This window comes from Salvia splendens, chromosome 3 (genome assembly GCF_004379255.2).
Source record: "Salvia splendens isolate huo1 chromosome 3, SspV2, whole genome shotgun sequence".
Lineage (NCBI taxonomy): Eukaryota > Viridiplantae > Streptophyta > Magnoliopsida > Lamiales > Lamiaceae > Salvia > Salvia splendens.
Window position 1 is genome coordinate 35,735,239 of NC_056034.1, and position 143,831 is coordinate 35,879,069.

Sequence of the window (143,831 nt, forward strand, 5' to 3'; positions counted from 1 at the left end):
TCATTGATGATTGGTCAAGGAAGGTCTGGGTGTACATACTAAAAGAGAAGTCGGGCGCGTTCAAGACATTCAAAGATTGGTGTACAGAGATAAAAAATGAAAAAGGCTCAATACCAAAGGTCTTGAGAACAGACAATGGACTGGAGTATTTGTCCAAGGAGTTTGATCTTTTTTGCCAAGAAAAGTGGATCAAGAGACACAAGATTGTCCCAGCAAACCCTCAATAAAATGGGGTTGCTGAAAGAATGAATCGAACCTTGCTTGAGAGAGTAAGGTGTATGCTGAGTTCATCTGGAGCATGCAAAAATTTCTGGGCAGAAGCAGTCTCCACTGCAGCCTATTTGATCAATAAATGCCCAGCATCTGGAATAGATGGAGCAATCCCAGATGAAAGATGGTATGGTGGGAAGTCAGATTATGGCAGACTGAAGCGTTTGCACATCAGAAGCAAGAGAAGTTGAATGCTAGAACTCTTAGATGTATCATGCTTGGGTACCAGAAAAATGTGAAGGGATTTAGGCTCTGGTGCCTAGAGCCCGATAATCAAAAGATATTGGTGAGTAGGGATATGGCCTTCATTGAGCACAAAATGCCTCTTCAGGAAAAGAAACAAATTGAATCAGTTTCTGGAGCCGTGGATATTGATCCTCATTTTGAGGTGGAGAATGGTGGTGTTCAAGCTACTGGGGATGACTATCTTGATCCCTATGACTCATACGTTGATGAAAGTCAAAATGAGATCAGAGCTCCTGCACATGAAAGCACATATCAGCCTGTAGCAGAAGGCTCAGATGCTCAGGAAGATCTCACTGGCTATCAGTTGGCAAGGGATAGGACTAGAAGAACAAATATCAGGCCTCCATCAAGATTCAGAGACTGAAATGCTATTTTATGCCCTCCACATAGGTGAGCAACTGGAATATTCAGAACCTAGGTCTGATGCAGAGGCCATTTCTAGTCCAGAATCAAAACAGTGGATTCAAGCCATGAAGGAGGAGATTGACTCTCTCCTCAACAATAAAACATGGGTACTTGTTGATAAGGCAGAGTTTAGGAAAGTGATAGGCTGCAAATAGGTGTTTAAAAAGAAAATTGAGGCAGCCCAGGCAGACAACATCGGATTTAAAGCAAGGTTGGTGGCCAAGGGTTTCAATCAGCAAGAATGAGTTGACTTCAATGAAATATTCTCACCCGTTGTGAAGCATAACTCTATCAGAGTTTTATTGGCTATAGCAGCACAGAGAAATTGGGAGCTCGAGCAGCTTGATGTCAAGACTGTCTTCTTGAATGGAGATCTTGAAGAAACTATCTACATGGCACAACCCCAGGGCTTTGAGTTTCCTGGATCAGAAGGAAAGGTTTGCATGCTAAAAAAGTGCTTGTATGGTCTCAAACAAAGCAGTAGACAATGGTACTTGAAGTTTGGAGAAAATTTGTCTAAGCTTGGATTTTGTAGATCTCTATATGATAGCTGCATCTTTGTCAAGAAGCAGAAGAACAAGGAGCTCATATATCTACTACTGTATGTAGATGGTATGTTGATATCAGGGAAAGACATCAATGAGATAAGAAAGGTCAAGAGCCAGCTAAGTGCCATCTTTGAGATGAAAGATCTTGGAGCTGCCAAAAGAATACTAGGCATGGATATAATCAGAGATAGAAGTAAGGGGAAGCTGTGGCTTTTCCAAACTGACTACATCAACAAGTTTTTGAAGAAATTCAAGGCTGACAATATGAAGAGTACAACTACTCCTCTGGCAGTTCATTTCAAGCTGACAAGAGATCAGAAACCAAAAGATGAGGTGGAAAAGAAAGAAATGGAACTGATTCCCTATTCCAACATAGTTGGGAGTATGATGTACATGATGATATGTACACGGCCAAACATTGCTCATGTCATAAGCTCCACAAGCAAATACATGGTTGATTATGGAAGGCAGCACTGGAGTGCTTTGAAATGGATAATGAGATATCTAAATAGAGCACATAATCTTGGAATCCTATTTACATCAGAAGGTGGAGTTAAAGAGGACCCTCTGATTGGATACTGTGACTCAGATTATGCAGCAAACGTTGATACAAGGAGATCCCAGACTGGATATATGGTTCGGCCATTTGCTGGAAATCTAGTTTGCAGAGTGTAGTGGTTTTGTCTACTACAGAGACCGAGTATATGGCGTTCACTTCGGCCGTGAAAGAGAGTAAATGGCTGCTTGGATTGATCTCAGAGTTTGGCATATATCAGAAGTCAGTTGTTGTTCACTGTGACAGCAATGGGGCGATTTGCTTGGCTAAGCATCAAATGTTTCATGAGCGTAGCAAGCACATCGACGTTCGGCTCCATTTCATTAGAGATGAAGTTGAGAGTGGGAGGGTTAAGGTGATAAAAATTGACACAGCCCACAACCCTGCAGACATGCTCACCAAGCCGTTAAACAAAGATAAGTTTGTTGCAAGCTAGTCAACTTGTATACTATGAGATTTTGAGTTCGTCAAGCCATGACCAGCCAAGGTGGAGATTGTTAGCATTATTGCCTGATCAAGGCATGTACGTCCGGTGGAGCTGCAGCTTGATCAAGGTGAAAGAGAAAGAGAGCTGCAGCTTGATCAAGAGAGAGGAAGATAGCTTGATCAAGGAGAAAGGAATATAACTTGATCAAGGAGAAAGCAAGATAGCCGTTGGAGGCGGTTACGAACTGACTCAACAAACTTTTGTGAAGATCTCTTTCACTTATGTTCTAGTATAAATAGTTAGTTTGTTAGCTCATTGTAGAGAGAGAGAATCAGTTGTATACATCCGCAATTTGATCAATAAGAGTTTTCCAATTTCGGTTCATCTTCTTCAACTTGTGTTCTTAACTTTTCTTCTTCGTTTGCAATCTTTCAACATTATTTCATTTTATTTTATTTTATTTTATTATTTCTTTAAGAAAATTAGCTACAAACTTTTAAAAATACAACTTGCAATTCAAATTTGATACAAACTTTAAGTAATTCGAATTTAAGAGAAAAAAAACTACCACAAATTTTTAGAAATAAAAAATTCATAAGTTATAACACTCTTTATTCATCCATAATAAACATCACAATTCATACATTAACCCAAAATATGACTTAAGAGTGAAGGATTGTGGGAGTACATTTAATTATTTAATTTTTAAATAATAGAATAAATATATTATTTATTAAATTTAAAAAATTAAATAAAAAAATTGAGTAATTCAAGTAATTTGGATATACCCGATCGGGTAACGGGTTATCCGATACCCGATAAGCCAAAAATCCTATACCCGATCCCGAAATCCAAAAAATCGAGTATCAGGTATCCAATTACCCAATATTTCGAGTACGAATATCGGGTATCCAATTCCTGATATCCATTTTGACACTCCTAATACTCCCTCCGTCCCACGTTACTTGGGGCGTTTCTTTTCCGCACGGGATTTAAGAAAGTTGTGTTTAGTGATTTAAATAAAGTAGATGAGAGAATAAAGTAAAAGAAAGAAGAGAGAGTAAAGTAAAAGAAAGAATAAAGTATGTGAGATTAGATGTTTAGTTTTTAATCAAAAAGAAAATGACTCAAGTAACTTTGGACCATCCAAAAAGAAATGACTCGAGTAACTTGGGACGGAGGGAGTATAGATTACAAAATGACACAACAAATTTGGTTAAATTACTTGGGTAATTCTCAGAATTTTCTCCATGGATGTATATCCGCTTTACAAGATATATAGAGACTATATGCCAAAAAAATAAGAATAATAAAAATCTTCATGAATGAGTTTTATTACTGGCCATTGGTGAGTGCAAGCTGTTTCTTGACATACAAGAGTTCTTTACCATATTGGGATAATTGATTCTTCAGCTTTCTTGAAGCCTCTTCATATCTCTGGTTCATGAAGTCCATCTCACTCGTTGACTCCTGGTATCTGACACGAAGAGCATCCAGTTTCCCCTGAGTTCCTCGGAGTCTCATCCTCAGTTTAGCCTTCACCAAGTCATTGCCCACTCTATCCTGATAAAATTTAGCACAGTTTTAGATTTAAGCTAGCTTGGACTCATACTAATTTGACTAGCCTTGATGTTTTTGATGATCATATGTAAAGTATATGTAAGGTGTAAGGTGTCATACATTGTGCATCTGGTCTTCCATACTAGCAAGACTACTGCTCTGATGCTCTAATTCATGTTTTAACTTTAATACCTGCACACACATTGTTCTATAGTTACTCTTATTGATATGATGTATACTACAAATGTAAGACCAGTTACAAATTTCTCTAGTTATTGACACTAGTATATACAAACCTGAGAATCATCAAAAGCAATAGGTTGCCTTGTTTCCAATTCTTGGACTTGGGCCAGCAAAGATTGCCTTTCATTTCTGAGAATACTCAATTCCAACTGTAAAATTTCCACTTTTTCACGTAACTTTTTGCTTTTCTGGAGATTAAAGGCCAGAGAAAGTTCAGTACCCATATATGGAGACGACAGGATTAGCTCGTTCTTCATCATGTAAAAAGTTTTCAGTACCCAATTACCCATATAGGAATCAAGCAGAGTAATGACTTACCTCTGGAGATCCATTGCTCTGATTATCAGAAGCAATAGCATGTTCTTCATTTGTGCAGAGGTTCTCCCGTTTCACCTCAAGATCCTTGCAGTTTTGTCGACATATATCCAGCTCATTCCTTACCTAATGGTCGCATATAGTCAAAGAGGGGAAATTTTCTCATATAATGCATCTCATGAACCAGATTACTACCTCTGCCAATTTCTCAGAAACTGAAGCTATTTCAACTGTATATAGTTTTTCCTTTTCTTCAATGGATTCTATGGCAGCTCTCTCTTTGGACAGCCATATGGCTTTATCCTCCTCCATGGACAAGAGTGCTTCAGTGAGTTGCTGCAAGAAACAACAATAGAATCTACCGTGAACAATTAATGGCTAGAGGAGTTTGAAGATCATATCATTTTACTGCAATACCATTGACAACTCCTCCCTCTCTTCCGACAGAGATCCGATAGTAGTCTCCATTTCCCTTGCTTGAAATCTTGATTCTTCCAAACTTGTTCTCTGTAACATTATGATGGTAGCTTTGAGCAAAATGCAAACTCTGCTATAATCCAAGAGCAGGGGCAACAACATTGTGGGGACATGCGACTATTAAACACATAAAGCTTACAAGTTGTGAAACTTCTTCCTCTAGTTTACCCAACTCTGAATTTGACAGCTGCAACTCATCGGACAACACCTCCAAATCAGAAGCTAAACTTTCAGCTCTGGAGGTGGCTATGTCCTTTTCCTCATTTGCAATAGCCAGTTGTTCGTCTAAAGAGGCAATTTGTGCCTCCATCTCAAAAGCAAGCACTTCCAGATTTTTGAATTGCTAAATAAAACAACACATAGAAACAGGACAAGGAATGATATAAATAAAATTTATTTTTTGATAAATTGTTCAACATATATTTGTAACCACCTCGAGGTCAGGCAAAGAACCCTTGGACCGTTTCTGATCAAAAACAGTTGAGCTTCTATCAATAGTTGAATCACGCCTTCTTCCAATATTAGATTCACGTTTGCTCATGTCACGTTCAAGCATAGCCTTCTGGCCTTGAAGTCTCTTAAGTTCTCTCTCTGCACATGACTTCTCGCCCTAGCATCAGCAAAGTATATACATGTGATGTCTAAATCAAAAAGCATAAAGAAAAGGAAAGAACAAATTATATAAAACCTCAAGCTTTGTTTTCTCCTGTACAGCATTCTTCAGTTTGGACTCCACATCTTTTAACCTAGTTTTTGTTTTCTCCAATTCCTTTCTTAGACTTTCCTTTTCCTTTGCCATGGAACATGATGACATAGATGAAATCTCCTTCTGAAGCAATTGAATTTGACAAAGAAGTTCCGACTCCTCAGTTTCATGTTTTTCATGAAGTTCCTAAACAAAAAGAAGACTGCGTAAAAATGCAGAGTGAGAAATCAAAAGATATCTGAAATAAAATGAAGTAACTTACTATCAGCATGTTTGCAGAATTTTGACCCTCTAGGCTTAATTCTTGTATCCTACTAGCATGCTCTGAAGCCAGGTTGTGAAGGGCAAGCTAGATTTCACCAAGAAATACAAAAGAACCATCAGTGTTGGGTTGGGATTTATCACTCCACCACATAAACACATGCTACATGCAGAAATACCTTCTCATCCTCAAGCTCCAGAATTTTGTTCCTCAAGCAGGACTCCACCTTCTCGTGGCTCCGAACTGTTGATTCAAGTTGAACTAAACTTTGGGAAACTGATGGTCTAAGATCCTGGCACACCAAAATATATTTTTATGTAATGCAACAGTAAAGTCTCGTAATACTAATTATGGCTTTATAAGATCATTAATAGTATTATCGTTCGTACATTGCAAAAATGTGTACATGTAATTGCAAGACAACATTAAATTCTTTTATTTTCCTGTGGGGTGGGTGCACCAGTATCAGGTATATTTTAGTTAAATATAAAAGGGGAAGTACACTAAAACAACTACTTACAAAAATCAGGTTTGGTATCTGAGATGAAAGATTGAGAAGTTCATCTACAACTGAAGAAAGAGACTCTGTAAGATTTCTTGAATTCTCAAATTCCAGCTTTATTTCCTGTGCTTCTGTTAATAGGCTACTCAACCAATCAGATTCTTCCTGTAAGAAGTTAAGAAACAATAAGCTTTGCTACTTAACAGCTACTACTTACTAGGAAATGTGGAAAAAAAGTATGGGAATCATTTGATATATATACAAATATTGCTGAAGCACTAGAGTATTACCAGGCTAGACTCTGCTGAAGCAAGTTTGCCACGAGCTACAGTTGCTTCGTCGCGTGCTAGCATAAGTTCCTTTGTAACCTGTATTACAGAGCATAATAACAAGAAGCAATGATTTTAACAGCACACAAGAGAGTTTCGAAAATAAAAGATGTCCGCAAGGAAAAACTCACGTCAACTATGTCGTAGAATAAGTATCCCACATCTGTTATGTATCTCAGTCAAACTTAGAATCTTGTAATGTGTATAAGAGCTTTGTATACTGGTAATAATGAACTACTTTTCTCTAATATGACTCTATACTTTTCCACGTGTTTATATTTAGTTGTTCTACATGGTATCGGAGCGAATTCGAATCCGTCTCTAATTTAGACTGTAAAAAGACAAAATTAAGGTTTCTGGTTCTGTCGCTGCTCTGCTCTATGTTGTTCTGCTACTCTGCTCTATGTTGTTCTGCTACTCTGCTCTATGTTGTTCTGCTACTCTGCTCTATTTTGATCTGCTGATCTGCTCTGTTCTGTTGCTCTACTCTGCCCGTTCTACGACTCCAATTGATCTGGTCAGGACTTCTCAATAGCCTGGAACCATCTCCGCCCTGCCCTATTCTGTTCTTCTACCGCTGCAGCACTGTTCATAGCAGACTCTGCATGGTTTCTTACACAACTCTGAATTCCTGCTCGAATGTCTAATAGAGATCCTAAATCCACTTTTGGGACATTGCCCCAGCTGCTCCACTGACTTTGTTCGGTTCTTCCTGCCTCTGCCGCCAGTCTTGTTTTGATGCCACTGCTACCAACTACTCTACCGACTTTGCTCAGTTTCTACTACAACTTCTGATTAGGTTTTTGGTTTCTTCAAATCTTCTAAAATGTCAAATTTTGATTTCAAACCTAATCTAGAGACCACTATCATAGTATCATATTGAATGTTTTTAACTAGTACTGCTACTGCTACTGCCACCTCCACTACAACTGCCACGCCACTACCATTACCATTACCACTACCACTACCAGGGGACATTTCGCAGAACTTTATACCAAGCTGGACATGATCCATATATATGTTCCAGCTTGCGGGGGAGTGTTATAGAATAAGTATCCCACACCGGTTATGTATCCTAGTTATGCTTAGTGTCTTGTAATATATAAGAGCTTTGTAAAGTATTAATAATGAACTTCCTTTTTCTAATGCCTCTACGTTTTTAATTGTGCCTATACTTAAGTGTTCTACAAACTATTTACTGCTACTCCTTGATGTAGCGAAAATGATACTCCTTTTTTCGGCTAAAAACAAACAATCTAATCTCACATACTCCGTCCCAAGTTACTTGAGTCGTATTCTATTTTGGGTTGTCCCAAGTTACTTGAGTCATTTCTTTTTTTGGCTAAAAACAAAACATTTAATCTCACTTACTTTATTCTTTCTTTTACTTTACTCTCTCTTCTCTCACTTTATTTCTCTCCTCTACTTTATTTAACTCACTAAACACAACTTTCTTAAATCTCGTGCCGAAAAGAAACGCCTCAAGTAACATGGGACGGAGAGAGTACCATTATAAATAAAATTGTTAGAAGTGTTAACATTAACTACCATGGGCAAGAACACGTACCTTTTCATATTTCTCCTGCGCCGCTATAGTCTGCTCGGTTGCCAGGTCATATACATTATTAAAATTTTGCAGGCTTGAGGACTTTTCCATCTCTAATATAGTGATCTGCATATCAATTTTGATTTTGATGATTCTACACATGAAAGGTGACTGGGAAGGCATTGGAAGTATATTGAAAATAAGGAAAGCAAAAGGCAATTAACCTTTTCCTGTAGCTTCTTTATCACTAGAATGGTATCCGAATCCTTCAAAGATTTATTACCATCTATATTAGATACAGAGCTGGTAATCTGAGCAGAGCTGTCTCTGCAATTCCCACAAAGATCAGCCGAACCAACCTCAGCAAGCTTCGCCATCAAGCATTCTATCTGGATTGTACTCATTGTCCTCTGTCAAGTGCAAAAAGTAGTGTAAGAAACAGTAACACTGCCGCTGTGTTATAAGCATAGAAGCAAGAGAAACTAACATGCGTTTCGAGTTCTAAGAACAAATTTTCATATTCTGTTTGCAGTTCAGCCAAGCCATTGCTCTCCTGCAACAAAATCAATTAATACCAGAGAAAATCATAAACGTAGGATATAAACAAATGACAAATATGAACCATAGGCAAACTTCTTTTTCTGGGTGGAACTTTTTTTCGACTGGTAACATGCAGCAGAGCTTGAGGTGCAGGAAGAGTGCAGTCTTCAGAAGCAACCCTATTACATTCCTCATCTTGTAAACAGAAATCAGTAGTACTTGCTCCATCGACCAACTCTTCAAAAGGAAGAAGTGGTCCCGCAATCCGATCTTCTCTTCTTGACTTAACTTCAGAAGTTTTCTCTTTGACCAAGGACAACTACAGAACCATTGGAGAATGGAAACGTATACTTATGGATATATAAGTGTCACATTAAGAATGCTCAGGCAATCAGCACCAAAAGGAAAATATGTGTGCTATGAAGTCAAGGCAGTCACTTACAAGAGAGAAAAATATACAGTACTGAAACTAAATCCTTAACAAGAGCAAGCCTTTTGTCCATCGGAGTTTGTCATCTTCAGCATATGCAAATATTTCAAATAAGCTAAAACTGTATCTCTGAACCACAGCCCAGCTAAGTTATTTATACAAATTGGTTATCCTAACATCAAAACATTTCCAGTGGCAAAATACTACTACAAAACAAAACCACACTCTCAGATAGTTCACTGTATAGGTTGATAAAAGGTATGCCTTTCTAATCCAGCCCAGTTAAGAAGCATTATTTCCATTTCTATTCATGAGCAGAAAATTAGACAATGTGAAAGCATGCCTTCCATAACATCAGAATGATAGTATAATTTTACCTTCTTTGGTTTCTCTTTACCAAGATTTCCAGGGCACCAGGTATCACGCCTTTTCGCCTGTCACAAAGAACACATTTAAGTGCTGCACAGAGCTATCAAGAGATGAAATGCTTGCTAAGTGCACAACACATTGGAGTGGAAGCACAAAATTTCATGTAACCAGACAACTCAATAAGAAACAGTAATCTTGCATTTGTTTTGTGTATTCAATTCTCCAGTAAGTATACTGGAAAAAAAGACATCAAATTGAAGCAGAAGTTCCCTGATTGAAATCCAAAATCTTTTAAGGAGTGAAGAACAAAGATATTGTACACCTTGTGACGTGTTCTATGCAACTTTCCGGGAAGGCGGTTGGTTTTGTAGCGAACTGGGCATATCTATGGTATTTCAGAAAGAAATTAACCATTGCCTGCTTTGATTTATCAGAGCATTTGAAAAAAGATATAGAAATCTGACTATTGAGTGCTATCAAAGTAAGGAATAGAGATTAAATTATCAGCATTTAAAGATAATACATAATTGAAGTTTTTAGCACTAATAGAGCAAAGAATTTGGAACAGCCTTATAACTAGTTGCAGGACTTCCTGTAAGCAACTTAAAATGTAAAAATGGTATAACACAAAATACCTTCTTGTAGAAATCACCAGTCTCTTCCCTATTAGCACAAAATACCATAGAACTCAAGTTTTCAATTTTCTTGGCTTGCTCTTGCAACCTCTTCTCTTGTTCAGCCTGAGCTCTCTTTTCTTCCTCCAGCTCTAAAGCCATTCTCTCTCTCTCCAATTCACTCTGCAGATAATACATGCTTTTAGATCATGCGAAACTGTTTACATAGGTTAATGTGAAAGGCTAACAATTAAAACAAACCTTTAGCAAAGTATTCCGCAGGTTCAGAATTTCCTCTTCAAGATGTTCTGAGTGTAAACCCTTACAAAATAAACATGAGTAAGCATGCTACCGTGAAAGACACAGTTATAATTTCAACCTACTAACAAGAACATACTTGATATGCAGCACATTGGCATTCATACAAATTACAAAGTAATCACCTGCAGTTTTGCTCGAAGTTCCTCTATCTCTTTTTTCTGTCGTTTAAGCAATGCAGCATCAGTCAATATCTGCAATTACAATTACATTAGGTCAATTGCAGGAATACTCATCAAAGGAAAATAAAGGCTTTCACTATCAAGAAGTGCAAGCAAGAGATTATTACTCTTAAGATAACACATGATTATTACCTCATTTACATGGGCACAATTTGTCACATGCAGTGCTCTGCTAGCAAATTGAAGACTACTTTTAGTCTCATCAGCATGAATCTGCAATAACATAAGGAACAACATCATTAAGTGTGTATGTGCTCGTAGCTAGGACTTGGTTGATGATTTAAAAAGTATCCAAATGGCTTTAAAATGTTTAATCTGTAGGACAAGAAAATAACAGGACAAAATTAAGCAACAACCAGTGTTGTTAGGGTCGCGGGGCGCCCCGGGGCGATGAGGGGGGACCCCGGGTCGCGGGGCGATGGGGCGACGGGGCGAGAGACCCACGAATCGGGGCGCCAAAATAGCCGAATGAAAATTATATTTGTGTCTCTTTTATAAGTTTGTTGCTTGAATGTTTATCACATCAAATAAATCTACATGCATCATTACTCCATATTAAAAAGAGAAGATTAGACGAAAAAATATAAATTTTTAAACAACATAACTAAATAACTAAATTTTATTATAAAAAATCATCAAAGTTCCAAAAAAAGTTGCAAAATATAAAATAATAAGTAAATAGTATGTGTAGGATTTTATTATCTTATCATTCAAGATAATTTGGATTTAAATTTTTTTATTTTTTGTTTGATGTATTAGATCAGGACAATTTTTATAAAGAGGATATAATTTGTGTGTCAAGTTATATCTATGATGAGCCTCAAATTAACTATAGTATTAAAATATTTAGTTATCTTTTATTTAATCATTTCATTTTAATAGAATTAAAAAATTGAAGAGAAGAAGTAACCTATGACATATTTCATTTTAATAGAATTAAAAAATTGATAAGGCCACGTGCATTGCTCACTACTATTCAACTAAGTGGCGAATTTATTTCATGAGAAGGCCACGTGCAATAGCTCACTTCCCAAAGCATACCTACCCCTCTTCTCCCCTTCCATTAACACAAATTCTGCAATTCCCAATTTAAACCTAAAAATGGAGCACGCATTTTCCCGACGACCACCACGAATCGGGGCGACCCAGACGACCCAGGCGCTCCACGGCGACCCAGACGACCCAGGCGCGCCCCACCGTCGCTCCACGGATCTCGCACGACCCCACCGCATTGGGGCGATGTCGGTCTCGACCCTTGCGACCCGCGACCCAAGCGCGCTCGGGGCGCGATTTTAACAACACTGGCAACAACAGAATAGTACACCAGCAACCATCAACGCTCCGAGCATTTTTTCATTGTGAAATAGTGCTTTTTGCACTTATCAATTTTAAAGCAGAGGGGGAGAAAGAGGAAAAAGACAAACATAAATTCATCCAAAGGTCATAAAATCACTACAGTGACTACACAACAGTAATTTCAGTACAAGTCATGCTAGTGTTTTACTTTGAGTTAATAAAACTACAATTCATATCACCCGAATCAATGTTAACAAAGGTTTTGAACTTTCTGAAAAAGAGAAAAAAACAATAATCCAAACATTCACCTGTGCAAGTGTAATATTGCATATGATACCGGTATTTGAATTTCCACCCAATGCAGGTTGCAGAATACGTGTAAGTTTGCTGTCTCGATATGGGACATGTCCGCTGCAATATTTTAGGCAACACATTACAGTTATAAAAATCACATTATCTGATGTCAGCAGAAATTCATGCATACCCATGGCTCTCAGTGCCTTCACTCAATTTTTTAATTACAGTTCCTAAAATCATCAGGCTTTTATTGATGTGGGAGCCCTCCTTTAAGCGTACGCCTTCTGCTCCAGTCTTTGCAGCACGTTCTGAACCAGCAAGATCCACCAAATTCTACCAAAGTTCATTCAAGGACCGAAAACTAAATAAGGCAAGGACCACAGAGAGACTGATGGGTACTTCGTAGTTATGAAAATTGAAAAGAAATCAGAGCAGAAATGGTAACAAGAAGCAAAAATTGTTGGGAAGGGGAGCAAGGAAATAGATCCTTCAAACCGCAAAATCTCATGTAGAATACTCGATATAGAAAGTTGGGTCTGGTAGTGAGTGAATAATATAACCAAAAGAACACATCAAAAGTTAAAAAAAAATAATTGCAAGAGGATTAAGTTAATTCAAAGTGCTTGCAAGCATTACATCAGAAGAGAAAACAAAGTGGGGCTTAAGTTTGTTAACGACCCACATCTTGTCAAAGGAGATACCCATGCATCTTTTCTCAAGGGGAAGAATGCCCATACATGATATTAGCACTTACTAGGCAGTTTAACCAGCAAGTTACTTCTTATAAATGATGTGTTTTTTCCCAATACAAGTATGAGAATTGAGAACTGAAAATCAGTTGGACCTCTAGATACCTAACAAATGATATAAACAAGGAAACTCTATTTGTGATCTCAGACTTAATACAACTTATGACCATCACCAAAACGACCTTTCTTGGGACATGCTGTAAGTCTGTGACGCTCTGAGTGTCCTATGTTCTTCGGTTTCAAAGAAATACTATATTTTCTTAGGCTAGTCATACTTTTCCAAAGAAAGATCTCAATATAGGAAAAAGATGGAACTGATTTTCAGATGGAAAGTTCATGATAAGTATATAATGAAATATGAAAGGCATGAAAAGGATAGATACCAAGACAGAGACACGAACTGCATCACACGGGAGTTCTGCTCCAGAGTCATCAGTTGTCTGTCTGCTCTCAATAATCTAGCTCAAATAACTCGTGATTAGTTTCTAAGAAGCTTAGCTTAAAACTTAGGCACGAAGACATACATAGTGTGCATACCATGCGGAATATTGTGTGCGACCTACTACTGTAAGTATTCATATTTGTCTCCCCAACATGACGATGAGCTGTAAATTTAGAGAGAAAATGGGTTGAGTTGCCACTATAGTACATAAAAATATGAATTATGTTGAGGTGGCAGTTTTCCATTTTTGAGCTTCTTTCCTTTCACATGCTCAAGATAGCATAATAATTACTTGTTAGACATATGTCTGATTAAAAAGAGCTATATGAAGGATTGAATTTCAACAAACCACTAATGTTGAATATATATACGGAGTATTATTTTAGCATGAATAAATTTCTAGGCAAGTTGGAAATTTTCTATATTATTTCATATATAGGATAGAAAGATCATAAAGGGACTTGACCTGTTACAGATCAATGTAATTCACACTTTTAGCAATATCTTTGTCATAAATTTTGAAAGTAAAATGTCTAGTAAATTCACAAAGAGCAAAAGGCTTACATTCTCCGAACTCCATAAGTTCAAGGATTTGCTCAGCAGAAGCCACAATTTCTTCTCTTAAACCAGCAACAAATATGCCTCGCTTCATTTTCAGAAGATGAATTGTTGCATACACACATAGTGCTCTCCTCAGTAATATGTTACTAACATTAAGATATGTAAAGCAAAATTACATTTCTACCTCAATACTCTCATGAATCTGCAGTCTTCTATGTTCAGGGGCTAACAAGTCATTTATCTCCTCGTTGTAAATTTCCAAGTATGACATACGCAAAAGAAACTCTCTATCCATTTCCTTTTTAGGAGAAAGATGAAAACCATGTATTAGGACTACACAACCTACAATAACAAAACAAATCTCAAAGAACCAAATGCACCAGAGGGAACAAACTGCATAACTGTTCACATAATTATGCAACAAAGAAGCCAAAAGGCGGGTAAAGCTAGAACAACTACCTGTTGTATAATGCAAAAGAGATCTCGGATAGCTAAGGGGATAACTCCGGGCTCCGACTTTGATCCACGCATCGTATGCGTTTTTCCACTACTAGTTTGCCCATATGCAAAAACAGTCCCTAACCAGAAAAAATTATAAATGCACAAATTCTCAAATTTGGGGCTGAATCATGTCCTATTGTTCGAGGGAACGAAACAGGTGATACATTGAGTGACTTTAATTTCCTTTAATCAAAAATAGAGAGAGCAGAAACGGAAATGGAAGCAATATTGGTATAAAATGCGAATTTGATGTCTTCCTAACGAATTCATACCATTGAAACCACGAACTGCCGCTGCTACAATATCTCTTGTCCTAGCATTGTAAACGTCTCGAGTTCTGCAATCTTCTCCAAAAATTTGATCTGCACGTTGAATTAAAACCACAGAAGGAGAAAAAAGAAAACATGGATAAGAAGCGAAAGTTCAAAAGCAAAAAATTGAGCAAAATTAAGTTAGAATCTACCAAAATCGAATTTGGCGGTGGGTTGGTTGGATATGTAAATGGAATTCCCGGAAATGCGCCAAGGGCTGGCCTTGGCGTCTTCGGCGGAGAGGGGCCTAGCTCTCACTGAGACGTGTATCCTCTCCATCTCTCCTTCGACTGTGTGTGATGTTAGAGAGAGAGAGGGCAACGCTACTGGGAGTTGAAAAATGAAAAGGGTTGAGATGAATTTTCCCGCCTCCTTAAATTTGGGTAGCGATTCAATTAATTTTTCCAACATTTGAAATCGTGTCTACGTCCATATACCATGCGGAGTACTATATTTTTTCTCTATATTTATATTTATGTGAAAATTGTTAATTTTATTATGATTATCTATTGTATTTACTGTAATGTGTTTTTATGGTCAATTTCACCCTGTTGTATTGTTTCTATGCAATGCGATTGTAACGTAACTTAGTAGGTTAAGGTTTATGTTTAGAAGTTGGGGATGAATTAATAGATTATCGTTCATGATTTTGATGAATTTGGAGTCGAATTCGTAAAATTAAGGGTTCATCCTATTGAATTTGGGGTTGAATTAGTAAAATTTAGGGTTGAATTTTGTTTTTAAAATATTAGTTTTTAATGGATTGATATTAGAGGAATAATTTATATTAATTGATTTTTGTTTAGGGATTTGTGGATGAATTTTATGTTTGAAATGTAGTTTGTAACTTCGTTTTTTATATTTTGAATAGATAGATGGTTACCCGATTAAGAGATTAATTATGTTACGGACCTAAGAATCCATCAATGTTATTTCTTAAGCATAAGCACATTTCTCATAATATGAGGTCATGGGAGAAAATGGAAGTCTGTACAGTCAGCCGGACGGAGAGCGAGGTGTGTGACTAGTCTATCCATCCACGTGTTTGGTCTTTGATCAAACAATTTGGGTTCGGGTGTCTCTTGCCTAGTGGGAAGCCAATAAACCTTGACCATGAGCTTATCACTACCCTAGTCGAGCTTTGGGCGCCAAAGACACACACTTTCCATCTACATGTTGGACAAGCGACGGTGACCTTACAGGATACGAACGTCTTGTGGGGCTTGAGAGTGGACTATTATGATTTCTGTGGCCCATGTTCGTACAACCGAATGATGGTCTAACTTGTGTCTTAGCCTGTAGGGGTGGATACCCGACACGGACACAGAAAAGGATGAAATCTGGTATTCTAATGACATTTTTTTATCAATAGGGTGAGGATATCTTTGGATGATTACAAAAATAATCCGAATGAAATTAATAATTTTTACATAAAACCTAAATTGTAAAATCGGGGAAAACTACATAATCTAACAAATTGATATGCAATTGACATAGAAATGACAATAGTATATCAAATTAGACACAACATACCATTTAACTGTTGAGAACAACAGATGGATATCGAAATAAAGAAGTGTTTTTGAGTAACAGGGTTACTTCTGCCTGTTGGAGTATATTTAAGTGAGAGAGTTCGCATAGGCCTTATGTACCTCTCACAAATCCGGCTTTAAAAAAAAGCTTCCCGGATTGGGAAACTCATTTGTACATTTCATCTAACGTAGAATTTCACCGTTAAGTGGATCCCCAACCCGCAGATATGATAAATCATGATTCATACTCCCTCCATGGCTCCATCCCACAAGAATATGCATTCTTTCATTTTTAGTCCTTCCTACAAAAATATGCATTTTCTAATTTTGAAAACTCTTTCCTCTCTAATGAGGTGAGACTCATTATCTACTAGCAATACTTTAATTACTTTTTTTCTTTACCTCTCTTACTTTATCAACTTTGCATTAAAATTCATGTCGAACCCAAAGTGCATATTCTTTGGAGATGGAGGGGGTAATTCACAAGTTCCATACATAGGTCATGCCTAAAAATGATTTGTCCCCAAAAACAAAACATGAACAAGAAAAGACAGACCCATAACCTAAGACCCGTCGAAGCGCCTACAACTACAACTAAGAACATATGTATAAACAAAGGTAAGACAGGACGTGGTTTGAAGCGAAAGGATTTGCAAAACAAATCAATCAAAGAATACAAATCTATTTACATGTTTATTTAGATTAATCAATTTGAATATAACATAGACTGCATACCAAGAACAGTATAAAATTCATATAGAAGACACAACCTAAATTGCATACCAAGACAAAATTCTAAGGGCACGAAACTTATGGTTTAGATTCTCTAAAGAATCAAAGTGGCTTGCAACTTCTCCACGTGTAGTTCTTTGTATTCAACCTTGAATCGTCTGATATATTTCCTAACTCCAAGATTCTTTTGTGTGGGCAAAATGTGATTCTTTTGTGTGGGCAAAATCCATATAGAATGATCCAAGCCTAATCATATAGAATAAATGTGTCATTTTAGAAAACCACCTACCACTACAAAAAAAAAGTAGTCATTCACCTTTTGAGATGTGGTTATCAAAGCACGAAGTAAATAGAAAAATCTGTCCGACGATGAGTAGGGGTATGTAATATTTACAAAATGATACTCCTAAAAAGAGTAAATAGCTTTGGAAATATTGCATATTTCTTGGTTGCAGTGTAGAATGGCCAATCAGCCTTCCATTTACATGCTGTTGTAAACAATAACCTAGATAGCTTTTAGATAGCTTTCCAATTGTATTAAACATTAAACACTGTTTTTAAGTAAATAAACTTGAAAAAATTGGTCAGTATATGATTCTCCACTCAATGCATGATCTACAAAAACTTATCTTTCATTTTTGGCTAATATAAATATTCGGGATGTCAATTTAGCCCGCAACCCGTGGGAAGGCCCGAATAGCCCGCCAAATTTATAGGGTTAGGGCTGAAAATTTCTAGCCCGATAAAATTACAGCCCGATTAGCCCGCACCCGATTAACCCGCAACCCGTTAGGGCCAGACCCGAAAACCCGATGGGCTGGCCCGGAAACCCGATAAAATTTATATTGTTCTATTTGTTTTACTCTAATTCGACACTTCATTGATTATTTTATAATATAGATTACTGAAAAAATAACTTTCCATTTTATATATTAAATATATAAATTATATATTAAGTTTTTATTAATATAATAATAGATAAATGAATTAGAAACTTCAATTTCACTAAAAATATATTTAAATTTCTAAACATGCTTTAAAATTTCTTGTTTATGTTTTATTTTGCATAAATCTCAAATATTAGTATTTGATCATGTTTATGTTTGAGTTTAATCATATATCTCAAATTTATAATAATTAAATATTTTACATTTGATAAATATAACTAATTTTCACCATTATTTATTGGATTGATCGCATGTTAATTTTATCGATAGCAACCCGATTAACCCGATGGGCTAGCCCGAAACCCGAGCTTTTAGGGTTAGGGTTGAACTTTTATAACCCGAAAAAATAACAGCCTGATTAGCCCGCACCCGATTGACCCGCAACCCCGAATAGGGTTGGGCCGAAACCCGGTGGGCTGGCCCGATTGACATCTCTAAATACTCACATAAGATATCACACGTTTTTGTCACCACAAAATGATCCATCAGTCCCCCAATATATGGTTCTTTAAAAATCACCTCTCTCAAAAACATGAATATGTTGGAAAGATCACTTTAGGTGTCCCAAGTATATTGGGAAAAGAAAGTGTGGAGTCTCAAGAATATTGGAAAGAGTCACTTTAGAGTTTCAAGGAATATAACATTAATAGTATTATAGTTCCAATTGTTTAGTTCCTAGGTACATTACTTCTCTAGTCCTATAAATAGGGATGTACTATGTATCAACTAAACAATTCAAATCAATAAAAATGTAGTCTTCAAGAGTTCTTCAGTTTATTTTCCGCAATTTACTTTTCAACATAGTATCAGAGCAGGTTCGATCAAAGGATCGTTCACTGTCTCTCTATAAAAAAAAATGTACTGCCTCCACCAAACATATTTTGAGAACTCAGAGTAGGAGCTGAAGAAACTGGGTAAGGTTTTTGTGCAAGATTCTGAAACTCAAGTAACTTGGAGTTGAGCAAATTCCTCTCTCTCTCTCAACAATGGACACCCGATGGAAGGGTGTCACCCATCTGCAACCAAGAGAAAAATTCAAATCTTCAAATAAGATGCATAGACCACCAAGGAAAAGTCCGAGAATGGCAGCCAACCACAGCAGAGGAGGAGAGAAAGGAGACGGAAGCTCCAAAGACTGCGGCGGAGGAGAAAGGAGGAAGCGCCTAAGGCGGCGGAGGATGGGAAGAAAGAGACTGAGGCGCCGCCGCCTCATGAAATCGTTTTGAAGGTGATCATACACTGTGAGGGCTGCGCCATGTAAGTCCGCAGGTGTCTCAAAGGATTTGAAGGAGTTGATAATGTGATAACCGATTGCATAGCGAGTAAGGTGGTGGTGAAAGGAGAGAGAGCAGATCCGATGAAGGTTTTTTAAGCGAATCCAGTAGAAGAACCACCGCCATGTCGAGCTCATTTCTCTTATTCCGAAGTCGCCGCCGCCGGAGGAGTCGCAGAAGCTACCAGAGAAGAAGAGAGGCCTTCGGGAGGAAGGCCGAGAAAATAGAGGAGACAGCCAAGAGAGACTGCGCGTGCAACCGCCATCAAGAGAAGAAATCAGCGGAAGAATCCTCGGTTTGTCCGGCCGAGGGGGAGAATAAGTATCCGACCGAACAACCCGTCTCCAAATTTATGTTGCCCGAGAAGACAAAGAAGACCGCAGGAGAAGCCGAGTGAATGGCGAGGGGTAGACATAAGGGTGCCTGGAATAATGCTAAAAAGAGAGCAGCGAAAGCTGCCCGTAGAATATGGATCGCCAAGGAAGAGGTGGAGCAGCCAGCGTCTGTGCGGCGACGGGGAGAGAGATAGCGTCGCCACATCGCCGCTGTGAAGCTCATGGTGGTCTACCAGAGGTGGTCACCGAGCAAGAAAGAGGAACCGACAACGGAGAGTCTTGCCAATAATACCGAAAAGAATGACACAATGAAGAGGGCCAACAAGCCCTTGAGAAAGAGTGATGAATCGTCCAGCAGAGGGGAGAGAAACCACACAGCCGAACAATTCCTCTTCAACCAGAGTTAGCCGGAGAAGAAACTATTTTCAAAGATAAGGGGGTGGAAAGAGCTGCAAATGTCAATGGAGACTTGAAGGCAAAAAGAAGTGGAAAGGAAGATTGGACAGGCAGTGGTGATCGAAATAATAGGAAAGATGGCAATAGAAAGAACAAAAGGAAGGGAAGAAGAAGGGGTTTAGATTCTTCAGAATCTAGTGAGAGTTATTACACCTCCAGTGAATCTGACCTAGAAGATGTTAATGATGTTGCAACTGATCCAGATTCTGGACCTACTAATGTCCATTTTCCACGAAGATCATTTCGAAAAAGGCAGAATGTGTCCTATAACGAAGGTGCTGGTGATGATGACGTTGCTGTTCCTAGGTCTTGCAAGAGGTCTAAAGGGAAGTGGCTACTATGCTCAAGAAGGGGAAAAATGAAAATAATGGGCTCATAGCTTGAGCTGGAATGGGCCGAGAACAGTCAGAAAAAAAGCTCCTCGACACGAGTAAAAACTGTCAGTCAGAAAAAAAAAGCTCCTCGACACGAGTAAAAACTGTCAGTCAGAAAGAAAGCTCCTCGACACGAGTAAAAACTGTCAGTCAGAAAAAAAATGATTTGGCTCTTAGATACGAGCTAAAACTGTCTAAGATGGCTCCCGGATATGAGTAAAAACTATCTAGATTAGCTCCTTGGCACGAGTTAAAACTGTCAATAAAAAATTGAAGAGCTCTATGACACGAGTTAAAACTGTCAACAAAAAATTGAAGAAGCTCCTTGAAATGAGTTTAAACTTTCAATGATGAAGAGCTCCTTGATATGAGTATAAACTATCAATGAAGAATTGAAGAAGCTCTATGATACGAGCACAAACTATCAATGATGAATTGAAGGAACTCTATGATACGAGTATAAACTGTCAATGAAAATTGAAGAACTCCTGAATACGAGTATAAACTATTTATCAAAGTGAAGATCGTGCAAGTTAAGTTTCGAAAAAACTCGATACTTAACTTGAGGGGGAGTGTTGGAAAGATCACTTTAGGTGTCCCAAGTATATTGGGAAAAGAAAGTGTGGAGTCTCAAGAATATTAGAAAGAGTCACTTTAGAGTTTCAAGGAATATAACATTAATAGTATTATAGTTCCAATTGTTTAGTTCCTAGGTACATTACTTCTCTAGTCCTATAAATAGGGATGTACTATGTATCAACAAAACAATTCAAATCAATAAAAATGTAGTCTTCAAGAGTTCTTCAGTTTATTTTCCGCAATTTACTTTTCAACAGAATACACATACTATTTTCTTTTAAGAAAATTCATCAAACTTGTAGAATTTTTCAAAGAAAACCTTTCTCATAATAAATAAAGATGTATTCAAAATCATGGTCACATTCATAGAGATTCTTCAAGAAGTCAAAAGCCATAAATTTAGAAGCAAAAATTGCAGGCACGTGCTTCCTCAATTCACAAACCGACAACTCACGGTCACCATGGCACAACAAAGAAAGGTTTCATAGACACGACATCAACGAATACGTTATCCTTACCCGTTTTGTACCTGATCACATAGGTAAAAAAATCAAGAAATACACTCCACTTAGCTTGTCTTTTATCAAATTTGTGTTATCTGCTTAAAGAGTTTTATTGGTGCACGATCAAACTTCTTATGAATCAGGTAATGTCGTCAATTCTCAAGACAATTCACATAATAGTATACAATTCCTCGTCATAAATAAGATAATTCAATTGAGCTTAATTCAATTTTTCAAAAGAGTGAAACATGGGTTTTCCTTCTTGAGTTAAGGCCCTATTTACTAACTCCACTTGCATCATACCCCTATGTCCTATAAAAATATGTGTACTTTTTATTTTCGTCCATCTACAAAAATATGTGCATCCTATTTTTGGAAAGTTACATCATTTTAATAATGTAGGTCTCACTATCCACTAACACTACTTTAACTAGTAATCCCTCCGTCCCCAAAGAATATGCACTTTAGGTCCATCACGAGTTTTAATGCAAAATTAGTAAAGTAAGAAAAATGTAGAGAGAAAAAGTAATTAAAGTATTATTAGTGAGGAATGAATCTCATCTTATTAGAGAGAAAAGCGTTTCCAAAATTGGAAAGTGCATAAGAGTGCATATTCTTGTGGGACGGAGGGAGTACCATTTTTCCTCTTCTCTCTTATTTTACCATACCATTCTCCTCCTCTCTTTTACTTCATCAATTTTTTCTTAATTTCCATTTTATATCCATTACGCCATTTTTCATTGAGTAAGGAAAGTAAAGCCGTATTTGGAAGATAATTTTTCATTGACTAAAGGCCCAAAATGGTCCATAACATTTGACGTTTTTTTGATTTTGGTCCAAAACATTATCTTTTGGATTATTCGGTCCCTCACATTTGAAATCGGGCCACATTTAGTCCTAAACTGACGGAATCGTTAAAATTTGACGGTCAACGTAATTTAAATCAATTTTGACCGGATTATGATTTATAACTATGTTTTATTGAGGGCTAATACATAATTAACCTAATTAGGTTAATTAACCTAATTAACCTAACCCGCTTCTGGATACCGATGCCTACATCGACGACCCGTGCCGGAATAACACGGATGCCGCCGAAGCCGAGTTGCCCAAGCCGGAGTTCGCGCCGGGCGTCGTGATTGCGGCTGAGCCTATCTCGATGTATGTCCCGGAGGAGGCCGCGCCCGAGCAGCCCACGCCGCGGACGGCTAGGCGGAGGGATCCCGAGGAGATGGCCAAGCGGCCGAGCTGGCTGCCGGAGGACTGGAAGATTGAGTTGAAAAAGCGCGTATCTGGAGCCACAGCTGGACTCTATGATCCAGTAGGTTTTGTTTTTTAATTCTCATTTTTTTTAGCTCAATTGATATGTGTTGGGAGTGAATTTGCTGTGATTGATTGAGAGATGCTATTTTGTGCAGTTTTGACCTAAATTTTGTTATCTCGTTTGGTGAAGCTTGCTTTTGTTTTAACCTAGCTTTGGATTGTTTGGTTTTTATGATGTGTGCAATTGAATGCATTTGGTTTATTATTTATTTTTCAGTGTTTAAGTAGCAGTCTTTGTTAAGCAGTGAGCAGATTTTAGGGGTCTCGAAGGCTTGTTAAGTTGAGTGGGATTATGTTGAAATTGAGAGTACAAAATAGATAAATAGCAATTCAAAATGTAAAAGACCAAATTGGCAGTGTAATCTTATATAAATATGCTGCATAAGAGTGCAAAAAATGTATTCAAAATGTAAAGGACCAAATTGACTCTGACATTCCGTCAATTTTAACCAATTCCGTCAAATTAGGACTAAAAGTGGCCCGATTTCAAATGTGAGGGACCGAATAATCCAAAAGATAATGTTTTGGACCAAAATAAAAAAAACGCCAAATGTTAGGGACCATTTTGGGCCTTTAGTCTTTTTCATTAATATTGAAAGCACCCTTGTTCCTCTACTAATAAAAAATCACATCGTTTTGACTTGATGGGTAAGATTTTGGTGGGAAAATCTTTCACAAACGTTCTACAAAAACTAGCAAGCCCATGCAGATCAAATTTCTGAAATATTTTTTTTAACCGTGGGCCAAACCTTTCCCCCAAAATCGATAATTTTTCCTAATTATTTTACTACTATTTATTTACTGTATCGAACTTTAAAAATTAAGATTTTAGTAAAAAAATCATCGCAAATCAGATGATTTTCTGCAGAAACAGTCGAGTTTTACAGGCCGTATGGTTCCATTTTTTTTAGACCGGAACAAGACCATATAGTTTTTTGGTTCAGGTTACAATTGGGCCTAGAGGTGTGGTCAACGGTCCCAAATCGATTCAGTGGGGCTCAGTTCTAGTTAATATTGGTATAGAAACAAATAACTAGAACATCCAAACGCTAGCTTATTTCTGCTCTTTATTCTAACACTACATTGGCCGGTCTCACCTCCCGCATACATAAAACAAGAAATAGGCAAGAAAAGATGTATATACAGTGAGGATGGAATCTTCAAACAACTGCAGCATTAGTCTTCATCGTAATGCAACAGACTGCTTTCAGACCTCAACCCCTATTCTCTGGGCAACCTGAAACACAAGGGAATGAAAATCTGATGAGAAATTCAACATGAAGATGATTTTGGAATCAGAACTACGGTTTTCAATGGCAAGATTAAAAAATGGAACACTGAGCAGAAGATAAAGAATGAGGGTGGTAAACCAAGAACTGGGTGAAGAAAGTGGACACCAACAGTTTAAAGGACATAAGAACTTAAACCAACGAGATACGAATGCATGAGGTCAATTAGCTCGTGGGAAGCCATATACAGCAGCACACATTCATATCTCATCTTGCTTCCATGCATTGAGCCCTATGCAACTATGTTTGCTTATATGTGCACCTAATTTGCAGTTAAAATAGGTTTTCTGCTGACATTGTTTATGTGTCTTACTTGAGCAGCAAAAATAATCATACATGATCATCTCGGATCATATCCTTTATCAGTGTGTGAAAGAAAATCTGATTTCTTAAATGGCATAACCGGTTTTGATGGCATCCTAGGAACAAGAAGTTGAGAGTATAACCAAGTTATAGCACAATAGTATTTATCAATACCTCTTTGAAGGATTTGACATCACTTCCCCAGAGCCAGGCATCGCAGCCAGCATCTCGGGCGCCCCATATGTCATTTCTACGATCATCACCAACATGTACAGCATCCTCGGGCTGTACTCCCAAGAATTCACAAGCTTTCAGAAATATCATAGGATTTGGCTTCTCTGCTTCGACCTATTTTCAGGTAGATAACAGTTTTAGCAAGCACAATAGGTTAGACTGCAATATGAATGGAATGAAACTGTAGAGATCTCAAGTTCACTTACTTCAGCAGACACTGCAACAGCATCAAACCAGTGATCGCACTTCAGTGCTTTCAACAATGGTCTCAACCTAGTGTCGAAGTTGGACACAACTGCTACTTTTACCCCTGCTTTTCTAAGAGACTGGAACACTTTCTCAGCATCTGGATCACATAGCTGCCATGCCTGTTAAAACAAGCCAATAATATTGTGAACAGACACCACGAACACGAACCTGACAAAGAATATGATTGCTTACATAGATGGGATTTATCAAACCATGGAGTACTAGTATAAGGCGACCAACCTTCTCAGTGGTATAATAGTTATACAACTCCTCAAAGTATTGAGAATCTGAGCAGCCCGTAGACGAGCTGACTATATGCTGCCAAAATGGCCTCCCATCATCCACATACCTGTACGCTTATCACAGTCGAGAACTCAGCCTTACAATCACAGCAGGAATACATGAATAAAATCATACTGTAGGCCTGGCATAGGAGGGAAAATGAAGAAGCACCTTATCTTTCAATCATAGATATGATGGATTTAAGTTGAAACATTGCACAAGAATATCACCTGAGGCGTGATCGACCCCAAGGCTGCTCATAAGCCCATCTATATCTATTCAATATCTCGCGCTCTGAGTACTTGACTCCATACTTTTCACCAATCTGCCGATATATCTACACCACACCAGTTACTTGTTTAGCATAATGAAATCCCCCAAAATTGATGTTAAATATACATAAAATTCATACAAAAAACTTCTAAATCATACATGCCAAAAAAATGACACGAAGTCAAATATTTAAAACTTGAAGAAACACAAAATAGAAAAGAAAAAAGAAAGTAAGAAATGCATTTGTTCTGTTGCAACAGACATAGCAACTGAATTATAATCCTCAATGAAAAATTAATAACAAACTGAAAAAGTTAATTCAAACGATAAATGAAGTGCAACTGCGAAGAAACCAATCCGTTTCCAGTGAAACAACTATTCGAAGGATTATCCATGAGAAAACTCCAAAACATCTTACAGATTCCAAAAACATGAACTCGCACCTTCAAACTAACACAATTAACACTAGAATCGAAAACATAAGAAGGAGGAGCAGCAGACCTGAGCCATAGGTTGAGCCGGAACGACGAGTGTGCCGACTGCATCAACGAGTAGAGCATTATGCGTCAATCCACCGTACAGATTCCTCCTATAATCCTCGTAGTCTTTAACCATCCCCATAATTGTCGATCCGTCGACATCCTCCGCCGGCTCAGGGGCAGCGACGGCTGCGGAGGTCGAAAAGGAAGGGGATCCGAGCGCGCAAGGCGGTGCGAAACGACGCTGTTTGGAGGCAGTGAATATTTTGCTGATCCTGCTTCTCGCTGAAGACGCCATCCTTTTTGCTCTCCTCGAATATAATGCTCCTACATTTAAGGCTGTTGTGTGTGTCACTGGATGCAAATCCGCTACAATGGTGGAAATGATCTCTCTCTCTCTTTCTCTGAGAATCTTTGAATACATATATAAGAAGAAGTGTAAGTATATTGGTCTTTTTCCGTGGGAGAGGAGCCAAATGGCAAAGGATGAATGCAGGGGAGCCTCTCGAAATTACATTTTCACCCTTCTCCATTTTTTTATCAATAGAATCAGTCAACTACACAATTATTTGATGCAATCATAAGAGGTACGATAATTAGTTGCAATTATGAATATCAGTCGCATTTATCCAAAAAAAATTATTCTACTCGTTTCGTATTTACAATTATAAACTGGTTAGCACATTTATAAAAAATATATATATATATATTTAGTACACTACTTCGATTAGTTCATGGGGTATTTATTACGAATTGAATAATACATTCTTATCGTTATCATTATTGTGAGCTAAAAGTCCAATAAGAAATGATAGGGACTATTTAAGTTAATTAAAGCGGTCATTATCTTTCCAAACCCGTGCCATATTAATTTAGCAAAACATGTGTCGATTTTTTATTTATGTATTGGATTTTAAGTTCCATTATTATCAATATAACACGACTGCTACATTTGTTTTCACTTTCCAAAGTTTTGTTCTCAAGAAAAATCAAATATACGTTCGAAATATGAAAAAAAAATCACATCGAAATATTTTCCTACACAAAATAAAAACCGAGGCAGTGAGACCAATAATTATATGTAATAACAACTTCGTATTCCAAATAGATATACATACTTGATGAAATGACTTTTGTTTTATACTATTAAGAATTTGCATATAGTCGTAATAAATATTTTGCGTGTGTAATTTGCTTAATATAAATCCAAATAGTAAAATAACTACATGTTTCATGGTTTTTGTCTACTTCCATTATTATAAGTTTTTATGATTTTATCGACATGAACTTTTGATAAATATAAAGAGTGTTGTTAACCAAAATTACCCAAAAAGTTAAAGCAATTAAAAAGACACTTTAACAAAGTACAGGAATTCATTATTACTAGTATAGCTTTATACTACATTTTGTGATTAAACAACCTCTAATCCCTCTAATTTAGCGTTCCCTTTTGCCATGAAAAGTGACCTAGATATGAATCTAAATTCGTCATTTCAAACTAAATTAACAATAAAAAGTAAACAGCTTAATTTGTAGGTTAATTTGATGATAGCTAAGCCATGAAAATGTAGTGAGAAGTTCAATTTCTGCTGAAATATATTTTCCATGCTTAAAGTGAATTAAAACTGTGGGTAATTGTTTACTTCTATTTAAAGAAATCGTGTATAAATCCTTATCATCAATTTATAAACATATGGTTGGCCCACCTATTACCATCTGCCACGTGTGTTTTGATCCAACACCTCTAACAATTGTCATCCATGACTGTTCAGGCGTGCCAAGATGTGGTACCTCATTTTCGTAAATAACAGTTTACGAAAATAAACGTGAACTTCCCTAGTTGAAGTGCCAGGGTTTGAGAGAATTAGGGTTGAGACAATAAGATAAATTTTATTACTTATTTCTCAAGACTCGATCTATGGGAATTCTATAATATATAGAACTCCCCCTACTTGATTCGGACTTACGATTCGGGAAAGAATCAAGAAGAAAACCCGAAAAGATTTGACTCTATCTATCTAAGCAATTAACGTTATTTAAGGAAAACAATAATATCTCTAGAAGCAAAAATAAAAGCAAATAAACTCTTCTAATTATCTTGGCACGAAGTCCCCGTACTTGCTGGGCCGAGGCGCGTTGCGCTTCGGGCGTTCCTCTCTCGGCGGAACTAGCTTCTTTGTGAGCTTGGACTTGATGTTGGGCTCGTTAGTTTGGGCTCTGGCCTGCTCCACGCTTGGCGACGACTAGACGTCACCACGGTTCCGGAACCAGCGGTTCACGGTTCGGAACCGCCGGTTCCGGTTCAATAAATTGATGAATCTGAACCGGCCCGGCCAAGGTGCGGCGGTTCCGGTTCGTGAACCGTGGAACCGCCTGTGATTGGCCGCTTCCGGGCCGGTTCGGCCGGTTCGGCGGTTCGTTTTAATTTTTTTTTTCATTATAAATATGTAATTCAAGTAAAAAATGTAAATATATTTGCATAAATAAAATTAGAATAAAGCAATTTTAGAGATACAAATTACAAATACAATTTTATTGATACAAATTACAACTTCAAAATTACAAATTACAACGGTAAAATTGCAAATTACTACTTTAAAATTTACAAATTACAACTTAAAATTTACAAATTACAACTTAACATTACAAATTACAACTTCAAAATTGCAAATTATAACTTATTACTTAACATTACAAATTACAACTTCAAAATTGCAAATTACAACTTATTACTTAACATTACAAATTACAACTTTAAAATAACAAATTACAACAATTACAAATCGAAAAATTTAAATACAAGTTACTTACAACAATTACAAGTTACTTACAAAAATTACAAGTTACAACAATTACAAATCGAAAAATTTAAATATAAGTTACAACATTTACAAGTTACAACAATTACAAATTTACAACTTACAAGTGTCGACAAAAAAGACTTAGAAGATCATTAAAAGATATTCCTCATTTGATAAGTATCTTATTGGTGAAAAAGTGGGTAATGGGTATCTTTGGGGCAGATGGTACTGTAACACAAATTTATATATGGAATCTGGATGAATGAGGATCAGATTATAGTTTAAAATGGGAAGCTGGGTTCATTGGCGGGAGTTCGTTTCATCGTCAGACTCGGATGAATATACCATCCTGATGGCCTGATGAAACGAACTCTCAACAGTGAACCCAGCTTCCCATTTTAAACTATAATCTGATCCCCATTCATCCAGATTCCATATATAAATTTGTGTTCCAGTACCATCTGCCCCAAAGATACCCATTACCCACTTTTTCACCAATAAGATACTTATCAAATGAGGAATATCTTTTAATGATCTTCTAAGTCTTTTTTGTCAACACTTGTAAGTTGTAAATTTGTAATTGTTGTAACTTGTAATTGTTGTAACTTATATTAAAAATTTTCGATTTATAATTGTTGTAACTTGTAATTGTTGTAAGTAACTTGTAATTGTTGTAAGTAACTTGTATTTAAATTTTTCGATTTGTAATTGTTGTAATTTGTAATTTTAAAGTTGTAATTTGTAATGTTAAGTAATAAGTTGTAATTTGCAATTTTGAAGTTGTAATTTGTAATTTTAAGTTGTAATTTGTAAATTTTAAGTTGTAATTTGTAATTTTAAAGTTGTAATTTGTAATTTTACCGTTGTAATTTGCAATTTTACCGTTGCCCCGATCACCACCACGACGAGATGAAGACATGATATTATGGAAATTGGAAGTAGAGAATAAAGAGTAGTGTTTATGTGAATATGATAACGTGAACAAGAACAACGTGAGTAAATTATGAGCGCAAATAACGTAAACAACTTTAGAGAATGAGGATGGAGAATAGAGAAATTGAGATTGAGAGAGAAATTCTTATCAACACAAGAATGGGATAAGTAGAAAATGAAGAAGAAGGGGTGGTATTTATAGGGGAAAAATGTGATTAAAAAAAAGAAAAAAAAAAGAAAAAATTTCAAATTTCAAATTTCAAAATTTTGAAATCCGGCGGAACCGCCGGTTTACTCCTTGAACCGCCGGTTTTGGTCAGAAACCGCCGGTTTCGTCAACGGTTTTCTGACGAAAACCGGCGGTTTCTGACCCGGTTTCTGAAAAGGCTACGTATAGGCCGGTGGTAGCCTGAAAAGGTGTCGGAACCGGCGAACCGGCGGTTCGGAACCGCCGGTTACGGTTCGCAAATTTCTTGAACCTGAACCGGCCCGTCGGAACCGCCGGTTCCGGTCACGGTTCGAACCGCCGCCGACGGTTCCGGTTCCGGTTCGGAACCGCTGGTGACGATTCCGGGCCGGTTCAGCCCGGCCGGTTCGGTTTGGTGATGTCTAGCGATGACCCTTCTGCCGTGCGTACTCCTTCCTCCAACGTTGAGTCCCTATCAACTCCCCCATTGACGAGAGCCATCTTGTCCTCAAGGTGAAGGTCAGGAAAATGTTCCTTAATCAAAGCAGCTGATTCCCATGAATGCGTAACGCCGCCATTCGATGACCAACCAACCGACCACTGCTCCTGCGGAATGCCATTCACCAACACCGTGCGGGACTCAGAGGCGCACATCGGAGTGTCATAGGGATCGCTACACCGAAAAGAAGCCGGCAGGTCCATTGTCGCCGAAATAGACGGCACGAACTTCTTCAACAAAGAAACGTGAAAAACATTATGGATCCTGCTTTCTGCTGGTAAGAGCAGACGATACGCCACTCTGCCCACATGCTCGGTGATCTCGTAGGGACCAAAATAACGCCGAGCCAGCTTGTTTGATAATGGTTTGCTGACAAAAAGATGGCGGTACGGCTGGAGCTTCAGTAACACGCGGTCACCCACATTAAACTCGATGTCCCGACGATGGCGATTTGAAAATTCCGCCATAGAATCCTGCGCACGGGCAATGCGCCTCTTCAAGGTCTGCAGCGTTTCCTGCCTCTCGTACAGCAATTCCTCCACTGCTGTGTTGTGCGATGGCCGTGGGTATGTCGCAAAAAGGTTGGGCGGCTCCCGCCCATACAACGCGTGGAAAGGTGACATTTCTATGCTCGTGTTCACGCTACAGTTAAGTGCTAAGTCCGCCCAGGGAAGCAGCGCCAACCACCGTGCGGGGCGATTAAATGTGAAAGCCCGCAAGTACTGCTCCAAAGCTCTATTAGTAACCTCCGATTGGCCGTCGGTTTGAGGGTGATAGGCCGTCGTGAACTGCAACTTTGTGCCACTAAGCTTCAATAGCTCATCCCAGAAATCACTCATGAAAATAGAGTCACGGTCGGATAATAATTTAGCAGGAAAACCATGTAATTTTACCACCGTGTCAACAAACAGCCGGGCGACGCGGGGGGCATCAAAGCCCGGTTTCAACGTGCCAAAGTGGGCGTATTTCGACAATCGGTCGACGACCACCATGACGGCCGTATAACCCTGCGAAGGAGGAAGTCCAACAATGAAATCCATGGATGCCGCCTCCCACACCATACCCGGAATAGGCAATGGTTGAATAAGGCCGTTGGGCTTATCTCGCACATATTTTGTTGCCTGACAAGTGAAGCAGGCTGCCACGTACTCACGCACGTCGCGACGGAGGCCTGCCCAACAGAAAACAGCGGAAACACGAGCGAGGGTCCTGCGCTCTGCGGGGTGGCCGGCGGCAGGCGAGTCGTGACACTCACCGAGGATAGCTGTCCGTGTAAGAGAATCTCGGCTGAGATATAACCGTCTTTTGAAATATAGCAATCCATCCACGACCGAGATGTTAAGTGGGGCGGTGCCGGCGGTAATCGCCTGATGCAAAGCAAGCAGATCCGGAAGCTGCTCATTCTCGCGCCGAATCGTCTCGAGAACCGCTGGAATTGGGCGAGCATACAACGAAAATAACTTTGCTGTGGAATCTGTGTTGTCATCATCGCGGCGGGACAAGGCGTCTGCCACTTTATTCGATGCTCCCGACTTGTACTCAATCGTAAATTTAAACCCCATGAGTTTGCGGACATAAAATTATTGATCCGGTGTTTGCACTACTTGAGAGAGAAGGTCCTTCAAACTTCGCTGATCACTGCGAATTATGAACTCCCGACCCAACAGATATTGCCGCCATTTTTGTACCGCCTCAACAATAGCGTAAAGTTCTTTATGGTATGTAGACGCGATGCGACGACGCGGCCCCAACTTCTTACTAAAGTAGGCGACGGGGTGCCCCTGCTGCATAAGCACCGCCCCGATGCCGAAGTCGGATGCATCCGTTTCAATTACAAAAGGCAAGGAAAAATTTGGGAGACGGAGGACTGGGGTGGAGCTCATTGCCTCCTTGAGGGCTGTGAAACTCGCTGCCGCCGCCTCACTCCAAATAAAGGAGTCCTTCTTGAGCAGTTCCGTCACTGGGGCTGCAATAACCGAATAATTTTGCACAAATCGTCGATAGTACCCCGTGAACCCGAGAAAACCCCGCAGACGTCTGATATTGGTTGGCGGTGGCCAGGCCATCATGGCCTCGATTTTTGCTGGGTCGACCTGCAATTCCCCAGCAGATAGAATATGGCCCAGATAATCAATCGTCGATACACCAAATGCACATTTTGACTTCTTGATAAAGAATGAGTTGTCCCTGAGAATCGATAGAACCTCACGTAGGTGATTCCTGTGTTCCTCTGCAGAGTTGTTGTAAACCAATATATCATCAAAAAGTACGATCACGAACTGACGGAGAAACGGTTTAAAGATACCGTTCATCGCCGCCTGGAAAGTGGACGGCGCATTTGTCAAGCCGAACGGCATCACTAAGAACTCAAAGTGGTCATCATGGGTGCGAAATGCCGTCTTGTGGATATCGTTGACATGCATCCTGATTTGGTGATACCCCGAACGAAGGTCCAGTTTCGAGAAAATCACCGCTGCGTGGAGCTCATCAAACAGCTCGTCTGCAGTAGGTATAGGAAAGTGATCCGGAGTAGTTGCTGGGTTTAGGGCGCGGTAGTCCACACAGAACCGAAACGTGCCGTCTTTCTTACGAACCAAGAGAACCGGTGTACTAAAAGGGCTTGTACTATGTTGTATAACCCCCTGAGAGAGCATCTCCTTCACTTGGCGCTCAATTTCTGCTTTCTGAAAATGCGGGTAGCGGTATGGTCGAACGTTGATTGGTTTGGTCGACTGAGGTATGTGAATTCGGTGATCCCAGCAGCGGGCAGGTGGTAATCCAGCCGGTACCTCAAACACATCAGCAACTTGACCCAGAACTGACATCAGTGCGGGATCGATGGTGGCCTGGGGTGCGAGGTCCCCTGTCTGATCTGGACCCAGCGGAATGATTTCAAATAATTCCGACTCGCTATCCTGGCTGATAAGCAAAAATAGGCTGTTGTAGGAGATTTGCCTGGGCGGTTTGTCCTCGCCTGTCAGAATAACCCGCGACTGGTTCCATAAAAATTCCATGGTCAGATTGCGGAAATCCAAAGTCACCTTGCCCAATTCCTGTAACCATTGGACGCCCAAAATGACGTCGGGACCTTCGACCTGCAGCAGAAACAGATCGATGTCGAAGCGATTACCCTGTAGAGAAATAGGGGTGTTGAGGCTCACATAATCGCATCGCAACGAAGCACCGTTGCCGACAAAAACCCGAAATGGAGAAATAGTATGCAATGAAAGACTTAGCTGTTCGGCGACGGCGGGTTTGATGAAATTATGTGTGCTGCCGCCATGGATCAACACGGACACCGGAGCCTCATATATCATGCCAGTAATTCGGATTGAACGGGGTCGGAGCTTGGGGCCAATAACCAGAATGCGGGATACATCGCCCGAGATTACCATATTTTCAGCCTTCTCGCCGTCCAGAGACTCCTCCTCGTCATGCTCTGGGTCGCCTTCCTCATCCTCGCCCATAAGGGCATAAAACTTCTTGCTACAAACGTGCGAACGCGAGTACGGTTCCGGGCAATACCAACACAGACCTCGTTTTGTCCGGTCCGCTCGCTCCGCCGCTGAAACGCGGACCACATGGTAATCAGAAGGAGCTTGTGCTTCGCGTTGTTGCTTCTGGTATGGATTAGGCAAGCGAATAGGATCAGGCTGCTTCGGGGATGGGCTCTGAGGTTTCTGGTATTTTTTGCCATCGCGAGGCTGCCAAGCCGAACGCGATCCAGATGATTGGCTGGTGTGAGAGGCAGTGTGACACGCAGCAAGTTGCTGCGCAAGAGAGATTGCGTCGCTGAGGGATGCGGGACGGCGAATCAGTAATTCATGCTTGAGGGGTGCGGACAACCCAGCAACAAATAATGATGTTAGAGTGTCGTCGCCCACGTGGGTCACCTTCCGTAACATGGGTTCGAACTCGGCTAGATATGACTCCAACGATCCCTTCTGGCGTAGGGTAGCCAAACGACCCACATAATCTTCATACAAATCGGGGTCGAAGCGCCGTTTGACGTCGAGCAAGAACTCATCCCAACCTCGGTCCTTATTGTTAGATTCCCACCACTCAAACCATTCCTCCGCCGCATCATCCAGAAGGAACTCCGTCAGATACAAACGGTCAGATAACGATGTGAAAGTATGATTATAAAATTTCTGAATTTTCTTGATCCATAAAACCACGCCATCACCATTGAATCGGGGTGGATCCATCTTCAACTTCGGCCAAGAATCCTGATTAAACCCCACCGGCTTGATCGTGTGCGAGGGCGGTAATTTCCAGCCACGGGGCGGCGTCGCCGACGACATTTGCGTCGCGGCATCGGGTGGCTTTTTCCCCAGATTTTCGACGGCCGTTAGCAGGCGCGTCATGTGATCATCCATGCTCTTATTCCACTGTGTCTGTTGTCGTTCGAAGGCTTCCTGAGCGAAGTGGTTCGATTGGATCTTCTTTTCATCTCTGGCGATGCGGACTTTGATATCGAACATGGTCTGGCCCAATTCTTCAAGGGTGTAGGCAAGAGAAGGGTCTCCACCGGTGTAGACGTCGTCGGGTGCCATAATAGGCTGAACGATGGTGGTGATGGAGAAAAACGGGGGAAGAGAAGCGCAATGAAGCACCAGTTGATAGGATCCAAGATCCTATCGGCGGTGGAGAATTGATAAACGTGAACTTCCCTAGTTGAAGTGCTAGGGTTTGAGAGAATTAGGGTTGAGACAATAAGATAAATTTTATAACTTATTTCTCAAGACTCGATCTGGGAATTCTATAATATATAGAATTCCCCCTACTTGATTCGGACTTACGATTCGGGAAAGAATCAAGAAGAAAACCCGAAAAGATTTGACTCTATCTATCTAAGCAATTAACGTTATTTAAGGAAAACAATAATATCTCTAGAAGCAAAAATAAAAGCAAATAAACTCTTCTAATTATCTTGGCACGAAGTCCCCGTACTTGCTGGGCCGAGGTGCGTTGCGCTTCGGGCGTTCCTCTCTCGGCGGAACTAGCTTCTTCGTGGGCTTGGACTTGATGTTGGGCTCGTTAGTTTGGGCTCTGGCCTGCTCCACGCTTGGCGACGGCCCTTCTGCCGTGCGTACTCCTTCCTCCAACGTTGAGTCCCTATCAATCTCTCACTTTTTTAATAATTATCTCTTAATGCATGCTAAATTATCTATTGTTATTTATACTTTTATTTTATCATTTCATTTGCAGCCGCCGCATACTGACGTACAATGATGGAAATACACCTGTTTGAACATATATATTTCGACTTTTTGAGAGTGTTGATTGAAAATATTAGCTACCCAAAACAAATACTACTACACTTAACAACATTAATAGTGTAGTACAAGTATAAATTTGTATATAAAACTCCAAATCAACGCATATTATAAATAGAAAATCTGAATTTTTTTATAGCCAGAAAATTGAGACCAAATTGTTTTTTACAACTTTTACAACTGGTTTTTTAGTTCCAGAAAGGCCAAAATTTAACTAAATTTTTTTAACCTTACTATAATAATGCAATCTCGATCACATCACTAGTAATAATTGCGACTTCTGGATTAAAAATATCATCATGCATAAAATTTGTTTATCATACCTTGTTACATGTACACTTGGATCAATCCAAAAGCAGGGCATAATAAACAAAGGAGGAGGATACAAAATACACATGAAGTGATATAGTCACCTGCGATAATACAATGAGTTGTCTTTTATACTATAATACTTCCTTTAGTTGTCTTTCACTAATTTAACACGGATTTTAAAAATATAAAATATTATTCTTATATTTATATATTCATTATTAGAATATGATGTCCCTCGTTAACAGTCATTGGAATATTGATTATGCATATATACAATGACCTAAACATTGTCGATATACTATAATTTTGTAAAGGTGAAAGAAAAGATAAAATCAGAAATATGTGGTGTTGATTCAAAATTCAAATATATTTTTCACGAGAGGCCGCAGACAGAGGAAAATTGATAGGGTTGAATAATTAATGGATGAAAGGCCTCTACATATATTTGTGGAACAAGTGTTTTGGGGACCCTCCAGCCATGTATTAAAATTAGAGGCTTGTATACTCAATCGTTCAAACAATTTTCTTGACATCGACAGTGTTTGATTGCCAATTTCCTATATCATATTTCAGTTACACTCCTACTATTTTTGCATATTAATAATAATTTAGTTGGTGAGGTTTGTTATTGCCCTTGTGGTGATAGCTGAATTTATTAATAGCAAAATCATATAGTACTAGTAAAAAACAACCGAACTTGACCAAATATTAGGCCACTATTCATGTTTATTACCCAATTTAAATATAAAATTTAAAGTCAAATATTGTTTTCAGTTACAACTATTTGGACAAAATTGTGTTGGTAATAAAGTTGGAATAAAAACCGAGACAAGTATATGCAATCAATCCACAATGATTATTCATATAAAGTTGTTAGAATTAGGAATTGTGTGAGAGAGAGAAAATGGCTTGATAACAGATCCTATCCACAAAGAGCCATTTTCCTCATGCACTTCGCTAACCTCTTTCCATTTCCTAAACTCCAACACATCCACCACGTTCCCATTCCTATCCAATCTAATCCCCATCCCTCTACCACTAGGCCAATATGCGCATATCTTCGTAACATCCAATGGCACATACCTAACTACGGCCTTTCCGATCCAAGGGTTGGAAATGAGCCATCGCACTAGCTTCCCTCTTCGGGAATTGATCCCCACCCAAAATTCGCCATTTCTATTCCTCTTTATATTGTCCGGGAATCCGAGGAACTCTGTCACTACCTCCAGGTTCCCGGTTTTGAGCCACAACTTGTATAATTTGCAAGTTGTGGTCTCTACAAAAAGGAGGAAATCGCCATTTTTGCTCAATGCGACGCCGTTTGGAAACTTGAGCTTGTCCACGAGGACACTGGTTTTTCTTGTTCGGGGGTCGAATTTCATCACCCTTCCACTGTCGTCGCCGCTCATGATCGCCGAAACAAACTTCCTGCATGTAGATCTCATTTATATTAAAAAAACAATAACTAAAAACACATTCATACCCAAATCTAATTTTATTAATTAATGTTTGTTTAGATTTTCTCAAAGTTGTTGAGTCGTATTCATTTTCGGGCCGTCCCAAGATAGTTGAGTCATTCCATTTTTTGCAAAAAAAACCTTATTTTCTCTTATATTTTAGGGATATTGGCACCTAATATCATGAAACTTTAAAAAAGTTGAGTTTTTCTCACGAACTTTGAAATTGGCAAATAATATCACGAACTTTAACCCGAGTTTCTTATTTCTCACCAGTGAAAAAATTCCGGCTATATCAATAGATTGAAGAACAAATTTGTAGGGTGTGCTTTAAGAAAAACTATTCTCAAAGATTGAAAATCTTGAAACTCTCGAAGTTGTTGTCGTTAAATTAAGAAAAAAGTCCGTATCATAATATTATTTGCCGGAATTCTTTCTTTCGTGGAATATAACAAACTCGGGATAAAGTTCGCGATATTATTTGTCAATTTTAAAGTTCGTGAGAAAAACTCAACTTTTTAAAAGTTCCATGATATTAGGTTAGGTGCATTATCCCTATATTTTATTCTAAATCCTACTTTTATCATTTAAACATTGATTTGTTAAATCTCATGACGGAAAGAAATGCTTCAACTTGGAAGGTAAGGAGTGGTATACAAGTACGTTCATGCGATGCGACATATGTACTTATTGACTCTTGATAGTACAGAATTAATTCCTTCTTTATAAGGTTTCATCCCACAAAATTCTTCTCCTTTTTTTCCGAATGTAAAAGTGCAAATGGCATATATACTTACCTTTATACCCACTGGTCTGGATTATATATTCTGAAAAAATGCATCTATTATAGCTACACGCCAATTAGTAAAATATAAAATGATACCTCATCTATTATTTTACTACTACTAAAGAAAGTTGTAAAATATTTAAGTTCCCAATTCGAGGCCAGTGGATTTGGATGAAATGAAAAAAGGGTAACGGTATGCTTGTATGCTGACACCAACCAAATATGGTCTTTGTTTGGGCACACACTTTACTTATCAGTTATCACTACACTCCTCCATCTTATCTAAATCTTTTTCCTCTCCTTTCTTTTTCATTGACATGGGTTGCATTTTGATCCAATATCTCACCTTTTAATTTTATTCAGTTCTTCCAATTTTTATGCAATAGTTTAATTTGATATTATCAGAATCATTTAGGGTTTATGTAAATGTTTGTTTACCTTCTTTGAAACCTGGTACTGCTGTCACTAAAATAGACGACTCCAGTGGCCTGGTCAACGTCGACAGAATTGGTGAAGCCCAAATTAACTCCGTTGACCTGGGTAACTACTGGGGTAGAAAGCCCACCATTTGGGCCCACATAAAGTAGGCCCATATAGGCATCCGCGATGTACAGCCCGCCCGTTTTCTCATCGAATCGGAGCCCCAACGGCCTCCCACAAATGTGCTCCCTTTCAATACCACCAACGCATCCAACCCTACTTACCAAAGAATATATTATTATTAGCCATTTTCAAATGATAAAGACTTATGTTTATAGCATAAAGTTTGGTGTATAATGCAACGTTTTATTAATTTGTTAGCCAGTTCTGCCTATAATTTAATTTGAATTCTCTCACATTCGATCATAATCTAGTTATATTATATTTAAATACCATAAAATAAGAAATTATATGCTCCATGAATTATTATATTGGGAATAATTTGAGGCACGGCACGCGTATCTCAATTGTGAACATCGAAGTGTGTTAAAGCTGGTAATAAATGGACCATTATTTAGAATGTATGGACGTATTTGATTTGTCTTTTTCCAATCATATTACTTCCTTTTAATCGGCACAAGTTTTAAAATTATTAGTATAAAAATATCAAAAAATATAATGAGTGAACATAATTAATGAAATATTAATTTTATGGAGTATTTAAATATGATTAAAAAGTTAAATGAAATGTGTGCTCTTTACTAAATATTGTAAAAATAAAGTACTACTGGCATACATACAAAATAGCAAAAGTGAATGAGATATTTATTTACACATGTACTGAGCTGAGCACCACCCAGCAAAAATTGACAAAATGCTAACCTATTAATGTTGGGGTTGTTTAAATAATTTTTCACACATTTTTTTTATAAATTTGAAACAAAATTATACTACATTTAACTACAAATATATGTTTACCCTTACAAAAAAGGTACGGAAGTAAGTTTACAAGACAATTCACAATTTCCATTTTTAGACATTATTTTATGAACTCCTAAATCAAAACAAACATTGAACAACAAGAAAAGGTAACGAAAAAAAAACGAGTAAGATAAGTATGGGGCCATGTAGACTAAATGACGTACCTAAAAATTAAAATAAGGTGTTAGAAATCCAACACAATATTTGTGGATATCAATAAAATAACCACATGTATATGTAACATATAGTATATTATAACAATAAATTTATAGTTTTTAATTTAGTTGAGATCAAACAAATTTATTACTGTCAAGCCCTTCATTTTCTCTATATCACTATTTATTATAGCTTGAAAATGTTCTGGTTTCTTCGGTGGATTTCCCTCGATTAAATTAAAAAACCAAAAAACTTGCAATATCACAAATGATGTTTTATTCATCCGAATCCAATCTCTGAATAGTGAGTAAAGTTTATTTATGCCTAATAACTGAACCTCTTCTTTGGTCCCCTATAGCTACAATGCCTTTAATATTTATTTTTGAATCCGGCCATCGTCTTAAATTAATGAATCTTTCTTTTCCATTTCTGATTCTGATTCTGATTCCTACCTACATGAGGAAAAAAATATAGATTTATTTAATAAATATTAGTATAATAAATTATAAATTGAATGAGGAGTAATATTATTTATAGTATATATTAAATAAATTAATAGAGATTTCCATTACGTTTATATAAGTATATGTTAAAATCAAATGTTATAACCTAAATAATTAAAGAACGATGAGTATATACAATAGAAAAATACTACTACAATTATATAATAGATTTAAATTAGGCAGTTCTAGAAGGTACATTGTCGATCGAAAATTATACCAAAAGTATTTTAGTTACGACGTCATAAATCCTCACTAATGTAGTCATAAACTAGAGTAATAAATTAGTGATTTGGGGTTATTAACTAAGTAATCAATTTGTAAAATAAAAGATGCCATTATCAGTATCAATCCCTTTATATAGTTATGCATCACAGATAACCGAATATACTTGATGAGTATCGTAATCACCAAATACAGAAAACGAAATTAAACCGTTTTGGTTAATTCGCTTCATGCACATATTAATTTACGTTATTAATTAATCATGATATTATAATAGTATAAAAAAAAGAAAAGGAAAGAGTTAATTAATTATTACCTCTCCGGCGATGTGACGGCGAAGTCCACCCAGCGGCTTTCATTAGCCTGCCACCGGATAATCCTACCATCGGAGACTCCGGTGTAGGGCCCGCCGCCGCCCCCATCGAAGTCGAAGCTCTCCGGGCCCACAGCGCCGCCAGGCATTCGCATAACGACGGCGTCTTGAAATTTGATGGTCTCGTTATCATTAAAGTATTGTTGGTGGAGAATATCGGGGTATTCAGAATTGAAATAGAGTAACGAAATGGAGATGAGAAGAGCTAAAAATGCAGTGGAGAGTATGAGCTTTGTAGTCATGGCTTTGGCCTGAAATACCATTGGAACACTCATGATTTGGAGAAGTAGTGCTGAAAAAAATTGGATTTTATTCATGTAATTAGCTGTTTTTTGGCAGAGCTATTTGTTGCGTCTTGGGCTGTGTGGTAGCCTTTTTATGTGGTCACTTTTATTTATTTAATTTAATTTAAATATCTACACTTAATAATGCATCAAAACTTTTACATTGTTCTCATTCTCTTCATAACTTAATATCTGCGGCTGGTGATATCTATAAAATCATTATTAAATCCCAACTTTTGGAATAATTATAAAATCAAACAAGTCTAATAGTATCTTTTTTGTTTGATTTCGAGTTGATGGCTAATAGTATATAGGGCGATGGCGTTACAAACCTAAAAACCAGAACTACTGCACTCTAAAATTCGGTATTAAAACCTAATCAACTAACCATACTTATAATATAATTAATTATACACGCAGGCGAGTTAAGTATTTGTTTATCTGAAAATGTTATCAAATTAATTAGTCATAATGATAAATTATTATGATGATAAAATCAAAACAAATTAAAGATGATAACGTGTTACGTGTCGGCCACAAATAAATTAAAATGTCAAATCGTAACAAAAAATTGTAATTATAATAATATAAAATGAAAACTCAATAATTGGACTTCCACCTATTGTGTATCTCCAAGATAAAACCACGAACATGCAAAAGAAACTGGCAGAAGCTTTTGCAGAAATTAATTATAATTATTGTTGTGCAAAAACAATAATTGCATAGACAATATACTGTAGACATGTAAGCATATGGCAACACTAGGTGGAGTGGAGTTATTCTCGTACATTTAAATGGACATACTTGCAGAAATTTAGTACAACCTACAGCTAAATTCAACACAAAATTTACAAGACAATTTTTAATTATCTTTCGGAGGGAAAATGATACACCTAGGGCTGAGAAAAATACCGAAATATCAAAATACCGCACTTACCATACCGAAAAATATCGAAAATACCAAATTTTCGGTATACCGTACCGACAATTTTAAGTACGGTAAATGTATGCATTTTGTATATACCGCGTTATACCGCAATTGCGGTATATACCGCAAATAACACGGTATACCGCAAATACGGTTTATACCGAAAATCACGGTATACCGCATTTTGCGGCATACCGAAATCACGGTACGGTATACTGACAAAAGCGGTACGGTAACAATATCTAAATTTTGGTATACCGCAATTGCGGTATACCGACAAAAGCTGTATGGTAAAGGTATGTTTTTTGGTCATACCGCACGGTACGGTACGGTACGGTATGCGGTATGACCATTTCAGCGCGGTATACCGTACCGTTCCAACCCTAGATACACCCTTCATCCCACTCAAGATGTCCACATTCTTGAGGATACAAGATTTTAGAAAAAGTTGTTAGATGAAGTGAGTAGAGAGAAAAAAAAATTGAATATTTTAATGAGCAGCGAGAGGGGAAAGAAGAATTTATTTCTAAATATAGAAAATGTACATCTTAATTGAGACAAACTAAAAAGGAAAGATGGACATCTTGAATGAGACAAAGGTAGTACTGTATAACACAGAAAACCGGAGTATAGCTAATCTGAAGATGCAGTTTTTACAGAGTGAGTCTACAAATTAGATGGTTTTTTGTTATGGTAGATTGTAGATTCCTATATAAGGCATCAACACAGATGCAATCCACAGCTTCCCATCCCTCTCCTCCATTTCACTGATGAACTTCAAGGTTTTCCCTTCCGCGTCTTCCAAAACCTGCAAAACTTCACCTGTGTCGCTGAGCTTAATGGCAGTCGCATGAGGCTTGCCTCCAACGATCAAGTAATGCAATTGCTTGAAGCTGAGGGGGAGCTTCCACAGGCCGCGCCCGAACCATGAGTAGGACGTGGACAGTTTTGCAATGAGCCCATTCTTCGAGTGCAGAGCGACCCAGAATTCCCCTTCTGAGTTCGTTCTGATATTGTCCGGATAGCCTGGTACCTCAGCAAAAACATCCTGCTTTCCAGCATTTGGGCCCTGAAGCCACAGCCTCAGCACTCTGCATCTTGCGGTTTCAGCTACTAAGACAAAAGAGAGATCTTTACTCAGAGCCACGCCATTCGCAAAAGCAAGGCCTCGCAGCAAAACTGGCACTTCCTTGCTTGACATATCATATTTCATAAATTTTCCTGTCGCGTCCAAGTTTAAAACTGATGACATGAATTCCCTTAGATCACAAACAGATCCAGAGTCAGTAGAGGATTGGAAAGTAAGAGATTGAAGTAATACATAACTAATGCACAAGAATAAGAAATCAGTCTAGAAATGTCAAAGCCAATTCTAGCAAAAGCTTATTGAGTTTCGTATATCTTCCATTAGTTATTATCTGCTACTCTCATCTCAATAACATTGAACTATGATAAGACCATCCATCCATCTCATGTAATGGAAAGTAAGGCCATTTTTCAAGAACATAAGGTAATAGCAGAGTTACCTTCTGTAGTATTCAGCGCTAGAATCAGTGAAGTAAATCACATCATTCTCATCATCGATATCCAAGTCATTGGTGAAACGTAAGCGCTGGCCTTCTACTTCTGTGACTACGGAGGTAGCCAGTCCTCCTGCTTGTCCGACTACATGGAGACCTAAGTAAGCATATCAGCAATGTAAAGATCTCCCGTCTTATGACGAAACCTCAGTCCCAGTGGCCTCCCACATATGTGCTCCATTGCTGGATTGAAGGGCAGAGAGCACGCATCTCTTCAATACAGCCATAAAAATTGCTCAGACCAATCAAATTTAGCTAACACCACCGCCATTCAAATGGAGATACATCTTTGTATTTAACATCACCAATCAAATGGAGCACGCATCTCTTCAATACATCTTTGTATTTAACATCATTAAATTCACACAAGTTGTTATTATATAGTAGTAAAAGCAGAAATAGACTGATCTGAATGGAACTATATAGAAGAATCTATTCAGTCAATTGTTTTGGTTTGTATTTCTAATTTCTTCACTGTAAATACATGCTTGGATTAGTATATACAAATTGAGTAATGCTAAACCCTACAATCCAAATTGAAAGAAATTGAAATGATAAAAATTACCTAGAGGATGAGGTGAGGGAGAATTCGAGCCAGTCTCCGGCGGTCCATCAGAGAACACGGCCGTCGGCGACGCCTGTGTAGGGGCCTCCCCCGGTGGGATCGAAGACCAAGCTCTCGGGGCCGACAGCTCCAGGGATGTGGATCCGCTGGGCGGCGGAGAGGACGTCGTGCGAGCCAGGTAGAAGAGGCGGAGTGAAGAGGGCGATGGCGACGGCCACAGCGATCAGTGGAAGTGCTACTGCAGCCAGGATGAGCTTCGAATTCATGGTCAACTTTGGCATTAACAAAATCAAGCATGGGTTTATTTAACATGGTGTATGGCCGCATTAGTACAAAACGTTGTCAAAAGAGTCTATGCCACCTATTGAGGTTGTTAGAGCATCCACAGTGGATGCCCGATCCCACGCCCGATCGCCCGAGCTCGGGCGTCCTCGGGCATCCACTGCAGGCGTTCGAGCCCGAGTCGCGCGACCGAAAGATCGGTCGTCCCGATCTCGCTCCTGATCGGGCATCCATTGCAGCCGCGAGCCCTATCTCTTCGGTTTTTGCATTTTTTTTTAAAAATTCTTTAAACCCTAATTAAACCACTATAAATACCCAACCCTCATTCACTTTTCACACACCAATACTCTCTACTCTACTCACTTTCTCTTCTATTTTCTCATTTTCGCACTTTCAAGAATGGATCCGAGTCAATTCCCAAACCCCCATAGTGTGAACGACTATATGCCGATGTTTGGAAGCGGCGCCCGGTGGCCCGGCCACGAAGACTACCGGGTCGAGACGCCTGGATCTATAGGGTCCACTTTCGTTTCGGACTCTGAGTTCGATCCGTTCTTAGGACATGGAGCCTAGTTGTGGGCAACCTCCTGCCCCTGAGCTTAGGAGGAGAAAGAAGAAGATGGCGCGGAAGGAAAATGCGCCATCCGTCCCAGTCCCAGTCCCATCCAACGAGCCCAACGAAGAGTACGCAACATGGCGTACTGACTACGAGTTGGAGGAGTATGTGAAGGTGGCTCAGTGTTGGGTCGATATATCGGAGGATTCGATATGCTCCAACAACCAGACTTCGGCCAGGATGTGGGATCGCATTGAGGTCAGATACAACGAGGTGAAACCGAGTTGGGCGTATAAGTGGACCAAGGTTCAGCTGCGCAAGTGTTGGGATCGGATCAAGCTCCACGTCATCAACTTCTGCTATATCTACAACAGGAACAAGGACTGAAGGGGCAGTGGTGAGAGTATGGAGGATGTCCTCAAGAAGTCGATGTCTGAGTACCATTCGCAGTTCGGGCAGTTCAAGATGTACAACGTTTGACTGATCTTGAAGGACAAGGCGAAGTTCAGCGGAGGGATACCGGTTGGATCCTCAGCTGTGAAACGGACAAAGAACAACGCCACTAGTGGTCACACGAGCAGCGGCCCATTGGCACGAAGGCTGCCAAAGCCCAGGCCAAAGGGAAGGCAAATACGGCCGCGTCTGGATCAGCTCCCCCACAGGCTGCGCCTCTTCCGTCTACTCAGCTCGTGGCCTCAGCGATTGAGGAGTTCGGCGGTTTTCGCGAGGTGTGCGAGTATAGGTTTATACTTGACGCACAAAACAACCTCATACCGAATCCGATCTGGATGCCCGACGGAGGACTGAGAGGATGATCAAAAACCTGAGCCAGATGTTGAACTTAGATGACTAGTTAGGTTTTTATTATAATTTAGCAATATAGTTTTTGTTTTAAGTTTTTTTTAAAAGTAATTTAGTAATTTAGTTTAGTAATTTTTTTTTTTGCTAAGTATGATTGTAGTTATTTTTTTAATTAAGTAATGTAGTTATTTTTTCAAAATTGTAGTGTTTAATATAATATATTTTTGTATTTTAGTAATTAAAAATAAAATCTAATAATATAAAAAATTAAAAGCAAATTTAGTTTAATTGATAGGGCACCCACTGGGGCCAAGTCATTGCAGAAAGAAGGGGCATGCTGACGTGGCAACCTCTAGGGCTCCCACTAGGGCTTCTACTAGGGCATCCATTGTGGATGCTCTTAAGTAGGTAGGTGGAAGCTAAAACTTAGAGCATCTACAATAGGACACACATCTCAATAGCCTAGCACTAGGACATCCCACTACACTGTCACATCACTAGGACATCCCACTGCACAATAATAGCCTAGCACTAGGACTAGCCGACGCCCTAGCCAATAAAACAAATTGAAAAATACGATTAATTCATTTTAATTGTTGGTGTTTATCAAATATACAAAAAAATAAAGTGAAATGAGTTGTAAATATTGAGTATAAATAAAAAAGTAAAAAAAATTTTAAAAATAAAAAATGGGACGTCCTACCTCTTGTCCGCGCAATAGCGGACAAGAGCACAGACGTCAGGTAGGACGTCCGGTTTCGGGAGTGGACGAGAGCTCGTCCTACTTCGGGACGTCCTATCTGATGTCCGCTATTGCGGCGAACACCCCCACGGACATCCCACTAGTCCTGCCTGACATCAGCTATTGCGGATGCTCTTATAGGATCAGATATTTATGTAACAACTGAGCCTGATTGAGAGGACCTAATGTCTTAGAGCATCCACGTCCATGCTCTTTGGCCCATGCTCTTGCCAAAGAGCATGGACGTGGGCCCGAACCCACTTTTATTCATTTTTTACTCCAAGCTCTTCCGCAAGAGCACAACACCTACATCCATGCTCTTCCGCAAGAGCATGCTCAGGGGTCCCACCATTCTATTATTTAATTTAAATAAAAACTTTTCCACAATATTAAAATGCATTAAAAATACCCGAAATACTATTACAAATTACTAAAACATTAAAAATTACATAATTAAAATCCTAAAAATAAAAAATTACTCCATCTTTCCCATAGAAATAGGCCCTTTAGGGTTGACACGAGTTTTCATGCTTAATTTGGTAAAGTAAGAGAGAAAGATGGAAAGTAGTTGAAATTGTTTAGTGGATGATGGAGCCCATAAATGATAAAGTAAAAGAGAAAAAAGTTGATTTAAATGGATATGGACTATTTTTATGGGACGAACGAAAAAGGAAATATGACCTATTTCTATGGGACGGAGGGAGTACATAATTAAAATCCTAAAAATAAAAAATTACATGATTAAATTCATAAAATGAAAAATATCCACTACTCGTGGCCGAATTTCACCCAAATGTGTTTGATTAGGTCTTCTTGTAGCTCAATGTGGGCTTTGGTATCACGCATTTTGTGTCTTCTTTCGATCCTCTAGTGCACCGTGATATGCACACCTCAGTGTGGGGGAGACCTTGCGGTTGAGCTTCCGGCTTCATCCTCGTCGGACGCAGTCAGTCCTTTGTATGCTATAATCATGTTGTGCAAGATAATACACGTGTACATGATGTCGGCAATATTCTTTGTGTACCTCAGCCGAGACGTGGCCTTCACAATGTTGAATCGGGCTTGAAGGACCCCAAAAGGTCTTTCGACGTCTTTCCGTGCAACCTCTTGACGCCGCGCATAAAGAACCTGTTTCGGGTCTTGTGGCATGTTGAGTGTCTTCACGAAAGTCGGCGAACTAGGATAGATACCATCGACGAGATAGTACCCCATGTGGTATGGATTTCCGTTGACGGTGAAGTCGATCACCGGTGCTACATCATTCAAAAGATCATTGAAGAGGGGTGAAGAATAGAGCACGTTCAAGTCGTCGTTGGATCCGGCCACACTGAAATATGCATATCAAATCCATAGGTGGTAGTCGGCGATCGCTTCAAGATAAGTGTTGGGCCGCCGCCTTAATGGCCGCTTAAGTGTTGCCCCCTCCAAGCATTCGGACAATTCTCCCACCTCCAATGCGTGCAGACAATGCTGCCAAGCATGCCGAGAAATCCGTGGACTGTTTCGTGAAGATGAAGCAACTGTTGACAATCTTCGGTAGTGGGTGCCCGAAGGAATTCCTCACCAAAAGCTGAACGAACGTTGGCGCAAATTTTTTTGAGGCATAGGATTCAAGACTCACCCATATGCAAATACTCGTTGAACATATCAGATGTTTGCCCGGTAGCAAGTTGTCAGAGGGCACAAATACACTTCTGTACGGCCGACAGACTTTGCCGACTGGTTGCGTCTTTACGTGATTGGAAGTATTCAACACAGGCGGACAATGTGTTGACAATGCGCATAAACAAGCATTTTGACATGCGGAAACGGGGCCAGAAGTAATCTGCCGGAAACCACGGCTCATCGGAAAAATAGTCGTCAACAAGCCTTTCGTGGGCTCCCTCCTGGTCACGAGGGATGTAGCGGCGATTTGATCTTGTTGGTCGAGGAGGAGGGGTGGGGGCAGCGGCGGCGACATAGGCGGCACGATATTGTTGATAGTATTTTTGTTTTTCGCGCTCCGCTTCCGCAATGATATCATTCATATCCATTTTTTATTTAGAGAATGTTTGAGTGAGAGAGAAAGATGTAGGTGCGTTGTATGAAAAAATATGAGAAAGTATGAATGAGAGATAATTTGATGTGAAAAATGGATGATGAATGTGTGTATTTATAGATGATTTTGAGATTAATTTTTTTTAAATGTTTAAAAAAAAAGCGGTAATAAAAAGGCTATATTTTGGGAATCCAAAAATATTTTTTTTTAATTTTTAAAATTATTTTCGATTTTATTTTTAAAAAAATGGAAATTCCAATGGAAATGTTGTTGGCCATTCACGCGCCACATCGCCCTGCTCTTCGGCACGGCGGTGCTCGATGCTAAGAGCAGGGTCGTGTCTTCAGCAATAGCACATCAGTGAGCAGGGTGCTCGCCGTGCCATCGGCACGGCGCCTGCTCTTGGCGACGAACACCGATACGGATGCTCTTAAGTCCAAATGGTAAGTCAATTGCTCTACTTCAGCCCAAAGCGGCAGATTCATTAGGAGAAGCCCAATCACTTGAAGCCCTAAGGTCATGCTTTTAATACTTTTAATGAGATATAATGGGGAAATGGGTCGATATTCTATTTTCCATTAGAATATCCATTCCTTTTATTTAGCCGAAGCGGCGAAGAATAATCATTCCCTTCCGTTCTTCTTTCTTTTTATTTTAGATTTTAACAAAATTATATTACATACTACAGTACTATATTGTAGTATTAGATTTCAATTCAATATTATCTTCATTTTATAATTTTTAATAATTAAACACACGCACACACACACTTACTTTTTCCATTTTCAGCAAATATTTTTGTATAATTATGTGCAATTTTCAATGGAGAAATATTTTTGACCAAACTAAAGTAGCAATGGATGCATTCAGCTTTCATTTTCCTTGTCCAATACGAATCACATAATTCGTGATAAACAAGGCGGTCTACGATTAATTTTTCTTAGTAATAAATTACTAATTATTTTATTGAAAACAGGGTTAAACTTTGAATAGGGAATGAAGTAGTAGATGATCTGCTATTCTGCTTTGCTTTTTTGGGCTTCTAATTATCTTATTATTACTAAAAATAGAGGTTTATATCATACAGTTATGATAATGGACATTGGTCCATTAAATAGCCCAAATTATATGGTACAGCATAATGGGCTTTCTACTAAGCCCATTAGAATACAATGGAACTGTATTCCATCCACATTTTGTGCTGTTAAATGTAGAAAAAAATACCACTGTTCTAAGAACTGAAAAATGAAGAAAATTGTAACTGTTCTAATAACTTAATAAGCTGAAATGTTAAACTTCCCATTTCCATTAAAAAGTTAATGATATTACATCTTACATTTAAATTTATTTTCTAGAGGTCAATGAAGTGAAGCTCGCGACTTTGTGGAGTTTCATTTCATTTTATTTGAAATAGAACATACTATTAAAATTCTGTTATAAGATCTTAAACTTATTGTCAATTGATTAGAGATGTTCAGAAAAGTAAATTGAACATAAATTCTAACTAAAATCGTTTGAGGCTTTAGGTTTAACTATCTCAAAATCAGATATCACAAATTCCCTTATGTCGCATCACATGTGTGATAGTAACATCATCTTGTAAGAATATTTATATTCTTATATGACCGATGTGTCTATTGGTTTAATTTTAAGTATCAAGTATATATTAAATGTTAATGATTCTAATATAAAAGACGATATTGTGATGGATCGGTCTCGATTAAAGAATTAGAATCGGGTGCATTGATAACCCTCCTATCTACCTCATAATTAAATATACGTGTACATGAAATGAGTATATATATATATATATATATATATATATATATATGAAAATGATCAATACAAAACTTGATCTCAATACAAAATCCAGACCAAATCCTGACCATGAGATTTGACAATCCAATGGTCAATAATTAAACAAAAACACGAAGGGTCATTGTAAAGCAGTTTTAGGTCATATTATAAACTTTGGGTTTGAGGTCATGTTAAGATCATTTCATGTCATCCTTACTATAATGACGTAAAAATAAGCTTACAATGACCTAAAAATGACTTTTGTATGCTTGGTTCTGCATTTTTGTATTAAGAATGGTTTTGCATGGATCAAAACTCTCTCTCTCTCTCTCTCTCTAGATATATATATATATATATATATATATATATATATATATATATATATATATATATATATATATATATATATATATATATATGTGTGTGTGTGTGTACAACGTGGGAATTATATATGAGAATTCAACATGCGAGATTCATGAAATACATGCAGTAAAGTAAATTGCATGATGACAAACTCATAATTTAGGATGGTGTTGTGGGTAATGAGATGGTGATTTTGATGATTTAAGGTGTTTAATTTAGGTTTTTATCCACACATACACTAATTAGTGTTTTGACGAGTTTGTCGAGTGTTTGGAGCTAAAACAGGTGAAAATGACTTGAAAACGAGCTTGAAGGAAGAATCGCCCACTATATTATTCAAGTCATCCGCGCTTCAATGCGCGACTTTCGTATAATAGCCATAACTCTCTCATCCGGACTCCGATGGGGGCGTGCAAGATACTCACGCGAAGCCCTTTCGAAGACGAAGACCATGCTTTTGGAGGATTTCAGAGGAAACGCCCGACCGGGCGATTTTTATGGGGAAAACGCCCGACCGGGCGTTTTAGTCGCGAACTCCAGAAAATTTGCCCGACCGGGCATTTTGGCGACTTAAAATCGCCCGACCGGGCGATGTGTTCTGCGAGGCTTTACGTCTGTATTTCCGCCCCGGGTATAAAAGAGACCGAGGGTTTTCGTCTCCCACATCTCAGAGCCCCAATCCTCCTCCCTCTACACATTCTTCCACTCCATCTCTCACATAACTCATCCATCTTCCATTGGAGCGGAGCTCTGCAGATCCAGGCAAGAAACGATTGAAGATTGAAGATTCAACCTTGGGTTCTATCGATTTCTTTCATATCTAGTGCTATTATTCTTGTTTTTACTACTTGTCTATGAGTAGTTAAACATCATTTGTAGATTTGTTTGGTGAAAATTATTATGAATATGTTTTGATTGATTGAATTGAACCTTTTCCTAGCTCTTGTGATTATTTTGCTTGTTCTTGTGCTTTTATTGTTCTTTTGTCTGGCCAACTTTAGAACTATGTTCGTTAACTAGATTAATCGAGAGATAGCTAGTTTTACGTGGTAAAAGGAACGAGTACAACACATAGGTTTATCTGCACTCGAGAGAGGGGACCCTTTGTGAGGGCTTGAGTCTTAGGAACCATAAGGAGTTAGAATCTAATCTATTGGAAGGAGACTTTGATAGTTAGAGTCTAATCTACTGGATAAGTGCACTCGAGAGAGGGCTTATCCTAGAATCACGACTTTCCTAATAATCCTGGAGACACTTATAGGTAAAGGTTCTGTGAGATCAATCATCACTAGGTCGTAGTAGTCGTATCCTAAAACTCTACATTCTTTAGCCTGCTTTGTCTATTTTATTTTATTTTTATATTTGTTCATATTTATGTCAAGTTTATAAAATCAAAAACAAAATTCTCCGTGTCTCTAAATAGTATATGACGCTTAGTATATGATAGCCAGTTGCAATCTTATTCCCTGTGTTCGATATCCGGTACTGACCTTTAGCTATACTAGATCTACCCTGTATGCTTGCAGGTATTTTTAGTGCTAATAAATAGTGCATCAAGTTTTTGGCGCCGCTGCCGGGGAATATTATTGCTTTAAGCTGATATTGTAGAACGGTTGATAATACTAATTTAGAGTTTAATATCTTGTATAGTTTTATTGTGATTTTTTTTCTCTTTATCTGTTTTTACAAGGGTTGCTATTTGAGGAGAGCACGGAGCACAATAATGGATTACCCTCCGCTCCTGTACAAAAGGCATCCTAAAGGAAATCCCGAGAATGGGGGTTAACTTTTGAGCTTCAAAGAACGTCAAGCTAAAGACGTTAACCAAGCGCTTGTTGGGAGGCAACCCAACATCGGTATCATTTTTATCTTTTTTGTTTTAGTTTAATGTGTTTTCTTAGTTTACTCATGTCCATACCGACTTTACAAACTTATTCTTAATTTAATTTTGAATAAGTTTGGGGGGATGAAGTGGTGGACCGTGAGTTTAGTTGTTTTTGCTTGTTTTTGTTAATTTTTTTAATAATCCCGGGGTGAATCTTGTCATGAGCATAACAAAGAAAATTTAGAAATACTCATGTTTAGGAACATCAGACCGAGTTGCCTACGATTAAATGTTTGTGTTGATTGAGTTGACTTGATGCATTGATTTGAAGGTTTAGTGAAAATGTGCATAAATAATGAATTGCTTGTTTGCCTTGAATCTTGCATAAACCTTGTGAGACTTGAGCCATAGATTTCTTTCTTGTGTGATTTATCTGTATTCATGTATTTGTTTCTAGAATTTGCTCATAGTCTGCTTAAGTCTGCAAAGTGTTTAAATGATAAAAGAGGACGTTAGGCCATCCTTCTTAGCTACTTTATATATCCAAATTATTGACCTTACTCAAAATATTTTTCCTAGCTAACCATTTTGAGCCTTTAAAGCCTTTTTCTTTGAAAGCTAAATAAAGGGGAATATTCATACACTCTTGAAGAAAGTTAGTTCATATCTAGTGAAAAGAGTCGGAGAGATAAGGTAGAAAGAAAAGTAGTGTGCTTACTTGTGAAAAGTGCATAGACATCTGTGGTTTGAATAAGATAATTGGCCGTGCACAAGAAAAAAAAGAGAGGATGTGCAAAAGAAAAAAAAAAGGGAAAATAAAAAAAAAATCAAAGGAATTTGGGAAGTGAGAAGAAATTTAGACTAAGTCTAGAATTTACTGAGATATGAATTGTTGGTGGGGTGCTAAGTTTGATGTAGTAGAAATTGATCACTTTTGTTATGTTTGGGTTTAGTCACTTTTTAGCCATATTTCCTCACCTCACCAAAAAGCCTACATTATAACCTTAAATAAAGACCTTTCGGATTTTTGATTTTAATCACATAAAGTAGAGGAGAGATTAGACTTCGAGCAAGCCTATGGTAAACTTTGCATGTTGCATGATCTGAGAGCATATACTTTTTCCAATATACACTTTGTGAGTGAGTGATAAACACACTTCTAAACACTTGTGAGCGCATGTACTTCAAGGTGATCAACGAGCTAGTAATGAAAATGCACTAATAAGCTTTGCTTGATTTGATTTGTATTCTTGTCAAACTCTTTATTTCTTGTTACAATTTTTGAGGCAACTATGAAGTCTAGTTCTTAGCATCCGTGTTTCTTTATTAGTTTTTCTCTTGTTTTGTTTGAGGACAAACAGATATGCAAGTTTGGGGGAGTTGACAAACTCATAATTTAGGATGGTGTTGTGGGTAATGAGATGGTGATTTTGATGATTTAAGGTGTTTAATTTAGGTTTTTATCCACACATACACTAATTAGTGTTTTGACGAGTTTGTCGAGTGTTTGGAGCTAAAACAGGTGAAAATGACTTGAAAACGAGCTTGAAGGAAGAATCGCCCACTATATTATTCAAGTCATCCGCGCTTCAATGCGCGACTTTCGTATAATAGCCATAACTCTCTCATCCGGACTCCGATGGGGGCGTGCAAGATACTCACGCGAAGCCCTTTCGAAGACGAAGACCATGCTTTTGGAGGATTTCAGAGGAAACGCCCGACCGGGCGATTTTTATGGGGAAAACGCCCGACCGGGCGTTTTAGTCGCGAACTCCAGAAAATTTGCCCGACCGGGCATTTTGGCGACTTAAAATCGCCCGACCGGGCGATGTGTTCTGCGAGGCTTTACGTCTGTATTTCCGCCCCGGGTATAAAAGAGACCGAGGGTTTTCGTCTCCCACATCTCAGAGCCCCAATCCTCCTCCCTCTACACATTCTTCCACTCCATCTCTCACATAACTCATCCATCTTCCATTGGAGCGGAGCTCTGCAGATCCAGGCAAGAAACGATTGAAGATTGAAGATTCAACCTTGGGTTCTATCGATTTCTTTCATATCTAGTGCTATTATTCTTGTTTTTACTACTTGTCTATGAGTAGTTAAACATCATTTGTAGATTTGTTTGGTGAAAATTATTATGAATATGTTTTGATTGATTGAATTGAACCTTTTCCTAGCTCTTGTGATTATTTTGCTTGTTCTTGTGCTTTTATTGTTCTTTTGTCTGGCCAACTTTAGAACTATGTTCGTTAACTAGATTAATCGAGAGATAGCTAGTTTTACGTGGTAAAAGGAACGAGTACAACACATAGGTTTATCTGCACTCGAGAGAGGGGACCCTTTGTGAGGGCTTGAGTCTTAGGAACCATAAGGAGTTAGAATCTAATCTATTGGAAGGAGACTTTGATAGTTAGAGTCTAATCTACTGGATAAGTGCACTCGAGAGAGGGCTTATCCTAGAATCACGACTTTCCTAATAATCCTGGAGACACTTATAGGTAAAGGTTCTGTGAGATCAATCATCACTAGGTCGTAGTAGTCGTATCCTAAAACTCTACATTCTTTAGCCTGCTTTGTCTATTTTATTTTATTTTTATATTTGTTCATATTTATGTCAAGTTTATAAAATCAAAAACAAAATTCTCCGTGTCTCTAAATAGTATATGACGCTTAGTATATGATAGCCAGTTGCAATCTTATTCCCTGTGTTCGATATCCGGTACTGACCTTTAGCTATACTAGATCTACCCTGTATGCTTGCAGGTATTTTTAGTGCTAATAAATAGTGCATCACATGAGAAAAGTAAATCGCATGATAATTTCTTACGACAATTATATAGATATACGCTCACGGCTTTCAAGTATATATTTATATATATACATTAAATTTATTGATTCTTTATCATTAAAAGAATTAATAAAGGCTAGAGGTTAAAAAGGGGATAAAATTAATTGGATGATCCAGTCAAAGAAAGGATCAACATTAGTTGGTGGATTTCAACATCTACATCAAATAAAGAAAGCATGGATGGAGGTTAGTGATTTTATCCCCACTTATAGTATAAATGTTATGGTTGAATTAATTCAAATCTAGAACTAGATTTCATTATCCAAATCATTAAAGTGCTGAGATATGGCTAACAGTTGATATTAGAGCCAATCTAGATTTGGTTAATTCACCATTTATGTGATTTCAAAATCGAAATTTGAATGGTCTTGGATTTTTCAATTTTGGTTAATATGCTTCCGCTTGTATGTTGGGTAATTGTTTTATGAAATGTTAAAACAATATAAGGATATTCTACCCATTAAAGATTTTAATATTTAAATATATAACATGTTTATCACCAAAGTGGTCTTGTTATATTAACATTTATTTATTGAAAATGATGAATGCTAATTAATTGATCATGATTATAGAGATGCTATAAATGACATAAGAGTTTGATTGATCAATTATTTTATTATCTATACACTGGGAGATCACCCAAAGGTGGATCATTGTATATAGTTAATAAATCGAAATGGATTAATCATTTATTTGTGTCATTTAGTATGTACATCCAAAAGCAACATGCTTATTTGATATATGTTTAGTTTGATTAATTGTTAAAGTATATATTTAGCATCGCTGAAAGTACGTGTGCTTAAGTATTACCCAAAGGTTACTTAAATGCATGTTTTCTAAAGTATTATTACTGTTTATGAATCTGTGTTAAAGAACTCAAGCATGTATAGATAAGCACGTATAAATGTTGCAGCTTTATAAAATTTGTATGCATATGCTAACTCTGTCATTAAATTAATGGGTAAAATTAAGAAGAATGGACCGAACAGATCCGGCTTATACTGGGTGTAAAGATATTGGACCATGTCATACTAACAGAAGCAGAATCCTCAACCATTATAGATGTAACTCCGTAACTGAAAATCTCAATGTGAGACTTGGGAGTAATCAAACAGGTTGAGCCTTATGAGAATGACGATGACAGAAAAATTGATGTCATCTTTGCCTATGACAAGAAATCCAAGGGAATTCATTAAGAAAATTAAAAAGTGTTCACATTCGAGTTTGGCTAATAAGTCAATTATAGGAAACATAATACATGAGCTTACTACAAAGAAGTTTGACTGGTCTCAACCAATTCACGATCATGTGACAAACATGTCTTATTTGGCAGTAAAGTTAACGACCTTGAGAATAGAGGTTCATGAGCAATTCTCGGCCTAATTTATCATAAATTCCCTACATATTGAATTTAGACAGTTCCAGGTGAATTATAACACCATTAAAGATAAGAGGGACTTTAAATAATTAAAGGCTATATTGGTTTCAAAAGGGAAGGGAGATTAAAGAAGATAAATTATCAAATTGCGAATCTCATAAATCTTGGAAGTGTGGGTACAGTAAAGGAAAACTGAGTAAGTAGGACAAAAGAAAGGATAAATCTTTTCTGAAAGGTCCGGAAAAGAAAATCCATAAGGAAAAAAAGTGTTTCATTTGCAAGCAAAATAGAACACTTTAGGAAAGATTGTCCGAAAAGGAAGACTTGGTTCGATAAGAATTTTGAACATAACGGTTTTGTTTACTTTGGATTAAACCTTATCGAAGAGACTAAAAAATACTTGGTGGTCAGTTTTGGTGCTACAACTTATATGTCTCATAAACATGGATTCAGTTCGATCCAATCTATAAAAGGAGTTGAACAATATTTGTTCATGGAAAACATGATGAAAGCATTGAGCGAAGACATTGAGACTTACGGATCGATCTTAGACATCGGATGTCATGTAGATCTTAAAGAATATCTGTATGTGCCTGATGTGTTATAATTCTTGTTTCCGTAAGTATATTGGACAACTTAAGTTTTAATATCAAGATTGGATATGGTGTATCCCTATCGTGCCGAAATGATTATTATTATGATAATGGTACATTACTTGATTCACTTAATAGATAAAATCTTGATGCAAAGTTTTCTGAATTCTTATTTAATATTGAAAGTCGAGGCGTTGAGCGTTTTTCGTCAAGTAAAAGTTTAACGTTCTTGTGGCATTAAAGATAGGGTCCTATTTCCAAAGAAAGTATTATGAGGTTGGTAAAGTATGAAAGTTTTCCTCAAAAATTAGAATTTAGTGTCCTATATATGTGTATAGATTGCATTAAAGGGAATCAAACTAAACACATTAAAAAGAAATTATCCACGAGAAGCACTCATCTTATTAAGTTAATACATACTGATATATGCGGTCCTTTTGATACTCCTTCTTAGATTGGTCAGAACTACTTTATCATCTTTATTTACGCTTACTCACGTTATGGAATAAATGTCTACTGTATGAAAGATCAAAGTCATTGAATGTCCTAAAGGTATTAATTGACATGGTGGAATGACAATTAGATGAAAAGTAAAAATTGTGAGATTAGATAAAGATGTTGAGTTTTTATGAAAATCTTATGGATAATATCCATGTCCATTTCTAAAGTTACTCAAAGTAGGAGCACTTGTGCACGGTATACAATTGATACTGCGCAATAGAATGGCGTAGCATAAAAGTGGGAATCGTACTTAAATGGAAATGGCTAGAAATATGTAAAGTTGTTGAACTTTACCCCTTTCACTGTGGATTTATGCTTTAAAGACTACATCGTATATAGTTAATCAAGTTCCTAGTAAGATAGTTCCAAAAAAACTACTTTTGAACTGTGGACGGGAAGGAAACCTAGCTTAAGGCATATTCGTATTTGGGGTTGTTGAGCATAAGTAATGTTATATATAATCCGCATGTTGATTTAAGGATTGTCAATGAATTTTTTATTGCCTATCCGGAAAAATCAAAGGGGTATACACTTTATTGTTCTAACCATAGTACGAGAATATTTTAAACGAGAAATGCTAGGTTCATTGAAAATGGTGAAAATTAGTGGAAGTGGTAAAAGGTAGATGTTCATGAAGTCTACGATAAGGTTCATCCACATGTTCTTGCACCTAAGACTTTTGTTCCTATTGTATCACAATCAAAAGACACAATAGAACAACATGATGATGTGCAAAACCCACTAACCGGAAATGAAGTAGATGAACCTGTCACGATTCTAGAAGAGAATAGTGAACCACAATAAATATTGAGACGGTCAGTAAGGAAAAGAAAATATGTCGTTTCAAATGACCGTGGTTTCCCTATTAAAAAAGTGAATGCGACATAAGTCGTGATAAATATTTACTCATTCCAACGAGCCTGAAAAGTGGCTATTCTTTAAGAATTGCTTTGGCTTTGGTGGCTCATTATGATCACGAGCTTCACCAAATGGATGTAAAAAACCACCTTTCTGAATGGAGAAATTGTAGAGAAAATATATATGGACCAACCTAAAGGATTCGTGACCACATGAAAAGGAAAATTTGTATGTTAGCTGAGTAAGTCAATATATGGACTAAAGTAAGCTTCTTGGGAATGGTATTTTAAAAGTTTAATGATACCATTGTATCATATGATTTTGTAGAGATCATTATTGATCGATATCTCTATGTAAAAATCAGTGGGAGCAAGTTCATAGACGAGTCTTATATGTTGATGATATTTTGCTTGTTGCAAATGACATGGGTATGCTACATGATGTTAATAAGTAATATCTCTCTATAAGGATTGCTCCAATTCAGAAGGGAGACAAGTTTGGTAAAATAAAACGTCCTAAAAGTGAATTGGAGCATAAGGATTTTGAAATGAATGATATGAGTGAGACATCTTATGTGATCGAAATAGAAATATTTTGAGTTAGATCACAAGGATTGTTGAATTTGTCTCATAAAAGATATATCAATAAAATATGAAGAGATATAGAATGGAAAATTGCTCTATAAGGATAGCTCCAATTCAAAAGGGAGACAATGTTCTAAAATTGAATTGAAGCGTAAGGAAATGAAAAGAATTCCATATGCATCAGTGGTTGGGAGTTTGAACTATGTTCAAACATCTATGCGACCAAATATTACCTTTATTGTAGGTATGTTGGGTCGATATCAAAGTAATCTCGGAATGGATCACTGGAAAGTTGCAAAGAAAGTCCTTAGGTACTTGCAAGGCACCAAAGAACACATGTTTATATAAAGGGGATCCGATGACTTTGAAGTAATTGGATATTCAGATTCAGACTAGGCCGGATGTGTCTATGGTAGAAAATTAACGTTTGACTATTTGTTCCTTTAAGTCGTGGGAGCAATATTATGGAAAAGTGGAAAATAGTTTGTCATTGCTATATCCACTATGAAAGTTGAATTTTGGCATGCTTTGAGGCCAAAGTTCATAAAAAGTGATTGCGAAATTTAATCTTGGAACTTGGAATTGTTAACATTATAGCCAAGCCACTGAGATTTTTATTGTGATAATTTCGCAAAAAATCTTCTTCTAAAGGAAAGATAAGTGCTTGAAAGGTGATACACATGACGTTGAAATACTTGTATGTAAAGAAAGAAGTATAGAAACATAAGGTGTCCATTGAGCATATAAGGACAAATATAATTAGAGCGGATCCGTTGAATAAAGGATTATCACCCAAATGTTTATTGGCCATGAAAACATATGGGTATTATAGAGAAAGCCTTGCTTGTGAATTATATTGTGCTCATAAAGTGTAAGACACTTGGATTTCAATTAAAGTTGTGTTTCTGTTTATTGAATATGTTATCATTATAGATTGTATACAATTATGGTTTTTGGATAACATATGATAAATTGAGAATAAAGGATCATCTCAATGAAAGGTATAAAGTTAGAATTGGTTTGTGATACATGGGAGGGATCATGTCGCTTAATGATGTGTGACCGCCATGATTCGATTAGTTCTAATTTTATTATGGTATTTAAAAAGGACTTATGAACTTGATATAAATAAAAGTGCGCATTATGGAAATTGAACCATTAAGTCGACACAAAGGTCAAGTGGGAGAATATAAGAATATTTATATTCTTATATGACCTATGTGTCTATTGGTTTAATTTTAAGGATCAAGTTTATATTAAATGTTAAGGATTCTAATACTATAAAAGCCGATATTGTGATGGATCAGTCTCGATTAAAGAATTAGAATCAGGTGTATTGATAAACCTCCTATCTTACCTCATAATTAAATATACGTGTACATGAAATGAGTATTTATATAAATGTGTGTGCCGTGAATTTAATATAAGTAAGAAATGCATGACTTTGATATTATTAATATTAAAGTGATGGTTATGTTTCTTTATAAGTGAATGGACGGTTAATGGTGGTTAAATAAGGATAAGAACATTTATTAGTTCGTTAATTAACTTCCATTAATGAAAAGACACGTCTATTACTTGGAGGTGGATGATGTCTATATAAATAGGATTACAGCGTGGGAATTATATATGAGAATTCAACATGCGAGATTCATGAAATACATGTAATAAAGTAAATTGCATGAGAAAAGTAAATCTCATGATAATTACGACAATTATATAGGTATACACTCACGGCAGATAAAAAAAAAAAAAAAAGTATATATTTATATATATACATTAAAGTTATTGATTCTTTATCCATTAAAAGAATCAATAAAGGCTAGAGCAGTGACGTATCCAAGATTTTCAGTTTGGGGGTACGATAAATAATTGTAGTGATTTGAAATTTTAAAATACCAATTTTTTTCTTCTCTTTAATTTATTCTCTCAATCAAAATTTTTAACTGTATTTTAAACTAAGATTATTCATTGTATATAAATGTGAATTATTTTTAATTTTGGTGTTACTACTTAAATGACTTTCATTATTCTAAATTAATGTTCTTAGATTTGAATATTATAAATAAATTGTTTAACAGATCGGGTTATCTTTACTAATAAATCAACTTTTTTGTGTTATTTTTACTAATAAATCTTTAGTGTTTCAATTATTTAAAAACATAGAAGATAAAAAAAACAAAATATGATAGAAGAATTTAAAATAAAAAAGATAATATTAAAATACATTAGAAAAAAATTGAAATGCATAATCTTTATAAAATTAGGAATTGTTTTAAAAACAAAGTGCATACATAAATCTGAAATAGAAATAGTAAAATAAATAGGAAAGGTACTTAATAAAATGAAACTAAAATGAGGAGAAAAAGTACTTACTGAAATGAATAAAGAGGAAAATGGACTAAAATATCTGGGATCAAAGGGAATCGAACTTGGGGGACTTTGTTGATAGTGGAAGAATTTACCACTAGGCTAGCCAATCAACTTGTTTATCTATTGATTGTATAATAATAATAATAATATCATACTTTGGGGGTACAGTTGTACCCCCTTGTTCCTTAGTGGATCCGCCACTGGGCAAGAGTTCAAAGAGTGAATCAATTGGAGGATCCAGTCAAAGAAAGAACCAACATCAATAGGTGGATTTCAACCTTTACATCAAATGAAGAAAGCATGGTATAAATGTTATGGTTGAATTAATTCAAATTTAGAACTAGATTTCATTATCGAAATCATTATAGTGTTGAGATATGGCTAACACTTCTCCACATACATATAAGTATCGATACAATAATAAATAGTAGTACAAAACAAATTATTATTTTATGATATACTACTGGTCAATCGGAATCTAAGGCATGTGCCCCAAAAATTTGGTGGGCACCTAAATTTTCATAATTTGGATAATGGAGTTGGAGTAGGGCATCGTGCCCAATACCAACGAAAAAGTACTTCCAGCCAGTGAATTAGTTAATGCACAAAAAATATTAAATAAAATGCGGACAAACAAGAAAACCAACATTTGTTCTGAGCAAGAAGTGGGATTTCTAGAGATTTTTAAGGTGTCCCTTTTAATCGTGAAATTAAATATGACACATGGAGACAAGAAGCAATAAAAATAGTTAGGTACAAGTCTGGCAAAAAGATTTTGTGGGTGGCCCAAAGATCGGCTGTTTTTTCAGTTAAAATTGAAATGAAGATTTCTCATTTTCTCCACTTCATTAGGGGGATCATAATTAATCATTTCCCCCCCTATATTAGTTACTAATAAACGTCAAGATTTGGACAAGGGGTTTCTTTAATGGGGTGGGTTTGATATGTAGTAGTATCATATTTTGTGTAAAAATATATTTACATGTTAAGAACATTGTTAAGGGCATCCCCAACCCGGATTTGGGCTCCCATCTCGGGGATGAGACGGCGGTGGGGGGTATTGCAGGTGTCCCGTCCTCCAGATGTTACTTGGCCAAGGAACGACGGGAGGGGATTGTTCATTCACGCCCCCCTTTGGACCAGTTGGAGCTCGGCATGAAATTAACTCGTGGCCTGCGAGTGCGTTTTCTAATTTATTTTTTTAAATTGAATAATATTACTACATCCTTTTATTAGAAATAGAAACTTTTGAAAAAACACGAGTTTTTATGCATAATTGATAAAGTAAAAAGAGTTATAGAAAGAAAAAGTGATTGAAGTATTAAGCGGAGAATGAAAGTGATTGATTTATAGAGTAGAACTGTATGGCACTATTGTAGAAATTTGGAATGGATAACAAAATGCTGACATGGCCAGATAAAAATGAAGATGTGCTAATTTATAAGTTGATTTATAGTGTTCCTCAACTGTGAATGCTCTTGTACTTTTTATTAAAATATTTATCAAAATAAAGTCCGATTCATGTTCCGTCCTTTTCTTTTCTCATCTTTTTATATTTTCAACACTAAGCATTAATTACCGCAAAAAGAAGAGGATTAAAAAGGAAACACCAGCTAATATGAAAAATAATAAAATAATAGCTGACTTAAATCTAATTTGATGCCCAAAAAGTCAAAATCACATCCATTCCCTCACTTTGTTCTTTTTCATTTTTTTATTTATAAGGTATCAAATTGTGTGAGATCTTTCTACTTTAATCCTCCTTTATATTTTGCATTTGATTTTTTTTTATCTGGACTTATAAATAAATAAACTCAAAATACAAACTTATATGGTAAATACAAATGCACCACCTTTATCATCTCTAGATTAGGATCAAGCAACAAAAATGTTGATGGTGTAAAAATTGGTAAAAAGTTTCGTTTATTGTTCAAAGATCTTGAGCTTTGTAGTAGTAGTATTAATAGTTTTAGTTTGTGGGTCACGATTATCGAAATACATAAGAAATTATTTTTCCATATTCTTGCGTAAAATATCTTAATAAGAGGCTGAAATTGATTTCTTTGCATAAATACAATTTTTTAATTTATAATACGTGTATTCAAGGTGTGAGTTTGAATATAGGATAATGGCATGCCATCAATCTTCACTCATCGACTTCTTTTTTTTTGTTATCGTTATTTACCTTTGGTTATAAAAATTTTCCCTTTGAAGACGTGACTATTAATTTTGTTGGTTTTGAAATGGAATATTAATGGTAGGGTCAAAGTAATAATAAATAATTAAAAGTGAGACATATGTAAGGTTCCTAGCGAGTGGACACGTTATCTCATGAGGATCTACTTGTTTTTATTCATGATTTAATGTTCTTGTCCTAAACATGGAGGGACATGAGTGCCCATTTATCATCACATTCATTTTGTGAGCTTTTTCATCAATTATTGATGTGAAAATAAAAGGCATCCAACTGTTTAATTTAGTGTAAGAATTAATCTACTTGTCTTTCGAGAAAAAGAGGTTACGTCTTACTTTACTTGCTTACCAATTTATTTTGTAAAATTTACACGAAATGTTAAGAGTACAAGTTTTTTCAAAATGCCAAAATTTTGAATATGAATGGAAGGAGTGCATCACTCTCTTTGTGGTCCAAATAAACTGACTTGTGTTTAGTAAATTTCCATGTTTATTGACATAAAAATCAAAATGCATTATTTCTAGATGGTTCAGTCATCTTTTCATATGATATTTAATCAAATGAAGGAAAAATAAGATTTTCATTAAAAAAATAAATACAAGAAATCATGAGAACTTGAGCAAAAACCCAATTTAACACTTTCTCCTATAATTTTTAATTGATGGACAAAATAATGATATACATTTGATAACTTTTAATTTTTAAAAAGAATTCCCCTGCTTTAATATTCATTTTAATTTATAATTTGATAATTTTAGTTGTAATTTATTAAAAGCTAGATATAAAAACTTTGACATTAGGTACATATACAATATACAATACAAACACACACACATATATATATTTTTCGGTATCATATACATCGAACTTAGATCACCATACACATGGAACTTGGATCATTATACACTACAACATACAACAAATTGTTGGAAAATTGTCATTTTCATCGTTGCAAATTCAAAAACACACTTACATAATTTCGACATTATATACATATTAACACACTTACATATTAGTATATTATTTCGACATTACATACATATTGTATTAAAGTTAGCATTATATTATTTATATACATTGAACTTGGATCATCATAACGCTGCAATTAACAATATCATACTACAAGTAAGCATAGATGTATACATACTGATACTTTTTTTCGTGTGAACATATATAATTGAGATTGTTAGTATTCTCATAAAATTACTTCTAATTTTATGTATGGTTTGTGTAAAAATAATACTCCATTAATCAAGAGAGGTATAGTCCATTTTAATTTTTTGGAGATATTTTGGGGTTGCACAAAACAAGAGCAAATAAGGAAATTTTTTATTCAATTCAGAACGTTAATTGTGTTTCTAAATATATTACATACTTTAAAAGCATCAATATAAATGGTATCCAAACTAAAATTAAGAGACACAATAAAAGGTCACGGATAAGTAAAAGATTTAAATGTTATTGGCAAATTTGTCTTCAACTAAAGAAGACTTCTTTTTCGCTCTAGATTTTGGTTATTTTTATAAATTTGTAATACAAGTAATCACATCTTCAATTTTATCCCTTGAATGAGATTGTCGTAGTGTTGCCTACTATTATTAAAATTAACATTGGATATAAAAAATTTGAAAAGTATCAATTAACGATTTTATTATAGTATATTGCATATACAATAGTTTGATATATTACTTGTATACAGTTAATAAATCTTATCCCATGCGAATACATTAATTTTCTTCTTAAGAAACAATAATAATAAGATCGAATGCATTATTGCATTTAAAATAAACCCCCAAATCACTCGAACTTTTTATTCTGGATTTTTTAATAATAACAATGCATAACTAAACTAAGTCAAACATTAGCCATTGACATCATTATCCCGTTTGACGGGTTCAACCAATACATTTAATCATATATTACAACTAAGTAATGGAGTATAAGATAATATATTTGACTGAAATTTGTGTTGAAATATTAAAAATTTGTAATTCATTGTTTGATAAAATTTTAAATTAAATATACTTAATATTGGTTATAATTAAGATTTGTATTAATAATGGGAGGTGGTAACTGGTAAGCATAATCCAAAGAATAAATATTAATATTTGCGATTTTAATTTATTATTTATCATATGTGAGGGTGTCATAAACATGGATACTCCTTAATTACTCTTACCATGCGATCCCAAGTTGACATATTTATCTAATTAATGGATGTCAATCGAACTCTTAGCATATAAAGTAGTATGGAATTAATTTGTTACAAATCGGTTTCTTACAAGACAAGATACTATATACTACTAAATATTTTTATATTATTTAATTTTTCAAAAGAAAAAAGAAGAAGACACCCAGAAAAGAGAAAATCAATTATTAATATACTAACAAAATTATAATCCTTAATCTTATGACAAATCCTCATATGACACATATTATGTTCATCAGAGGATACTTTAACTGGCAAATCTCAATTTGGGTCCATGAACTGATTTTTTATTTAAGTAAAGTAAATGAGTTACGTTAGGTGTGAAACAAGATTAGTTTAACATCATTTTCTTGTCATCAAATCCAAATCAAATTAATTGCCTTGATTATGGAGCACATGGCATAGGTAATTAATATGGATATGTGGGTACTACATCATATCAATCAACTTTGGATTAAAGATTAATTCACCATTAGCTAATTAATTTTTCCTTGAAAGGCTAATTACTATTGTTGTCCTCATTCTATCCTAGTCCTTTTTATTAAGTAGTTGCATTGATAGTTTAATTGCAAAGTTTAGATTATTGCGGTAAAACAATAGTTGCTTTTATTGAAAATATGTGTCAAGAAAATATTATTGATGCATTTGAGAAAGCAAAATAGATAGATAAATAAAACTAGTGTATTTTCGAATTATAATTTATGTATACTCATATATACGTAGTAGCTCAACATAGCTGTTTTGCATAGTACTACTAATACTTATATGGATGTATATTTTGTTTAGTGTTTTGTTGTTGTATAAATGAGTTCAACAAAACAAGAGAGATGACGAAGAAATGACTAATAGGACCAAAATCTATCTCCCTTTTTTTTCATTATAGTAATATCTTATTATCAAAACACAATACTCCTACAATATTTTCTAGATTGTCAAAATTAACTTCATGGAAACTTAATGCTTTAGGTTAGTATCATTTCATCCACTTTAAGAAACATGACTCATTCAAAAATTCAAAAAGTCCAGGAAATAAATATTGACCGTATCTCTCTTGTCGTAGTTATAATTATCATAGTCATGGGCTCATGGCTAATAGATTTTGACCTATGGAACAATTAAATAATTTTTTTTTCTTTTGTAATTTGAATATCGACACGTAATTAAGAGATTGCATGTTTGCTTCATTAATTTAAAAAATATAACTAAAGTTTGCAAAATATTAACTCCTCATCAAATGTTTGTTAGCTTGTAATAATTCAACAAACCACATTACTATATTAACCACCATCCCTTAACAGAGGGGCTGCGGATGTCAAAATTTTAAACAAATGAATAATTCACACTGTTTACTCTCAAATATTTGTCAGAAAATAATATTCCCTCTATCTTAAAAATGAAAACTTTGGGGACAACATAAATTTTAATACTATTAAATTAATAAAGTAGGAGAAAGATAGAAAAAATAAATGATTGAAAAAGAGAGAAACTTGCCGTTAATGAAAGTGGCTGATTTTGTGGGGCGAGCCGAAATGTAAAAGAGAGACTATTTTTGGGGATGGATGGAATGTTTCTAGCCATAAATTTTTAATGAAAAATTATACCTTAGAATGCAAGAATTAAAGTTTGTTGGACCATTAAAATCATTTGCAAATTGTAGGAATCATGTAAAGCAACCACGCGTTGGAATAGTGAAGAAAATCTTCTACCAAAAAAAAATTACATTTAACCAAATTTTCAAAAGTGAATTATCATAGACTTGTCTAAAAACATACTTACAAAACAAACATATCAAGATTGCTGCAAATCTAAATCAAAGAAAAGTTAAGATTTCCCAAGAAAAAAACCAAAAGAGAGAAATCAACAAAATCTTCATCTATCTTAATTACATACTATATGATATGCTATCAAGAACTCATTTCACATCAGAATGGGGTCACACACGGAAAAGGGTGAGGGAAATTTTATTAAGGCTAAGTAATGGAAAAATTAAACAATTGGGACATAACTACTTTAATAAATTAAAAACGTTGACTACTGAGGACATATAGTGCTTGGTAAATATTTCAGTGCTCGTTATACCGTTCATATCTGATTTACCAAGTGCTACTACCGAATAACAGTCTATCTCGATTAAAAAAAGAAGACTATATTCAAACGACAAACTAAAGGCAATCTACTAAACATCGAATTGTTGTGATTTTTAGTCACTAACACTATTTTTTTACTTCTTTTTTTTGTATCACATTACTTTGAAGAGATGCATTCAATTTGGCAAAAAACATGTAATTCTTGCATATAATACTAGTAACATTAAACAACTAACCTTTCAGATTTTGTATACACAAACCTTTTTTGAGGTGGTAAAAGTAAAAGAAGAAAAAAAAAAGCAAAATGAAAAAATTAATGGAATCTTGAAAATGAATAAATAAAATATTAAATTTAACTAAAAGGTGAAATAAATAGATAGAGGCATGGAGTAAGACATGCATGGGCATGGGACACATGCAAATGGATGGGCATGGGAAGCAAATCTTAAAAGAGAATCAAAGGAAATTGCCCTCTCTTTGCACCTGCTCAAGATATGGCAAAGAGCACATGATTTCACACCAGGAAAAAAGGGAACTTATATATGCTGACATCACCTGTATCTCTTGTGAGGATTTTGGTGGGACCCCCTATCCCCTAAATAAAAACTCCTTCATTTTTCTATTCAATTTTCTCTCATTCAAGAATCAATCTTTGATTTGAATGCATATGCTCACACATTTCTTTATTCTTTCTTGCTTGCCTTGTAATTCAAATTCCAAGTTGGAAAATTTGAGGCATATCTTCATTTGAAATCTGGTCAGATCTTGCTTTGTGGGTTGTGGGATTTTGGTGGGACTTCATAGTTCATTTCATCTCCATTTCCTTCCTTCAACTGTTGCCCAAAACAAAGTATAGAAAAGCACCCCCACTAGAGAAAGAAAAGAAGCAATCTTTTTTCCCCCTTTAATCGTTCCTCACTTTCTTCTTCTTCTTCTTCAACCCCTCATTGCTTTGATTTTTAGCTCTATTTTTTGGGGGTTGTGACAAATTTGAAGAAATGGGATTGGCTGCAGCAGAAGCTCAGTTTCATGTTTTGGCTGTTGATGACAGTGTGATTGATAGGAAGCTTATTGAGATGCTGCTTAAGAAGACTTCTTACCATGGTACTGAATTTTTTTTCATTGAGTTGGTTTTGTTTCTTGAAAAAAAAAATTGGTTTGCTTAGTTTTTGCTTTTGCTTGTGGCAGTTACTACAGTTGATTCTGGTAGCAAAGCTCTGGAATTTCTTGGTTGGAATGAAGGAAACACTGATGAAGCCATTTTCTCTCCCAAAAATAATCAGGTAATTAAAACTCCCTCTTTTCCCCCTCTCTCTTTATATTGAGCAGTGTCTTACTAATTGAATCTATTTTGTGATTTTATTACAGGAGGTGGAAGTAAATCTTATTATTACAGACTACTGTATGCCTGGAATGACAGGCTATGATTTGCTCAAGAAAATTAAGGTATTTCCTTTTTTCCATCTTGCAATTCATATTGTCTGTTTTGGTGAGATTTTTGGACAGTGATACTTGTGATACATAAATGAATTTTGAGGTTAACTTTGAGGAAAAATATGGCTCTGGCAAGATTTTGTTGGATGATTTGATGGTGTCCTGACCTAACCTAATTTTGTATAGTAAGATGTTGATGGAGTATTATATGCTTGTAGTAATAAAAATGTTGCATCTCAAATTGGACAGGAATCAGCAGTTCTGAGAGATATACCAGTGGTGATCATGTCATCTGAGAATGTCCCCTCAAGAATCAACAGGTAAACAATGGTGAAATCCTCTATTCCAATTGGATAATACTATAAAGATGTGACTAAATGAAATATTGTTTGCTACACAGATGCCTGGAGGAAGGGGCAGAGGAGTTTTTTCTGAAGCCAGTGAGATTAGCAGATGTAAACAAGCTTAAGCCCCACATTATGAAAACCATGGGCAAAGAAACTCAAAACCATGAAAATCAAGACAATGATGAAGAAATAGTGGAAACAGAAATCCAATCTCAATCACAGCCACAGCAAAAACCACAATCCAACAACAAGAACAATAAAAGGAAGTCTATGGATGAAGGGTTATCACCTGACAGAACAAGGCCTAGATACAATAATGGTCTCACTGTTATGTCCAACTAATTTTCTTCTCTTTTCTATAATGTTCTTTTTTTTAAAAAAATATAGTAGTAACTTTTTTTTATATTTGCTTTTTTTGGTGAGGTTGTAAGATATTGTATAGGGAGAGAAATTAAGGGTGTGGTTCATCATGAATGATGAAGAATATATCTGTACACATTTGACAAAGTAGAAAAATTTACATCCAATTTTGTACTATTATTTACTAATTCAAGGATGATACAAGATACATACATACATGCATACATATATATATTGTATTAGTAGTGGGTAATTTATGGGATTTGATTTGATTTGATTCTCTTTTACCAAACTCTTTTATTGGTATTGTATGATGAACATGTTAGGTGAGTGGACGAAGCAACCAACTCACAGCCAATTGAAAATAGTGTATGAATACGGGTCTTGACTAAAGAAAAAATTACTACAAAATTAATAGTTGTGTATCGTATGAATTCAAATGCAAAAATGTACTAGCCCACAAAACTTTCCAACCGTTTCTATGAATTAATATGCATCCATATGAAATCAAAATAAGCTAATGGATTTAAAGGGGGAATACTGCTCTGCTTACCTGCAATTATCATGAACTTCTGTATATAGCTTTGTTCATTCAAATGGGGAATATTGTTAGGAGTAAAGGCTCGTGACTAATGAACAAGAACATAAATGAAAAAGGGAAAGAACTCAATATAACTAATCAAACTGGAACAAGAAATAATCCTCTCGAAGGAGGCCAATCCTCACAAAGGAGGCCACGGCTACGAGTAAAAATTCCATGGTCCATCTATATCAAGTTGGCATAGTGAGTTGGTGTACCTCACCAATAAATCATTGACAAATGGAAATAAAAAAAAACCCACATGTCACATTGAATGAATATCAATTCAATAAATCTAATTGCACAAAATAGACATGTACGTGGAAAGTGGCATTATATTACTACTATTAAATTGGAAAATATCATCATAAAATAGGCGTGCAATATAATTACAATATATATGTTTACTGACGTATAAAACATAAAAAAGTTAATCACATTACATTATTTTTCATGCCAAGAAAAAATATTCATATTACAACTCTTTGATAGTAGTTCTATTTTGATGTAACTAAACTTTTCTTAGTCATAATAATATTTTTCAGTTTGATTTTTTATTTTCTTATTTTATAAATTTCTTGATTTTTTTTACATGATAATAAGAAAATATTGAAAATTATAATTGATTTCTTAATATACTAACAAATTATAAGTTATAGTCATAATTTTTATTTGTGTAAAGTTTTTGTTTATATATAAATACAAAACAAGAAAAAAAAGGCCTTATTCATAAAATCTCAAAATAGTACTATCAAGGAGTTTTAGTATAATATTTTTCTTGGCATGAAAAGTAATGTAATGCAGTATGATCAATTTTTTATGTGTAAAATATTAAGTATTACTACATTAAAAGGTCAATATGCATATGTATTACACGCCTATTCTAATATTTAGTGATGATAATTTCCATATTTAATAGTAGTAATATAATCTCACTTTCCATGATTAATAAATGTCTATTTTGTGTAATTATTTTTATTGAATTAGTGTTTAATTGATGTGGCATATGAGCCTTTTTACCAACTCACTATGCCATCTTGGTATGGATGTACCATAGAATTTTTACTCCACGGCTACGCCGTCTAGATTCTGATCTCTCTCAAAGATACGCTGCTCTCATTCTTAAGTTCTATTTATAATAATACTATAACCCTAAAATATTAAATCAGATCCAAACTAATTAGGTAAATAAATCTAATCAAATCCTAACTAATTAATAAGTAAGAATAATGCGTCTTCTCTATATCAAATTCTGCCGCTGCTTTCTCTAACCCCTTTGCTCTGCTGCCTCTTCCACCAAATCCTCCATCTCAGCTGGCCCAACTACTTCCCTATTTCCACTCCTCCAATCCGTATCAAATATGAAGCTTATTTTTCTCAAACATAAGTGACGAAAGAAATAATAACAAAGACATTGGGTCATGGTTGCTTTGAAATGCATAGATAGATCCTATTAGTCATTCTCTGATTATGAGTGCATATATACAATTATGTTATCAACCTGAATCATCAGATTCTCAGACATAATGAAATCAGGCAGTTCATGGATCATGCATCATTAACAGAAATGCTTTCGAACAAAGTACAGCAAGCCATTACTAGACTATTTTCTCTAAGTTCGATGTGTTTGACAAACTGCAAATCCATGCAGAGTAGAGGGGAGAGTGTGAGAGAGTGAGATACCTTCGTTTTGACCTTGTGTTTATTTTAGTGGAGGGTTCAGGATATATATTTTCAGATTTGATACTGCTTTTCTTTATTGTGGATTTAGAAGCACCTGCAAGCAGCAAACGAGTTAGCTATGGCGGCACTGGACCATTACAGAGGTAGAATTAGAGTTTTAAGCCTATAACCTCTTAGAGGTTTAAAAGGCGATTGGACTTCATCATCTTCCAGTTCCAACTCTGTCGTCTCGCTAGAAGCTTCTGAACGCGTTCTTGATCTGGTTGGTTTTGATTTTGAATGCAAAACTTCACCCTCCTCAGAATTGCTGGTTTCTACTTCATCTGTTCCGTAACAGAAGTGGGAATACAAATCACTTCGAATAAAACAGCTGATGCTGAAAATTTCTGGTATGAATAGTGCGGTACCTACCTTCAGTGATTTCAGATTCTCCACTTTCCTCTACTTCCTTCTGGTTTGCAACATAGCTTTCTATGTTACTAACCATTTGTTGATGCACTTGTGCATTCTTTTCAGTAATAACCTGTTCCTTCTTTTCATTATGATATTTATCAATCTTTTCCTCGAACTCTTCTATGATTGCCTTCTGCTCAGGTTTGGCAAATTTCTTCCCCTGAGAGAATATTGGAAAGTCAAGAAGCAACTCTAGTTATGCAACAAAGTTAAAACAAGTGAATGAAGGTGTGGCAACATCATAAGTCAGAACCTTATTAATTATATTTCTGAAGTGCTCCATGACAATGTCCTCAGATAAGACATGTTCGTATGTTTTGAAAGACTCCATGAGCTTCTTCATGCTCTTCTCAGTGAATGCAAGCTGAGAAAGGCAGTATGAAATACATTCCCACTGCTTGACATCTGCAGCAAAACATTATATCAGCAGAAGTACCATTAGTTATAAATTGGCATATACAAGCCTTTTTGGATAGGTTTATAGACAAAACAGCATCACGGAGAGATTTTAAACAAACAACTGGGCCTCAGTAGTGACAGGAGTTTGTGGTCATTAGGAATAAAAATAATAGGAGTATAGTAATTGTTGAATAATCCATACCAGAGACACCAGTGAACCTATTGCAGAGCTTTTCAACAAGAGATTCCATTTGTTTATCCTGATTAATCCAAAAAAATAAGCAAACGCACACAAGAATCAAGTGGAAAAATGGAAGACAAAGCTTTGCTTGTAATACCTTCTTGATGGAGCCAAATAAAAATTGCATAATATTGCCAAAAGACTCTCCATTCAAGTTCTGGGAGGGCAACTTTCCCAGGATATCTGGAAGTAGATTATATACAGGGTTGCTTCCTACAATGGAAATGAATTCAATTTTTCTCCATTTCTTAAATACAGAAGTGTGTAAACAATCCAATTCAAGAATACAAAAATGTGCAATTGGTTCACCTTTCTTGGATAGCTCATGAAAAAATAGTTTGACTAAGTTTCCAATTCTACCATCTTCATCTTCCAATCTCATGGCCATTTCATATATGTAGCCTTTCACCTTAAAAGAATTAATAGTCAAAGATCAATACCACACATGATGTCTTCAGGGAATGAAAAAGCAGGGATGAGAAAGCTCCTCAAACCTTCATCATGTCATTTAATATAAGGTGAGAAAGAACCAACACAGCATTCTTTCTGACGGAGACTGATTGATCGCGAAGGCGCGCATACATATTTTCCGTCCATGGCTCTAATAGGTTAGGAAAGCGAACTGCTAGATCACCAAGTGCTATGGTGCAATTTGAACGGACAACTTCTGACAGTGCATTCTCCACGACAGTGAAAAGCAGTTGGAGATTTGACTCGCTGAGAAGTAAACAAGATATTATGGCAAAAGGTAAACCTTGTAGTAGTATGACATGCTGAGAGAAGCACATGAGCAATTCTTTTTCTTACCAGAATTCAGCATCAATTATCATTAAACGGCATAAAGCGAGCATTCCAGATGCTTGCAGTGTAGGGTACTGAAAAGAGGGAGAGCTTGCATCAGTTTATCATATAAATGTGGGCATGAAAAAAATAAAATCAGCAACTTCAGAAAAAAGTTAATCACGTTCACATGGGATCAAGCATTTCTTCCTCTCCAACATATCAATAAAACTAATGTGAAAATGAAATCACCTTCTGCATTAGACTAAAGTTTCTGCATAATTTAGTCAAAAAAGGTGCACAGTGCCCAATCAAGTTCTTTCCAGCGTTGCCACCAGAAATGATTTCCTTCTCTGCTCTTTCCGCAAGGCTATCAAGCATTGCATCCTCAGAAGCTGCAAGGCCTAATTCAGAGTTGATCCCATCATCCTGCAAGAAATCAACAGCTCATAAGACATAAAAATATAAACAAGTAGTAAAACTAAAACAATATTGTCTGCACGGCACCGTACGATAAAAAACATGGTTACCTTCTGTACATCAGATTCGGTACTGACATCAAGATTTTTGTTCTCAGCATCCATTTTCTCTTTCTTGGCTTTTGCTTTCTGAACTTTCCGGAGACAAGATTCGATGTAAACCAATTGGTTCATGGCAACATGACTAACAACAAACAGATATCTGCTGAGCTTTGCAACTTGCATAGAGGTAAGGACATTTGGGTTATCAGAATCTCTATCACCTTGCAATTCACTTCCTCCACTAGATTCGAAAACAGACTTGAGGGACTTTTTGACTAGATCCGCAGCTATAGATTCAGGAGTTGGATGAATAATGTAAAGTGCACTTATTGCTGTATCAGCAGCAGCATACCATATATTTTCAGGAAGTGAAAAGCCAGATATTAAGTATTCTAGAATACCAAATACACGAGTTCCATTAGTAGACAATAACTTCTTCTTATCTTCTTCAGAAAGCCTCTGTAGTGCAGAGCATGCTGTCCTAGCTAGCAGTGGTTCAACTTTGGCCCAACGACCGAATCCAATGTCAACAATGTCTTGAAGGTGAGAGCTAAGAATACAGGGTGAAGCTTTTGCAGCCATAAACAACACTGACAAAGCACCACGACATTGCTGGGCAGTAGTTCCATCAATATTGAAACAAAAGAAATCCCATAGTGCTGATAACTGGACAAAAGAAACAAGTACCAGAAAATAAATCTTCTTTGAGAGATGAATCAAGAAGAAGAATATCAGATAACAAAGCAAGAACCTAAAAAATCGTCCAACAATCTTCTACTTCTACAGCTGTCAATGGGGAAAAAATCAAGAAGTGGCGGTTCTGCTATATTAATCTACCATTCCTTTATAAAATTTCATAAATGCAATGCCTCATTATCTTTCTGATAGAATTAAATAAATCATATACTATAAACCACTCCTAAAAATAATATCTTGTGCACAAGCAGTGTTCACTATGCAACCTAAGCAGCTTTCCGAGGTCCCATGATTTTGGCCTAGTCAGCCAGACCAAGCAAAGGGCACCTTAGGTGGTTCAAGGCTTTCCAGATTTATCAAATTCTGTGACATAAACAAGGATAGACCAAATAATTAATTCAAAGCATTCTCATATAATGTAATTTTCTGGTACCTAATATTGTGCCAAGCAACTCGTGTGATATAACACTACAACAAGCATTCCTTCAGCTCAAATGCTTCTTGTCAAGGAAAGGAGCTTACCATGCTTGCAGTTATGTCACCTTTAGATACCAGAGCACCAAGAATGAACTCCAAGGATGCAAGATCGCCAATATTTGAATCTATGGCAAGATGTAAAAAACTCTTCCTTATATATATTGTGATGAAAGCATTCTCAACAGCCTCATAAATTGATTTGTCTTGTGAAAATACCTGTTGGCATCCAGGAGATTGACATGTCAATTTCCTATATAAGGGATCTTAGAACAAACGCTTACAGAAAGACTGGAAAGAAGAGCAGAGGGTACTGCTGTAAAGGAAACAGATTGTAATTCTTCAAAAATCATATTTATAACAATAATGAAGAATTACCAAAGGCATCATCTTGCGAAGACAGTCTTCTGATCCATCAATTTGAAACTGTCTACATCTCATAAGTAAAAGAATAGTATTTTCGACGTCACTAGAAGATGATGAAGCCATTAATTGAACGAGGGTAAGCATTACAGAAGACATGCATTTTGAGAATCTCAAGCCAGCCTCCAGTGAAGCAATTAATGTTCAGGTTTGCTCCACATTCCCAACATCAGGTACAGAACTATCCACATGCCCTGTCCCATCCGCCACTTCAGCTACGCAACTATCAGTCAAACTATCCTGATTCTCCAAGTCCTCCTCCAGTTCTTCATTTTCAACCCCACTCTCTCCACCAGAGGACTCATTATCTGATGCCAGGTTATCTGAATTTTCAGGGGGGTCGTTTGGTGAGAGCTCATTTAACTTCTTCTTGTATTGCTCTAAAGTTGCCTCAAAAGAAGCAGCTCGGAGTTGAGGTCCAAAAGGATTGTGCTGCAGCATCATTATAAGCAAATTAAGTGCTGATTTCCTGACTATGGCACTCTTATCTTCTAACCTTCCAGAAGCCACTGCTGCAACCTCATTCCACAAACCAATTGATACAGAATGCTCCTCACACAATTCAGACCAGACCTGAAGAACTCGACTCCTGGTATAAGCTGAAACATCACGACACCGCTCCAACAAGATTTCCAGCATAGCCTGTTTTGTTCTAAGACGTATAGATTTTGAACTCATCTCTCCTTCAACATCACTAAAGGCCTTTGCCACTAACTTACCCAATACCCCAACAAGTGCATTCCTTATCTTGTAAGAATCTCCCCAAAAATGAGGGACCAATAAGCCAATGTTAGTAGAAAGCAGCTTTGGCATTCGATCAGCTAACTCTACAAGGAACCGCCCAATATTTTCAGCGCCAACAGTATCTTTAACGTAGCCTTTTGGATTTGACCTTCCAATCTCCAAGATAAGGGTAGTTGCCAGGCTTCCATCAGCATATTTCTTTTCAGCTCCGGCAATGGCATCAGCCAAATGAATGACAACATAATCATATTTATGAATCAAGTGCATAATGGAGGCACATGATTGGGTTATGTAGTGGTACTTAGTAGCACAAGTCCCAATTATACGGCACAATGCATCTTTTGCATCAGAATCTTTTAGCAGTGACGGGTTCTCAAACATCGAGAAAGCATTTCTACAATAAGCCAAGTTACACATCAGATATCACCAGCATTTCCAAATTTATGCAACAAATGAAAAAGCCCTGTTCCACTTACTTTACAATGAAAGATAAGTAATTCTCATCAGGATCGCATGAACCAAAGAGCAAAGAGAGGTTGACCTCCAATGAGTTTGCAATTAAATTCATTATTCGGACTCTCTGAGCATCCCAATTCCACAAATTTACAGTCTGTTTCTTTCTACCAGAAACCAACCCCTACAACATTGAACCAACATTAGAAAGGCTTTCTCCCTCAACCATGAAACTAATCCAGTCACTTCCATTTTAGAGTATCAGTAAATTTCAAATCCTAAAGCTAGCTCTATTATATGCATACACTTTGCAAAGATGCATATTAAGCACTTACTTTAGCTGCAACATTAGCCGAGCCCGAACTGGACTCCTCGATAAGCACAATATGCACAAGGAAAAAAGAGTAAATCTTAAACGCATTGCGATGTGAAGCCACTCTATCAGCAGCAAACTGATCGTCATCGCCGGCATCATTCCCCTCCTCCCGCGAAATGGATGCACGCCGGCAGAGTGAGTCGACATTTGGCAATAATACACTGAAATTGGACCTCAGCGCCTCCGCCAAATTGAACTTGCAAGCGGGGGTGAGGACGGCGAAACCCTTGACCAAGGAATAGACGCGGTCGAAAACCTCCTGCTCTTCCACGCAGAATAGCTCCTTGTCTGACAAATCGAAGGAAACACCTGTACGGAGGGCATAAAAAAGGCGTCAATTTAAGTGGAAACAAAACGATTAGTGAATGAGGAGGCAAAGAGCAAACCTTCGACAAATTCTTCAAGCTCCGGCGGTGGGAGAGACGAAACAGATTGAACGGTGAGGTGTGTGCAGTCGGAGTCGTTGTCTTCTTCGAGGGAGGTGAGAGTTTGAGGGAAGACGAAATGCAGAGCCATTTCTGGAGAGAGAGTTTGAAATTAAATCTGGAGCTTTGAAGAGCGGGAACACAAATTATAAATGTGCAGAATTTGAAGTACAGAAAATAACATTGCTGATTGCTAAGGCCATCCACAATAGGCGCCCAGCGACCGCCCAGCCGAGCGCCGGCGCTGGGCGGTTCGCTGGGCGATCTATTGCAGCCGCCCAGCGGGCGATTGGAGAGAGAAACCGCGCAGCGCTGGGCGGTCGCGTGGCGCTGGGCGGTGCGCTGGGCGGTCCGTTCAGCGCTATTGCAGAGCCCGGATCGCCCAGCGCACCGCCTAGCGCGAAAAAATAAAAAAAAAATTCGAAACACTATATATACGCGCTTTGTTCGTCATTTTCCCGTATATGTCTCGTAAATTTAATTTCGCATATTGTGTGATTGTTAATTATTTCATTTTGTATATATTTGTTAATAGTGATGTGGATAGTATTATTAATGTTTCTCGTATATGTCTCGTAAATTAAATTCCGTATATTGTATGATTGTTAATTATTTCATTTTTATATCATTGTTATTAGTGATGTGGCTATTGATGTGGCTGGGCTATTTATGATGTGGCTAGGCTATGGCTGGGCTATTTATGATGTGGCAGGAGGATTTTTAGTGCTGATGATGTGGCAGTGGCTAGGCTATGGCTGGGCTATTGCTGGGCTATTCCTATTGTGGATGGCCTAAGGGCATCCACAATGGGACGGATGTCCCGTCGGACATCCTAAAAACACCTTCTGCCACGTCATAAGGACATTCCATTACACAATGACGGACATCCTCAAGGACATCCCGACGGACATCCACAAAAAACAATAAAAAAATCGGGACGTCCGCCGGGACGTCTGTCGTGCCAACGCAATGGCAGATGTCCCGGAAAGCCGCGGAACTCCGGTGTCCGCAGCGGACGTCCGTATCCGTATGCATGCTGCCTAATGGCGGACGTCCGGCACGCCGGTCCGACGTCCGCCGGGACATCCGCCATTGTGGATGCTATAAGGCCATCCGCAACGCTGTCTTTTATCCGTCTCTTAATTGTCTTATCTCTTAACTATTCATGGGCCCCACTGTACTTTTCATCTCATCTCTTAACGAAGAGACAACACCTGCAACCCTCCACCTCTTAACCGTCTCTTAACCATCTCATCCCTTAACTATTCATTCAATTTCATTTTTTATTTTTTATTTCCAACAAATTCAATTAATAAAAACACACTTCATTAAATAAAATAAAATTACAACTTAAAATTCTAAAAAAATTAAAAAAAACATAATTAAAAATCCTAAAAAAATGAAAAATACATAATTTAATTTCTTCCGCTCACTCTCTCTAAATTCAAAATCTCAAAGCTCAAAGAAGCAGAAGAAAGATCATGTGTTTGTACCGATTGCCAAATTTTGCCCAAATGTGCTCCATTAGATCCTCCTGGAGTTGGGCGTGGGCGTAGAATCACGTGACCTTGCCCGAACAGACAACCGCTCTTGCAAAGACGGATGCACTCCACTGCGAGGTGGACTACTTGCGGTAGAGCTTCTCAGGGTTTCAGGGTCGAACCAATTTCCCGCCTCAGGTCATTCGTCAGCGACAATCATGCAGTGCAAGATTATGCACGTATATATGATGTCGACCATATTCTCCATAAACCACGTACGAGCCGGGGCTTTGATAATGTTGAAGCACGCTTGGAGAACCCCGAACGCCCTCTCCACATCCTTGCGAGCAGCCTCTTGCTTCTGCTCAAAAAGAGCCTGTTTTTCGTTCATCGGCCTGTTGAACGTCTTCACGAAGGTTGGCCACTTCGGGTAGATGCCGTCGGCAAGATAGTACCCCATTTTATACAGTCGGTTGTTAGCGATGAAGTTGATGGCCGACGCTTTACCATTTAAAACTTCGATGAAGAGGTCGGATTGTTCGATCCGGGGACCCCGAAGTACGCATGCCAAATCCATAGCCGGTAGTCGGCAACGACCTCGAGTATAATAGTGGGGTGGGTGCCTTTGTGGCCGCTTGTGTATGACCCCCTCCACGCCACAGGGCAATTCTTCCATTGCCAATGCATGCAATCGACGCTGCCAATCATCTCGGGGAATCCATGCACTTGTTCGTGAAGGTGGTGCAGAAACTGACAATCTGCCGTGCTTAGCTTCCGGAGAAATTCATCGGTGAAGGCTGCCCAGACGCCTTTGCAGAAGTTCATCAAGCACATTCTGCCAGTGCTTTCTCCAATGTGGAGGTATTCGTCGAACAAATTCGCCGTTTGTCCAGTACCAAGCTCACGGATTGCTGCAGTACATTTCTGCAGCGTCGTGTGGCTGGGACGGCCGACGGCGTCGAACCCTTCTTGGAAGAACTCTTCCCGTGCTGCCAAGGTATTTGCGATGGGCAGAAATAGCCGTTTCCGCATGCGGAAACGGCGACGGAAGTAGGTCTCTCCCCATACTGGATATCACAGAAGTAGTCGCATACTAACCTTGCGGCGTCTTCCTCCCGGTTACGATGGATGTAAGTCTGGGATCGTCTTTGGGGTGGCGCGACTTCCTCCGCCTCCCTACGTCGATCTTCTTCAAGCGATTCTTCCATTATTCGACGCATTTGCTCAAATGGATCCATGAATGGATTAAATTTGGGAGAAGAATAAAAGAGATGATTTGAGATGAAAATTGGAGAGGAAAGAGAGATGATTTGAGAAGAATAGACGTGTGTTTGTGTGTGTGAAAGAGGAATATTTATAGAATATAAAAAGAATAAAAATTAATAAAATAACCGTTGAACGGTCATATTACCTTTTTTAATTTTTTATTATTATAATTTTTTATTAAATTTGATTTTTTTTAAAAATGATTTATTGCGTCAGCGTGACGAATCCCACACGCGGGCCGGCGAGTGGGCGTCACGCCTAGCGCGCGCCATGTCGAGCGGGCGCGTGGCGAGCTGGCGCGGCAGCCGTCTCAGTGAGACAGGCGTCTCGGCGAGACAGAGATGAGACGGGACGCTGCAACGCGTCTTGCGTCCGTCTCGTTTCGGAGGGACGAGATAAGAGACACCCGCGGGATGCGTTGCGGGTGCTCTAAGAGAAGAAACGGTCTTATAGTATATTTAATTTCGGAGCATTTTTCATTTTTTTCTGTAAATTGTTCACCGCATCGAAAATATTAGTACATATATTAATTAGTATGCCCATTGAGCTGAGATAGGTTTTATTATAATATAATAGACTTCTGCTTAATTAAATTAACCTAATCAGTGTAATTTTCGTGATTAATATCGATTAACCTAGCACCATTTTCATCTCTTGGATTTCAGTGTTAATTATCCTCCGTCATTCACTACCAAGTAGCATGTCACCATCACACATATTCTTCATTTTCTCATGAAGATCAATGATTAAAAACTCATTACATCTATCCCCAGCAGCAAAAACATGAAACTTGTTCCCAACATCAATCCAGCTACAACCAGGCTGTTTCTTGAGCCCCTCCTGCTTCATCCTCAGCTTCACCATCTCAGCCTTCGTTGTCCTCCCTCGAGCAGCGTATAAGCTAGACACGAGCGCATAAGTGCCTGCATCCCAACAGAAGTGTGCACCAACTATTTAATGATGCTCTACAACCAAGCTTCTTCATAAGCTTGAATGCCTCCTTTACCCTCCCTGCTCGGCCATACAGATCGACTATGCACGTGTAATGCTCTTCCCTCACTTTTGTAGACTTATTTCTCGTAAGCATTTCAAAGTAATCCAGCCCTTCCTGTACTAAACCGGCATAGCTGCAGGCAGAGAGCAAACCAACGTAGGTGACCTCGTTTGGCTTGAAACCCCTCATCCGCATCTCCTCAAACACCATGATCGCATCCCTTCCACATCTGTGGTGAGCATAGGCGGAGATCATGGAGTTCCAGCACACCAAGTCTTTGCAGCGCCTAAGCCCGTGATCAAACACTTTTCTAGCCATCGCCACTACTCCACATTTCGAATACATGTTTATAAGTGATGAGATCACAAACTCACTCTCTTGGTATACAGTCTTGCTTATTACTTGATGCAATTGCAATCCTTCAACAAGACCAGCAAAGTCACTACAAGCTCCCAAAACTCTCGCAAATGTGCCTTCATTAGGCCTCACCCTTAGACTCCTATTCATCTCGTAGAACATTCTCAAAGCTTCCTCGCTTCTGCCATGCTGCGTGTACCCGCTTATGACAGCAGTCCAAGAAACCACTTTCTTCCCTGGCATCTCATCAAACAACCTCCTCCCCTTCTCCAGCTTGCCGTTTTGCATAAAACCAGTGATCATCGTGTTCCAAGATACAACACTACGCTCAGGCATCATGTCAAAGAGCAATCTAGCTTCATCTACCTTCCCATATCTTGACAATCCCGATATCATAATGTTCCAAGAAATCACATTCCTTACAGACATCCGGTCGAAGATCCCCCTCGCCTCCTCCACCCTTCCGCAGCACACCAACCCCGAGATCACCGTGTTCCAAGAAAGAATGTTCCTCTCTCTCATCCTCTCAAACAGCAACAATGCCTGGTCAATCTCACCACTTCGGACATATCCTTCAATCATAGTATTCCAAGCCACCACATTCTTATCCGGCATTTCGTAGAAAAGCTTCTCTGCCTCGGCAACTCTCTTCATTTTCAAGTACCCGGATATCATAGCATTCCAAGTAACTCCATTTTTCTCAGCATCAACCCTGTCGAAAAGCTCCCGCGCTTCTCCGACCAGACCACACTTCATGTATCCCGAGATCAGCGCCGTCCATGAGATCACATCCCTTTCAGGCATTACTTCAAACAGTTGGCGCGCTTCACGAATCTTCCCCTCTTCGCATAAGCATGTTATCATACAGTTAGGCCTAGCTACGTCTTGTGAGAATCGATAGTTTCGACTGTTTTTCAGCTTCGGTCATTGAGTGATACAATCTCAATAAGTGAAATTTTGCTGCATAGAAATTAGAGCAAACAGAGCTTAAAGGCGCAGATTTCATGCTATTCTGTGTTAGAGTTGAAATTTGGCGATACATTATGGAACTTTTCTCGTCCAGCCTCTAGCCCAACCCATCCACTGATGGCCCTCCCCCCCCCCCTCTCTCTCTCTAATCCACCACACTCTCCTATCTCCTGCACCCCTCAATTCCTGTTGCAATTGGTTTTCCTCTTCCTTGGAAACACCTTAATTGCTGCAATTTGCCCGCTGTTTTGGGGGGTTTCCAATAGGAAAAGGACTGACTGAGAGAATCAATGCATTGATATGAAGTCTGAAAATTGTATTCTGCCTCCATTGAGTTTTCTCTTCCAGGTTAGCAAAACGAATTGGTTGATTCAATGTTCTTAGTATTGATTCAATGTTCAAGCTGCAGGAGGTTTTGAAGGAGAAAGCAGTGAGCGTGCCTCAGGTGTTTAACAAAGGGGAGTAAATTGGTAGTGCGGAGGATTATAAATGTGATGGAATCACTTGATATTAATTGAAGAATCCCAACCAAATATAATCGTCACATTGAATAAAATTGATGAAAAAATGATTTCAATATTGAAAAAAATCAATACTTAAACAGTTATTGTAACTAAAAAGGCACAGAGTAATATAGAAAGTGGAGTTACGCTGGCGTAAAATATGCAATTTTATTTTAAATTTTTCAGTTTCTGTTTCGTTTCTACCGGCGATACTCACCATCACGATCCCCCTTCCCTCCACAGGTTCTTTTCTTTGAATCTTTACGATGCTATATTTAAATCAAGAATTAGTTGTTCTTATTGATGATTTTACAACGTAGAATATTGTGTAATGTGATACAAAAAATTGCTTTCTTAATCATGATTTGTATCACATTTGTGTTTTTATGAATTATGATTTCTATATGATCATGTTTCCTGTATTCATGTGTTAGATGAATTAACGTTTTGACTTGAAAATGAACGATAAAATGAGCTTAAGCCTAGGAGATGCTGATCCACCGTCTCCGACGCAATACTCCACACCATGCGAGTCACCGGTGAGCGGTGGTGCAGCTTATCTCAGTGATGCGCGGATCGAACAAGTGAAGATATGGCTCGTCTCCCAGTTTCACGATGCTGGAAAACACGTGCCCGATTTCGATGACACCCCTCAGACCATTTCTTACCTCCATAATATTGTAACTCAGTCCCATGCTCAAACTGAGGCTGCCACCATTCTCTTGAATGACTTCCACCAAAAATCTGCCGAGTATCGCTCTCAAGGTTTCGTCATCTTCAATGATTTCGTTTACGCAGTTTTGCCTGTCTCTGACCCTTGATCATCATCACAGCTGCAAGAATGAGAGAGGTTTTGGAGAAAATGGGGTTGTCAATGGAGAGGTTGCCTTCTAAATTGGTGGCATCAGCAAATATTCTTGCTAATGTGGCAAATCTGTTGGATATTAGAGATACAGAGCTAAGCAGGTATATATAATATAGTGTGTTTAAGTTTAGCACTTTATTTTCATGCAAAGGAATTTGGTTTTTTTAGTGATGAAGGAAAACATGGTGTTAGTTTTCTTGTAGCTGCATTTGATCTATCTCAGAGGAAAGATGAAGTTGCAGAGAAGAAGGCTCAAGCAAAGCAAGAGTCCAGACAGCTTCTTGATTTCACTCGAAAGGCGCTTGCCCGATTGACTTATCTGAAACGGTGAATCTAGCTATTAGTCGTTTGCTGAGCTAGCTACGTCTCTGTTGGTTCTAATTTTTCCATTGCTTCTTGGCAGAATTTTGGCGCAGCTTGAGAATGAGACAGCGCCTTCCGAATCAGAGATGGCGCACTGGAGATCGAGCATGGTGATTTTGGACAAGAAGGGGACACAGTATCTGCAGGAGTATTCTAACTACAAGGTGATATATATATATGTAACACAAGTGTACCATCATTTCCATTATGCTATATGGTGGTTGTGTGTTGATTCTTGCAATAATTTTGACCCAGAAAATGCTCGACCGCCTCAGCTACAGCCCTGAGATCAGGCATGGAGTGTTGGCGGAAATGGCGGATCACAGAAGGGAGCTGCAAAGGGAAACAAAACCAATCCTTGAATCTCTGCGAAGCTACCACGATTTGCCTCCTGTAATTGATTCATGGCTTACTGTTTTTTTGTGTGTGTTTCTTTCCTTTTATAAATGAATATTGGGCTCTTTTTTATGTAATATGTGTGTGCAGGACAAAGCCCTAGCTGCATTGGCTGTTGAAGAGAAGAAGATGCAATTTGCTGCTGCTGAGAAGCACCTTGAAGAAGTGTTGCAGTCTGCAATTCCTGAGTGAAATCTCTACTCTTTGGAAGTTTTATTAGTCTGTTCATAGCGCGATCAAGAACGCTGTCTGTTCGTCTCTCAAGGGGTTGGTAGCACATCAAGAAAGTGTTTTTTCAATTGATTATCAGAGGCTTGTATCTATTACTATAACAAAGCAAAAGCAGAGGAATGCGTTCATTTTATCCCTACAGAAAAGATCAGCCCCTCCGAGCCAACGCAGCAGCTGCTATTCCTATGAGACTAACGGCAGTTACAGCGATGCCAATTCCAATAACACCATCTGTAATGCGAGATAACTTAGATAAGAGTCGAGCAAGGTCAAGCCAACTTCAATAAGCATTTCACCGCTCAATGTTTGGGGTTTGTACCTTTAGTGATTCGTTCTTCAACATTCTTCTTTAGAGACAGAGGTTGCTTCCAGTGTGGTGCAATCTAGAAAACGAAAAATGGCAACTCTTAAAGAATAAAACGTTGGTGAGCTCGTCTCCCAAGTTACATAAAAGAAGAGAAGTGAATATAAAAGACAGGGAGGAAAACCTCCAAGCATTTCTCTAGAAAATGTCGGCTCCTTTGATAATCCCCACCCCTGTAGTGACCAACTGCGAGCAGATAGAGTTTCTCCATCTTTTGCAACGGACTACTGGTGTTCGTTAGTGAAGCTACTCAGCGTCTGCAACTTCTCTCTCACAGCCCAGGATAGTTCATAAAACAATATAAACGAAGATAGTCACACACAAGTATACTAAATCAACAAACGCCAATGAAGGAGGCTGTTTGCAACACCAACCAATGACCTCGAATAATCACAAACATTCGCCATCGTATATAGATCAGTCACACCAAAGCAGGTTGTTCTTACACCAAATTTCGTCTCAAAACCACAACAGATGAGTTCAACAATCTAAGCAAATATATTTGGAAGAAAACCTGATATAGCAAGAATCATCAACAAACCTACAGCCAAGGCAAACTTCTCAGGCAAACCAAAACACATTATGCACAATTCTTGAACCTAAAAAATGAAAACAAATCATTTAGTTTAAGAACAAACCTCACATCAATTCCTGCAGCTCAAAATGCATATAAACCCTAAACCATCTAAAAAGGCCTACAAAACAATTTAAAGGATCACACACACAAAAAGAGCCCCACGTTTTACTTAAGAGCAAGATTGATCATTGAAATTTCACATTCCCAGAGAAAAACGTAATTCAAAATCCCCAAAAGAAAAATTGAACACGCACGTTGATTATCCAAATATAAACATACAAATGTTAGTGAAGAAAATTGTGAGATGTATGGACCAAATATTTAGTATTGGGCTGGTTTATTATTCAGCTTGGGCTGATGAGTAATGTAAGCCCATATTACTGAAGTTGACACAAGAGAATTTATGGCCCAGCTGTTAGGCCCGACACTTACCTGAGGTGCATCAATGGCTGCCGCGTAGCAACTACACAAGGATCGTGAATGTGGACCGTTGGATGAAGGGTTGTGTTTGTTTGCTGAGTCATTTTGTGACTCTTGACTTCCTCATTCCATTCATTCAGTCTAGAACTACTCTCTCTCTCACTCTCTTCGATTCTCTGCCTTCTCTCTACAACTACTCTCTCTCGCTCTCTCTCTCTTAAGAAATGACCGCCGATTGTCTTCTCCGGTTGCTCTCTTCTCTGGTTTGTTGAGATTAGAGCGTAAATCTCTCAACTCCTGTGTTGATCTGGAGATTTCTTAGGGTTCGAACGGTTTGTTCGTTCCTGGGTGTTTTGGTGAAGATTCTTCGGTTGATTTCTTAGATCCGTGAGTTTCTGGTGTTAGTGAGGTGGTTACGAGGTGATTGTGCGAACTTGTGTTGAGATTGGCATGTGTGCTGAAGTAATCGGTGCATCTCTAGGGTTTAGAGTCAGATTCACTCACTGTGCTCTCTTGTGATCAATTGGTGAAGATTTGGGAGGTCTCTGGCCAGGTGCAGTCGTGTGTATGCGACCTGAGCCACATCTGTCTTCTTCTACTTCTATTGATTAGTTTCTTTCTAGTTTAGATCCGAGAGGATCTTGGTCTTGTATTACTGACTTCGTAACTAAGTGTGCAGGATGTACAATCGGTGTAAACTTGGAGCTCTTGCATTTAGCTATAGTTCTTGATTGTAACTCATATTCTGTTGTGGATCTTAGTTGGTACTTAGTTAGTATACTTGTGTAACATCTTTTGTATTCTTTGGCTTGTTCTTAATGAGATTAGCCATCTCAGTGTTGACCTAATACAAAAGAGGTCCTGATAATTAGTGAATCCCGAGTGATTTGATCCATACAGTGGTATCAGAGCCACGGGGGGATCACTTGGGCATGCCGGGTCGCAAAATTTTAAAAGGAGGTGGGCTCGTCAGAGTAAGGCTCAAGCCTCCGGTACAGGCTCTGAGGTAAGTCAGGTTCTCCTTAACGATAGTGTTTCCGCTGTGATATATTGACTGCATTTCTAAAGCTTTTACAACTTTTTTTAGTTTTAGGCTTTGGCAGTTGTTGCGGGTAGTTGCCACTGGCCGTGGTTTAGGTTTTCTGTGCTCTTGATTGTTCTTGCATGTTTCTTGGTGCTTTAGCTTTCCTGCTTCCGTGTCTGCTTTTCTGTGTGACTGTTTTAAGATCAAAGTGTTGTATCCCAGATCTTAGATTCTGCGTCTTGAGTGAGTTACCTATCCACCCTGTGCCTTAACCGTCTTGAGTGACCCCCTGCGCCCCTATACATTGGGTGATTATGAACTGGGAAATCCTCTTGCCGGGGTACACGTGATAGATAGGGAGGAACTCATTTTGGACTTGATTCCTATGTCTGGGATCACTTTGATTTGTTTCTTGTGTGTGTGCCTTTTGCTGTAAGTTGCATCTGTGTTTCTTGCATGAAAAATCCTTGCCTATCTGTCTTGAGTGGATTACTTGATTGTTCTGTGTTTAAATCCACCTTCTGTGAAAGCAGGGTTAAGTGTTGTGTCTTGTGTTTGTTGGGATCTTTTGTGTGTGTAAAACTTTTCCTCAAAATGTCTCAACCAGTTGGAATTGTTCCTTTCAATGGTAAAAATGATTTTGTTATCTGGAAAAAGTTTTTAAGTCAGTAGAGGGAACTATCCCTAATACTGAATCTGAAGGTAAGGTTGCAGAAATGAATGAATTAGCCAGATCTACTATAATTCTCAACCTTTCTGATCTGCAGAAAGGTTGGGGCCATTGAGTCTGCTTCTGAGTTATGGGCAAAGCTAGATACTCTGTATACTGAAACTTCAATGTCTTCAAGGATGTATTTGTTAGAAAAACTTTTTAAGTTCAAACTTGATCTTTCAAAGGATATTGAGGATAACATTGATGTTTTTCAAAAACTTGTTCAAGATATTAAAAGGTCTGGTGACAAAACCATTGATGAGTATACTAGCATTGCTCTAATGAATGCTATCCCTGATTCCTATAATGATGTTAAAGCTGCTATAAAGTATGGCAGTGATAGTGCCCCTCTTGATTTGACCATTAGTTCTTTAAAATCTAAGGAAATTGAAATAAAAGAAAATTTGGCTTTTAAATCTGCTCAGTCCAAAGCTTTAATTGTTAGGGGCAGATCTAAAACAAGATGGGGTAATGATGACAGTAACTCCAATGGTAATGGTCAAAAGAAGGGCAAGAGTAGGTCCAGGTCTAAGAGCAAGAATCCTAAGGCTAACAGAAAGTGTTTTAACTGTGGTGAGGTTGGTCACTATAAAAAGGAGTGCCCTAATCCTAAAAAGCATAAAAACAATAATAATCAACTGGATTCAATTGCTAACCTGGCTAAGAATAATGATTCTGAAGGTGTCTGCTTCATGACTCATGATATTCTATCTGTTAACTCCTCTCTTAGTTGTTCTTTTTCCATGAATGACTAGCTAATTAATTCTGGATGCACCTATCATGTCTCTCCCTTCAAATTTGTGTTTTCTGAGTTCAAACATGTTGAAAATACCTTTGTGTCTATGGCTAATGACAAGAAGTGTCAGATTCCTGGCATTGGAACTGTGTGTTTGAAATTCAGTAATGGTTATGTGCTTAATTTGAAGGATATGAGATATGTGCCTGATCTATGCTACAACCTGCTTTCTTGTACCTGTTTAGAGCAAGATGGGCTTGAGGGTAAATGGGGGCATGGTGTTAAGAAAATCTGTAAAGGTGTTATGTGCTTGTTTAAAGCCGTGAAGAAATGTAATCTCTATGTGGGTTCTGCTCAGTCTTTGGCATGTGTGAATAATGTTGCAAATGTGGTCAGGGTTGATAAGACCATGTTATGACATAATAGACTTGGTCATACGAGTGAGAATGGACTTAATATTTTGAAGAAAAATGAGCTTTTGTCTGAAAATGATTTTCAAAATGGTCTACCCTTCTGTGACACATCCATGTGTTTTGGGCAAACAACACAGAGTTACTTTCCCTGCACCTGTGACTGAAAATATCAGTCATAGTGTTATTGAGTACCTACACATGGATGTGTGGGGTCCAGCCTCTGTTTCTACTCATTTAGGGTCTGTGTACTTTCTTTCTGTTATTGATGATTTTTCCAGATAGGTTGGTGTTTTTTGATGAAAAATAAGTCTGAAGTCTTTTAAAAAATTTTGACATGGAAAAATCTTGTTGAAAATCAGACTGGAATAACCATTAAGGTCATCAGAATTGATAATGGTCTTGAGTTTTGTAATTCCCAAATGGATGCTTTGTGCTCCAAGTATGGGATCAAGAGACACAAGACCACTCCTTATACTCCTCAGCAAAATGGAGTTGCTGAAAGGATGAACAGAACCCTTTTGGAAAAAGTTAGGTGCCGTTTGTCTAAAAGTGGTTTGTCTAAAAATTTTTGGTTTGAAGCTTTACTGACTTCAGCCTACCTTGTCAATAGGTCTCCTTTTGTCCCCCTTAAGGAAAAGTGTCCAGAATCTATTTTCACTAGTAGGAAAATTTCTTTATCCCATTTGAGAGTCTTTGGCTGTAGTGCCTTCATTTATACTCACACTGATAAGCTGGATCCCAGATCAAAGAAAGGAGTGTTTCTTGGATATCCTGAGGGTGTAAATGGTTATAGGATCTGGAATAGGAGTGAGCCTGGTTTCAGGGTCATTATAAGTAGAGATGTAGTCTTCAATGAAGATGAATTTCCCTGTCTTAAACCGGCCCCTGATCCCTCTCTAACAAGTGTTGACAGTGAGCCTCTTAGTGAGGTGGAGTCCACTGACACTCTCACTGATGTGGAGTCATCTGAGGATACTCCAAGTGAGGTGGAGCACTTCTGCAATTCCAATCCTACCACCCCTGAGCCTGAACCTGAGACTGAGCCCATACCTGTTGACAACCAAAATATGACTCATCATGATGACCAAGTTGTTGAGACTGAACCTGTTGTTAACCCTGGTCCAGCTTTGAAAAATTATCTCATGTCTAGAGATAGAGTCATGAGACACATTACTGAGCCTAATAGATATACTGGTTTGGTCAACTTGATTACTTTAGCTTTTAATGTGCATGAATCTGATGGGGATGGGCCTCAGTCTTATAAACAGGCTGTTAAATCTATGTTTTGGAGTCAATGGCAAAAAGCAATGGAAGATGAAATGCTCTCTCTGAAAATTAATTGTACTTGGCTGCTTGTTCCTCTGCCTGCTGGTGCTTCTGTTGTTGACTGCAGGTGGCTCTATAAAATTAAACATGAGGTAGATGGCCTGAGGTACAAGGCTAGACTTGTGGCTAAGGGTTTTACTCAACAAGAGGGGGTAGATTATACATAAATATTTGCTCCTGTTGTGAAGTTGACTACTGTTAGACTAATGCTTGCCTTATATGCTCATTTTGATTGTGAATTGAAACAAATGGATGTGAAAACTGTCTTCTTGCATGGTGACTTAGATAAACCTATCTATATGAAGCAGCCTGAGGGTTTTGTGGATTCCAAGTTTCCCAATCATATGTGTTTGCTGAAAAAGTCCTTGTATGATTTAAAGCAATCCCCTAGACAATGGAACATCAAGTTTAATTCTTGTATGCAAAAACTTGGGTTTGTGAGAAGTACCTTTGATGCTTGCCTATATGTGAAAAATCTTAATAAGGTTTCTGTCTTTCTTTTGCTATATGTTGATGATATGCTGATTCTGGGACCCTGCCTTAAAGCCATCAAGTATGTGCAATCTGCTTTGTGTGATAATTTTGACATGAAGGATCTTGGTGATGCTCACAAGATTTTGGGTATTAATATCTATAGGAACATAAAAGAGTATGTCCTTGTGCTTCACCAAGAACCATATGTGCTTAAGATCCTGCAAAAGTGCTAAATCTGCTTCTGTGCCTTTAGCTGCTCATTTTCTGTTGAGTAAAGATCTGTGTCCAAAGTCTGAATCTGATATCAATGCTATGAAAAAGGTCCCTTATGCCAATGCTATAGGTTCTGTTATGTACTTAATGGTTAGTACTAGGCCTGGTATTGCTTATGTTGTGTCTTGCTCGAGTAGCTATATGTCTAATCCTGGATCTGTGCACTGGGAGGCCCTGAAATGGTTTCTGAGATATCTGAAATATACTTCTAAGTATGGTCTGTGTTTTTCTAAGTGTGATGATGGTGTAAATATATGTGGTTTTTTGGATTCTAACTATGCAAATGATAGAGACAAGAGAAAGTCTACTATTTCTTATGTGTTTACAGTGTGTGGATCATGTATAAGTTGGAAATCACAACTGCAACATATAGTAGCCCTCTCCACTACTGTATCAGAATATATAGCCATCATAGAGGCTATGAAGGAAACAATTTGGTTAAAGGAAGTTCTTTCTAAACTCAAATTCTTGAAATCTATTCCTGCTGTTTATTCTGATAGTCAGTCTGCTATAAAGTTATGCAAAAATCCTGTGTTTCATGATAGAACTAAGCATATACATGTTAGGTTCCATTTCATTAGAGATGTGGTTGAAAAACAAGAGATTTTATTGCATAAAGTGCATACTGATAGGAACTCTACTGATATGGGTACTAAGTGCTTACATGTTGATAAATAGCTCACTTCCATTAGAAGTTTGCATTTTGACTGTGGCTAGCATGTGCATGTCCCGGGGGAAGACCTTGCTGATTCTTTAGGCTTTGGCTTATTGAAATCACAAGGCAATTAAAGTCCTACAAGACTATTTGGCTTGCCATCTGGTGTCTTGTTAGGCAACCTGGTTATTCTCTTAACTAATGAGCTCTTAACTCTTTGGTGTCTTGAGATAACCTTGTTGGCTCTGATGAAAGCAACACATGACCATGGCTTTCTCATGGTTACCCAATCGGTCCAAGGTGGAGTATGTGAGATGTATGGACCAAATATTTAGTATTGGGCGGGTTTATTATTAGGCTTGGGTTTATGATTAATGTAAGCCCATACTACAGAAGTTGACCCAAGAGAATTTATGGCCCAGTTGTTAGGCCCGACACTTACCTGAGGTGCATCGATGGCTGCCACGTAGCAACTCCACAAGGATCGTGAATGTGGACCGTTGGATGAAGGGTTGTGTTTGTTTGCTGAGTCATTTTGTGACTCTTGACTTCCTCATTCCATTCATTCAGTCTAGAACTACTCTCTCTCTCACTCTCTTCGATTCTCTGCCTTCTCTCTAGAACTAATCTCTCTCTAGAAATGACCGCCGATTGTCTTCTCCGGTTGCTCTCTCATCTGGTTTGTTGAGATTAGAGTGTAAATCTCTCAACTCTTGTGTTGATCTAGAGATTTCTTAAGGTTCGAACGGTTTGTTCGTTCCTGGGTGTTTTGGTGAAGATTCTTCGGTTGATTTCTTAGATCCGTGAGTTTTTGGTGTTCGTGAGGTGGTTGCGAGGTGATTGTGCGAACTTGTGTTGAGATTGGCTTGTGTGCTGAAGTAATCGGTGCATCTCTAGGGTTTAGAGTCAGGTTCACTCACTGTCCTCTCGTGTGATCAATTGGTGAAGATTTGGGAGGTCTCTGGCCAGGTGCAGTCGTGTGTATGCGACCTGAGCCACATCTGTCTTCTTCTACTTCTATTGATTAGTTTCTTTCTAGTTTAGATCCGAGAGGATCTTGGTCTTGTATTACTGACTTCGTTACTAAGTGTGCAGATGTACAATCGGTGTAAACTTGGAGCTATTGCGTTTAGCTATAGTTCTTGATTGTAACTCATATTCTGTTGTGGATCTTAGTTTGTACTTAGTTAGTATACTTGTGTAACATCTTTTGTATTCTTTGGCTTGTTCTTACTGAGATTAGTCATCTCAGTGTTGACCTAATACAAAAGAGATCCCGGTAATTAGTGAATCCCGAGTGATCTGAATCCTGATCCCTACAAAAACGCAATTAACAAAGGATGGGAGATAATATACGTACCTGGACTACGTTAGGAGTGGACCAAGGGATGTTGTCGCCGCCACCCAAAAAACTAGTGAAGAATTGATTAATCTTGCCTTCCATTTCTGAGCTCTGTAACTAAGCTCAGTAACTAAAAAAAAAGCAGCGAGCATAATATTTTCGAAGCACAAAATTCGAAATAAACAAAATATAGAAAGTTTAAATAATGTAACTAGTTATTTATAACTCGGTTTCAATAAATATTAGTTCGATATGAATTTTAAGAATGTTATGAAATATTAAATAAAATTAATAAACGTAGTATCGATTTTCATATATTAATTTTGTAATTTAATCTGAGTGGAATAATTTAGTTTTGGCATCCATTTATTTCTCTAATTGTCTTTGTATGTAACAAAGTTGTAGCATGCAGTCTGTTAATGGTGCTAGTGCTTTCATTTTTCATAATTAATATAATAAGTAAACCTCACATTTCACAAACTTATTATACTCATAAAAGTGAGATTCAAATTCATAACTTTTTAAACTTTATTTTCCTTTATAATTCTTGCAAAAAAAAAAAGTGGATGGAGAAGGGAGTATAATTTTTTTTAGCAATTTTGCCATACAAATGAATGTAACGCTAGAAAATTGCAAAAGATCTGATTAAATGTGATTAATCTTAGTTAACTGGTTTTCAAACAGAAGGCCGATTATTGGAACCGTGTAGTATGGGTTATTTTTTTCAATCTAATTTTATTCTTGCAAATTATTACTACGTGACACATTTTTATTTTTAAACGTTAGTGGGGCTGCTATAGTTGGGCCATTCTGATCTATAGGCCTAAAAATATCAGGCTTGGCCCGTTCTGATATAAACTGATACAAGCTCATAGAAAAAGTACACCGATTAATTTTATTTTATTTAAATTATAAATAAATTAAGAGTGATACTCCCTCTATTCCAATGTAGTTGAGTCATTTCATTTTGTGCGCTCGTTTTGGAAAAATAATTATAAATAGTTAAAATGGAGAAAAAAATAAAGTAAGAGAATAATGTAGAGAAGAGTTTATCTACATTATTATCTGTCTTACTTTACTATTTATTTAGGGCTTGTCTGGTAGCCTTGAAATGGAGTGAAACCCCAATTCCAACACGCCTATTCCACCGTTTGGTACGCCGAACACCAAACGGCCGACCCGGGAATCATCTGCCGGGTTTCAGCCTTACATAGACTACTATCGGTGAATCTGTGTCAACTCTATTAAGGTGAGGAGCTGGTATTAGATTTGGGCGTCCGTCGATTAGGCTGAAAACTGCACAATTGTACCAATTTGCCCTCCGAAGTCGGTTCTTCCTCTCATTTTGGTTACCGTTGGCAGCTCAAATTCCGTCGTCGCGACTTCTCCGGTCTCCAACTCATTTCATTTCCGGTTCCGTCGTATTACCTTCGTCCGGGTATGTCTATTTGTAGTGTTTTGTTGTTCGATCTGTTTGTTTATACTGTGAAGATGTATTTGGTGTTGATGTTTGAATTGGGTCTGATTTGAACCAATTAGTTTCTGCATCTGTAGCTTAGTAATTTGCATTGTCGAATTGCAGTTTTTGGAAGGGCGGTCTGTTGGTTTATGTTTTGAATATGGATTTAGTTTGGTTGTGATGTTGCATTCGTTCTGCATTTGTGCCAATTTTGCGAATTTGTCTTCGATAAGGCTGAGTTGCATTATTGATTTCGTCCTGCAAAAACCATTGTTACTCATTTTTGGATAGATTGTTGTGCATCTAAGTTGTCTTTCCTTACTGCCGTATTAGTTCGAATTTGAGGTTTATTGGATTTCAATCTGTTGGTCAGATGGGTGTGCGACGCTAATCAGATCCCAGACCTGAGAAGGTAATTTAGTCAGATGGCATTTTGTTTCCTTCACTCACTTGTTGAACCAAACGCTGGAAATAAGCACAAACATCCTACATGGGCTGAACCAAACAACCTACTATCCTATCCACCAAATCAAGAAAGCCCATTAACCATGAAAACATGTTAATAATTGTGGTGGCTACCAGACGCCCCCTTACTGTAACTATTTATTATTATTTTTCTAAAACGAGTGTAAAAAAAATGACTCAGCTACCGCGGAACGGAGGGAGTATTTATTTTATTTCTTAAGGCTATAGAATATCTCAACTTAAAACGAGTTGAAATCATCAATATACAAACGAATCACCAGATAGTGTATTTTGGTTTCGGTCATAATCTCCAATATTGAAAAACCTGTCAATAAAATAAATTATGATGGCCCCTTTCCTTGTAATTATTCCACCAAAATTATTTCTGTGTGGCCTACGCGATTTATTTGAATCACAACAGCATTATTAATATTGATTGAACGAAGTCTAGTCTGTTTTTTGTTTTGAATTTAGCATAATATGGGAGTGTTTATAAGCTTCTCTCTCTCTCTCTCTCTCTCTCTCTCTCTCTCTCTCTCTCTCTCTCTAATATCTCTCACTCTATCTCCTCTTTCTAGCGCGCGCGAAGAGCAAGGCGCTCGGCGAGAGAGAGAGAGGAGAGAGAGCGAGAGCGATCTCTCGCTATGGCGGCGCGCGAGCGCTCGCGCGCGGCGCGCGCGAGCTCGCTCTCGGAGAGCTGCTCTCTCTCTCGCTCTCTGAGGGAGGAGCATGCGGAGAGATAGAGAGAGAGAGAGCGAGAAGAGATAGAAGAGCCGAGAGAGAGAGAAGAGAGAGAGAGAGAGAAGAGAGAAATCTGTCTCTCTCTCTCTCTCTCTCTCTCTCTCTCTCTCTCTCTCTCTCTCTCTCTCTCTCTCTCTCTCTCTCTCTCTCTCTCTCTCTCTCTCTCTCTCTCTCTCATGGTTTTATTATTCAGGCCCTGCATAATCATGAAACATTAATAGCATGCTCTTTTTTTAACTGATTACACGGTTTACACAAGAAAAAATTGTCCATATATGTAGATAATGGTTTCAGATATAGCAGTATTTATTTTAAAACAAAAAAAACAGGTTTTAGTTCGTAACTACTTTACGTTAAGTAACATTTACACCAAATTTACTTAAAATGTTCAGGTTGCATGATTTAGATTCAATTAAATTGAAATTTAAACGCATGGCATATTTGCAAGTTCTTGCTACTTAAGAAATAAAATCGTCCATGTGGAAACAATCACCAAAAAAATTATTTATAAAAAATAAAAACTGATATTCCACCCGAATAATGGCGGCTCAACCTTCTCACTATTTGGGGGGCAATTCCCGTCTCCAAATTTCTTCACATATACTCTTGTGCTAGTTGAGATATTTTTGAGCACAAAATTTAAAAAATTAATATTTAAAAATTAAAGAATGTACTACTTTTTCACTTTTTACAAATTTTTCAAAACTTCCCCACGTAAGCCGATTTTTTTAATTTGTAGAATTGGTCAAAACGTGTAGCCAAAACTTGTTTTTATTATTGCATTTCACCTTCTCGTTTTCAAATACAAATTAAAATTCAAGCAAAATAAACATCAAAATTAATTTGGTTAGAGGATCCACAATGGTCGGATGATCATCCGGCCTAGTGATTGCCACATTTCTTAGTCTGGCATTTCCTTCTGCAGTGGTTTCGCCCTAGTGTCCGCTCTATCAATTAAAACTCATTTTACATTTAATTTTAATGTTATTATTTTTTATTTTCATTTCAATTACTAAATTACCAAAACATATTATATTAAACCCCACAAATTTAAAAAAACACCTACATTACTTAATTTTAATAAAACTACAACATACTTAATTAAATAAAAAAAATCCAAATTACTAAATTTTAAAAAAACCTAACTAGTCATCTAAATCTAGCTTCTTGCTCAAATTCTTGATCATCTTCTCAAGCCTCCGTTGGGCTTCCGGATTGGTTTCCAGATGAAGGTTGTTTTGTGCGCCAAGTATAAACCTATACTTGCACACCTCACGAAAACCACCGAACTCCTGGATCATTGGGGCCACGAGCTGAATAGACGGAGCCAATCCAGACACGACCGCCTTCCCTTTGGTCTGGGCTCTGGCATTCATGTTGCCAACAGGACTCCTAAAAGTAGACGTAGGCGTGCCGGAACTCCCTTCCGGCTCAGCATTGAGATCCATAGGCGATGGGCCGATGCTCGTGTAACCTCCACTGGCGGTGTTCTTCGTCCGCTTCGCAACTAAGGTTGCGGTCGGTATCCCTCCGTCGAACTTCGGCTTGTCCTTCAAGATCAGCCAAATGTTGTAGAACTTGAACTGACCGTACTTCGACTGGTACTTGGCCATCGACTTCTGGATTACATCCTCCTTGCTCTCACCGCTGCCCCTTCCTTCCCTGAACTTCATGTAGATATCCATGAAGTTGTTGACGTGGAGCTTGAGCCGATCCTAACACTTGCGGAGCTGCTCATTGTTTCACTTGTACACCCAACTCGGTGAAGCCGAGTTGTATCTGGCCTCAATGAGATCCCACATCCTGGCAGAAGTCTAGTGGTTGGCATTTACAGAATCCTCCGATATATCGACCTAACACCTAGCCACCTTCATGTACTCCTCCATGGTGTAGTCTGTACGCCCCACGACGTACTGATTGTTGGGATTGTTGGATGGGAGTGGGACTGAGACAGATGGCGCCTTTTCCTTCCGCGCCTTCCTCTTCTTCCTCCTCGTCGCCTCAGGAGCGGTATGAAATAATAAACGTATCAGATCCATACTTGATGGAGAAAAGAGAAAAGAAAGAGAGTAGGGAAGTGATAGTTGTGTGTGAAAGAAGTGAATGAGGGAGATAGTATTTATAAAGTTTGGAATAAAAAAAGAAATGCAAAAACGCAACGCACTCGTCCTCGTCCGCCGCCTTGCAATAGACGGACGACGCGTCGGGCGGACGACCTAGACGACCGAACTTTCGGTCGTGTGACTTGTCCGCCCGATCTTGAAACCATTATGGATGCTCTTATGAATTGTGAAGAAGGGATTTGAAACTATGTCATAACAAAACAAGCGCCTTAGCCAATTCAGCAATTATGTAATATATAGTACTTTTGCTCGAATTTTACTTAAGTACTATAAAACGTGTAAGCAAAATTTGTTTTAAAAAATGTGCGTTTTTAAAAATGAGTTTCACTCACATGTTTTTTTACGTTTTGGCTACTCAGTTTTGTAATAATATTTATATTCTTATGTGACCTATGTATCGATTGGTTTTAAAATTAAAGTTCAAGTTCATAATATTAAAAGTTAAAATGATTCTAATTTTAAAAACGACACTGTGATGGATTGGTTTCGATTAAAGAATTAGAATCGAGTGTATTAATAACCCTCCTCTCTTGCCTCTAATTAAGATAATATAATGTGTTTATATATATCTATTTATATATGTATATGTACGAAAGGTATTTCTGTATATGTATGTAGGGTAGTGTTAATCTCCTTTTCCTCCCTTAGATTTAAGTTTCTTCTTAATTGGAACCGTTAGATTTGAGGGATGGACGATCCGGATGAGAAGCTTACTAATGATCCCGTCCTTGCATTATTAGGGCCCTTTTGTGCATTATATGGGTAAATTAGTAAATGTACAGTACCAAAACTGCCCAAAAATGGAATGTGCGAAATTTAAGAGGGATTTTGCTATCACATTCCATCTACTCCCTCAATTCATCACTGTAAATTGTCTCCCTACATTCCCACCACTCTCTAAACCCTAGCCACCACCTGAAGCAACCGGAAATCTACAGAGGGACCGCGATTTTTGGAAGGTTTGCTATCCAAACATTATTCCCGTAGTGCGCGACCATCTTGTTGAAGGTTACGAAAAGGTAGGGTTTCAAAAAGGTTAATTTTTCTGTAATACTCACCGTGAATCGGCAATATCTGCCGCCTACCATCCCACCTTCTCGTCGATTCAATAATTTATCCCCAAAAAAGTCTCTGTTTTCAAACTCACCTTGGTCTCGATTTGCTGAAATCAAAAATCTGTTTTCCTTTTTTTTGTTAGGGTTCTGCCTATTATTAGATGTGAAATTATTTTCTGGTTTACCATGCTTTAGTTGCAGATTTTGTCGACGAAATCTTAGCAGGTTTTGATATTTGTTTCGTCTCGCAGATACATTATGATGAAGAGAGTCCGACCTTCAAGATCTCAACCAACGGCGGCTGAAGGTGAGGGATCTATTTCATTTGCATGTAGAATTCCTGGTGTTTATGTACATCATTTAGTATTCCTTGGTGCATTTGTCGGCGGGTTTTTTGTAAATGGGGGGTAGGTGAATGTAATTTTCTGTTGTGCATTACTTGATTGATTGGGTACATTATTAGTCACTGTTTACACATTATTCGTCAAGTGTTATCCATTATTTGACTGATTGTGTATACGGGTGATTGGGTGAATGCAATATTCCTATGCGCATTATTTGATTGAATCTATACATTATTTAACTATTAGTATTCATTATTTATCAATTAATAGGTATTATTTAACTACTTGTGTACATGGGTGAATGCAATATTTCTGTGTGCATTATTTTATTGAATCTGTACATTATTTAGCTAGTAATTTACATTATTTGTCAAGTATTGAGCATTATGTAATTGCTTGTGTACATGAGCGAATAGGTGAAAGCATTATTCCTGTGTGCATTTTTTTTATTGAATCTGTACATTATGTAGCTAGAAGTTTACATTATTTATCAAGTATTAAACATTATTTGACTGCTTGTGTACTTGGGTGAATGGCTGAATGCAATATTCTTGTGTGCATTATTTTATTGAATCTGTACATTATTTAGCTAATAGTTTACATTATTTGTCATGTATTGGGTATTATGTGACTGCTTGTGTACATGGGTGAATAAGTAAATGTCATATTCCTTTGTGCATTATTTGAATGCCTTTGTACATTATTTATCTATTTTTATACATTATTTCTCAAGTATTATGCATTATTTGACTGCTTGTGTATATGAATCTAGTTGGTGCAATGTAATATTCCGTTGTGCATTATCTAATTGCTTATGTACATTATTTAGCAAGTATTATACATCGACCATCAAGTATTATACATTCAATCATGTTCTGATGTTGTATGTTGGACAGCAGTGAAGCAGCTTAGATTGGACATCGACGAAGCGGTCGATGATGTAATTCCAGTTGGAATTGCCCAGAAATTCCGGGAGAGATTAGCAGAGGCCGGGACAAGTACAACTCAGGAAGAGCCTGAGCATAGGAAACTAAGGGGGATGAAGGTCAGCCTCAGATATGGCCACTTGTGGGGAAGTGCTATGCAAACTAAATTGTTGTATTACTTGTATACAATCATAACAAAAATCACAGTACATACATTGTATATCACTGATTAGATAGATTACATTTTACAGTATTATTTGTACATTACATTTATCGATTAATACTACCCCCTAGTCGAGATGATAAATAAAGCCCAGAGGAAGGACTGATACTCGTGGACATTAGTTATGGTTGCGTTGCTTAAACCATACTACACCCTAGCCCCAAGGATTGCTAAACCCTTGGGGAATAATTGAAACGTGCCCCAAACAAGCAACCAGTGCCAATCTTAAACTATTCATGAAATTGTATAACATAAACAAACAAAACGGTTCAGAAAACATATACATTGCAGTTCACAAATCGTCCATTATATAGTCAATAACATGCATTACCTAGTACAATTTGGTGCATTATGTGTATCGGCTTAAACTACTACCCTAGCGATGCTGATAACTAAACCATAGAAGAAGGACTGATACTCGTGGACTTTAGTTACAGTTGCGTTGCTTGAACCATACTACACCCTAGCCCCAAGGATTGCTAAACCCTTGGGGAATCAGTGAAACGTGCCCCAAACAAGCAACCAGTGTCAATCTTAAACTATTCGTGAAATTGTATAACATAAACAAACAAAACAGTTCAAAAAACATATACATTGCAGTTCGCAAATCGTCCATTATATAGTCAATAACAGGCATTACCTAGTACAATTTGGTGCATTATGTGTATCGGCTTAAACTACTACCCTAGCGAAGCTGATAACTAAACCATAGAAGAAGGACTGATACTCGTGTACTTTAGTTATGGTTGCGTTGCTTAAACCATACTACACCCTAGCCCCAAAGATTTCTAAACCCTTGGGGAATGATTGAAACGTGCCCCAAACAAGCAAACAGTGCCAATCTTAAACTACTACCCTAGCGACGCTGATAACTAAACCATAGAAGAAGGACTGATACTTGTGTACTTTAGTTACGGTTGCGTTGCTTAAACCATACTACACCCTTGCCCCAAAGATTTCTAAACCCTTGGGGAATGATTGAAACGTGCCCCAAACAAGCAAACAGTGCCAATCTTAAATTAATCATGAAATTGTATAACATAAACAAACAAAACGGTTCAGAAAACATATACATTGCAGTTCACAAATCGTCCATTATATAGTCAATAACATGCATTACCTAGTACAATTTGGTGCATTATGTGTATCGGCTTAAACTACTGCCCTGACGACGCTGATAACTAAACCATAGAAGAAGGACTGATACTCGTGTACTTTAGTTACGGTTGCGTTGCTTGAACCATATTACACCCTAGCCCCAAGGATTGCTAAACCCTTGGGGAATGAGTGAAACGTGGGCCAAACAAGCAAACAGTGTCAATCTTAAACTATTCGTGAAATTGTATAACATAAACAAACAAAACGGCTCAAAACACTTATACATTACAGTTCACACATCGTGCATTATATAACCCATAACATGCATTACGTAGTACAATTTGGTGCATTATGTGTATCGGCTTCCTCTATGGTGCACTAAATAATTTACGCCAATAATACAGTTTCATTGCAGCGTGGAATAGGGAGAGAGAAAGAGTTCAGCGATGGAGTAGGGAGAGAAACACATTTGGTGGGTGTGATTTTAGAAGATAACCGCCAAGATCTTCAAAGGAGAAAAACATGGAAGTTACCATAACAAACAATTTAGTGATTCCCTCTTTTATCATTTTCGGTTTTTTAGTGTATTTAATTTAATTGTAAAAATCAATAATTTAGGCCCTATGATCTTGGAAATAAACGGCTGAGATGAAGAAGGAGATTTGAGAAAATGTAGAAAAAGGATATGAATACATCCCATTACTATATATATAGTAATGGTGATATATATAATACATTAATGTGTATATTAATATAGGTGTATGTGCATGTGTGTCGGTGGAATTGTGAATTAGTGTTAAATTAGTTTATTACTAAACTAATATACAATTTCTAAATTGACCCTTTAATGAGAAACGGTTGATATGCGTAAGTTATGGTGATTATTGATGACTTAATAAAATGATTGTTTATTAATTCAGTTATTTCACCAAATGTGAATCGCCGTATAAAAAACGGTTGTTGCATAACACTCTATATGCAAAGTGACACCATCTTTCATGAAAGGGCATGCAACACCTATATATATGTGTTCTCATGCACGAGAAAAACACACCCACAATTACAGAGTACATATGTACATAAAAGGCAACGATATACACATATATTATACTTTAGAAGTATTGGATTCTTTATCCATTAAAAGAATCATTAAAGGTTTGAGGTCAAAGAGGGGATAAACTTCAAAAGGTGGGTTTCAACCTCTACATCAAATGAAGAAAGCATGGATGGAGGTTGGTGCTTTTATCTCTACTTTATAGTATAAATGTTGTGGTTGAATTAATTCAAATCTAGAATTAGATTTCATTATCGAAATCATTAAAGTTGAGATATGGCTTACAAGTTTTACCAATTTTGCAAATTAGAAAAAAGTTTCCATTTTAAGAATCTATACTCTATATTCTTCTCAGAATAGAAAAAACCCACATACGCCTCTTCTCAAACTCAGAGGTTCCTCCCATATGTATGGATGGGTTAATCTGTAAGTTACGAATAAAAATACATCATTTAATGATGTCAATTTTAAATTGTAATCACATAGTATAACATCTCCAAAAAAATACTCCATCACATATACTAACCGACTAAGTACTTGACTACGTTTAAAAAAAAGTACTATCACATTTACCAGGTAATATTATTTCAGCCTATATAATCCCGTTCAAAGAAAAAAAAAAGATCAATAATATGATACTCATCTACTACCAGAAAACAACAATTTCCTATAGCTGCATTAATACGTACACACAAAAATGAATAAGAAGAAAAATACTTAAATTAAGGGTTCTTTTGATATATGAAATTAGAATTGCATTGAAATTCTATAAAATTGAATTTAAAGGAACTGAATTTTAATTCAATTTCAGATTCATTGTTTGGTAAAATGAAAATAATTGATATGAAATTTAACTTAGAATTACACACCACCCTACACACTCACTGAATACACACACTACATGTAACCACACATACAATACACACACTACATGTAACCACACATACAATACACACACTACATGTAACCACACATATAATACACACACTACATCGTCACACATTGCGCACACAAAAATTGCATTGTTTATGTATAGTGTGAGCGTGTGCACTCTGTGTATGTGTATTGTGTGAGTGTATGAACACTCTGTGTATGTATTATAATTATGTGTGTGTGCACATTGTGTGAATGTGTCTAATTTTATAGTTTTATGAAATTCCAAATATCTACTTTAGATATGAAATTCAAATTTTGGAATTGAGATGATTTGTAATTATAATTCAATTCCAAATCTAAATATTTTATGGTACCAAACATTGAATTGAAATTGAAGTCTCCAATTTTACATCCCCAATTCCATAATACCAAACGGAGCATAAGCAAAATAGAATTAATTTTCGTTACCTCTTGAAATATTCATACGGAAGCAAAAGCGATTTCACGAACAGAATCATTTATTAATATTTGATAAAACAACATATCTGTTTGTGAACTCAAGAAGGTAGTGTCAAGTGAAGAAACTTAAATAATATTTGAAAACTAATTAATCATGGAATAAGTGAAAAACGGAGGGTGTTTGTTAAGGACCTAAATCCGTAACGTCGATTTCCACACAAAATCAAGAAACGAGATGTCGTCGTTGTCGAGCGCCCAACGTTGGGTCGTGACTTGGACGACAAAAAAGGGGCGGTTGAGCGCGAGATCAGCCTCGTCGGCAACCTTAGGAGATGTTTCTTGTTTGCTACTCAATTGAGTCAAAAGAATGATAATTTCATATATTGATTGAATGAATAAAAAAGATAACAGTCTATCCTATTTATAATGCTACTGACTTAATGAACAAGAAAACAAAGATATAGAAAAAGATATGCTAAATCCCTATAATATCTAAACTAAATAATAATAATAGAGGTTCGTATCAACTCCCCCACGGTTAAAATCCATCTTGTCCTCAAGGTGGGAACCACGAAGCAAAAAGGAGAGTTGAAAGCAGACGCTTAAGCAAGGCAACTCCTCCTGGATCAAACACACACCGAACAGATGAACGTCTCCCTTCTTCACTTCCATAAAAAATCAACAAAGGAGACCCAACTTTGTCGGAAAAATTCCTTGTCAAATCGAAAAGCTTGTCCACGCCTCCCAGAATGCCCAAGCATGGCATGTCATTATTCGGAGGGATCAACCTTGCATCTTTGTCGAGCAATGCTGATCGATGATTCATACTTGGAACATCACCGACATTCAAATCCACATAGACACAAGCAATTACGGGCAAATCGGTGTAAGCACCATCTCCTTTCTTGCCCCAACAATTTCCAACAACATTTTTGGATGACCCTTGAACAACATTGAGTGAGGCGATTATCTTCTCTACTTCACCAATAGAACCATCCTCCTCTTTATCTTCTAGCAATGTCTCCTCCTTTTCACCAATCTTCTCATCATATACCCCAATGAGCACTTGCGGTGACTCATTGTCGTTCTTGACCATCCCTTTGTTCTTGACGAACTCTTCAGGGGACTCGTTGTTTGGAACATCAAGAGAAGCGCCATCATTGTGAACATCGGTAACGTCATTGGGAACATCATCACCGAATACTATCGTGGGAGTATTATCAGTTTTCTCTTCGGCTAAATTCTCATCTTGAATGTTCTCCTCAAACTCCTCCCCATCATCTGCATAACATAGAATGCGTTGTTTACACACATGTCCCATCACCCATTTCTCGGGACAGTGCCAGCAGAGACCCAACCTGGACCGTTCTGACTTCTCCGCCTGGGAGACCCGTATTAGCGGCAGGCGTGGCTGCTCTGGAGTTTGACTGGTCACACGCGCAGGCTGATTGTACAGGTCCCGCGTTGGCTTTTCGGTGGAGTAGCGGGGCTGGTGGGAGGCGGGCTGGACTCGCGCTCTCACCTCCTCCCGAGGGCGAGGTCGGTCCCAGCACGTCTCCGAGCGTCGGGGCCGGTCAACGGTCGGATAGCCGCGGTCCTGCTGTTGAGCCGGTGGGTCCCAGCACGTTGGGCGGTGCCGCTGCGTTGCGGTTGGCGGGTAGCGATCAAACCCTAATTGGGTCTTATGATCTCCGCGATCATATAGGTGGCTACCCCTCTCGACGTAGCCACCGCGGTGTCGGGGCCAGGCGTCTTGCGCGCGATCGCGGTACCCGATGGGCTGGTATCTCGGCCGTGGGCGACGATCAGGTGGATCCAAGTGGTGTGAGACGTAGGGTGATTCTGGATCAGGCCACGACGGCGGATGAAGTACTTCCACCCGGCTGCTCGGAGGGTCCCAACTGGTTACACGGCGAGGTTGGGCCGGCTGGTAGGGACGGAATGGCTGTGTGGCCTGAGGGAAGTCATATTGACGACGGCGATAGCCGGCGTAGTCGTATGACATGTTGACGGACTGAGGCGTGGCTGTGGTGGATGATGATCGTCTGATTTCGACGCGGCACGCGGGACCGTCGGCGTTGCAGAAGTAGTGTTGTCCTGCGGCTAGAGCTCGGCGGACAGGCGGGACTCGACAACCAAAGCAGTTGCTGTGCGCGGAATGTTTTCCGTAGGGCAACGGTGTAGCTTCAGTTCGAGATGGTGGGAGGGTCAGCTCTCAATGAAAGCACCAGTTGTTAAGGACCTAAATCCGTAACGTCGATTTCCACACAAAATCAAGAAACGAGATGTCGTCGTTGTCGAGCGCCCAACGTTGGGTCGTGACTTGGACGACAAAAAAGGGGCGGTTGAGCGCGAGATCAGCCTCGTCGGCAACCTTAGGAGATGTTTCTTATTTGCTACTCAATTGAGTCAAAAGAATGATAATTTCATATATTGATTGAATGAATAAAAAAGATAACAGTCTATCCTATTTATAATGCTACTGACTTAATGAACAAGAAAACAAAGATATAGAAAAAGATATGCTAAATCCCTATAATATCTAAACTAAATAATAATAATAGAGGTTCGTATCAGTGTTTGTTTCTCCCATCATTAGAATCTCATCACTAAATTAATTCAAAAGACGATATTAGGGGGGCGTTCAAACTATCAAACGTGTAGAATATGATTATATCAAAAAAATAATTAAATAAAAGAAAAATGCTACACTATTGCCAGAATGCATGAAACGGCTCTGCAATTTGCCCTAGTCAACATCAATCCCAAAAATAAACAAATTTAGATCTAGAGCAAATTAATTTAGGGGTAACAAGAATTAATTAATACGATATTCGGAATTCAATGTTAATTCAATATTACCTCGTATTTTATTCCAAACTTCAATTTATACCGATGCAATAAGTTATTTGTGAAACAAGTCTCTAGTAATAAGCTTGGTGGCAATTTATTAGTTAGAATCGACAAGTATTCTAAGGCAAAAAAACGTAGAAATATCTATCTAGGGTTTTTGGCTGAGCCCCAAACAAGTAAAAGTGGATACAAAAGGAGGATCAAATATGGAACGAATCCAAAATCACGATTTACCAACTAAAATAAATTGCTTTGTTATGTCACACTCAATGTTGCATTCATGCTAGACAACCAATCAATTTGTCTAAAGCTAAATGATGCCCCTCTTAAAATCCACAAAAATTCCAATCAAACCTCTCATCACCCAATATAAATGCATTATAATATATGTATACACACTCACACAAATTGTAATATATCTATGCATAATTATTAAATCATACATAGAAGAAATTAGAAAAGGAAGAGACAGCTCACCTCCCTCATTATAAAAAATTCTGCTCTTTTGTTTTTCTTCTTTCTAATTATTAATTTGTTTTAAACAAAGTCTAATGCCCCAACAAGGTCCCAAAAGACCAATACCCCACCCACCATCACTACTAGAAACCAAAACATCCATTCTTGGAAAAAAAATATCATGATTATAATATTGAATGGAATAAAAACAGACAATAAATTCGTATATAAACTAGAATATAATTGAGGGTAAGGTTAGCTACAATAAAATAATGTATATCAGTTTCTAAACAATGATTGAATTCAATAATCGATTCCATGCATATTTGATGATATTGGTATAGATAATGTGTGTATATTATTGAATTAAATTTATTTATTGAAAATATAGCCATGAAACAAAAAGGATTGACAGGTTGAAAAGATTGACCTGTGTCCTCCATCCATCACAGCAAAGAACTTGGATACTGGTACTGAACTTGTCCCCATCTCTCAACTTCTTATCATTGTATATCATGTTAATGTCTAAATCCAATTCATCAAAGCAGAAGTGACAGACACAGCAGACAAAATCCATATTACTACTCAACTAAAACCTCATCCCATGAAATGAGAAAAAGAAATTGATTTCATTCAACTAATTAGTCATATATTGGAAACAAAAGACAAGAGCATACATACCCCAAGAGAGAGAAATAGGATTGTTTTCAGTACTGATGCTGATGATGATACATTGAAGCATCATGTCTATTGATAGCTGCTTCTCTTTGGCTTCCATGGCTGCTTGTCTCCTCCCCTTCACTCATCTTCAAATACACCATTCTCGAATCAAGATTCTGATCCCGGCCACTCATCGGGGGATATATGGAGGCAGACGCCCCCGTCCCGGCCTCCACATTCCCCTCCTCCCTCGATATAACCATCGCGGCCGACTGAACAAGCTCGAGGCAAAGCCTGAGCTTATTCGGCTCGATGTGAGTGAGCCCCGGGACGGCCCCCTTGAAGAGAAAATCCGATGTTAGGGTTCGGAGGACGTCCAGGGGCGTGATCCCATCGACCGTCCTCACATTGGGGTCGGCATGGTGGTCGAGCAGCACCGCCACCATGTCCGGCGACACCATGTCGGCGGCCACGTGCAGCGGCGTCTTCCCGGAGGGCCCCGCAGGGTAATTGACATCGGCGGCACCGAGCTCCAGCAGCGCCTTGACGACCTCACGGCTGCAATTCTCGACCGCATAATGCAAGGCTAATGCCTCGTCCAGATTGAGGCCTTCTCCCATCACCATCAGCTTCACGAGCTCCACGTCGGACGAGTCGAGGGCGCGGCGCATGCGGCGGATCTTCTGGTCGTCGAGGTGCTCCCCGAGGTCTTGCTGGTGGTGGTGGTGCTGGTGCGGCATTAGGGAGCGCCGCGCCAGGGAGGACTTGAGCCGGAGCTCCTCGATCTTGGCTACCACGTCGATGGGGAGGTGCTTTGCGAGGACCTCCGGTGGGAGACCGGATTTGCCGACGAGGTGGGAGCAGGTGGTCCATAGCTGGTGCATTTCCTGCTTTCTAGAAGCGATTAGGACCTTCATGACATTCTCAATTGAGGCCTTCTCCACCATGCTAGCCAATTGTTTCTGCACATGAATTTTTTTTTTAATTTCAAACACAATTTTATTATGTAGTTTGATTTCAATATTGGCATTAAAGGTTTTGGTTTGCTCTTCAACTAAAAAACCAAATGGGGAAAAGGTAGGTTGTGTGGGGAGAAATAAATAATTAATGTGATCACTGTGGAGAGACAAGACTAGAGATAGAGAGAGCCAAATGTAGAAACTTTGCAGTGAAGGATCAGAAAGTTGGGGAAAATCCATTCAACAAAAGCACATGAAATCAAGAAATTTGAAAGAAGAAGAAGGTGATGAATTCATTAAACGTCGATTCTTCCGAAAGCAGTAGATTTGAGGATGAAGACACCACAATTAATTCAATCATGATTTGAGCAAGAAATAACAGAAATTCTTCTCCCCACTCAAATTCCGGTGCATCACTAAATTTTATTTTAAGGATCCAATTTCCAACGCCCTCGACAATTACTAGCTACCGCATTCAAAAATTTCAACACTGCTGATAAACAGTGCAACCAATAAATATATTCTACCCCTATTAAAAAAAAGATCCGTATTAGGGAAAATCAAAACCTGGGTAAGCAAAGCGAGCTGTTCGACGCCGAAAGATCTAGCGGCGGCGAGGGTGTCGAGGGCGAGATCGACAGCGGAGGTGCAATGCGTGTGCCAGCAGCCGCGCTCGCCGCAATTGGGGCGCGGCTCGTGTTTCTGAGGTACAATCGAGACCTGCCCACTGTACAAGAACTGAAGCATGAGGAGAAAAACCTCATATCCAACCGAGTTCACTGGTATGACAGCTGGCCCAGGCCCTCGCGGAGAGGAGGCTGGGCCGGGGCCCATCCGGAGCGGGTCCTGGGCATCGGGCCCGCAGAAGAACTTGCGGAAGAAGAGGCTCCGGGCAGCCAGAATGCAACGGTGCGCGTGAACCATACGCCCCTCCACGCTGAAGGTGACGTCGCTGAAGGCCTGGCCGTTGATCAACAGATTCAGGTAGTCTAGAGAGAGAGATCTTAACGACTCTTCTGGGCTCATTGTTTTTTTTCTTACTGTGTGTTTTTCTCTACAGATTGATGGATGGATATATATATATATATATGTATATATCTGAAGTGAGAGAGGGAGATAGATCGAGGAGCTTGTTTTAAGGATTCCTCTTCTTCAATTCAACTCTGTTGATGATCTACTGTGCTTATTTCTTTCTCTCTTTCACTCTACCTATGTGGTGAGATATTTCTAGAGAGAGACTATGATGTGAGTAGAAATACAAATTAATTAGGCGGCTCAGATTAATATTCTTCACTTTTTTTTATTAACTTGGTCCTTCATTTCGGGCCTAATTACACATTAAAATATATGGAAACATAAGACATTAAATTAATTAGGTCTAAGCATGTTTTTAGTTAGTTAGTGCTCCTGATTAATGATTTTTCTTGGAGTTTAATAGTTTATCACTGCCTATCCTTTTATATTTCTTAAATACACCGTCGATAGCCTTCCTTTTATGAAATTTGTCATAAACTCACATTATGGAGCTCAATCAATTATAATTTTTTGGATTCATTCATTATATATGTATCGGCCATTTGTATTAATTACACATGTTAATTTGTGTATGAAATTTGAGTCGGAACTAATTTAGAACATATCAGTGTTAAAAAGCAACAAAATGAAAACTGCAAGGAAATTGAAAATACTCTCAGCTACGTAATCTACTAATGACATGATTTGAGAATTCTCTCTATTGATTTTAGAGAAATTTTTATTTAAATTTACCTTAAAAAATGAGGTATTTAATTAGCTCATGTCATACTCTAAGATTATTCGGACATCCTATCATTGGATTTAACTCAATACTATGATAATAAAAAAATTCTTGAAAGAAGTAATTTTATTTTATTACTATTATTATATATTGCAACTTTTGCCAACAAAATAGAATCGTCGGCTAGTCAACTCTAAGGAGCGAATATGTAATATTTTATGAGAGAAAAATATATAAGAAGTATTTTATTTAGGTATATTTGTAGTAACGGTCTTATTTTTTTAAAAGAAATATTAATAATGGTTTCGTTCCTCCTCCGATGATAGTCGACCTATCATTGAGATAATATTAAGTCTTAAATGATGCTTACGCCTAAAAAGGTCGTAAATGATGCTTATCAAAGAGTTTGATGCACTAATGACATAGCTATGTTTTTAGAATAATGAAAAATTGTATCAAATAGAATAAGATCAAATTATTTTGAAGTAGAAGTATAATTAATTACATACATACTTCTAAGACTAATTTGACCCTATTTGTAATCGTAGGAAAAAAAATGTACCATTACAATTATTCTTAATAATTTATTATTATTTCAAAAAATATGTAATTAACTTTATTCTTGAAAATATCATCAATTATTAAAAGATTCACAATAAAATTTTAGATAGAATAATTATTCATAGTAAAAATTTCTCCTTTTACTGCAAAGTAAAAATTGAAAAAATACTCTTTTTTTGGGGAAGTCTCTCGTATTGTGCCAAATACTATATTTTTAAAACTATTGTTTTTTAATTTTTAATTCCTAACTTTTAATTTCGCAAATATTATAGTAGTACATATTTGGTAGATATTTCAAAAGAGAAAAATTGTTCATTTCGCAAAAAATACTCCATTCGTTCCATGTTAATATAAGCGTTTCATTTTCTAAACTCGTTTTGGAAAAATAATGTAGAGAAGCTTATGTTGGGATTATGTTGGAAAAATACTCGTTTTGGAGTACTAATAAATAGTTAAAGTGAAGAAAAAGTAAAGTAAGAGAGAGAATAATGTAGAGAAGCTTATGTTTTTTTTTTTTTTTTTTTTTTTTTTAAAAATTAACTTCATATATTTATATCATATATATGAAGGAGGAAATTACAAATCAACTCCTATAACAAGGAGGAAAGACAAATTACGCCACCCAGGGTTCGAACTCGAGACCTCCAGGATGGACGCGGTATCCAGCACCCTTTACCGCTAGGCCAAGGGGCTTGGATATGTAGAGAAGCTTATGTTGGGCTTACATGTTTCTGGGCTTCCGAGGGGTTTGGTGTTTTTATGATTTGGCCACCCCTAGTTTAGGGTTTTGAGGTTATGTTGAGTTGGGATTGACTCGAATTATTTTAACACGAGAAATACCCGCAAGTGTACGGGGCTAGTGTAGCATAAAACAAGTAAGAGTATCGTATCCCACAGAGACAAGATTATATCAACTCAAGTACCACGAACAAACTTCGTCTACTATCTAGACAATAAAAAAGGAATTGGTTTTGTTCTAACACTACTATAAGCATATGACAAGAAAAAAGAATTAAAAGTAACAAGAGAAAATGAACACAAGTGAAAAGGTACCACAGAGAGGAGAGTAGAGTTTTGGATCCGACTACAATGGAATTGTCGTGCAATTGATTCAACAACTTCGATTACCCATTTTATGTCACTAGGGTTACTACGAAAGTCGCTAGTCTAGGTTGAGCCCCCTCGTGAGTGTACTCACCCCGTTGATTAACCCTTAATATTGAAGTCTCCTTCTAATATGTTTAGATTAAGTCCATGGAACAAAAGACCCAAGCCCTCACAAAGGATTCCCTCTCTTGAGTGTAGATTATCAAAGTGATGCTCACTCTTTTATCAACCCTAGATAGGTATCTCTCGATTACTACTAAGTAGGTAAACAAACTTCATTGGTAGCTAAGCAATTGAATTGAAATGGCACAAGAGTGAACAAAGAAACCACAAGAGCTAAGCAATCTAAAGAAGTCCTTGAATTAATCACAAACATCCATTGTAGTCTTCACCAAAACTCCACAATAAATTTAGCTACTCATGTTCTTCATGAAAACCAAAACAAAGGATTCAATCAAATACATAATAAAGCAAGTAGATACTCCAATGGAACGATTCTATGGAATGGAAACTTCAATCTCTCGATTTGTAGTCTTCACTCTTCAAATCTCTCTTCAAAGTTTTCTTGGGAAGTGTGCACCGTGTGCTAGGCGGTAGAGTCTAGAATGATTCTTAACCCTAGCCTTTTTCTCCTTCAAAAATCGTGTTCAGCAAAATTAATTCGCCAAAACATCACACCCAGCCGCGTGAATTTATAAGGGTAAAATTCACCCGGCCGCGTGATAATTTTCGAACCCTTTCTTACTGTTCAACCCTGAATCCGTGATATCCGGCCGGGTGAATTTACAGGGTAATAATCCACCCGGCCATGTGAGGCGTGTGAGATACCCACGCGAAGCTCTTTCAAAGACGAAGAGATTAGTATGAATTACGGGCTTATTGGACTTCAAAATCTCTAGTGAAATTGTCTCAAACCAAGGCTGCTGCACATCAACATATTTTGTACCTTTTTCTACACATTCTTAACAAAATGGTCCACATACCAACATAATAGAGAAGTATATATAAACACGCCCATTAATAGATGAAATATGATCAAATTCATATAAAACCACCCTCTAAAACCATGTAAAATCCAAGTATGTCAGGGATGTTTCTGGGTTTCCGAGGGGTTTGGTGGTCCTGTGATCCGGCCACTGCCAGTTTAGGGTTTGGAGGTTTAATCACTCCTCTATTATGAAATATTTTGAGGGTTTGTGTTAGTGTTACTTAATCATGTTGACTGATTTGTTGAGGCCTCTGTTGCTGGTGATCAATTCGTGTTTCCTGATGTGTTCTTGATTCTGTTTGTGGAGCTTAATTTGTGTACATCCATCCCTTTTATGATTTGGAGGCTCTATGTGTCCATGCCCTATGACAAAAATTTTCCGAGGGCATGGGTTGATGTAGCTTAATCATGTTGACTTATTTGTTGGGGCTTCTGTTGCAGGTGCTTAGTTCTGTTGACTGGTGTACTGTGGCTTGTGTTGCTGGTGATCAATTTGTATTACCTGATATGTTCTTGGTTCTGTTTGTGGTGCTTAATTTGTGAGAAACCATCCCTTTTATGGTTTGGAGGCTCTATGTGTCCCTGTCCTATGATGAAAATTTTCTTAGCGCCTTATATTCATAACCTAAATATGTGCCAAGCCATTGTTTTGCCACCCTTTTCCCCTTTTTATAGGTACGAATGTTATTGATTTTGAAACAATTAACTTGAAAGAGCAGGTTTTTAGTGCAGGGTTTTGAACTAGTCAGGAGGGTGCCTGGACCTAGTTGTGTCGTTGGACCTTTGCCTAAAACCTGTTATCAAAATCTTAGTATAGCGGAGTAAAGGATCGATCCCACAGAGATGGATGTAGGCGAGATACACTTTCGATGACATTCTGGAGGGGTTGGTTAGCTATCACGCTTTGGGGTTGAGTTCTACATAGGCGATAAAATAAAATGAGACTCTACCTATCCTGACTAGTAAGTAACTAAATGCTGAATGCTGCGGGATGTGTACATGAAAGTGAAGGCCGGACAACTAGTGTGCATAAGTGGATAGACAAAAGCAAAAATGAATAACAGACTCACTGGTAACTGTTACCTGGACACATGCAGAAAAGCTGAAAAAGCAAAGGACAAAACAGAAAAGTAGCTAAAGTAAAAAGGGTGGTCCCCAGGCTAGATTGAGGCGTTATCTTCTTCACAAAGCAAACGAAAAATGATCAAATAACTAAACTCCCATGGATGAACGCTTGAGGTCGGAATCAAACAACTCAGATCTAACACCAAGCCACACACAAATTCTAGATCTAGGCGAGAGATTAAAATAATGCAACTAGTCAGGCAGGAAACAACAGGCGTGCAAACATATCAGAATGCAAGGTGGCGGAAAACTCAGATCTATGCATTTTAAGAAAATACGACCGATTGAAACCTTGAGAAACTTGAAGAAACACTAGATCTAACTTAACGAAGGCAGATCCAAACGCTTGACTAATAGAAAAAAAATGTAAAACTACTAGATCTATCTAACTAGACTGAAATAAAGCATAAGTAAGCTGAAACATAAAATAAAACTATAATAAACTTCATTGCACTCAAGATATTCAAACCAAAAGATGTTTTTAACTAAGCAGCTACTGAAATCTAAGGCAAGTGCATGTAAAAACAAGTATTTAAACTAAGAAAACATTAAAGGAAAACATATAAAGGGGTGTTGTGCTCCACAGAAGCTGGATGAAATTCTGTAACTGCGGTGGTGGGCTGGCTGGATGGATGGTAGACTCCCTCTCCCGGCAGGTGGCCAACAACTTCAAGTGAACACTAGCTACGCTATGCTAAGAGAATGCAGTAAAGTTTATCTAAGAAATGCAGTATAGCTATCTAAATAATGGTATAAGCATGAACAAAGTTTCTTCAATGTTGATCTTCTATTTATAGGGAGGCCTGCCCCAATCCCTAAGGTTGCTAATTCTCTTGAGTTTACAATTCTGCTCCTTCTAGATAGATGATCATTTATAGCAATCCACTCCATCTTGTGCTCAAGCTTTATGGCATGCATCCTGGTCAGTATAATACCCTTCCTGCGTTCTTTTCACTTGAATTTTTTCCGACCCTTTCCTCCTGACTAGTACCTCATCCTGCACATTTTAGCAACTATTTTGCAGATATTATCCAATTAAGCACGTTATCCTGACCAGTAACCAAGGCCTAAAACGAGACTTATCATAACTGTTGGGATTTCCATAACGGAAATTGTAATTTAAATAAATTCACAATATTATCAATTTAGCTTATTATATGGGTCGATTCAATACGCATTTAGAACACATAAGAACTTGTTGATTGCGCGTTTAATTTCACATAAAAAATCTTTACCGAATTAAATCTTACTAGATGATTTTCCAAATAATCGAAGTGGCTCGCTATTTGTCCATGTGTCGTGTTTGAATGTTAGGTCTCAGATCTTCTAACTATTTCCCACACTCTAGATTTGACTTTGTTGTTGGAGAAGCTTGACAGAAACAAAGGACTAATCTTGAATGAGAAGAGAACAATATGAACACAATAATAAGGCAAAAATCAATTCCTCTATAATGGGAGAAAGCAAAACATGAACACAAGAATCAGGCAACAATCTTTTGGAGAATTTGGTTTTTTGTATTCCTTCATCTCCTTTTTATAGAGTTTTGTTTTTGGGCTAGGTTAGGTATCTATGGAAACTTGGACTGGGCTCCCCTTTTGACTTTTATCATTTAAATTATAACCCTTAATTTTATCCAACCCCAAAGGAATATTATCTTGTACCACCATAGAAGAAATATTGACCATCCGCCCAATCTAAGATTACATACAACCAGAGTTAACTCTTTAGTAAGTTACTTCTCGTGTCTAAGATAACATCATTAATAAATCCAAAGTCTACTATAGACAAATAATTTGATTAATACTTTTTTCGAATAGTGGTCCAGTTCGTCCAATCTAAGGCTACAAACAACCCAAGTTACCTCTTTAATAAGTTACTTCTCATGTCTAAGATAACAACACCAATTAATTAATCCAAAGTCCACTATAGACAAATAATTTAATTAAATCCAAACTGAACGGAATTCTTGAATAATACTTCTTTCGTCCCACTTTAGCAGTCCCGTTGACTTTTTTGCACTAGTTTTATAACAATGACAATAAATAGTTAAAGTGAAGAAATGATAAAGTAAGAGATATAATAATGTAGAGAAGTTTTATAAAATAAGTGCAGAAAAGACAACGAGACAGCTAAAGTAGGACGGGGGAATAGTACTTTTCTTGAGCTCGTCTTGGGAACGTAATCAAACCACGCAGGCACACGATTCAGTGCAATAACAAAACTGATATGAAACCACATATGCTTGATTTCATTAAACCCCAAGAGATGCCCAAATTTATGTTGGTCTATCACATTGAATTAAAAAAATCACAAAGGCAAAAACAAGAATAGGTTGGATCTAACCACAAAAACTAGACCCATAAAGAATTGATGGAAAATTGAGGATGGATAATATGAATATGAAGATAGAACTATTGATGGAAAGCAACTAAGCTACTTGCACCATACTAGATCTACCATAGCTCTAGTGGCAGATCCGTGATTCATAAACGAGGCACAAGAGAGGGGAGGGGAGGTGGAATACATATTACTAGCTTGGTTTAGGGTGGAAATGGCTATTTTTTTTCTTCAGGGCAACATCGGGGCAAACGAAAAGGGCGGACCTGGAAATTTTATGTCTGAATAAGAGAAAATTAGTCACACGGATGGGGCGGTCGCCTCCTCCTGCCCCCTAGATCCGCCAGTGCATGGCTCCACTACTCAAAGGATCCACAAGACTTTGATGCATACCTTCCCTTGATGAAATTAATTGGTGAAACAAGCAAACTATAGAAATAGGAATTGGATAAAATCTCATTAGGAGAATCTCAACGGCTATAATATTCATTCAACAACCAACTTTCAACTATGACTGAGGGGTCTATTTAAACTAGCCCTAAAAACAAAGGATAAAGTGTAACAAGTCTAAAATTTTGCTATGTATCGGCCACTGGGAGCGGGCCGATAGGACTCACATGGGAGCTGAGCGGTCCTCTTGGACTCTCGAGACTCCCCTACTATTCGGCTAGGGTTGATAATTTTTGGCACAACACAATAATCCGACATGAATCTGCACAAAATTAATGAGCTTGGGTCAAAACTTATTGGGTTCGTGTCCTTATCAGGTTGACCCGTTAAGAACACGAAAATTTCATGCCGTGTTCATGTCGGATTCGTATTACCGGTTAAGAAAAATACTATAAATTACTATTAATTTTTAGTATTTTAAAAATGATATTTTTTTTGTTTGATTTCGTTGCTATGAATATATTGATGTTATTGTTCATCATATTAGATTGTGTTATCAAATTTTGGATTTTTAATTAGACTCTTAATTATCAGATTCAACATTTGTCACTTTTGTTAATCAAGAACAGTTATTATCAGGTTCGTACCGTGTCATCAGGTTCTAACCGTGTTATCAGGTGGTGGTGTTATAGTGTCGTGTCATGTACGTGGTGTTGTCGCGTCGTGTTGACCCAAGGTGGTTAGTGTCGTTATTGGGTTCGTGTCATGTTCGGTTTTGAGTGTAGCAGGTCGGGTTCGTGTTCTGGTTTGGAGTTTTCTTAACATGTCATGTTCGTGTTTGTCCTTATTGGGTCGGGTTGTGACCCGATAACGACCCAACACACATGATTTGTCACCCCTATGTTCGACCACCTTTCCGAGCGGGCCGGTCCACTTCGGTGTAGGTTCGGTGCGGTCTGCTCAAATTCCGTGGACTCCAAGCTTATCTCTCTCCATCCGGAGCGGGCTGCTCCACTTCGGCATTGGTTCGGAGCGGTCCGCCTTGTTCCCTCTTTTGCTACCCTGTTCTTGAGGGGGCGCTCTAGCTTGCTGTCCTCCCTCCCTTCTCGAGATTCGACATCATCCGAACTTGGCTTCCTTTTCCAAGCTTCGTCCTTGCTTCCTCTTCGTCCCAAAGCCTCTTGACTTGCACGGATAGGCTCTCGAGCACCTTCTTGGACATCGAGCGTGTTGTAGGTCCTCCCAACGATTTTAATGGGTTTGGGATCACTTGCTCCTCATCCTTAGCTCCTATGATCGTATAAAAAACTAGCATCCTATAGTCATTAATTACCACAACATGAGATATCATGTTTACTGGGTTTCGAAAAACTCACACCTCTTTGGTAAATCAAAATAGTGTATAAAAAATAACGTATGCTCAATGTTATCTACAAAGACTGAGAAATATTGTTCATCAAACTTCATCTTTTAGTAGATAGCATTAATGACTTGTTAATGATTAAGATTCATTCAATGTTGTACCACACTAGTGTCTTTAGTTATTTTCTAAGGTAAGAAAAACTTTCGGACTGAAACTGCAACCTTTCATGTAGGTAGCCAAAGCCGGCTTGTGAAACTGGTTTACTTTTGTAAGGAACTAACTGAGTCATCTACTGTGATGACATGTTCCACTACTCAATTTACAATGCAGAATACTTAGACTTGTACTTTTGGGTGATTTAATTATATAAAACGGTCACTATCCAGTAAAACATATAGTATGAATTGAAATAAATATTTTTCTCACTAATGGAAATTAAGTGTTTACACGGTACAAAGCACTCACAACCTCTCGAAAATTTTCCACTGCGTAGATTAATTATTTATCTTCAAGAGGCTTGCGTGAACCATTCAAGATATCAACTTCATATAGACTTTCGGTATGATAAACTAGGATATAACAATGAACCAACTAATGATTAATGATTGATCATTAGATGCTCTAATAGTATGATAGACAATAGAATGAGGATAATATGTAAAAGACTAATATTAAAAAAAAAACTCGAAGAATCATAAAGACTACACTATATTATGCTTGGTTATTCCATACATTATGTATCATGTTCCTTTATATAGAGAAGACATAATTGTAATCCTATTATATATCTATACATGATTGATATGAATATCTATAAGGTGTAGTTATTAATCTAAATATACTCACTCCGTCTCACTCAATATGACCACATTCTTGAGTGGCACGAGATTTTAGAAAATGTTATTAGGTGGAATAAAGTAGAGAGGATAAATGTATTTGAATATTTTAATGAGGAGAGAGAAGAGATGAGGTTATTTCCGAAATTGGAAAGTGGTCATCTGGATTGGGACAAACAAAAAAAGGAAAGGTGGTCATCTTGAATGGGACGGAGGGAGTATTTTTTTTTCTAATTCTTGTGTTTTGAGTAGATAGTTTAATATGAATCCCTTATAGCATCGTAACTAATAAATTGCAAAGGTAGATAGTATTGGAGATCGAAGCATATATATAAATCATATACTCCATTCATCTACTAAAAATAGTCTTATAGGTGGACAACATAAGTTTTAATGGGGACTTGGTAAACCGAGAGAGAAGAAGGAAAAGTGGGTAAAGTATAAGAGAGAAAGAATAAACATAGATAAAATAGTAGGAGTAATAATAATTTGATAGAAACTTTCCAATTTTGAATCCATCTATCTTTCATGGACATCTTAAAATAAAAATATAAGACTACTTTCATGGAAGGCGAAAATATGTAATAATGGAATCATGGAAAAGTCAAATCCAAAGTAATCTCCATTTGTTGGAGGATCATGAAAGTTGTGAAATTAATACCAACCGAATTTGAGGCTTTTTTACGAAAAATTTATCCCAATATGCAGCACATTTAAATGGAAGGTCGACCATGTTTGACCTGATGAAATGATGTCCCATACACTGACACAATGGGGTTTGACAATTTCGTTGTAGTTTGTCATGGTGAAAATTATTTGATATGAGACTAATTGGATCACCAAATCTATTGGCCCAGGATTTGCATGACATTTTTAATATTGCAGCACAAATAAGTCAAATATGGTGAGGTGACATTTTTTAATATTTCTACACATATAAGTCGATTGAGGTGAGGTGACAATCAATTGAAATTAATTACTCATAGTCTCATAGAATTAGAGTGAGTATTGGGCTTGCCAATATACTCCCCACAAAAAATATACTGTAATTTATAGATGGTATGATTTTAATACTCCCTCCGTCCCTTAATAATTGTCCACTTTGATTCCAGCTTGAATTTTAAAAAATGTAAAGAAAAGTGAATTAAAAATATTAGTAAATATGAATCTCACTTTTGTATATTAGTTTTATAATAAAATGTGAATGGAAAATTAGTGGAATGTGGGACCTACTTACCATTTATGATAAAAAAAAAAGTAAAAATGAACAATTAACGGGGACGGACGAAAGTGACAAAAGTGGACATGGATAGGGGATGGAGGGAGTATAACAAACAAGAACGCATATGCAACGATGTTTTCCATGAATTCTCAATCTCAAAAGAATAATGGTCACGTTGCATCTTCAAACAAAATGAAAGGCTACAGTATTAAAGTAAAACAATAATTGGGTGTTGTTTATTCAAACATAAAAATTTACTTTATGATCCGTTATACTCCGTATATACATATATATTTGTTTTATTATTACATTGTACCCTCATATTATTTTATAATAAAAACACATATTATAGATTTACTTTATACTATTATAGTACTCCCTTTCCATATTAGTGGAGTCATTTTGTCATTTTGATATGTTTCATAGTAGTGGAGTCATTTCTTTTTTTTAGTAAAAGTCAGCACATTTCTTCTCACTTACTATAAAACTGAGAGAGTATATGTTTATTTTATTAATCATACTACATAATTTTGAATAAAAATTATCGTAATACATTGTAGCTGTATGTATAAGTTGATGGCCAACGCATCATGACCAGTTTTTACTAATCTTCTGTAAGAGTCTACACAACTTAATAATACTTAATGGAAGTCACTAAATGATAAACCAAATTGATTTCGACAAAATACATTTGGAGATATTTGTACGAATACTTTTTATTTATTAGGTCCTTTTGGATTATTAAATCTTTGTATCAATGCATTTTGTTTTATTAAATTCTTTTACAATTATTTTGTTTCATTAGATCATTATACTAATGTATTTTGATATAAAAAGTTTTTATAATATTATTTTTAAATTGGTTGGATATGTATTTAATGAACTTCATAATTTCATTAACTTTTCTTGTGTCACTGATTTATTCTTTCTTTCTCATATTTATTTTGAAACTAATTCGCTGACTCAAAAATTATTAAAAAATTAAAATTTTATTGATATTCTCGTTATCAACTTATATATTTATTATTTTTAAATGATTCAATTGATATTGTAATTGGATTACTTTCAAAATAAATAAGATAAAAAAAGTAAATTAAGTAATACTATAAAAAAATCAATTAGATTATGTAGTACTTTAAATAAAGATTCAAGCAAAGAATCTCATACTCCTTCCGTCCCACAAAAATATGTAATCTTTCATTTTTAGTCCGTCCCATAAGAATATACACTTTCTAATTTTGGAAAGTCTTATAAGGAGGGAGAGGGAGAGAGAGAACAATTTCGTGTCTTTATTCTTTTGCTTGACCTTTTACTTTGTTATGTAATTAATTACAAACATATTAATGAAAAAGACACCCACGAAAAATAGGTAGATTCTTAATATCAATTAGCGGGACAATAAAACATTAATTATGAGGGTTTTCAGTCATTGGTAATACTACAAATCTTCCTTATACTTCTAGATAGCTTATTGCGTTTTTTTAAAAAAAAATCAAACACTCTCACGGTGTCCGTGAGAGGGTTAGCCGGACCCTCATTCCATATATATAACCAAAACGCGTGTTACATCGAACCCTAGCTCCCAAAAATGGGGTGTCCCAAAATCTAAAACAATGTAACATTAGGTCTAATACGTGACAATGGGGTGGAGCCCTTCCTACTCTATCTCTACCATACAATCCAAGATAAACACTAAACAACTACATTTGAAATAAGTATCTGAACCTAAAGTTTGGTAGTCCAAGATGATCCATTCTAGATAGCTTATTGCTCTTCTCATAGTAACTTAGTACTAGTACTATTTTTCTTGTTAACAAGTTATTCCTCATGTCCTCATTAATTGTTCCATATTTTATCGATGCGAGCTATATGAATTGTTTGATTTTGTTAAGAAAACATCACACTAAAAACATCACCAGCTATTTTGATGGAATTACATTGGAAGATAATTAAGGGACCCAAATGAAGTTGTGCCCAAAAATGGAGGCAAAGAAGCAGCAGAAGGAGTGTGTGTAGCGAAATCACTTCCAATGAATTACTACTAGAATTTTAGGATTTCAAATAGTTTGACTTTCAATCAAATACTAGTAGTATAATTTTAGAATTTTTAATGAAATTAAGATAAATAAATTACAAAATAAAAAAAGAAAAAAAGATAAATTAAGTGGGACCAGGAATAATTAGATAATAACTCTTCCTTATAAAAAAAATATCATGCTAATTTAATTTCAAACTAAGAAAAGTGATTAGTATGAAATTGTAAATGTTGAGGACTCGACGTTGTTGTGTAATCGAAAAAAGTAGGGTTGGTGACCGGTCAAGGAGCAGCTGCACACGGTTTAGGGGTTAGGGACTTTAGGGTAGGCAGACAAATAACGGAAGTCGGGGGCTTTTTTTTTTGTAATAAATTAGTAATTTTCGCATCTGATTTGACAACTCCATAAATGCATGTGAAGGATATGATAATGGGTATTGACCGTGATCACTCACTCTATCTCTCTCCACCTACACCTCAGATCGCCTGACACGTGTCTGAATCCAGGATCCCTCTATTCCACACACCACATTTCAAGTTGCAGTTTTCGCTGTTAAACGTTTTTATCATCACCCATGCACTGATTTTCACGTCCTGCACCACTTAAATATTTTATGCAAAAATTAACACTAGTGAATAAATTAATACTACTCCGTTGAAGTGAAATGAAATTTAATATAGTACTCCTAAATTAATAAATAGATGATGGTGATGTGATGAATTCATTTAATTAATAAGCAGTTGTTTGGTGGCTCTTCATTCTTTTTGCCTTTGAATTGGCATTGACCCATCTTTCTTTACTACTGCTCCTTCAACTACAGTTATAAAGATTTCCCCATGCATTCCTCTCAATCAATTTTCCTACTCCTATGTTTTTTGTCAATGCTATCATTTACTATCCTACATTTTCACTTTTACATGCTTGTCTACATCTAGCCTTACAAATATAATTTCAACAGACCTACTAGTATTAATTTTATTGGAAATATATATATATATAGGGATGTATTCATTTCCTTTTTTGCATATTTTCTCATTTTTCCTTCTTGATCTCAACCCCACGATTTTGTCATCCGGCGGTTAGATTGATGCCACGTGTCATTTAATAATGCAGATTTTCAGTTGAATAATGCACACCGACTAATAATGCACCATTATAGCGTAATAATGCAGATTGTCAGTTGAATAATGCACACCGACTAATAATGCACCATTATAGTGTAATAATGCAGATCATCTGGACCGTTGATAAATGAGATCTAACGGCCCATATTAAGAAGAATAAAGGATCTAAGGGATGAATAGGAGAATAACGCTCCCATATATATATATATATATATATATATATATAATTCAGTTTGTTATTTTTTAATAAAAAAAGTAAGTAAAGAGAGAATTCTTTTCAAATCCTTTCATATTGTTAATATATGTTGTACGTAGAAATGAGACATTCACCATCTTAAAAGCTTTATAAGAGGGTAAGTGACTAATTTTCTAACATGATATTAAAACGGACACAAGTCAGTAATTAGTTTATTTGTTGCAAGTGCGGAAGTGCAATAATCCTTCTGGCCCATACATTGTAGGGGTAGACTAATCAAAACCCTTTATTATCCCACAATTATAAAATAATGATCTTGGCTCTTCTATAAATGAGTGGATTATAAGGAGTGGAATGACTCAATTATAACATATCATTGTCTCTACCGAATAGTCATTTCGGTTACTTGTGAAGATACCTAACAACTCTTTATCTCTTGGGGTTTGTCCTTGTATGGATGAGAAGGCTCTTGTTTGATAGAAAAGTTGATAAAGTTAGCTTTTATGAAATCTATAATACCATTGTACTAATTTGGAATGTATATGACGTTATTAACTTATAATGTAAAAATAAAATTTCCACCTGAGTTTTTGATTAGTGTGTTTCTTGTGTTATTAGTGAGTTGTAGTAATCAGTGCCCGGAAAACATTTGCTGATGGATCATTTATTATTTTAATTATTTATCACTTTATCTGCAGAAATAATATGATCTGTCTAGCCTCTAAATCAGTCAAATAGAAGTCACAACAAATATCTGTGGCCCAATTATTAAATATTTGGTGACCAACTATAGGTTCAGACAACAACATGCATGTACTCTTCACGAAACTATGTTACTGTCAAATGTTGCGAGTGACTTAAATTAACCTAACATCAACTGCAGGCTTTTTAAGAAGTCGACAAATTAAATTGTCTGCATAATTCTCTTGAATTTCCAATGTCTGTTACTTGAATTTATGGTGCATTCATTAATATTGTGCACTATTTACAGAAGGGGAGCTGGGAGAGCTTAAAAAACCCTCCATTCACTACTATACTTTTCACATAGTATTCAATATTAACATTCTTTTTAAAATAAAAAAAAATCGATGTTAACTTCCTCGAGCTAGCTAGCTTTTATAATGATATACAGTACTAATAAATAAAGACACAAGGTAACATCCCCATTTAGTCTTTATGATTTTCTAGTCTTTTTTTTATTAGATGTCTCATATTAAACTAGCACGAGTTAAGAAATGATTTAACGTTATACAGTAAAGTGGTAGAAAATTAGTGAAATTGGGGTCTACTTATATATATTGGTTTTATAATAAAATATGAGTGGAATATAGGGTCTACTTACCAAATATAGTAAAAATGAAATTGGACATTTATTTGCGGACGGACGGAAAAAGAAAAATGAGAGATTTAATGATGGACGAAGAGAGTACTATTAGAACAGTTAGCTATTTATAATCAATCTTTAGTTTGTTCATTATAATACCAACAGTTGATGGATTTTAACCATCCAAAAAAATGAATTATAAAAACAACCGGAAGCTCCTTGACAAGAGCAAAAATTACCGATGAAAAAAAGAAATGTTCCTAGAGACTGAGCTTAAATTGTCAATGATTTGCTCCTAAATATGAGCAAAACTAGTTTTGATGAGCTCCTAAACACTAGCAAAAGGAAAAGTAAAGTGGCTCTAGGACATTGAGTCAAATATATTAACCAAAAACTGATGAGCTCCTTGATACAAACCTGAACTATCAATGAAGTTGCAAAAACTCCTTGAAATGAGCCTAAACTTTCAATGAATAATGAAAAAACTCTAGATGTGAGAATAAATTATCAATGTAAGTTGAAGAACTCTTGAATATGAGTATAAACTATTTATCAATCCGAAAATCCTTGCAAGTTAAGTACTACTAGTACTCAATTCGAAGGGGATTGTTGAAATGAAGAGAAGATGTGTGATTAAAATAATCAAGACTACAATTAGAGCCCATTAAAGAAGGAAAGAAAAATCAGCCTAGATCAATCAATGATAATCGAGTCAAAAATAGATGATTTACTCATTAATCTAGAATTAAAGTCCATATGAAGAGTTGGATGTAATCGAGTGAAATTACCCAAGTATCACGCAATGTAGTTTTAACGATTCTTCTAATGTAGTTGGATCCTTTGCCTACTATTTCCATCATTGCACATTGTGGATATGTATAGTGGGTTAACATTCATATCAAATTCTAGTAACAGTGACATTTTAATGTTAATACGGAGTATTATTTTTATTTGTTTGGATCAAAAATTTTCACCAATCTAAATTAATTACCAAAGGATTCTAGTTCCAACCAGTATTTTCATCGAATATAGGCACATATACACATCCAACCACTGTTCTTCATCAACTACTCTAATTCATTGAATTTCTAGAGTCTTATTTTTGTAAATAAATGTGTATATATTTGTGCCTGCAACTGGGAAGAGGAGCAGGTGGGTTGGGGGCCCAACGCCCCGACAAGCATGGGGATGTCTAGTCTTGTCATCTTCAATTTGTGGTGCTTTCTTTTATTTTTAACCTTAAAAATATTAATTTTCCACTTATTAGTCTTTTTAACCAGCTGCCTTAAATTCTGTCAATCGAGAATGTGTGGTGTTTGCTCAAAAGGAAAGAAAAAGTGATTAAGCATATAAGGTTCTTTAATTAATTACTACTAGGAAGTAGTAGTAATTCTTTTGTTAAGCATAGTATACAAAGAAAATATAGGAACGAAACAATTAGTACTGTATAAAATAAAACGTTTGACTTCTTTGTTTTCGTAATTATATATGATGTGTAGTAATACATTTAAACTATTTTTTAAAAAAAAAATAGACTTATATGGTACAAATGTGGTGTTGATTTTATAAGGGATGCATAGATATTTATTACGGGAATATTGTACTTATTTCCTCCTTCCTTACATTCATATCTGAAAATATTTAAACTCTATAGAAAATACTTATATTCCCCATATCTGATCTTTTGCTGCTATCTGAAGAAGATGCAAATGCAATATGCAGTAAACGTAAATTTCTTCTTGACAGAATCATGAATTCATTTATTGGAGAAATTTTATGCATACTTGAATTAATGTGATTTTCTCATAAATATTACTACTACCGGTCACACGAAATTCAAATTGAAACAAATTATTTAAAAACAGAGTACAAAACAAACACCATATATAAAACCTTGAGAACTTGATTGGTTGGGTAAGATATAGTCAATTAAATTATAGATTTTGAAAATGGAACTCATATAGTATGATATTATGATCTTTATTATAACGAGAATACATTAGTGTAAATGTGGTGATGTAACCAAAACCAGCACAATTTTATTATCATGTACAACTGTCAAATTATGGGCCGGACGATGCTGAAAATATTAGGACATCTGGACATGTAATCGAGGCAATTGGGTCCAAAAAATGGCAAAATCGAGCTTCTTCTTCTGAGAATCGCAATTTTGGTATTTGGAATTATATTTCAGAAATCCATTTTACAAAATGGGCTTAATGATACCATTATTCATTTTTCTAAATAGGCCTCCTGAGTAATAAAGGGGATTGTCGAATAATCTCAGGCCCAAAACATTCAAATTAAACTTATAGCTTGTCACAAGAATGAATATTTTATGAACGATATCCATTTAAATGATAAAATAATAAAAAGGAAGATAAAACGTAGATAAAATTATGAGAAAAAAGGAGAAAAGGCGAAGAATAAATTTACTGATTTTGATTGATAAATTAAAATAAATATATAAAAATAAAATTATTTTTATAGATATAGTATCTTCGTCCCATAATAAAAGTCACATTTTGTCATTTCGACCCGTTCCTCGATAAGAGTCATATTTCACTTTTATCATAAATGGTAAGTATGTCTCACATTTCAATAACTCACTTTACTCAAATTTTATTATAAAACTAATATAGAACTTGTGTCCATACCAAATGTGACATTTATTATGAGACGGAGATTATATTTAATACTAACGTATTTATTGTTTAATGGGACTGTGGTGGCCGATGTCAAGTTATGTTAGGGCTAGGGGGCCATGATCCCTCTAACAATTTTTATAATTTGTACTCCCTTGGTCTCAATTGAGGTGTTTCTTTTGGCATGAAGATTAAAATATTTTGTTAAATAAATTAAATTAATACTATATAACAAAACATAAGAGAGAATAAAATTATAGTGGGCATTCTAAAAAGAAATACAATTCAACTTAGTTAGGACAGATGAGGTATATATCAACTATCATATATAGCTACTTTCTATATTATCAAAGTTCATTTTTCCTTGTGCCTAAGAGTGTCCACAATAAGGCAGAACAGCCACGCCACAGCCACAAAAAACTTGACCGCCTAGTCAGCACAGCCACAAAAACTTGTCAAGCCACAATGACAGCCACGCCACAACCACAAATCACATTATTTTATCAATTGTTAGTATATTTTACACTTATATTTATCAATTGTTGATTTGAGAAAAAATTGAGATTGAAGATTGGAATGGAATGAAAAAATGAATTGGAAATAGGTTGTATTTATAAAAATAAATTAAGAAAAAAAATTAAAAAATGGAAATATGCCGCTGCAGTGGCGGTCTCGCGGCTCCGCCGCTCCGCCTCATCCACCGCCGCGTATCTGGTGGTTCCTCCACCACCGCGACTCTTCCGTACCTTGCAATAGGCGCATGGGCGCAGCTGCTCCTCGCGGCGACGCCGTGGCGCCCCCACTGTGGACACTCTAAGTACCCTGAGGTTTCGAGTTCAATTCTCTCACCTGGTGCCCGAGCATAGAATTTTTCAATTTATTTAATTTTTTTTATTTCCCATTCGTACATATATTTTCTATTTACTTACTTTATTATTTCTATTTCCCATTTGTATACTTTATTATTTTTGTAACTTTGCCATGAATTTATGCACAAAAATAATTTTAGATCATTAAATAATTATATCTGTAGTTTTATTGTATACTAATTTTTTTATTTCTGTATGTATTCTCCCATCGTTTACTTTTGTAGTTTCATAACTTCACCCAAACTTATACTCCATCTGTTCCATGTTAATAGAGTTGTTTTTCTATTTTGGAAAGTTGAGTCATTTCTATTTTTGGCAAAAAGTAATTCTCACTTTTATTTTATTCTCTCTTCATCTCTCTTACTTTATTCTCTCTTACTTTTTCCACCATCCATTTAACACACTATTCTAAATTAGGTGCCGAAAAGAAATGCATCTATTAATAAAGAAGCGAGTATTAAAAATAATTTAAAATCATTAAATAATGTTTTTTGTAATCTATAAAAAATGCATAAAAACATTATATAATTTGTTGTTGTTTTCGTATTCATTCTCTACTCGTTTATTTTTGTTGTTTCCTTAATTTTATCATAAATTTGTGTAAAAATTAATTTAAGATCATTTAGTAAAATTATCTTTGCAATATGAGATAACACAACTGGAGTACCATTATATATAAATCCATTCTTTATTGTAGAACCGCAGAACTAGACCAAATTAGGGTTTTTAGATATAATTTTTTATGGATGAGATGCGCAAATGTATAAACTATTTTACTTCAGCCTAGGACAAATACGTCATAACTTATTAAGAGGATTTAACTTCATTTCAGAATATATTACTTCATTTAAGTGAGATTATTTTTTCATTCCAGTACGTACGGGCGGTTTCGTCTCCGCGTACCATTTCTTCTCTCTACAAATTCTAGCTATGACAACATAATGAAGTGATATCCTAATTGAATGGTGTAATATACTAATATGCACATGGGCTGATGCAATAAACTATTTGAATAAAGTGTGTGCAGAAGCATTTGAAGTACTACTGGAAGGAAGTACAAACCTTGTCCAATGAAGTAATAACGTTTTTTAATGAAGTAATAAACCTACTGGAATGAATTGAATTTTTTAGAGTGAGTAAAGTAAAAACCTAGTTCAATGAATTCGAATGAAGCATGTGTTGAATCATTTGAAAACCTACCAGAAGTAATTAAAAATATACTGTAATTTCAAGGTATTACGCACCGGGATGAAGTAATAAACCTATTAGAATGAAGCAAAATTGCCTTGTAATGAAGACCGACACATCAGCGCATCTCATCAAAAAACTAGATCTAATGGCCCTAATTTGGTCTCTAGTTCATTCTTTAAAATTAGTTCGACATTAATCACAACTCTACACAACTGTATGTATACTTTAGTTGTTGTTTTTTCATCTGTTACCGACTCAATTCCCACATCGGTTATGAGAACAAATGTGGGGTATATGGACTAACTTAGCTCTCTATCCTAATATACTAGTATTTTGGGATGAGTTCTCATGTTTGGTCTGTATCAACCGGTGCTTTCATTGAGAGCCCAAATGACTCAGGGCCGACTCGGAGTGGTGACCGGACAAAGAATCTGCCGTGACTAACGGGAATTCGGAGTTATGGCCTGTGAAAGAACCAGCCGTGACCCATGTGGTCGTGACCAACTAGGATGTTAGCCCTTAAAGGAGGGTCGAATGTTGTGGACTCAATTTCCACATTCGTTGTGAGAACAACTGGTGTGGACATATAAACTAAATGAGCTCTCTCATAACAGACTAGTTTTTGGGAATTAGTTCTCCTGTTTGATCTATATCTTCTGTACCCTTATGTAACAGTTATTACGAAGTACTCCGTATTTCTTAATAGGGAAATCTTCCCTAAAAGTCATAAACTTTTGTCAAATTCCATTTTTTCCCACGAATAAAAAACTTGGCGTCTAATGTCATGAATTTATATTTGGTTGCCATTCTCCCATGATGGTATTTCCGGCTATGAAGTAAGCTGATGTGTATTTTTAAGCTGACGTGGCTACTAACATGTTAAAAAAATTGCTGACCAGCCTAAACTCCCAAAATTTACCCTAAAATCAATTATATTTTCTCCTTCTCAATTTCACAATAGCAGCACCGTTGTTTCTCTGCAGCAGCGGCAATTTGCCATCCACGTCGTCGCCGGCATCGGGTTCCTTTTCTTCAATCGCAACTTTCCTTCTCCCAAATCGTGTCGGTTATCACTACTCTACAAAACTCTCAACCCTTAATATAAAAGCGAGCGAAACTGAGTCAACTAGGAATTCAGATAGAGAAAGGTAAACAAGTTAAAGAGCTACCCCAGCTTGAGACGTTCTGGAAGAGACGGCTAAGATGCCACGTCGCCGCATTTATTTGCAGACGAGTAGATTAGCCAGAGGTTGCAATATGGGTCCTTCACCTTGCACATGACACCGCAGCAAGCACCTTCACACTCGATCACTTCGTCTTCAGAAACAGCACCGGTGGCCACACCCTTGCCACAACAGATTGAACGGATTCAGTTTCCAGGCTGAAAACGAGGCCGCTTACGGAAGATTTCATTGGAGAACATGAATCATCGGTTAGGTCGTAAACAACAAAAACGAAGGATCTGATTTTAAGCTCAGCAGAGAAAATGGGAGGAAGCTCCAGCTCCGCCTTCCTCTTCGGATCATTCTGCTCGTGCACAGTTGAATCAACCCTGCCCCCAAATCAAAATTGAAATCGAAACAAAATGTAAAAAAATGGAATTGCAATTGCCAGAAATTGACTAAATTCGAAGCAATCTTGGAAAAATAAAAGTTTCAACCGAAATTGGGATTAAAATATAAACCCTATGGCTTGCAATTTGGGATTAAAATTGAATTTAAGGTGTAATCTCATGAAAGGTCGTCGTTTTGTCTATGGAAAACGACGTCGTTTTGTGAATTTCCGACAATCTCCAGGTCAAATTTCAGGCTTACCACGTATGCAAATTTTCAATAGGAAAATTGCAGGGTCGGGTCAAATGGGAAACACCAGCAACCCGATAAAGTTCATGACATTATATGCCAATTGTTTAGTTCATGGGAAAAACCAGAATTTGACAATAGTTTATGACTTTTAGGGCAGTTTGCCCACACATTAAAATTCGCGCTACCCTTGGATGGGAAAGCTTTTTATTATAAGAGCATCCACAATAGCGGATGTCCGTCCGGGACGTCCACTATTGCGACGGACGAGAGATCGTCCGTGGTCATGAGCTGACTTCCGTCCCCTCGTCCGTCGTGTTGTTCGCTATTGTGGTGACTCGACGGACGTCACGGCGGACGTCCGCATTTTTTTGATTTTTTTAAATCAAAACTCTATATATACGGATTGTTGCACTTCATTTCATTTGCACCACTTGTATTAATGAGTTTCTCTTTTTTCTTTCTACGTTTCTCATTTGATCGGTAGATCCAATAATGGCTAGTGGTAGTGGTGGGGATGCTGATAACACAAGGCGGCGAATTAATGAAAAGTTGCGGGCTTATACGTCCACCGAGATAAATCGCTTGATACAAGAGCACTTGCAGCCGCAGTAGCAGCCAGCGGTACCTCGCTCCATCCATCGTTGAGCTGTAGTACCTCGGGACCAGGTCGTTGCACACCAACGGTTGTTTGAGGACTACTTCGCTGTGCATGCGCGATTTGGGGAGAACTTTTTCCAGCGGCGTTTTATGATGCACCGGCCACTATTTATGTATATCGTGACGCTTTAGAGCGTCGATACATATATTACAGGTTCAGGGAGGATGCGAGTGGTAGACCCGGTCACACGCCTATACAGAAGTGCATTTCCGCATCAGGCAGTTGGCCTACGGAGGCGCGACCAACATATTCGATGAGTACCTCCACATCGGCGAGACGACTGCCTGCGAATGTCTCAAGTATTTTTGTCAGGGCGTCATTGAGATATTCGGGGAGAGTTATCTTCGGAAGCCTACCCCCGAAGACTACCAGACTGATGGATATGCACGGATTTCCGAGGATGTTGGGCAGCATAGACTGTATGCATTGGGAATGGAAGAACTTGCTCACCGCCTGGAAAGGGTAGTACACGACTGGCTTCAAAGGCAAAAATCACACGATGATCCTCAAAGTCGTAGCTGACTACCGGTTGTGGATTTGGCATGCATATTTTGGGGTAGCCGGGTCGAACAACGACATCAACGTCCTCCAGTTGTCGCCTCTTTTCAACGAGTTGTGCATGGGCGTTGGTCCGACCATCTGTTTCGTCACCAACGGCAACCAACACGATATGAGCTACTATTTGGCGGATGTGATATACCCTAGGTGGCCCGTCTTTGGGAAGACGATCAGATGCCCAACAGAACCAAGGAAGATCTACTTTGCGCAATGTCACGAGGCGGCGCAACGATGTGGAGCAGACATTTGGAGTGCTACAGGTTCGATGGGCGGCAGTGAAGGGTCCAACACGGCTGTGGTATACTGACTGCATTGCTGATGTCATGTACGCATGTATTATCATGCACAACATGATTGTTGAAAATGAAGGTCCAGAACTGACCAATTGGACCAAAGAAGATGCTGATGCTGCCGGTCCAAGCCACGGCATGGCCACCGCCAATGTATGAACGAGCATACCTCATGGGCACGCCAATCGGGTCCGTGCATTTGCCGATCTTCGACAACAAGAAGCCCATATTCGACTCCAGAAAGATATAATTGAAGAGTTATAGACGGAGGAGTGCACGTTGAACTATGTATTTTTTTTGTGAACTATGTATTTTTTTTTTAAAATTTAAATATGAATGTTTTTTTTTAAAATAAAATTGTTGCATTCTCTTTCCGTATTCGTGTCGAAATTTTAATTCTGTAATTGCATATTTGTGAATTTGTGAATTTTTATTATTGTGCTTATCCGGCAGGATGTCCTTGGGATGTCCACTATTGTGCAGTGTGATGTCCTTATGACGTGGCAGAAGGTGTTTTTTGGATATTCGTGGGCTTATCCACTGGGACATCCGTCCCTACCGTGGATGCTCTAACGATACTAAATAGACTGAAGACTTTTATTTTCATTTTATTTTAATTTGATCTTTTTTTACTTCGAAAAAAAAGATGAGAGTGAACGGCTCAATCAAGATTTACCGGCGCCTAATGTCAGCGGCCGGGAAAGATGGGTGGATTTGCAGTAGTTTGGAATCGGTACCCAAGGAAACGGCAGAAGCTGTAGTGATAGGCGCCGGAGTGGTGGGGTTGGCGGTGGCGCGTGAGCTGGCGATGAAGGCCGGAAGAGAGGTTTTAGTGGTGGATTCGGCGCCGACTTTTGGGAGTGGCTCCAGTTCTCGCAACAGTGAAGTTATCCATGCTGGTATTTATTACCCTCCCAATTCCCTCAAGGTCATTTCATTTTCTGTTTAACTCTTGATTTTGTTGTCTCTTGCAATGTTATCGTATGAAAAAAGGGTCTGATATTAGGGATTGAGACTAATTTATGGTTAAAATCAAAATGTGGGATGGGAATGTGAAAAACTTAGTGAATTTGCAAAGCAGGCCAGTTTTTGTGTGAGAGGAAGGCATTTGCTGCACGAGTATTGTAGACATCATGGCATCCCTCATAAACAGATAGGCAAGCTGATTGTGGCCACTCGGCCTTCTGAAATTCCCAAGTTGAGTGAGCTGATGGGTCGAGGTGTTGAGAATGGAGTTGAAGGTTTGAGGATGATGGACGGGCAAGAAGCAATGCGTTTAGAGCCCGAGCTGTACTGCACCAAAGCCTTGCTATCACCCGTTTCTGGGATCATTGATAGCCATTCTTTGATGCTCGCGCTACTGGTATGTAGTACTACTGCACTATGTAATTTTACCAAGACGAATGACACGAAAACAATAACTTTTAGGGGGAAGCTGAGAGCCATGGAGCCATCTTCTCTTACAACACCACTGTAATTGGTGGTAGATATGAGGGAGGCCAACTGCAGCTCTACGTATGTGACAGCAAGTCCCTTACAAACTGGGACAGGAAGTCTGCTTTGAAGCCTGATCTGATTCTTTGTCCCAGAATTGTTGTGAACTCTGCTGGCCTGGGTGCTCTGCCTCTTTCCAAGAGGATTCACGGCCTAGATGACAGGATCATCCCCACCCCCTACTTTGCTCGTGGCTGCTACTTCACGTTGTCAAATGTCAAATCACCTCCCTTCCAGCGTCTAGTCTATCCCATACCGGAAGATGGTGGCCTTGGGGTTCATGTCACCTTGGATTTGAACGGCCAGGTCAAGTTCGGACCTAATGTCGAGTGGATTGATGGCACAGACGACATCTCAAACTTCCTCAATCTGTAAGATTTCATTCTAGCATCTTGGAAACATGAAATTCTACAGATCACTTATTTACACGTTGTGTCATCTAAGGTTCGACTATTCTGTGGCTGAAGATGGTGCAAATCGCTTTTACCCAGAGATAAGAAAATACTATCCGCATCTAAATGATGGGTCATTGGAACCAGGATATGCCGGTATTCGGCCAAAGCTCACCGGGCCAATGCAGATTCCTAGTGATTTTATAGTACAGGCGAGTCACAGCATGCTGATAATATTTTTTCAATTGACAAATTGTTTCGCTCGATGTTCTCATCCGATAAATGGTATTCCAAATACAGGGAGAGAAGATTCATGGCATTCCAGGCTTGATAAACCTCTTTGGTATTGAATCACCTGGCCTAACTTCAAGCATGGCCATTGCAGAACATGTTGCTGATATAATGAATTACAGTCACAAAAAGTAGTGAAACTAGGTTTTACAATCACAACATCCAGTTTCTGAAATTTACTACAGCAAAAATTCGATGAATTACTCATCACTTGTTATGTTGTTTCTGAATGACAGTCACAAAAAGTAGTGAAACTAGGTTTTACACTCACAATATTTATTTTCTGAAATTTACTACAGCAAAAATTCGATGAATTACTCATCACTTGTTATGTTGTTTCTGAATGACAGTCACAAAAAGTAGTGAAACTAGGTTTTACAATCACAATATTCATTTTCTGAAATTTACTACAGCAAAAATTCGATGAATTACTCATCACTTGTTATGTTGTTTCTGAATTAGCACACATTAATATGAGCTTCACCCCTCTCTCTTTCCCTCAGCGTTTTCTTTCCTGCCTCCATTTGAATACAGGTCTTGACGTTGGACAAACAATTTCATCCTCACGAAGTTTCCGTTTCCGGCCCTTTTTCTGTGTTAAGAGTAAATATGTGATCACTCCAACACTAGACAATCAAAGATCACCAAGTAAATTAGAGAGCATTGTTGATACCTGTAATTCTTTCTGCATTGCCATATCCATGTATATCTTCTCTAGCTCTTTAACTCGGCTTCTTCTAGCCTCTAGCTCGCGGTATGAACCAGTTGTCTTCCTGCATACGAGTTATTCTTTAGCAATCCTTACTATATAACTTTGATCTGAAGAAAGTAATTCTTTTAAAATGTATGCATAACATAACTGTTAAGCATTTTGCACGATTATGATCTTACAGGAGGAGCAACCTATAAACCATTTCATTACCTCTTAATATCCTTTGGCAAGTCTTCAAAAGAAGGGTTTTCTCTGTGTTCAGGCTTCTGAGCTCGAATTTCTCTCGCTTCAGCCCTAAATATTAGTAACAAATAAAGAAACGGGGAATGATTTAAGAAATGGAAGCATTAAGAGTAATGTTGGTGGCTCTATACATACTAAATGCTTACTTTCCAACAAACTACACAGAGAGATTATATCATATGCCAGACTAGAAAATAAAATTCACGACCAAGGTCATCGGCAATGCCAAAAGACGCACAAGTCACGAGTTAGCAAAACTTAAGGCAATAGAGACGAACATATTTAAAGCTATCAAACAAAGTAGCATCACAATTGAGGAAGAAGGGAAGATGCTAGCTTTTTATCTCCAAAATCTGAAAACAACAGCTAACAAAATCTTTTCCTTTTGCAATCATGTCTTCCTACAACAATATATCAAGATAAAAACTTTGTAACTCCAAAGCTCTTAAAGAGAAACAATAATCATCCAAAAGGCAGATAAATCTCTGGACTTCAACCTACTGATTCAGTTTAAAGTTATTTTATTCAACAGATTCACTATCAAATACTATAACAGAATCATCAAGGATAACAAATACTCACCTATCTTCAGCAAAGTATACATGTTGGGATGATGCCCGATTATCAACAGAGTGCAGCATAGCATTTAGCTTTTCGATTTTCTGTATCAGAACAAACAATGTTCAGACATTAAACCTCTATAACAACTCTATCAAGGTAGGCCTCAATTAAGATGAGGACCTTTTTCTCAGCCTGAAGTTTCTGCAAAATATATCCAATATCTTGCGTCTTCATCAACATGAGCTCTTCCTTAGAGTACTTGTTCGCTTCACCCCTTCACATTCAATAAGTCATACTCAATTACGCACGATTAGTCGATAACCACAACCTTTAATTTAGAAACATTGTAAACATACTCCTGTCTGTGAACTCCATTAACAGTTTTGGAGTTAATCATCTTGAAGTAGAACTCATCGGGATTCCTAAACGCCGCCTTTTCTTTAAGTTTCTATCATGTGCATATACAGGCAATGTCAATATAAATTGTTAAAATTATGACTAAATTCATTCTTGAGTGAAAATTTACTTGCAATGTCTCCTCTTTTCGGTGGAAGGAGCGTGCACGCTCGACATAATCCTTATGCTTCTCGAGCAACCCAAATTTCTTCCTCGATTGCCTGGCATTGCATACCACTAAAATATTTTAGAAAATATGAAAAATAAAAAAAAATGAAAAAAAGAAAAAAGGAAGAAAAACACGCACGGCTGTGAACGCTCCTTGTGAGCTTTTCTCGGGAGAGCATTCCTCAAAGAAGACATTTTCACAACAAAAACCCTAAGTAATTAGACGAAACACTGCACATAAACAAACTGAAGGGTTTACTAATAGCAAAAACCTAAAAAAAAATTAGATTGGATAATTGATGGGGTGCGTACCAAACAAGCCCAACAGCAATGACAACCCATCAGCCCAAAGCCCAAGGAAGAGTATGAGTTCGGCATTACCAAGGAGTTCGGCCTCAGCCTACAGCTCGGTAAAAGCCAACCAATCAAGCTCTGCTCTCAGGTCGGCATCAAGCTCTACTCTCAGATCGGCAACCAAAGCAGTTCGGTCTCAGCATTCGACCGAACAAGGAGTTATTGGACCCATACTGGATTTCCACAACTTCCAACACACCCACTATCACGTGGTGTCAACTCAGGCCACGATCGTAGGCCATGACCTACACTACATCCACGATCTTAGGCCATGACCTACACGACATCCACGACTTAGTGGTGATGCAAGCCACGATCTTAGTTCAATGTATAAATAGAACTTAGATCAGATAGAAAAAGGTTAAGCTCTCTAGAGATAAAAGACCATATAGCAAGTCTGTGTTGTAAGCTGTAATCCCAGATCAAGCAATACAATCTTGCCCTCCCTTCTTCCCGTGGACGTAGATTTACTTCAGTAAATCGAACCACGTAAATCTCTGTGTCGTGATCTGCATTTTCATTCTCTACCAGCATTTACAAATATCAGAAATTCGCGGATCCATCACTGGCGCCGTCTGTGGGAACCAGAGAACGAAATTTGTGATAAAGCGAATTTTTGATCCATTTTTTCCACCCAAAAAATGCATACCAGATCGCAGAGTACCCGTATTCCTGCCCGTGAGAACCAGGAGGAAGCCAATCCATCCCATAGGTCTGGAAAACAGCCTAGGGATAAATCCACCACCAGTTCTCATGGCGAAGGAACAGGCCGCTCCAAAAATCGTCCCACTGAGTCTTCCCAGCAGCCTGATTTGAATGAGGCTGTCAAGCTGTTCTTGGCTGAGAAGCAGGATGAGTTCTTAGCCTTCCTGCAAAAGAGCCAAGAGCCGAAGACGAAAACGGAGGATTCTCCTTCCTCATCCAGACATGAAAGTCACTACCGCAGTAGTGCCGTGTCTTCCAGGAAGAAGAATCCTCAACCCCGACATATTCCTGTTCCTCCTCGGTACCGGAATCACAGGAGAACTCAATCTCCTCCATACCGACGAGATATCGGATTCGCCGTGTACGGAGCACTGAAGACTCCGTTCTCGGACGACATCACCCGAACTCCCCTACCACAGAACTACCGAACTCCGTCGATGACTTACGACGGGCTCGTGGACCCTCACGATTTCTTGGGGCGCTATCAATATAACATGGCGAACCAGGGTCTCAACGAGGTCCACATGTGCAAGCTGTTTCCCGAGCTGCTCATCGGGAACGCGAGAAGGTGGTTCGATAGCCTCCCCCAGGGCAGCATCAGATCTTACCGAGATCTAATGGATGCCTTCCACAGGAGGTTCTTTCAGAAAGCGGAAGCCCGAATCACTTCGGCTCAGCTGCTTTCCATTCGTCAAGGTCGCGACGAAAAAATCAGCGACTTTATGACAAGATTCCACAAGGAATGCTTGCAAGTAGACGATCTCAACGATCTGCTTGTCATCTCGGCATTCCAAAATGGAATCCTGCCCGGAGCTCTCTACAGGAAGCTCGTTGAGTGCGGTCCGCAGACAGCTCAGGAAATGTGGGACATTGCGGACCAGTACTCCCGGGCCGATGAGGCAGACCGTCGCAAACGGTCGTTAGACAGCTCATCGTCCCGAGGAGACAGGAGGAAGCCCGATCATAGCGATCAGGGACATCCTCGCCGAACTCCTTTTGGCGATCAGGGACATCCTCGCCGAACTCCTTTTGAAAGGATTCAAAGGACTCCGGTGCAAGACAGATTGGGACCCCGTCTCAATCCCGAGAAGCCGCCCGCTCAGTTCGTACCGCTGAACAAGCCGAGAGCGGAAATTTTCGAACTGCACTCTGACCTGTTCGAAAAGCCAAAGCGGATGACGAAATCAGCCGCGCGCCGACCCCAGGATAACTACTGCTCCTACCATCAAGACCACGGTCACGATACCGAGGAGTGCAGAAACTTGGCTGCAGGTATCGATGTTCTTGTGAGGGCAGGGACATTGAAAAAATACCAAAGCAAGCAGTCAAAGAAGAATAAGAAGCAGAGAGGTGCGAACTGCGCTCCTCAGGATCCGAAAAGGCAGCCGGATCCCGAAGACGATGACGAGCCGCAATATGATGGAGTAATCCTGACTATTGACGCTCTCCCTGCCGGGAAGACCAAGTCGTCCCTGAAGTCAGAGCGCAGAGGCTCCAATCGAGAGGAACCAACGCATAAAAGGCTGAAGCAGGACGAAGTGATTACGTTCTCGGATGCTGATCCCGTCCCGGCCATCTCTCCTCACCAAGACGCCATTGTCATCCAAGCCGGAGTGGCAAACAAACTGATCCACAGGGTGTTTGTGGATACAGGAGCGTCAGTCAGCATTCTTTTTAAAGAGTGCTTCGACAAACTAGAAGTGGACCCAGCTCGGCTCAGTCCGGCTCCGCTTCCCCTGAAGAGCTTCGCCCAGGAGGACACCCGCCCTGAAGGTATTATCAGCCTTCCGATCACGGTGGGGAAAGCGCCTACTAGCTCCAGTACGATGATTGAGTTTTTCGTGGTGAAAGCTCGGTCCCCGTACAACGTCATCCTGGGAAGAGACTGGCTCAACACAGTTCGGGCCATTTGCTCCACTTATCACCTCACCATCAAGATCCCTACTAAAGGAGGGATAGCGGTCATCCGAGGTGACCAAAAGAGAGCAAAGGAATGTCTGCAAATTGCGCTTAGAAGTGCCGAGCATTCAGATCGGCACCACCAAGCATAGCAATCACAGCAGCCGGAGTCAGAGGCAATGACCGAAGTCATACCGGAGCCGAATTCGATGACAGTTCAGCTGTACGAAGACGATCCATCCAGAGCGGTTAAGATCGGCTTCGCAGGAACGCCTCTACTTCGGGAAAAAACCATCCAGCTCCTCAAGGAGTACAAAGACGTCTTTGCATGGTCTCCGTTGGACATGACCGGAGTGCCCCCCGAGGTAATCACTCATCGTTTAAATATTGATCCTTCGGTCCGGCCGATAAAACAGAAGCAAAGACTCTTTGTGGCAGAACGAAGTCAAGTCATCCATGACGAAGTCCGTCAATTATTGAAGGCGGATGTGTTATTCGAAGTGAAGTATCCTTCGTGGGTGGCCAATCCTGTCATGATCAAGAAAAAGGAAGGAGGATGGCGGATGTGCATAGATTTCACCGATCTAAATAAGCACTGTCCCAAAGATTGCTATCCCCTTCCGAACATAGATAAAAAAGTAGAAGCTCTGATAGGCTTTGAAATTTTTTGTTTTCTTGATCTATACAAAGGATACCATCAGGTTTTAATGGATGAGATTGACGCTTCAAAAACGGCCTTCATTACTGATTTCGGCATTTTCGCTTATAAAAAGATGCCATTCGGTTTAAAGAATGCCGGAGCCACTTATCAAAGGATGGTAGACAAGCTTTTTCGGCACCTGATTGGAAAGGAGGTCGAAGTGTATGTTGACGATATAGTCGTCAAGAGCAAAAGCACCTCGGAGTACGAGCACAACCTCAAGTCCACTCTCAACGTGCTCAAGAAAGCCAACCTCAAACTTAATCCCCAAAAGTGTACCTTTTTGGTAGATTCGGGAAAGTTTCTGGGTTGTTGGGTTTCAAAGGACGGACTCAAGGCAAACCCCTCAAAAGTTCAAGTCGTTCAGAACATGGCAATGCCGAAGTCCATACATGACGTGCAAAGGCTAACCGGATGTCTAGCCGCACTGAATCGATTCCTTTCCCAAGCAGCCGAAAAGCAACTGCCGTTCTTCAAGGTGTTGAAAAAGGCACCAAAGTTCGAGTGGGGAGCCGAGCAGAAAAAGGCCTTTGACGAGCTCAAAAGTTATCTAGCCGAGCTTCCTATTCTCTCTGCTCCAACCGAAGCCGAAGAAATATTCTTATACTTAGCGGCATCGGATCAAACCATCAGCGCGGTGCTTGTACGAGAAGAAGGCCTAAAGCAGCTTCCCATCTATTTTACAAGCCGAGCATTAAGAGGTCCAGAAACCAGGTATCAACCTCTGGAAAAGATTGCTCTAGCATTAGTAAATGCAGCAAGGAGACTGCGGCCATACTTCTATGCTCACAAGGTATGCGTCTTAACTGATCTGCCACTTCGGCAAGTGTTGACCAAACCAGAAGCATCAGGCAGAATCGCCAAGTGGGCTATAGAGTTGGGAGAGCACACAATTGAATATCTACCTCGGAAAGCCATCAAGGGACAAGCCTTGGCAGATTTTCTTGCAGAAGCAAAGTTCGATCAAGCAATTCCTGTTATTGCCGAACAGAAGAATTCTGCCAATGCCGAACTAGCACAGCCCTTGGAATCCGAAGTAGAACCGCCGGACTGCTGGAGCGGATTCGTAGATGGAGCTTCAAACAAGATGGGAAGTGGAGCTGGTATTCTACTTGTCGCTCCCGACGGACACGAGGTAACCTACTCACTTCGGTTCCTATTCCCCACTACTAATAATGAAGCTGAGTAC

The 143,831-nt window shown here is 37.7% G+C and overlaps 12 protein-coding genes, 1 long non-coding RNA gene and 1 pseudogene across 17 annotated transcripts in view; 3 read left to right on the forward strand and 11 right to left on the reverse strand.

Moving 5' to 3' along the window:
• Positions 1–3,663: 3,663 nt before the first annotated feature.
• On the reverse strand, positions 3,664–15,354 carry LOC121795819 (kinesin-like protein KIN-7O). Its single transcript, XM_042194439.1, has 31 exons — positions 15,155–15,354; positions 14,964–15,053; positions 14,650–14,768; positions 14,375–14,488; positions 14,194–14,275; positions 13,725–13,792; positions 13,571–13,645; positions 12,626–12,771; positions 12,450–12,552; positions 10,978–11,058; positions 10,789–10,857; positions 10,607–10,666; positions 10,367–10,528; positions 9,740–9,796; positions 9,015–9,251; positions 8,880–8,945; positions 8,617–8,802; positions 8,414–8,518; positions 6,808–6,885; positions 6,536–6,682; positions 6,194–6,307; positions 6,016–6,102; positions 5,736–5,939; positions 5,481–5,657; positions 5,187–5,390; positions 4,988–5,077; positions 4,766–4,906; positions 4,574–4,696; positions 4,309–4,443; positions 4,133–4,204; positions 3,664–4,015 (listed from the first exon to the last, which is right to left on the reverse strand). The coding sequence occupies exons 1-31, from the start codon at positions 15,279–15,281 to the stop codon at positions 3,788–3,790; spliced, it is 3,747 nt and encodes a 1,248-aa protein (XP_042050373.1). The 5' UTR covers positions 15,282–15,354; the 3' UTR covers positions 3,664–3,787.
• An 8,515-nt stretch (positions 15,355–23,869) lies between these two features.
• LOC121797450 (haloacid dehalogenase-like hydrolase domain-containing protein 3) lies at positions 23,870–26,599 on the reverse strand. Its single transcript, XM_042196204.1, has 6 exons — positions 26,189–26,599; positions 25,645–25,751; positions 25,373–25,481; positions 25,090–25,251; positions 24,824–24,997; positions 23,870–24,294 (listed from the first exon to the last, which is right to left on the reverse strand). The coding sequence occupies exons 1-6, from the start codon at positions 26,588–26,590 to the stop codon at positions 24,265–24,267; spliced, it is 984 nt and encodes a 327-aa protein (XP_042052138.1). The 5' UTR covers positions 26,591–26,599; the 3' UTR covers positions 23,870–24,264.
• Positions 26,600–32,166: 5,567 nt separating this feature from the next.
• LOC121796924 lies at positions 32,167–35,142 on the reverse strand. The gene has a single exon (XM_042195687.1). The coding sequence runs from the start codon at positions 35,140–35,142 to the stop codon at positions 32,167–32,169; it is 2,976 nt and encodes a 991-aa protein (XP_042051621.1).
• Positions 35,143–37,014: 1,872 nt separating this feature from the next.
• Positions 37,015–41,429, reverse strand: LOC121795820 (protein STRICTOSIDINE SYNTHASE-LIKE 2-like). The gene is made up of 3 exons (XM_042194440.1): positions 41,020–41,429; positions 38,860–39,117; positions 37,015–37,605 (listed from the first exon to the last, which is right to left on the reverse strand). Exons 1-3 carry the CDS (start codon positions 41,391–41,393, stop codon positions 37,038–37,040), a joined length of 1,200 nt encoding a protein of 399 aa, XP_042050374.1. The 5' UTR covers positions 41,394–41,429; the 3' UTR covers positions 37,015–37,037.
• A 1,362-nt stretch (positions 41,430–42,791) lies between these two features.
• LOC121793586 lies at positions 42,792–44,734 on the reverse strand (annotated as a pseudogene).
• Positions 44,735–69,074: 24,340 nt separating this feature from the next.
• LOC121797386 (two-component response regulator ORR9-like) lies at positions 69,075–70,791 on the forward strand. Its single transcript, XM_042196143.1, has 5 exons — positions 69,075–69,566; positions 69,651–69,745; positions 69,831–69,908; positions 70,146–70,216; positions 70,297–70,791. The coding sequence occupies exons 1-5, from the start codon at positions 69,461–69,463 to the stop codon at positions 70,583–70,585; spliced, it is 639 nt and encodes a 212-aa protein (XP_042052077.1). The 5' UTR covers positions 69,075–69,460; the 3' UTR covers positions 70,586–70,791.
• Positions 70,792–72,608: 1,817 nt separating this feature from the next.
• Positions 72,609–78,942, reverse strand: LOC121795821 (condensin complex subunit 1-like). Its single transcript, XM_042194441.1, is given in 16 exon segments — positions 72,609–72,960; positions 73,037–73,189; positions 73,278–73,479; positions 73,573–73,724; positions 73,921–73,978; positions 74,057–74,172; positions 74,269–74,368; positions 74,454–74,676; positions 74,767–74,834; positions 74,992–75,168; positions 75,270–75,926; positions 76,479–76,649; positions 76,809–77,991; positions 78,074–78,234; positions 78,386–78,735; positions 78,813–78,942. Coding segments are annotated over 16 exon segments (4,080 nt in total). The 3' UTR covers positions 72,609–72,781.
• Positions 78,943–82,279: 3,337 nt separating this feature from the next.
• On the reverse strand, positions 82,280–84,059 carry LOC121796925 (pentatricopeptide repeat-containing protein At2g35030, mitochondrial-like). Its single transcript, XM_042195688.1, is given in 3 exon segments — positions 82,280–82,523; positions 82,525–83,850; positions 83,852–84,059. Coding segments are annotated over 3 exon segments (1,710 nt in total). The 5' UTR covers positions 83,992–84,059.
• Positions 84,060–84,879: 820 nt separating this feature from the next.
• Positions 84,880–86,417, forward strand: LOC121795822 (AUGMIN subunit 1-like). The gene is made up of 6 exons (XM_042194442.1): positions 84,880–85,186; positions 85,255–85,387; positions 85,479–85,613; positions 85,690–85,813; positions 85,905–86,042; positions 86,136–86,417. The coding sequence occupies exons 1-6, from the start codon at positions 84,880–84,882 to the stop codon at positions 86,235–86,237; spliced, it is 939 nt and encodes a 312-aa protein (XP_042050376.1). The 3' UTR covers positions 86,238–86,417.
• Positions 86,314–87,483, reverse strand: LOC121795824 (mitochondrial fission 1 protein B-like). 3 transcript variants are annotated; one of them, XM_042194444.1, is made up of 4 exons: positions 87,279–87,481; positions 86,765–87,181; positions 86,596–86,659; positions 86,314–86,507 (listed from the first exon to the last, which is right to left on the reverse strand). In XM_042194444.1, the coding sequence occupies exons 2-4, from the start codon at positions 86,849–86,851 to the stop codon at positions 86,425–86,427; spliced, it is 234 nt and encodes a 77-aa protein (XP_042050378.1). In that variant the 5' UTR covers positions 86,852–87,181; positions 87,279–87,481; the 3' UTR covers positions 86,314–86,424. The 3 variants fall into 3 exon arrangements, with proteins under 3 accessions (XP_042050378.1, XP_042050379.1, XP_042050377.1); XM_042194445.1 differs by having other exon boundaries at positions 86,765–87,239; positions 87,380–87,449; XM_042194443.1 differs by having other exon boundaries at positions 86,765–87,483.
• Positions 87,484–109,065: 21,582 nt separating this feature from the next.
• On the reverse strand, positions 109,066–111,594 carry LOC121797387 (regulatory protein NPR5-like). Of its 2 annotated transcripts, XM_042196145.1 has the most exons (3): positions 110,911–111,594; positions 109,406–110,346; positions 109,066–109,249 (listed from the first exon to the last, which is right to left on the reverse strand). In XM_042196145.1, exons 1-2 carry the CDS (start codon positions 111,367–111,369, stop codon positions 109,432–109,434), a joined length of 1,374 nt encoding a protein of 457 aa, XP_042052079.1. In that variant the 5' UTR covers positions 111,370–111,594; the 3' UTR covers positions 109,066–109,249; positions 109,406–109,431. The 2 variants fall into 2 exon arrangements, with proteins under 2 accessions (XP_042052079.1, XP_042052078.1); XM_042196144.1 differs by lacking the exon at positions 109,066–109,249 and having other exon boundaries at positions 109,335–110,346.
• Positions 111,595–116,303: 4,709 nt separating this feature from the next.
• On the reverse strand, positions 116,304–117,373 carry LOC121794035. The gene is made up of 2 exons (XR_006049220.1): positions 117,131–117,373; positions 116,304–116,893 (listed from the first exon to the last, which is right to left on the reverse strand). It is a non-coding gene; the product is annotated as an uncharacterized LOC121794035 (long non-coding RNA).
• A 17,992-nt stretch (positions 117,374–135,365) lies between these two features.
• On the forward strand, positions 135,366–137,193 carry LOC121795825 (L-2-hydroxyglutarate dehydrogenase, mitochondrial-like). Its single transcript, XM_042194446.1, has 5 exons — positions 135,366–135,655; positions 135,809–136,090; positions 136,156–136,592; positions 136,666–136,825; positions 136,914–137,193. The coding sequence occupies exons 1-5, from the start codon at positions 135,374–135,376 to the stop codon at positions 137,037–137,039; spliced, it is 1,287 nt and encodes a 428-aa protein (XP_042050380.1). The 5' UTR covers positions 135,366–135,373; the 3' UTR covers positions 137,040–137,193.
• The window catches only part of LOC121795826 (probable U3 small nucleolar RNA-associated protein 11), a 13,315-nt gene continuing 6,633 nt past the window's right edge, over positions 137,150–143,831 (reverse strand). Inside the window, exons 2-10 of one of the 2 annotated variants that reach the window (XR_006049643.1) lie at positions 139,124–139,215; positions 138,947–139,037; positions 138,777–138,868; positions 138,601–138,694; positions 138,442–138,521; positions 137,827–137,910; positions 137,578–137,677; positions 137,351–137,496; positions 137,150–137,236 (exon numbers count right to left, since the gene is read on the reverse strand). Coding sequence is in view for 1 of the 2 variants with exons in the window: in XM_042194448.1 (XP_042050382.1) it covers positions 137,404–137,496; positions 137,578–137,677; positions 137,827–137,910; positions 138,442–138,521; positions 138,601–138,694; positions 138,777–138,868; positions 138,947–139,037; positions 139,124–139,179 (690 nt within the window). In the remaining variant the exon portion in view is untranslated. Of the gene's footprint in view, positions 137,237–137,264; positions 137,497–137,577; positions 137,678–137,826; positions 137,911–138,441; positions 138,522–138,600; positions 138,695–138,776; positions 138,869–138,946; positions 139,038–139,123; positions 139,216–143,831 lie in introns of those variants that run through there. The other variant, XM_042194448.1, reaches the window with a different exon arrangement.

Coding starts and splice junctions, on each gene's coding strand:
- LOC121795819 (XM_042194439.1), bottom strand. CDS start 15,281: ATGGAGAGGATACACGTCTCAGTGAGAGCTAGGCCCCTCTCCGCCGAA. Junction 12,553..12,625: donor GAAGGCACTGAGAGCCATGG/GTATGCATGAAT, acceptor AAAATATTGCAG/CGGACATGTCCCATATCGAG. Junction 11,059..12,449: donor GCAATATTACACTTGCACAG/GTGAATGTTTGG, acceptor ATGTTATTGCAG/ATTCATGCTGATGAGACTAA.
- LOC121797450 (XM_042196204.1), bottom strand. CDS start 26,590: ATGTATTCAAAGATTCTCAGAGAAAGAGAGAGAGAGATCATTTCCACC. Junction 25,482..25,644: donor TGGGGTCGATCACGCCTCAG/GTGATATTCTTG, acceptor ATAAGCGTACAG/GTATGTGGATGATGGGAGGC. Junction 24,998..25,089: donor CTGTTGCAGTGTCTGCTGAA/GTAAGTGAACTT, acceptor ACCTGAAAATAG/GTCGAAGCAGAGAAGCCAAA.
- LOC121796924 (XM_042195687.1), bottom strand. CDS start 35,142: ATGGCACCCGACGACGTCTACACCGGTGGAGACCCTTCTCTTGCCTAC.
- LOC121795820 (XM_042194440.1), bottom strand. CDS start 41,393: ATGAATAAAATCCAATTTTTTTCAGCACTACTTCTCCAAATCATGAGT. Junction 39,118..41,019: donor GCCGTCACATCGCCGGAGAG/GTAATAATTAAT, acceptor TTTGGTAAGTAG/GGTTGGATGCGTTGGTGGTA. Junction 37,606..38,859: donor AGTACCAGGTTTCAAAGAAG/GTAAACAAACAT, acceptor ATCTACATGCAG/GAAGTTTGTTTCGGCGATCA.
- LOC121797386 (XM_042196143.1), top strand. CDS start 69,461: ATGGGATTGGCTGCAGCAGAAGCTCAGTTTCATGTTTTGGCTGTTGAT. Junction 69,909..70,145: donor ATTTGCTCAAGAAAATTAAG/GTATTTCCTTTT, acceptor CAAATTGGACAG/GAATCAGCAGTTCTGAGAGA. Junction 70,217..70,296: donor GTCCCCTCAAGAATCAACAG/GTAAACAATGGT, acceptor TTTGCTACACAG/ATGCCTGGAGGAAGGGGCAG.
- LOC121795822 (XM_042194442.1), top strand. CDS start 84,880: ATGAACGATAAAATGAGCTTAAGCCTAGGAGATGCTGATCCACCGTCT. Junction 85,187..85,254: donor TGCCGAGTATCGCTCTCAAG/GTTTCGTCATCT, acceptor TCATCATCACAG/CTGCAAGAATGAGAGAGGTT. Junction 86,043..86,135: donor GCTACCACGATTTGCCTCCT/GTAATTGATTCA, acceptor ATGTGTGTGCAG/GACAAAGCCCTAGCTGCATT.
- LOC121795824 (XM_042194443.1), bottom strand. CDS start 86,851: ATGGAGAAACTCTATCTGCTCGCAGTTGGTCACTACAGGGGTGGGGAT. Junction 86,660..86,764: donor TTCTAGAGAAATGCTTGGAG/GTTTTCCTCCCT, acceptor TTCGTTTTCTAG/ATTGCACCACACTGGAAGCA. Junction 86,508..86,595: donor TGAAGAACGAATCACTAAAG/GTACAAACCCCA, acceptor CTCGCATTACAG/ATGGTGTTATTGGAATTGGC.
- LOC121797387 (XM_042196145.1), bottom strand. CDS start 111,369: ATGAGCCCAGAAGAGTCGTTAAGATCTCTCTCTCTAGACTACCTGAAT. Junction 110,347..110,910: donor AGCTCGCTTTGCTTACCCAG/GTTTTGATTTTC, acceptor ATTCATGTGCAG/AAACAATTGGCTAGCATGGT.
- LOC121795825 (XM_042194446.1), top strand. CDS start 135,374: ATGAGAGTGAACGGCTCAATCAAGATTTACCGGCGCCTAATGTCAGCG. Junction 136,593..136,665: donor ATCTCAAACTTCCTCAATCT/GTAAGATTTCAT, acceptor GTGTCATCTAAG/GTTCGACTATTCTGTGGCTG. Junction 136,826..136,913: donor CTAGTGATTTTATAGTACAG/GCGAGTCACAGC, acceptor TTCCAAATACAG/GGAGAGAAGATTCATGGCAT.